At 44.6% G+C, this 144179-nt stretch overlaps 2 protein-coding genes across 3 annotated transcripts; one reads left to right on the top strand and one right to left on the bottom strand.

Annotated features, from left to right (window-relative positions):
* The first annotated feature begins 59033 nt into the window (after positions 1 to 59033).
* GNB1L (G protein subunit beta 1 like) lies at positions 59034 to 86344 on the top strand. The gene is made up of 6 exons (XM_065417918.1): positions 59034 to 59149; positions 59423 to 59548; positions 62439 to 62601; positions 71401 to 71499; positions 75712 to 75927; positions 85648 to 86344. The coding sequence occupies exons 1-6, from the start codon at positions 59040 to 59042 to the stop codon at positions 85954 to 85956; spliced, it is 1023 nt and encodes a 340-aa protein (XP_065273990.1). The 5' UTR covers positions 59034 to 59039; the 3' UTR covers positions 85957 to 86344.
* Positions 86345 to 105279: 18935 nt separating this feature from the next.
* Positions 105280 to 123942, bottom strand: TBX1 (T-box transcription factor 1). Of its 2 annotated transcripts, XM_065417831.1 has the most exons (8): positions 123909 to 123942; positions 121824 to 122196; positions 115997 to 116098; positions 113019 to 113190; positions 111827 to 111982; positions 108827 to 108894; positions 108477 to 108577; positions 105280 to 105695 (listed from the first exon to the last, which is right to left on the bottom strand). In XM_065417831.1, the coding sequence occupies exons 1-8, from the start codon at positions 123940 to 123942 to the stop codon at positions 105280 to 105282; spliced, it is 1422 nt and encodes a 473-aa protein (XP_065273903.1). The 2 variants fall into 2 exon arrangements, with proteins under 2 accessions (XP_065273903.1, XP_065273902.1); XM_065417830.1 differs by lacking the exon at positions 123909 to 123942 and having other exon boundaries at positions 121824 to 122257.
* Positions 123943 to 144179: the final 20237 nt, after the last annotated feature.

Below are 144179 nucleotides of genomic sequence, written 5' to 3'. Positions count from 1 at the left end.
GTTCCTGAAAGCATGGGATGTGGCAATTGGGACATCATGGCAGCAGTGGGGCTGGTTGATACAGTGGAACGCCGATTCTGGGCCTGGCAAACAAGCACAGACTGGTGGGACCGCATAGTGTTGCAGGTATGGGATGATTCCCAGTGGCTGCAAAACTTTCACATGCGTAAGGCCACTTTCCTGGAACTCTGTGAGTTGCTTTCAAGATGATAGCTGCCCTGACAGTTGAGAAGCGAGTGGAGATAGCCCTGTGGAAGCTTGCAACGCCTGACTGCTACCCGTCAGTCGGGAATCAATTTGGAGTGGGCAAATCTACTGTGGGGACTGCTGTGATTCAAGTAGCCAATGCAATCACTGACATTCTGCTATCAAGGGTAGTGACTCTGGGAAATGTGCAGCTCATAGTGGATGGCTTTGCTGCAATGGGGTTCCCTAACTGGGGTGGGGCGATAGACGGAACGCATATCTTGGCACCGGAGCACCTTCCAACCAGTACGTAAACCACAAGGGGTACTTCTCAATGGTGCTGCAAGCACTAGTGGATCACAGGGGATGTTTCACCGACATCAACGTGGGATGGCCGGGAAAGGTGCATGACGCTCGCATCTTTAGGAACTCTGGGCTGCTTGAACAGCTGCAAGAAGGGACTTACTTCCCAGACCAGAAAATTACTGTGGGGGATGTTGAAATGCCAATAGTTATCCTTGGAGACCCAGCCTACCCCTTGTTCCCATGGCTCATGAAGCCATACACAGGCAGCCTGGACAGTAGTAAGGAGCAGTTCAACTATAGGCTGAGCAAGTGCAGAATGGTGGTAGAATGTGCCTTTGGACATTTAAAAGCTCGCTGGTGCTGTTTGCTGACTAGGTTAGACCTCAGCGCAACCAATATTTCCATTGTTATTGCTGCTTGCTGTGTGCGCCATGATATCTGTGAGAGTAAGAGGGAGATGTTTATGGCGGGTGAGAGGTTGAGGCAAATCATCTGGTGGCCGATTCTGAGCAGTCAGACACCAGATTCCCTGTAAGCCAACCACTCTCCCCCCTTCAATCACAGCTGGCAAAGGAAATAAAGTCACTATTGTTTTGAAACCGTGCATTCTTTCTTTATTAATTAAAAAAAAAAAGTGAAATAACTGACAAGGTAGCCAGGGTGGGGTAGGAGGGAAGGACAAGGCCACATTGCTTATTGTAGCCACACTACAAATCAAAACTGTTTGAATGACAGCCTTCTGTTGCTTGGACCATCCTCTGGAGTGGAGTGGCTGGGTGCCCGGATCATCCCCCCCACCCTGCGTTCTTGGGCGTCTGGGTGAGGAGGATATGGAACTTGGGGAGGAGGGCAGGCGGTTATAGAGTGGATGCAGCGGGGTCTGGGCTCTTGTTGGCTTTCCTGCAGCTCCACCAGATGCCTGAGCATGTCCGTTTGCTCCCCCATTAGCCTCAGCATCGCATCCTGCCTCTTCTCATCGCGCTCACTTAATGCTTGCCTGGAATCTGCCACTGAATGCCTCCATGCATTCAGCTGTGCCCTATCAGTGCAGGAGGACTGCATGAGCTTGGAAAACATGTCATCGCAAGTGCGTTTTTTTCCGCCTTCTAATCTGCGATAACCTCAGGGACGGAGATGATGGGGGAGTATAGAAACATTTGCACCTGCGGGGGGATAAAAAGGGAGAGTAAAATTTAAGATGATACATTTCTGAGAACAAAAGGGAGACTCTTTCACAGTGAATCAAGCAATTCACAGCAGACAGCACATGTGCTTTAAGTACAAGGTCGCATTTTGCCTTTTATAGTGAGTGCCTGCCAGTATGGTGACATATCACACACGGCTGGGCAAAAGAAATTGGTTTCCAAGCAGCCATGGTAAGCCAAAGGGTACGTGGGGTTGGCTTCTAACGCCTTCATTACATGTGGGAATGGTTTCGAACTGCAGCGTCCTCCTTTCCCATAGCAAGCAATGCCGGTTGGGTTTGCCATTTAAAAGGAGAGGTTGTGGTTCGTGGGTGGATGTGCAGCACACACCTCCCCCCATCCCACCGCGTGGCTATTCTCTGGGATGATCCCTTCACCCCTCCCCCCGCCACATGGTTATTCAGGGATGATCCCTTTTAGCCAAGCGCAAACAGCCCAGCATGAACGGGGTCCTTTTACTGTTCCCTTACAAAAATTCCCCTATTTCAACCAGGTGACCATGAATGATATCACTCTCCTGAGGCTAACACAGAAAGATATAGACCGAATGTTGCTTGAATGCGACCAAAATCCAAGACCATTTGCTGCCATGCTTTGTGCTGCAATGATTCCAGACTACTTGCTACTGGCTTGGCGTGGGAAAGTGTCCTACCGTGGAGGACGAAATAAGGCAGCCCTCCCCAGAAACCTTCTGCAAAGGCTTTCAGAGTACCTCCCGGAGAGCTTCATGGAGATGTCCCTGGAGGATTCCCGCTCCATCTCCAGACACGTTAACAGACTTTTCCAGTAGCTGTACTGGCTGCGAATACATCCCAAGTCTTCAGGGCAAATCAAACATTACACACTATTGCTTTTAAACCCTGTACTGTAGTTACAAATGTGCAGTCACCAGAGGTGCCTTCTCCGCCTTCAGGGTCGGGGATCCCACCTTGGGAGGGTATTGGCTCCAGGGTGATGAAAAGGTCCTGGCTGCCGGGGAGAACGGAGTCACCGCTGGCCAGCTGCGCATTCTCCGCCTCCTCCTCCTCTTCCTCATTCACAAAATCCTCCTCCCTGTTGCGTGAGACTTCCCCCCTTGCAGGTGTCCACAGACAGTGGTGGGGTAGTGGTAGGGTCCCGCCCTAAAATGCCATGCAACTGATTATAGAAGCGGCATGTATGGGGCTCTGACCCGGAGCAACTGTTTGCCTCCTTTGTCTTTTGGTAGGCTTGCCTGAGCTCCTTAACTTTCACGCGGCACTGCTGTGTGTCCCTGTTGTAGCCTCTGTCCATCATGCCCTGTCCGATTTTGGCAAATATATTTGCATTTCTTCTTTTTGATCGGAGTTCTACCAGCACAGATTCTTCTCCCCATACAGCAATCAGATCCAGTGTCTCCCGTTCGCTCCATGCTGGAGTTAGTTTGCGATTCTGGGGGGACTGCATGGTCACCTGTGGTGCTGAGCTCACCACGCTGACCAAACAGGAAATGAAATTCAAAAGTTCCCGGGGCTTTTCCTGTGTACCTGGCTAGTGCATCGGAGTTGAAAGTGCTGTCCAGAGTGGTCACCTTGGAGCACTCTGGGATAGCTCCCGGAGGCCAATAACGTCGAATTGCGTCTGGACTACCCCAAATTCGACCCAGCAAGGTCGATTTTTAGCGCTACTCCCCTCACCAGGGAGGAGTACAGAAGTCAATTTTAAGAGCCCTTTAGGTCGACGGAACTGGGTTGGTTGTGTAGACGCATTCATTATAAAATTGACCTAACCCCATAGTATAGACCAGGGCTAAGTGGATTTATACTCTATCTACACCAGTGTCACTGACAGCAGAATTGGTTCCTAAGGGACATTTCTAAGTCATTGCCCTGGTTATAAACCATTCTTAAGGGCCAGTCTGTGCTACAAATTGGAACCCTACTGTAACAGGTTTAGGGGACAACTGTGTTGTTTCACTAGGTTTCCTGATATGACTAAGGTTGTGGAGCAGACTGTGTCTAGGAAGCAGTGCTGCCCAGCATAGGCGTGCACAGCCCATTTCATTAGGATGTGCACCCAGGGAGCCCCGCCCTAGCCCCGCCCCTGCCCTAGTCCCGCCCCCATCCACTCCCTCCTACTTCCCGCCCCCTGACTTCCCCCCTCAGAACCCCCAACCGCCCCCCGCTCCTTGTCCCCTGACTACCCCCTCCTGGGACCCCTGCCCCTAACTGCCCCCCATGACTCCACCCCCTACCTAAGCCTCCCTGCTCCTTGTCCCCTGACTGCCCCCCTAGGACCCTACCCCCTACCTGTCCCCTGACTGCCCCGACCCTTATCCACAACCCTGCCCCCAGACAGACCCCCGGGACTCCCACGCCTATCCAACTGCTCCCCACCCCCTGACAGGACCCCCAGAACTCCTGACCTATACAACCCCCCTGCTCCCTGCCTCCCCCAACTCCTCTCCACACCCCTGCCTCCTGACAGCCCCCCCAGAACTCCTGACTCATCCAACCCCCCCTCAGCTACTTGTCCCCTGACCACTCCCTCCAGAGACCCCCCCCCACACTAACTGCCCCCCAGGACCCTCCTTGCTCCCTGTCCCATGACTGCCCTGACCCCTAGCCACCCCCCATTCCCTGAGAGACCCTGGGACTCCCATGCCCCATCCAACACCCCCTGCTCCCTGACTGCCCCCTCCAGAGACCCCTGCCCCTAACCACCTCCCCGGGATCCCACCCCCTATCCAACTCACCCTGTCCCCTGACTGCCCCCACCCCTTATTCAACCCCCCTGACCCCAGACCCCTTACCATGAGATGAGGCTCCTAGCCTCCCCACGGAGCCAAACGCTGCCCCGCGGGAGCACGCAGCCCCGGCCCCCAGAGCACTGTGCACGCGGCGGCGTGTCTCATGGGGAGCGTGTCTGACTCCCCGCGGAGCCCCGGCCCCCAGAGCGCTGTGCGCGGCGGGACGGCTCCAGGGGAGGCGGGAAGGCAGGGGAGGGGCTGGCGGCTTGCTGCGTATGGGCCGGGCGCTCCGGCCTGGAAGCGCGGACCCCGCGGCTTGCTGCGCCGGGGAGTGGAGCCATTTGCCCACCCCTGCATTAGGGTATGCCTGGGCACACCCGGCACACTCTGTGCGCACGCCTATGCTGCCCAGTTATCCTTTCTAATGCTTGTGTTTCTGTTGCTTCGTCTTTCCCAGCACTGTTCATCAGGCGGTGGTTCTGCTCAGTGGGTGAATGAGGCTGCTGCCCAATGGTCAAATTTGACCCTCAGGCACATGAAAGCAAAGTATCCTAAAGTTACCTGGGAGCGGTGTATGTATCGGGCTCTAGGGGCTCAACACAAGGGGAATACGCTGGAGGACCCTGAAGCCCTGCACGTGAGGATGTTTCTTGCCTATAGAATCATAGAATATCAGGGTTGGAAGGTACCTCAGGAGGTCATCTAGTCCAACCCCCTGCTCAAAGCAGGAACAATCCCCAACTAAATTCCACTTAATTTCTTGAAGTAAAAGCTCTGTACCCTGAGCCTATACAAAGCAAAAACTCAAGGTGTGCTGGATTTGCTCGTTATTGCTACAAAGCTTTATTCATTTGCTGGCAACAGTGAGAGATTGGCCTTTTTCCATGGCTAACTTCCACTCCCTTAGCCAGCCAAAAGGGATGATGAGAGAAATGCACTCTTGTATTCATCTCATGATACATACTGCATCTACCAAGGCAGGACCCAAGACTTGGAACCATGGCCTCCTAAATCTGCAGCATGATCTTCTGCAGCAGGAACTATGTTTTCAAGGACTTTCCCCTTCTCTTACTAAAACTATTTTTTTAATCTCATCTCCTTGTCTCCTGAGCCAGCCCCAGCTACAATGAACGATTGCCTTCAATGCCGATGAAAGATCTGTTCCTGTGCTATCAGCCATGCTTCTTTTGCCATCTCCATTTCATACTGATTGCCTCTGCATAGGAGCCAATACAGCAGCAACAGTTATGCTTGGCCAAAGTAGTCTCTTGAAAAGGAGGATGATGGATGGCACTGAAATTATTTCCTTCGACACAGCTGGGGCACTGAGGATGTGTGAAACCCTTTTTTTATTTTAAATCTTGCCACTTTTTTTTTTCCTTCTTCCATGCTGGGATTTTTGAAAATGAATCACTGTGTTCATGAATGAATAATGCATCTCAATTATGTTACAATAACTCGAAAAAACATGTTTTATGGCACTACTATGCATCACTCATGTCTCAAAATCAAATTGCTATGAAGGAGTTTACTGTTGGAGATGGCACAGTGGGTTAATACATTAAGGCTTTCCACTGTGGTGACCAGACTAGGACACAGTGCAAATGAATGTGATTACCTAAGCCTAGTTACTAGTGGGAAATTGTTCACAACATTAATTCTGCTTCCTTTCCTCACCACCATCCTCTGTACATAGAGATGAACAATTTCACATATTGGCAGTCTGCTGCAAGGGATGCCTAGGGCCAGGGTGTTGTGGATCTGGTTTGGAAAACAGAGCCAGATCTGTAAAAGTAAGCAACACCCTGCCCAGGTTATGTGTGTGTCTGTGTTAGGAATTTTTGCACCAAATTAGCTACACTAGTGCAAAAGCCAAGGTAGACATGTTGCACCACTGTAGAACAGGGCTTGTATCAGGGCAACTTACCCTGGTGTGTAGCTACATTAGTGATTCTTGCACTAGTGTAGCTAAGACCCATGATGGCTCCCAGCTGCATTTACAGTCTCTCACATGTTCATGTGCATTGAAATACACCACAGTGCTCTCGGAAATCCATTTTGGATGCTCAAGGAGCTTCATTAGCCAAATTCCATATCTCTACATTGGATTTGGCTTACTACACTCCTGATCTGATTAATACAGTGCTATGGGTTCTGAAGGTCACAGAGGCCAACTGTATCTTTCTCTGTGCCACATGATACTAGCCACTGCTGGAGACTGGATATTGGCCTATATGGACCATGTGTTTGATAGTGTGTCATAATTCCTTTGTTCCAATGTAGGAACAGAGGGGCTATGCAGAGGAGTCATGGAGGAAACAGAGTGAGGAGGAAGAAGCAAATTGCCTTCCAACAGGCACCTGGAAATCCCCTCTGAGTTGTGCTGCACTGGAGTGTGATTGCTTGTGAGAGAGCTCTGCTAGCACTGAGGCAGCTAGAGCTGAAATATGTGGGATTTTTCCATTTTGCACTTGGAGGATGCCCAGGTCCAACTTGGCCTGCCCTCTAAGCTGGGCATCAGCAGCCCAGATGTGGAAACCACAAATCCAATTCATGTGAACCTAAAGTTAAAAAAAAAAAACACCCTCAAATAAGCTTATAAATAAAACCAGACTTTTGGCTGATTGGTTTCCATATTTGTCTATAATAGACCCTACTCAATACGTTTGTTTTATTTGGTTTGGTGACCGACACAGGTATTTATATTTCCAATAAAAACTTAAATCAAAATAAAATGTACCAAACAAGCTTAAATTATTTGTGCAGCAGATGATTGCAACCACCTGACGCATGTAATGCCTTACATGAAATGTTAGCCCACTTTGAATAGAGATTTAACAGACTCACCATTTGGTTACTGGCAAATCTGAGTCAAAACTGCTCAATTTATAAATGAAAAGGGAATTTCAGGCACAGTGTAGGCCACCAGGGTCCCTCAGACTAGGATGGATAAGGCACAGGGCTGGACCTCAGGAGACCTGGGTTCAATTTCCGACTTAGCCATAGACTTTCTGTGTGATCTTGGGCAAGTCACTTAACCCAGTAGTTCTCAACCTGAGGTACACAGAGGTCTTCCAGGGGGTACAGTAACTCATCTAGATATTTGCCTAGTTTTACAACAGGCTACATAAAAAGCACTAGCGAAGTCAGTATAAATTAACATTTCATACAGACAATGACTTGTTTATACTGCTCTATATACTATACACTGAAATGTAAGCACAATATTTATATTTCAATTGATTTACTTTATAAATATATGGTAAAAGTGAGAGTCAGCAATTTTTCAGTACTAGTGTGCTGTGACACTCTTGTATTTTTATGTCTAATTTGGTAAGCAAGTAGTTTTTAAGTGAGGTGAACCTTGGGGGGTACACAAGACAAATCAGACTCCTGAAAGGGGCACAGTAGTCTGGAAAGGCTGAGAGCCACTGACTTAGTCTAATTTTTGTCTCAGATCCCTGTCTGTTAATAATCCTCCCCTTCATTTGAGGTGTTGCCAAGCTAAAATCTATTAATGACTGAAGCACTCAGATACTACAGTGATAAGAGCTATATATAAATACTACTTGTTCATGACATTTATCTATTTCTTGCTTCCCTGGCAGAATCCACCACCCTGTCAGAGGGACACATCTGAGGATCTCCATTCACTTATTTCCTTGCCTTTCTCTGCCAAGTCCCTGCACTGAAGACCCCAAATTCCAGCCAAAGAAGATGCTCCACAGTGACCATCTGGAATCAGTGCTGCCAAGCGACTTGAAGCAAGGTGGAGCATGACATGCTGGACCTGCGTCTCTGAGGGCCAGTGCTCTGTGTTGAAGGTGAGCTTGGCCGCAGTCACCTCTATTTAAACACAGATTTGTGCGGGCTTTGGGCTCCCAGCAAGTTGCCATTGCACCCTGTGGTTGGGCAAAAGGAGGGCATCTTGATCTATTTCAGTTTATTTCATCTCACATTTATGGTACAGTGCAGGCCAGGCCTCTTACAGAGTGAAATTGACCCTGTGTGTAGGGCTTGCACAAAGCCTAGATACCACACAAGGCCCTTTGAAGGCTTAAGTGAAACTCTGGCTCACAAACCTTAGGCGGGCTCTGTGAAGAGGGGTGACTTTCACCCACAGTGCGTGAAACTAAGCACCTCGTTAGCTGGACGAAGTGACCTTTTGTACTAGACTTGCTCTAAGACAAAATACACCAAGAGCTCTCTTCTTCACGCTCAGAAAAATAACAAAGGAAAAACCTCCCATAGCTTTTGTTAGGATGTCAGCAGCAGAGGAAAGACACCAGAAGTTGTTCCATTCAAATGTCCAGTTTTTCTTTCCAATTGTTTCTCTGGGTTCCTTTTTAATTTTTTTCCCCCCTTCAGCTGTTTGAGCAATGAACTGTGCTTATGAGACAAGTTAAACATCTCTTCAGCTTCACAATGGCCCTGACATCTCATTGTTTGAAAGGCAATAGGGTCACTCAAAGTAAACTCTCCCTCGCTAGACAATGTTTTTCCACATGGAAATGTTGGAGGGCCACTATGTGCTGCCAGGTTAGAGAGGCCAGAAGATGCCTTCAGAATCCCCAGGTGCCTTTGTGTTTGTTTTTTTTAATGTTCTATCACATGTAATTATTATGTCCAAAGCTTCTCAGTTTAAATATGCTCAATGTGCCCAGTGCATTGCTCAATCTATCGTAGGAAAGAATTAAGGGATGAAGTCAATGCCATAATAGATTAACCCCTTCTGCCTCTCAGAAAAGACTAAATATGAAATTCCAGAAGATTAGAAAAAAGCTAATGTTACACCAATATTTTAAAAGGGTAAATGAGATCAACTCCATTACCGTTGTCAACCAAACTTGTAATCTCACACACAAAAGATATCCAGTTAATACACAGGATGTATTTTCCAACTTGATCTCTTTCCAGGGGCAGCTCCAGGCACCAGCGCACCGAGCGCGTGCCTGGGGCGGCAAGCCGTGGGGGCTCTGCCGGCCGCCGTGAGAATGGCAATCAGGCTGCCTTCGGCGGCATGCCTGCGGGAGGTCCGCTGGTCCCGCGGTTTTGGCGGCAATTCGGCGGCGGGTACGCCGAAGGCGCGGGACCGGTGGACCTCCCGCAGGCATGCCGCTGAATCCGCGATACCAGCGGACCTCCCGCAGGCATGCTGCCAAAGGCTGCCTGACTGCCGTGTTTGGGGCGGCAAAATACATAGAGCCGCCTCTGTCTTTCTAGGGTGAGATTACAAGTTTGGTTGACAAAGGTAATGGAGTTGATGTAATACACTTTGACATCTGTAAGGCTTTGACTTGGTACTACACAACATTTTGATTAACAAAATGGATTGATATAATATTAACAAAGCACACATTAAATTGATTAAAAGCTGGCTAACGGATAAGTGTCAAAATGTAATTGTAAACAGGGAATCATCATTTAATTGGCATGTTTCTAGTGGGGTCCTTCAGGAATTGGTTCTTGGTCCTTTGTTATTTAATATTTTTATCAGTGATGTGGAAGAGAACATAGCACTGCTGATAATTATGGCTAAATGAAAATGTATAATCTAAGAACAAAGAATGTAGGCCATACTTACAAGATAGAGGATTCTTTCCTGGGGAGCAGTGACTCTGAAAAAGACTTGGGGGATGGGGTGGCGAATCAGTTGAATATGAGCTCCTAGTGCAACACTGTGGCCAAAAGGCCTAATGCTATCCTTGGATGCATAACCCGGGGAATCTCAAGTCGGAGCAGAGGGGTTATTTTCCCTCTTTATATGGCACTGGTGCCATCGCTGCTGGAATAATGTGTCCAGTTATGGTGTCCACAATTCAAGAAGGATGTTGATAGATTGGAGAGGGAACAGCCATGAGAATGATTAGAAAACATACCTTAGAGCAGGGGTTCCAAAACTTGGTTCACGGCTTGTTCAGGGTAAGCCCCTGGCGGGCCGCAAGATGCTTTGTTTACCTGAGCATCCGCAGGTACGGCCGTTCGCAGCTCCCAGTGGCCACGGTTCACCGTTCCCCGCCAATGGGAGCTGCGGGAAGCAGCGCGGGCCGGGCCACCGCTTCCCGCAGCTCCCATTGGCCGGGAGCGGTGAACCACGGCCACTGGGAGCTGCGAGCGGCCGTACCTGCAGACACTCAGGTAAACAAAGCGTCTTTTGGCCCGCCAGAGGCTTACCCTGAACAAGCCACGAACCAAGTTTGGGAATCCCTGCCTTAGAACAATCGACTCAAGGAGCTCAATCTATTTAACCTTCTCTTTGTTAAGCTAAGTGGTGACTTGGTTACAATCTATAAGTACCTATATGAGGGATAATTATTTTATAATAGGCTCTTCAATCTAGCAGAGAAAAGTATAACACAATCCTGTGGCTGGAACTCAAAGCTAGACAAATTCAGCCTGGAAGTAAGGTGTAACTTTTCAACAGTGAGGGTAATTAACCATTGGACCAATTTATCAAAGGGCATGCTGGATTCTCCATCAGTGGCAATCTTTAAATTATGATTGGATATTTTTCTAAAAGATCTGGTCTAAGGATTATTATGGGGACATTCTCTGACTTGTGTTATACAAGAGGTCAGACTGGATGATCACAATACCTCTTCTGGCCTTGGAATCTATTATATGATTTGGTTAAACCGCAACTTGAATTAGCTAGTGTTCCCTGATGGAGCAGGGAAGAATAATTCTCTCCACTGCAGGAATTACTGGGTAAAATTCTGTGCCCTGTGTTATGCAGGGGGGTCAAACTAAATGATTTAGCCTTAAAACCTCTGAATCTTAAGATGTTGATCCCTTCCCTATGGCCCACTCCACCTAAGGGCAGGAAATAAAAAATGTGCCCTATCCCCTGTAGGGCTGCCAAGCGTGGAGTTTGGCAAATAGACACAATTTCAAGTATATGCTAGACTGCATTGCACAGAGTGTCCAAGTGCTGAGAGAGCATCCAATGAGCCGTAACGAAATGCACGACTGAGTCAAAGGAAAACTGAAAATATTTCATAAAATCCATCTTCGCATCCCTTTTCTCTCTTGATATATTGCCCCTTATTCATGGCTGCCCAGGCCTTGGCCCAGGTGTAAATATGTCAGTGCACCAATGAGATGGAACACAGTCACAGGAAAATAGACGACTGTTCCTAGATAAAATGCTGAGCTGGAACTGAGGCATTTACTGTAAATAAAGGTCAAGGCAAAGCAGGGAAATTCAAGTTTGTCTTCAGGCTCCAGGGACTGTTAGTCCAGCTCCTTTCATGACCACCATGTGTATGTGTGCAAACGTATTTACTTCCAGAATGCAGCATACTGATCATGTGACAATGCCCCATAATATTATAACAAGTCTGTAGTCACCTTGGACTTCATGGTTCTCTCTATGCTGCACTCCATGACCATTCAGAAATTCACAGTGGTGGCAGGTGCAGAAGTTGAATTCTTGTGCTCCAAAACCCCAGCTTGATTTAAAGGTTGAACCTTCATAAACTGGTAGCAGTATAGGGTCTGTGACACAGTTGAGCAGTCCTTGCTCATTTCAGTAGAGGGCAGTGGTACACATAAATACTAGCCAATACATTTTGGTATTACCAAGTGACTGATGTCTTTAGTAGATGTGGTCATTTCTTTGCTCTAGATAATAGTACAGTGGAGCAGGAGTTGTTCACTGTTCCATGTACTGTGTATGTTTCTCGTTTTGGGAGGTTTTTTAGATTATATATTTTAAATTAAACTTGTATCTATGAAAATCAGCCACCCAGCATCTTGACTGGCTAGTACACTTGCCATTTGGCACTGTTTTAAATAGCCACACTAGCCACCTGGAAGTAACTGGGGAGGCGCAATTGCCTACAAACTAGAATTCTTTCAAGCAGGGTGTGCCAGGGTGGAATCTGGTCAGAGTTTATAATCCAAATCCCACTACCCATCACATTGCTGTAGTGGTGCCTCTTGAGAAATTGGCTGAGTCATAAAACCAGTGCCTCTTCACAGACCCAGACTTACAGTCCCTTACAGTTAACATTTATAGTGAGACTTTTTTTAAAGTGGTCCTTGCATGTCCTCAGTAATATATAGGATTGCTACAAAACATTAACATCTCCTATTCCTCCATCATAGGGAAATGCTACACTGCTGATTTCTGGATCTTTGCCATCTCTTCCCTCCACTGTTCCAAGATCCTGTAAGTCAAAGATCCTAATGGAGAATATTAAAAATGTAGGTCATGAGGAAGGTAATTTTTTTTAGCTTAGTTAGTCTTATTCATATATGTGATCTCATTTCTCTGCAATCAAATTTCAATACTAATAAGGAATACATATTAAAAACCTCTTCATAAATCATCATCTGGTAGTCTGACATGGTCTAACCTTGAATGAAGTAACTCATATGCAGATAATATGTAACAGTGACATCTGAAATTATTTAGATGCAAGACTGAGAGATCACCAACCTACACTCTTGTGATGACTGTAAATGCTTCATTTGAAACTGGAGCTCTAGGTTACCTAGTTACAAGAACACTGGTCTCTGCAAAAGAGAACTAGTCAGCCAATAAGAGAAAGTAAACCAAAATGCAGATCTGCTTTTCCCAAAAGGTAGCTGCTGGATTTCTGTGGTCATTAAATGTTCTAGAGATATCATCAATGACTAAAGGTCTGATTTGCTGCTGTGCACCACAGTTCCTTTGAAAGTCAATGGAAGTTGTCCGTGCTTGCCAGCTTTAAAAATTAGGCCCACGAGTCCTAAAAATAGCAAATATGCTTTCTCCAGATTAGATGAGGTGCTATTCTGATGAAATATCATAACAGACTAAGCTGTAATACATCCTTTCACTTGCCCATAGTAGGTCTTGCATGTTCCAAATGGAAACTGGTAGAATATTGTTGCTAATATGGAACTCTCTGGTCTAATAATCATGGCATCCTGATTCCCTGTCCTGTGCTCAGACCACAGCTCACTTGTTTGGTAGAATCCGCACTGAGAACTACTGTCATGGTCCAAGTAAAACTGAGAATCTCTGTAGTCTTCAACCTGTTTTGTGGGGGGAGGTGACCCAGGGATCCCTTTTACCAATAAGCTTGTTCTTGAAGTAGTTCTTCATACTTCCTGCTAGGTAGAACAGCCTGCATGTTTAGATCCGACACCCCTCCCCTCCCCCCTGTGGAGGCCTGGAATAATGGCATTCTATCTTCATTTCTGTTATAAATCATTATTTCCTAATACCATCCAATTGTGGGAGTGGATAGATGATAGATTTGCCCATAAATTGGTTCAATAGCAATATTCCCCTCATATTTTGAAGGACAATGTCTTTGTTAATGCCTTTTTGGCAGCTTAATGGGTGCGCGTGGACTGGAGGCTTCTGTTTTCTCCTTAGAACCATGAGAGTCTGGGGAATTGCCAGCCTCAGCCCCTCTAGCACGAGACAGGAATGACTTGCACCAAGCCCTCCAATTCCCCCACAGTGATTTCCTGATGTTTGCTGGTGAAAAAATGGCCCCATTTCACCCTGAAGGGCATTCATGAATACTCGGAGTCTGATTTTTATCCTCACAGCGCAGAAGCTGGTAGCGTCATCGCTATCCATAAGATCGGCTTCTCGTGGTGAGGCTTTTAGTGTTCGCTCCAGCTAACACCCAAAGCAAATGCCATAGTTAACCCTAAGAAGGCCTGACATCCAACTCCTTAGATTTTGTTCTGCTAGAAACTGATTCAGAATGTGGTGCTGTTATTAGCTGACATTGGCTGAAACAAAAGCCAAATGTTGATGAATGTCTTATCCGAAATGTAAACAGTTTGATTTTTCTTTCTTTGCGAGTCTGGGACCCTCAGGGGTTTTATCTGATTTTGGCAATCTCATGCACATTTTGAGGCCCGAAGCATGTTTTTAATTGTTACATCACAAAACTTGCCAAAATAACGAAGTGTACGGCTTAAAAACTCTCTCTTTATGAAACTTCTCAACAGCTTGACTAACACAATAATTGCTGGAACTAGATCGTATTGCCTGGTGGCAAATGGAATTTTTTCATAATGATGCTGTCTGTCATTAACAACAGCATTTGTTCTTTTCTCTACAAGAGTAGGGCCAAAAATGTACAGTATCCTTTTTTTATTACAGCTCACAGCCCTGGATACAGTAATCCATTATAGGTGTAGACATACCGAGCATAATTTATCCTGTCCAAAACAAAAATGTGTTTAATTGGGCTGTTAATCATTTTGTAATTCGAAAAAAGTTGGAGCTGTATAGGTTTATATTTTGCTCTGAGACAGCACTAATATTTTCCCATAGTGTTTGTTGATATTATTTTTTTCAATAATAGTGTTTAATGGAAAAAATCCCCAAAATACAATAGTATGGTTACTCCATTCATTAGTAGAAGCCTTAACAGGCTGCAATTTACATGCCCTTCTCTTTTGATTTTTTTTTTAACCTCTGGACTATGCCAGGAACAATAACATACTACTCATCCTAACTGATACTATTCTAGCAAGTGCTGATCTTTTTGTTTGATTAAAAGTTTCTTCTTTACTGTTTTTATTAGATGACAGTGTTATGGAGACTGATTTTACCAGGAAAGAGATGTCTAGTTATTACAAAACAAGACTGGAAGTCAGGAGTTCTGGCTTGTATGCTCACCTCTCCTACTGACTATTTGTGAGATCTTGGGCAAATAACTTAATCTCTGTGCCTCTGTTTCCCCTTCTGTAAGGTGGGTATTAACATATCTGCCTCACAGGGGTACTGCAAAACTTGTTAAAGAGCTTTCAGATCTTTGGATAAAAGGCGCTATAAAAATGAAAAGCATTATGAGTCGATGGCCCCTATTACACCCTGTCTGAAAGCCTTTATGAGGGAAGAAAGGAGCTTTCACGTTACATGATCCAAGTCACAAATGTGGAGATTATAATGGCATCAAAACTCCTCCCCACACTACAATTGAAACTGTGCTAGCAATAACGGCATGTTTCCAGCTGTAGTGGGACAGGGCTAAAGGATTTGTAGCTACGGGGGAGTAGCCTAGCAAAAGGGCACTTTGATTTTCCTCTTTATCATTATTTATTGTTTCTGTCACTGTAACATTCAGAGTGCTCAGTTGGGATCAGGGCCCCATAGTGCATGTGTCTGGAATGTAAGTTTCACATAAATGAATCCTGATAATGTTAATATTTGAGACTTGACACTAATACGTTCAGACTCTCCCTTTATCTGGAAGGGATAAAATCTCACAAAATCCCTACCTGCCCTCAACTGAAGACTCCCTTCTAGAAACCTTATTTTGGACGAAAGTCTACTTTTGTTGTTCAGCATTGCCTCAATTATATGTAATTTTTTTAACCATCATTATACCTTATGACTACGTGTTTAAAACAATAAGCACTGCTCCTACAATTGGATCTGGATGTTGGCTTCAGTCGGATTACAGGACTGAGGCCATAGTGTGTATGGGCGGGAGAGGATCTGGAGTTGGTTCAGTTGGGTCCATGATTCCTGCTCCTCTCACCTGGGCAGACTTTATGCGACTGTTAACTCTCACATTAAATAAAAATGAGACCTTGCTATAATGCCTGTGGTGGAGAAAATAGGCTGCTATTTTGATACAGATCCCCTTTTAATGAGGACGCAGTAGACCGGGAGGGCTGTTTTCCCCATATGTTAGTTGAAACCTACAATTCCTGGTTCACAGACATACCGTATTGACCCCACAGTTTTGAATGTTGGATCAAATGATTTTATTATTGTTGTTAATTTTATTATTTGTTGCAGCTGTTTTTGCCACTTCATTCCCTTGATTTTACCACTTGTCTCTGTCAAATGAAAAGATGGGAAAAGGAGACATGAATTGGCTGGTGGGGTATAAATGAAACAGGTGTTGTGTGAAGTATCTGCTTTCTAATTGCTGCTGTTGGAATTTGGGGTGGAGGGAGGGGAAAAGATGGCTACACTTAATTAATAAGGCAGGACTCACATAAACTCCAGCTGTGAGCATAGTATCAGTCTTTAAAAGATTAAACTCAGGAGATGGGGCTGAGGTCTTGATTTCCTCCTAATGCTAAACATCAAGACATGCTGCTGGGTACAGAGTATGTGTCCACTAAGCCTTCAGACTGTTCTGTTTGAATCAGAAATAAAGTATCCATTGCCACCCACATACCCCTGCTCCAGGAGGGGGGGGGAGAAATAAATAAAACTGACAAAATCAAAGGTTGAAAAGCTATATTTTAAATATGGGACAAAGCCAACACACTTGGACTCTGATCTTGAACCCTTAAAAAGTTTTTGAGGATTTTTTTTATCGTGTTTTGGCTCCACCTTTTCTAAAAAGAGGTACCAATTGCAAAATGTGGATCCAGATAGGGGTTTGGATTCCTATCGTTGTCTTCACCCAGTACAGGTGTTTCGGATCTGGAGTTGTAGCCTGGATCCATCTCTGATGTTTATGAATAAACATCACATCTGTGGCCGCTGGCCCAGAGGCGCTGCTCTGAAGGAGAACCCGATTTGATTATGCTTCGGTGATGGGGAATGCTGCAGAGGTACTGTGGGGAGCTCTTGGAGGACCATGACGGTGAGTGCCCTAACATTTTGAAGAGATCCCTCCAAAGGGAATTTTATCCATTTCTTTCTCTATCTGAAAGATGGCAGCCATGACTTCAGTACTTGGCTAAGGCTGTGAGGGGATCGTCAGGGAGCTGCCAATAATATGGAGGAGCCCCTAAAAGTACATTTAAACAAAAACATTTTTACCATAACATTGTAATGTATATCTTGCCATCTTCCCCACTGCCACAAAAAGCAAACAGGTGCATGATCACCACCAATACAAGGTCATTCCAAAACCAAAGGACCGAATAAATGGTGCGATGCTATTGATTTCAATGGAGTTTTTAAACTGTTTACACCCATGTCCGAGAGAGCTGATTCAGACCCTCAAGGCAAGGCAGTGTCACTGTGCTGGCTTTAATACTTTTGAATTCATACACAGGGAAGTTACTTATCACTGGGGGTGTCATTTCTGAAAAATTCGGGGCGGGGAGGGGGTTAGATTTGTCAGTATATAGAATGTTACATGTGATTATATCACGTAAAGTCCGGGGGGGGGGGGGAAGCGTGGAAGAAATGGAGTACTGTATATAAATGTATGAAAAGTTGGGGGGGACCAAATGTTCCCCTTACCTCATCGCAAATGACTCCCCTGCATATCACTTTAATTTGAGCTGATGGAGTCTTCATTTCTGCTTTGGATTTTCTGATTTCTCTCCCCCCCCCTTTTGCCCGCCCCTTTATTTTGAATTCTCGCCAAGCTCCAGGGGCTAATGTAATTTTTATGCTGGGGGGACTTCAGATTTCTGACTAGACTTTTTGTTGTTGTTTTGAAGCATGGTTGGGGATGGGGAGGAAAGCCCAAGTCCCTACCAACTTCAATCGACTTGGCTAACACTAGACAGGGAGACCTTCCGCCATGCAGAAAAGCCAATTCTAAATGTTACAGCATGTTTCCAACAAAGAAAGGTGGGGCCCCATTTTCCAAAGCTGTATAAATAGCAGCTCTGAGACCTAACTGTGTTGCTATTTTCAAAGGTTGCTTTCAAAGTGCTGACTCAGAGCAACGCGCCAGTATTGTTTTATCGGACTGAGATTAGGACTCAGAATGTTGTGGTTTTGTAACATAGACGCCAGTGGAACCAGCTGCATATTTGACACAGGATTGTTATTCAAGCTCAAATAACCATCTAATTTAAGGCTGAGGTGATTTTATATATGTTTTTTTTTTCTTTTCAAGAGTAGAGCAGTCATGTATGAAACAGGACTCCCACTCAGCCTCCCTTGGTTCCTAATACTTTCATTTTCATTATTCTGGTATTCTTTATTTTATGATTATGGCCTTGACCGGACAGTTGATAATATTTTCCTCTGTCCTTCCTTACACACCCAGGAAGGAGGGGGAAAATTCTCTTATTTGAAGAACTTACATCTAAAAGTCAAGCCCAGGGCAGCTCCCATGCCATAAATAATATTTTATATTGTTATGTTAAATCTTTTCAATTTGAGAGGATGTATTATTTAGAAAATAGTCTTGCTTTTTCGTTTCTCCTTATTTATTTGTGTGGAGGCCAAACCTAAAATACGGGATGCATCTGAGTGAATTATTTGTCAAAAACTTGCAAATAATAGTTAAGAGATGTGCAAGCATCGATAAAAAATTGCCAACTACGGGTAATTTTGAGGGATAGTTGATTTTTCTGAATAATAGACATTTTTACAATGAAAAATGAGATAAATTTGTACATCCTACCCACCATGTTTTCTTTTTTTAACTTGACATTCATTATTTAAACAGGTATAACAATTTAAGCCCCCAATTCAACAGCCTGTCCCTATTCAGCACTTAGCAAGTGCTTATCTTTTTGCTCTTATTTACTTACCATTGATTCCATGTGCTTAAATTCTTTGCTGAATTGGGGCCCAGTGTAGTCAAAATAAGACAGCACATGTATCCTCTTGGAACTCTTTTTTACCCCTTTAACTCCTTTCCTGAGAACCTGTACAATCATAGAATGACAAAACAAAACTGTCGCATATCACTTGCCTCTCTCTTTCACAATTGATTGCTATGAAATGCAGCACTACTTTAGATCATACTTCTAATTGTGTTGAGAGAGAATCACTATTTTTCACCACCAATTTGTTTGGGGGGGGGGGAATACATTCAAAATGAAGGGTTGTTGGGTTTTTTTTGGGGGGGGGGAAGCTGACTGACTCATAGGCTCTGTAGCCTTTTACCAATCTATCACCTTTGGTTTGAGTTGGTTAGTGATTAAAAGTGGTTACCATATAAGGACAGAAATGACACTGTAGTCTCAGTTCACTGCCTATAATGAACCAGTGTCAAGGTCATTAGAGTTCTGGTATATGACATCCACAGAATCATGCTCCTGAATCTCAACTGAACCTCCGCTTTGAAATCTGAATAGAGTATAAACTGCTGTAGTACTTTCTGTTTGGAGACAGCCTGAAACTATAGCTATGAGATGAGTGAGCTGCTCTTATTCACCTCAGTGATATCTACTCATCTCTGACTGACTGCCCTGTCTGCACTAACATTGCCAGTGGTGGAGCTGAACTGGTGGTGGCAATGGTGAGAAATATTTCCAGTGCAGACAAGGTTAGTGGGCAAATTGCTGATAATCCTCAGTATCGACAAGGCCAGGGAGTCTAGGTTTATTAACCCTAGTGCTTATATTACTAAACTTTTTCCTCCAATTAATTGTTAATAAATCAAGTGTCTCTGACTGCCGAATCAGACCTGCTGATGTTCTCATAAGCAGAAATCTGTTGTGTCCCTCTGCTTATGAACTAGTACATGCTGTCAGGGCTGTGCATGCTTCAGAGAAAGAGTACAATTTATGTGATATCAGCTGCTTGACAAACTTTAATATACATTTGCTATAAAACAGGCAGCAATTACCCAAATGTGATACCCAAATAAAAACCCTCGATCCATTTGCACAATAGATCTTCAATTTACTCAGATTCATGCTAGAGCCACCCATAAAAACGATATCCAGCCTTAAAATCACTTTGAAGCACATTCTGAAAGACCCCACAGTTGCAAGCGATACTCCAGTACTTATCTAATGCTCATGTTTCTATGGCTTTGCCTTCATGATTCTTCCAGTGGTTCCTTTATGTTTTCTGGTATTCTGCCAAACACCTGTGACTCAGTGTGCAACAACTATTCTTACTGTTTAATTTAGCTTTGCACAGAAAGGCTGTATTAGGCCTTATGTAGGCCTAATCCCAAACCTCTAAAGAGGTTTAAGGAACTCTAGTTTCACCTAATCCCGAAACCTAAACCTAGAATCCTTGAAAACCTCCATAACACCACAGGCATGGGCAAATAAAGGTTTTCCACTATTAAATTATTAAAAGGACACAGTGTGTCTTTTGGATTTGAAACCTAACGCTTTACCTAAGAAGCTGGGGACTATCCACAATAGAGTGTTTATTTGGAAGATAATAGATTGGAGGGTTTATTTGACTAAAGTCTTATCACTAAAAAAACCTAGAGGGGATATTTCTGTACAAAGCATACCCAGGTTTCTGTTTATGGAAAATCCAAATTAAGGCCTGATATCAGGAACACATAAAATGGGACCCAATGCAGGACTGATGCCTCAGACTCTGAACATTGCTCACAGTAAACATTTAATATTAATATTACAGGCGCAATTTTGTCTATGATGTATGTATGGTTTTTCAAAATTTTTAATCCAGCTAGTTTTGGGGTCTCTTATTCATGATCATGTAAAAACTTGTAACATAATGGAACTTTAACTTACAAATTGCATCCAACTGCAATAATTTCTGGCTTACATTATTTCATGCTTAATTAATTGAATTCTTCCATTCAAGAGCCCCACTAATCACACTATCTTGCCACACAACTCATTAACTTTGTGCTGTGAAAGGGAATGCTTAATTTTCAAGGAGATTGTAGGGAATATTAACTGCATCATACTCTAATACACTATTTTTTTAACGAATGGAAAACTTCAGGATACAGTTACCATTTGGTTTTATAATACATAAATTTTATAGCAACAAATTGCAGTTTTAAGTCTCTTACTTTTTTCTAAAGTGATATGAATTAAGACAATAATACATTAATCCTATTTGTGCATTGTACAATGCTGAGGATATTGTCTGTATTTAGCAAATTGTTCATAATGAGAAATACAGAAGGTCACTAGTGTCCGTGAGGTTGCTTAATCATGTAAATATGTTTTAGAGGGTGCTGTAGTAGTTGGACTGAGGATTGAAGATTCCTGGATCAGAATACGGTGATAGGGTCTTATCACACCCAACTAGAATAGAAAACATTACCAGCCTCCTCCTCTTGCCCAATGACTATTTAAGTGTTTATCCACAGTGGAACAGCCATTGGGCTGCGGGGGAGAGAGAATGACTCTGTAGACCAGTGATTAGGGCACTCGTGTGGGACACCTTGGGTCTAGTCCACTTGCTCTAGCCACTTTGTCATTATTTATCCAGTGTGCAGCAGTTTCAACAGGAGAGATTGTGGGAGGCCACATCAGAATATCCATAGCTCAGTGGTTAGGACATGTTCCTGAGAGATAGGATTTGAACAGGGCTCTCCCTTCTCCCCTGCTCTGGCACAAAGGTGGGGCAATTGAACCTGGGTCTCCCAAATCCCACGCTAGTGCTCTAATCACTGGTATAAAAGTTATAAGGTGGGCACCTTGTCCTCTGGCAGATTTTGAATGGGACCCTATCCAGTAGGCACGCTCAGATGCTGCCTATCAAATTGGGCCCTGTATGTGACTTGGGTGACCAAACACCTGTCTTTCCCTGCTTTATGTATTGCTCTGGGGTTTAGGTGGTAAGCAGGCACCTAGATGGCTAGAGTGAAGCAGCAGTGTGCATAGGCAGAAGCAGAAGCTTAGGGGCCAAGTGAATGTAGGTGCCTACAGGGTTCAGTGAGAGTTTTGTGGATTACAGTGAAGTCAACACTGGGACTTGGATGCCTAAACCTGAGAGTTAGATGACAAAGTATCTCTGTGGCTCCCACCCTGTAGGCCTTTGTTTGCCCCTCTATAACCAGGATAGAGTAGTGCTTATCTGCCAGGACAGTCTTGCTAGCTTTCAAAGCTGAGATCCTTAGATAAGCTGCATTGAAATACAAATCATAATTATAAGAATACAGATTATGGGGGAGATCCTCATCTGAACTTCATGGAACTATAGCAAGTCACACTAGCTGAGAATCTACCCCTTAAATGCTACATAAAACAAGGGTGTTGTTTTCACCTCTGTGATCTGGTGTCATAAACAAATGAATCAGGGTTTCTTCCCTTTTTATTCTCTGTTGCAGCCCCAAGCATCTGTCCCATTTTGCCCTTCACTGGGCCTTGCATCATAGCAACCATCCCCCTGGTCGAAAAGGCTGGAAGTGTCCCTCCTCAAGTGAGCCTAAATGCATTTGGAGAGTGACATGAGACACTCCCACTTTCCAGGGGGGGAACAGTATGCCTTTCTCCACAGCTGTCTACTACAGAGCAATGGACGTAGCTTGGGTTCTGAACTGTCTTCACTGCCAGTACAGCTGCTTTGGGAATATAGCTCAGAATGTCACTAGAAACCTTGAGTTCAATTACAGTCCCACATACAGTATTTCTGATATAACAGCAGAATTTCAATTTACTAGTCTGGTCATTTAATTATTGCCCAATATGTTGAGCTATTCTACCTGCTCATTAATTACTGTTTTAACAAAACTGATGCTAATTGCTCTCTGCCTCAGCAGTCAACTTGTCACTTTAAGTAGTTTGTTCTGCAAGACAATGTTGGTAAATTAATGTCTAATAGCAGTTGTACTGGACTGAAATGTTTTGTGACAGTTAGCTTAATGGTCCTGCCATTAAAGGCCTACATAAAATTGAAATTATCTCACAAAAATTAGGATGGGTGGCAGCCTCACCTAAGAGGCAAATTACCTCTTTTATTTAGAAGTAACAAAAATTACAAAGAAACCCTGAGTGAATCAATCAGCTAACAGAGTTCCTGGTAACTTACAGCAGCAAGAACAGTGAAGAGGCAGGGTTAGTACACAGTCCACACTAACTGAATTTGGTAAAGCATCAGAAAAACTTTCAGGAATAACTTGTATGTAAAAGACTTGCTAAATGCATGCAGTTAAGTCTCCATCTAGTTGCTGGCTATAACAGTCTTACTACTGACTCACAGTTAAAGGAATTCTATTGCTCAAGCACCAAATCCCTGCTTTTGGTGCTAAAGGTCCCATGTTCTATCCTTGGTTAGGATGGTGGTATCTTGGTGTATGTGGTCACAGTTTGTTACATGAGGACCAGTCTGAAATACGTAGATTCCTTGGAATGATAAAGTTAAATTCAAACAGTATCATCTTGGCCCTTCATCTTTCCAAGAGAGATCAAATGAGTTCCATCCAGGTCATTACATGTAGGTCTTTTATAGTAAACTTTAAATCAAAGACCTCTTTGCTATGCTTGGATATTAAAGAGTCCACTACACTTCTTATAACAGGGGAGTTTGCCCCAGTGTACATGGCCAAAATTTCCCTTCCCACACTGCAAGTTATTCTCCTAGCTGCTGCTGTTCAGTCTAGAGGTGGCTGCATTACAGTGGTGCTGTACGTATGCAGTTTTGTAGTGTTTTGAGATGAAAATTGCTATAAAAGGTAAAATTTTATTCATTAAAACCCTGTATGGTAGATATGAGCAGCATTGAAGAGAACTGAATGCTAAACTATACTACACTGTTTGACCACTAGGTGACACTGTAAAACTCCTTATTTAAAGGAATCTCTGCCATACCTGGCAAAGAATTAAAGAATCTTATGATGAATACAGCTGGAGTGTATAAGCAAGCTCTGTGACCAGTCCATATCTGGTACAGAAGTACATGACATGGTGTCAGGAGTAAACAAAGAAGAGAAACAGAAGGAAAAAAGTAACAACAGTTGCAAACAGAAGGTGATATTGGATTTTTGAAAGGAGATCCAGTACAAATAACCTTAAGAGACAATGCTGAACCATTTACTGTAGACACAACTCACGGGGTTCCTAGCCCGTTACTTTATATAGTGGAAACTAAGTTAAAAAGAATTGAGTGGATTGGCATAATCAAGAAAATCTCTGAGCCAACAGCATGGTATGTGCCAATGATACCAGCTATAAAGAAAAATGGAAAAAAAAAATGTGTGGATCTTAAAAGACTTAATGAAGCAGTTGTGAGAGAAAAATATATCCTCCCAACACTGGATGACTTCCTCCCCAAAGTGAAAGGAGCTATATTATTCTCCAAGTTGGATGCCTTGAGCAAATTCTGGCAAATTCCTTTATCCAAAGAAAGTGCTAAATTAACTACATTTATCACATCCTTTGGGAGATTTTGCTTTTGAATATTACTTTCTGGGATTTCAGGGCACCTGAAATTTTCCAAAGAAAGATGGCAGAACTGTTGATGAACATAAATGACGCTGTAGTTTTCATGGACAATATTCCTAAGCCTAGTCAGTCAGTCTGGACTGAAGGTAAACAAGGAAAAATGCATTTTCTGTCTACCCCAAATTGAATTTTTGGGACAGACAACAAATAGGATTGATTCCACCTTTAACTGCAAGAAAGTAAAAGCAATTAGAGAACTGAATGCACCAACTAATGTACCAGAACCAAGACATATACTGGGGATGGTAAATTACCTTGGTTGACTCCTACAAGACCTTTCTACACTGAATGAACTGTTAAAGCCCAACACATGTTGGCTCTGGGGGCCAAATTAAGAACAAACCTACAATGGTCAGGACAGGATAAAGCAGCTATGGCCTAGGTTGGGTATTATTGCAACTACATGGCTCTCAGTGGAAGCCAGTTGCATTTTGCTCTAGCACACCCATAGAAGCAGAAAAATGATATTCACAGATTGAAAAGGAGTGCCAGGCAAGCTTATGGGCATGTGAGAACTTTTTCAGATCTTTGTGTGGACTGGCTTCATTTACACTGATAACAGATCAGAAATCGCTTGTAACCCTCATCAACAGAAGAGACCTGGATCAAGCACCACTGAGATGCCAAAGTCTATTGCTACGTTTAATGTCATTTAACCCAATTGCTAAATATGAGAGACTACACCAGCAACAAAAACAACCTTGACATACATGTAACTTCAGGAAGGCAGCTGGCCAACGTATTGAAAGGAGACAAGAGACTACTCTGCGGTGCGTGGACAATTGAGTCAAATGGACTCATGATTACAGGCAATTGCATCATAATTCCAAACAAAATGAGAGGAGAAATCCTAATCCTCATCCATGAAGGACATCAAGGATTAACTAAATGCTGTGAACTGGCCAACCAGTCAGTGTTGTGGCCAGGCATCAGCAAGGACTTAAAGAATAAAATATCTGCATGTGCACAATGCAGAATTAACAGAACAAAGAATCTTTAACAATCCCACTACTAGACAGACCTTTAGAAGAGAATAGTTGCAGATTTATTAAAACATTTATGAAGATGTCTGTCTTGGTAGGTTAATTCTTGGTCTAATAACTTTGGCAATGTCCCTTTAATGGAGTGTACAGTACTCTGAATTCCATCTACTTCAGGGCTTTCTATTGTGACCATCACTGTGATATAAGTACTTTTAAAATGACCTCTCAATCAAGCTTTCTGAGACCTCGACCTTCTGTGTGGTCTAATTATCCTGAGTCCATGAAAAGAAGTCAGCTAATCCAGAGTTCTAATTCTCTCTTTGATAGTGATTCCTTCAGTTGTTTAGGTCAAGCCACTTCACTTCTTTTGCCTCAATTTTCCTCTTTGTAAAATTGTGATTCTATTTACAGGGATGATGTAAGAGATGATTGTCAGCAAAGCACTATATGAGTGCTAAGTATTATTTATTTTATAATTCTTGACCATAAGCTGTATAGCTCTAGAAAACTACCCTGAGTATAGTGGTTGCTTGTGTATTTTGAGCCATCAGTGACTGATTAAAATGTAATGTCACAGAGTGACAGATTTTGAAAGCTGACTGCCCACAAAATTATGTGCAAACTCCAAATTGGGAAGCTGGTTTGAAAAATCAGACCTGGAAAGACTGTAGCCAAGATTTTCAAAAGTGATTTAGGGTATCCAACTTCAGACACCTTAAAGAAGCCTAATTTTCAGAAGGCAGGTGCTCAGCTCTTTCTGAAACATTGGGTCTGTTCTGAGTCTTTCAAACGGGGCACCCAAAAATCACTAGACACTTTTGAAAAACCTTGCGCAGGCTGCTTTGTGCAGAAGCAACAAGCAGCTGCACACAGCCCTTATTTCCTCACCTTGGCCTAGGATAACCTTATTGTTCTCAAACTGTTAGTTTATTTACTTTAGATGTTGGAATGAATTTGGTTTGTAAAAGGAAACAACGCAGAGGACCTCAAAACGAAGCTTTTCCCACCAACTACACTATCCGCGAATGATACTGCCAACTACTAATATTCATCCCTATGAGCCTGAAAAACTGTTTGTTTTACTTTGGTATCTTTGGCGGGAGCTCATGTCTTTATTTCTACAGAAAGCGGGGGAAAATCAAGCTTTCCTCTTACAACGTGCTAATGGATAACTAACTTCCTCACTGGATTTTAAGCAGTTTTATTTACCTTCAGCCCTCTCAGCCACGTGGAAGAAATAGCATTGCCAGGGGTAGGAGGTGATGATCCATACATTGGGCTATAAACCGTAAGCGGTAAAACTTAGGGTGGCAGGTTGTTGGAGAGACAAGGAATCTCTTCCTCCCCCCAAAACTCCCTTCTGCTTGCACTCTATATGCATCCGAAGAAGTGGGTTGTAGCCCACGAAAGCTTATGCTCTAATAAATTTGTTAGTCTCTAAGGTGCCACAAGTACTCCTGCTTGTTGTAAATGACACAGACATAACTTATCTATTCCCCAACGCAGGGGTAGTCAAGAGGGAGACCCTGGGCCAAACCCAGACGCTTTTGAACACACCCCAAAATCTTCATTTACTTTTTTTTTTTACTATTTTCTCAGGAGTCTGGACCTTGACCAAGAAACTTGGCCCTTGACAAAAAACAAGGACGACAACGCCCTAACGTGCCATGCCCCAAGGCTGCTGCAGAGAGTACCACATTCCCCCCACTGCTGCAGGGGGCGGAGCCTGCCCTCCACCCCCAGGAAGCGCCTTGGGGCAGGAACCAGGGGCGGGTTCCGTCTGTACAGCACCAGGCCCTGGGCCAGGAGCGGGGCCCGCGTGACGCTCGCGCTCTCCCCCGCGCTGGGGGGCTGCTGGGTGTAAACATCCGGGTTCCCTCACAGCAGGGCCCACCGCCCCGCCACTCTCTCCCGCTCGCGCCACCGTGCCCGTCACACAGGCCACACGGCGCATGCCCATCTCTCTCCCCAAGAGAAAGGCGCTCTCAGTCCTGGGGACGAGGTGCTTAGCGCATCACGTGATTGCCTATCCCGGCCGGTATCGACCGCCCATCGCATCATGGGGCTCGACGCTCTGCTGCCTCTGTCTGGTCCCCCTTTGAATCTTTAGGTGTAGCTAGTAGAGCGCCGAGTGACCGATCCATTTCGTTCTCCTCCCCCTCCCCTTCGCTAATCACCCCAGGCAGTGAAGGGATGCCGCTGCCCCCTCCCGCGGCCGGGCAGCCTGGTGAGGAGCCTGCACAGTGTGTCCGCTATCTCTGGGCTCGGGGAGCACCTGGGGAGCCGGGTCAGTGCTGCCATGGGGCGAGAGGGATCCTGCAGCCACGTTACTACCTTGTGACTATGGGGGCGGACCCTGTGGGGCCGAGGGCTCCGTGTCGCTATGAGGGTGGGCTCTATGGGGGTGAAGGGTCCGTGTTGCTATGGGGGGACCCTATGGGGGTGAGGGGTCCGTCTCGCTATGGGGGGGGCTCTGTGGGGCCGAGGGATCTGTGTCGCTATGGGGGGCGAGGGGTCAGTGTCACTATGGGGGGAGCACTAGGGGGGCGAGGGGTCCGTGTCACTCTGGGGGGCTCTGTGGGAGCGAGGGGTCTGTGTCGCTCTGGGGGGACCCTGTGGGAATGAGGGGTCCGTGTCGCTATGGGGAGACCCTATGGGGGTGAGGGGTCCGTCTCGCTATGGGGGGGCTCTGTGGGGCCGAGGGGTCGGTGTCACTATAGGGGGCGAGGGGTCAGTGTCACTATGGGGGGACCCCTGTGGGGGCGAGGGGTCCGTGTCACTCTGGGGGGCTCTGTGGGAGCGAGGGGTCTGTGTCGCTCTGGGGGGACCCTGTGGGAATGAGGGGTCCGTGTCGCTATGGGGGGGGCGAGGGGTCCATGTCGCTCTGGGGGGACCCTATGGGAACGAGGGGTCCGTGTCACTATGGGGGTGAGGGGTCTGTGTCGCTATGGGGGGGCTCTGTGGGAGCGAGGGGTCCGTGTTGCTCTGGGGGGACCCTGTGGGAATGAGGGGTCCGTGTCGCTCTGGGGGGGCGAGGGGTCCGTGTCGCTCTGGGGGGACCCTGTGGGAACGAGGGGTCCGTGTCACTATGGGGGGGCTCTAAGGGGGCGAGGGGTCCGTGTCACTATGGAGGGAGCCCTGTGGAGGCAAAGGGTCTGTGTCGCTATGGGGGGGCTCCATGGGGGCGAGGGATCCCTTTCATTATGGGGGACCCAGTGCAGGTGAGGGGTCTGCGTTGCTGTCAGTGGTAGGGATGAGGGGATCCATGTTGCTGGTGGGGGGACCCCTATGTGATATATGGGGGTGCTGGGTTGCTATCACCTCTGAGGGGAAAAGGGACTGTGCAGTGCTGCCACTCGGGGGACCTCTGTGCTGGGAGAGGGGTTGAAGGGCCCTGTGTCACTATTACTGGGGGAATCAATATATGGAGGTTGCTTTTTAGGCATGACCTAATTTAATTGTCACAACACCCCAGTGAAACGGTTATCTCCAATTTACAAATGGGGAGACTGAGGCACTGAGAGGTGAAGCAACTGGCAGAAAGTCACACAGCTGGTCAGTGGAAGAGCCAGGAATGAAACCTGTGGGACTTCCTGTCTAGCAGCCCTGCCTCAAGGCAACACATTGACTGTACATATGTTTAATATATAAGCCCTTTGGAGCAGGGTCAGGATCTTTGCACGGCACCTAATGCTTTGCACAAAGGCCCTGATGCAGAGTGGGGCCTTTAGACACTATTGCAATACAAATATTAAATAACAGTAACTTGTTACACAATTGTACCATCAGAGATTAATTAAAAGCTAAATGAAATCAGGACTCAATATTTAAGAACCATGTCTCACACGACCTCCTCAGATAATATCATGGATTTTCCCTCCCACTCCTGTCTCCCTGTGGATGGATTCTAGTTTTTTTCCTAATCTGGAGCCTCTGAGCTTCCTTCCATAAGAGACAACAAGCTGGCAGCAGTGAGATGGACATTGGGCTGTTGTCTGCTACTCCATTTTTGACTGTGTTCCCTCTAAGTTCCCTCTCTCTGATTGTATCCCTACAGATGGTCACATTTAATTTGTTTCATATTCTTTTTTTAGTTAATAATATTGGTAGAGATGCTCAGAATTTTGAACTAGAGGAAAAGTAACTGGAGATGGGGAAATACTTCACAGGACAAATGTTTGTGAGGGGCCTAGTATCTTTGTCCTATATAAGGACAATATAGGGTGACCAGACAGCAAGTGTGAAAAATTGGGATGGGGGTGGGAGGTAATAGGAGCCTATATAAGAAAAAGCCCCAAATATCAGGACTGTCCCTATAAAATCGGGACATCTGGTAACCCTAGGACAATACTAGAGTAAAATAATATTTTGATTACCATCCAAGTCTTTGTAATTACAGTTAAACTGTTGCTTTGAAATATTCCAGAGTTGTTGTTGTGGGTATTTGGAGGAAAGAGCATCTTTGGAGAGCCCCTGTGTAATGATTTTTTCTTCTAGCAGCTGGCATTTGTGATGCTAATGCCTTGTGCCTTGAGTTTAGAATATATCGCATTAGTTTTTTAATATCAGTGAGTCATAAATACTAAAAAGAAATGTAATATCTTATAATTTTAGTGTATTGAATTTTACAAGTTCTATAGTAATCTCTGTGCGTTTATTTTATGACCAACAAGAATGAGTATTTTGTCAGGTTTTAAAGAGTAAGTTTGATGACCTAGGTGGATTTTCCTATCCATAAAGGGACATTTCAGCTTGAGGAAGAGTGTGGTCTACTGGCTATAGCAAGGTGGGACACGGAATGTAATCTCTTGGGATCTGTACCCAACTCTGCTACTAACTTACTTTGTGACCTTGGGCATGTAATTTACCTTCTGTAAGCCTCAATTTCCCCATGTGGAAAATTGCAATAGTAATGCAGTACTAATTTATAAAGTATTTAGAGATCTTCAAATGAAAAGCATTTACAAACATAAAAAGTATTATTATATTTTGTACATTATAGCTTTTTAGTATCAAATTTAGCCCAGGCACAACTCCAGTCAGTGGAATTGCCCCTAGTTACACCAGGATTGAATTTAACCCAGAGACTTTTACTACGTGTTACTAATCCCTCTCAGAAGCTGGAAAATACTCTTTTCTTGCTAGATTTGTCATCTTCCATTTGGTAAAGAATGTTTTCCCTCGTCTGCTTTTATGTAATGCAAACCAAGTGGCTTTGCTGTACTTACTCATTAGGAGCCTCATTGATATTGTCACAGTTTTGACAATGCTTTATTTACTTTTGCTCCCTCTACTGGCTGCCTGATTCTACAGCAACCGAGCAATATACTACAAGATCATGCATAAAGTAGGTAAGGCCCAGTCTACAAACGACTACACCATGCATGAGCATTTAGATTATCACATAGAAATGTAAAGTCATTTCATGGGCCTGCCTACCAATTTGAGCACACAGATGCAGAATTTAGATTTGATATTTAGGTACCCATATCTGAAATTTGGGTGCTTTTCTTTGTATCTATTTGTCTCAATGAGAATAGGTGATATTTTTATTTCATTAAAAAATAGCTTGTATTATCCCCTTGTATACAAAAGTTTAAAGTCTGTGATTCCACATATTCTCCTTCCGATGCTCTCATTCATGGGATTAGCAGGGTGCAAAATGGGCAGGATATATGGCCCAAAAGAGATCCCAGCCTCTGTTGCCCTATATTCTCAGTCAGAATTCCCTCTCTGCAAGATTTCTTGAAGAGCGGCTTGCAGTGTTGGAGGAACAGGCTTTTTACCTCAGCTTGTTCCTGTCTCACCTCTATTCCGCCCCACCCCCCAAATCTCAACCCTACTAACTTCTTCCATGAATCCAGTCAGAGGGAGCAATGTAACTAAGAAGGATCCACAAAGGGACTTAGGCGTTGCAATGGTGAGCATCCTGGCACCTAACCTTTAGGCAGCTAGAAAATTCAGGAACAACACTGTGATCCCCAAGGTCGAGTTAGGCACCTAGGCTCCCAATGCAATGAATGGGGAGAGAAAGGCATCTAAGAATGGGATCCTCAGAAGCAAGCCCACTAGGTGGGGAGCCGCCTAAGATAGCCAATAAGAGATGCTAAGGAGAGGGGTGTGTGCTAAGCCCCTCCCCTTTCTTGGAGATAGAAGCTTAAGTTCAGGTTGCAGGAAGGTGTCTAGCTTGGTGATCCACAAACAGCCAACCACTGCCTGGAATCAGGCAGCTTAGGTGCCTAAGGTGTTTCTTGCAGGAATGAGTTAGGCACCTACCTCAATCCACACAAGACAGCCGGAGGTGGAGGGGCATATCTTATAATTTCTAGAATCTCTCCTGTTGAAGCTGGTCCACTGTGGATGAATAATGATAGTTGATGGAGCAGGGGGACTAGACGAGGGTTTTCCTCCCTTCCAGGTAGATGCTCTATTTAAGTATTTGTCCACAGTGGAACAGTCATTGGTCCAGAGAGAATGATGCTATAGACCTGTCATTAGGGCACTGACCTGGGAGGTGCCTACAGGGTTTGGTGAGAGTTTTGTGGCTTGCAGTGGAGCTACAACTGGGGCTTAGGTGCCTAACACAGGGGCTTGGGTGCCTGAGTCTGGGGTTTAGGTGTCTGAATACTTTCGTGGATCCCACACCATCTTACTTAGTCGCTTGCCCTCTCTGAATGGGTCTACCCTGTTTTTTTCTCTCCTGCACTGCACACCAGAGGAAGTATATGGGCCTAAGTTATTTAGACTGAAAAGGACACTCTTTGCAAGAATTTTTAATTGTAATTATTGAAAATGATGTCTCATAGTACTTGTATTGTCTATTAATGACTCCTAATGAAATTAGCTCAGTTTACAAGGAAATGTTTTTTCATAACCAAAATCATTCTGGAAACAAGCTCAGCTCCTTCTGGCTTGTTTGTGGACGTCGGTGATAAAGATTCTGCTGTCAGAACTGTTAATGGTGTTAATGCATGCAACAGAATAGAAGCTAGCTCCCAATCTCTCATGGCTCTGCAGTTCTAATAGGAGTAAAAACTGTTTTTTGTCATTAAAATCAGCAGACTGAAGTCTTAATATGCATTGGGAGCTAATACACTGAAGAAGATGATGTCATTTTTGCCTCATAATTACTTCCCTGGCCATAATTGCGTTTTAAAGTATTACAGATTACATTTTGCAGCCCAACCCTTCACCAATGTCCTTTATGTGTTCTTACATTCCTAGTCAACAAATTTCCTGCTTTGTACCATGCAGTATTATCTGGCTATAACATGTCTTGTGTTCACATGCCTTTTATATTTTAACTTGAATACTAATTCTCCATAAGCCCAGCTTCCCCTGGAATAGTAAGAACTGTGAACCAGTCAGTTGTAACTAGTTTCTCCACAAAAGCCAATGAAAACAATACTCACAATTCCCTTTTTCCAAGATGCATGTATTTTGCCAGTGTTAAAAGAAACTTTAATGCTGACAAATCAAAGCTTGAACTTTTTGCTTTTGAGTTATTATGCTGTCATGTTGCAATTTGCTCAACTTTGAACCTAAGTAAAAGGTGTGTATATTAAAAGAGAAAAGGTAGTTTAACTTAAATGGCAGTAATAGCATTCTGGGTCAGAAAATGTATGTAGGTGGATTTATGGATCATTTTTTAAATATTAAAGTTTGACCCATTAAAATGTATTTGGTACTACAAATGAAGAGTTTAAAATTGCAATGGCTCAAAAACCACTGTAATTGCTGACAGGTTTCAGAGTGGTAGCCGTGTTAGTCTGTATCAGCAAAAATGAAGGAGTCCTTGTGGCACCTTAGAGACTAACAAATTTATTTGGGCATAAGCTTTCATGGGCTAAAACCCACTCCATGCATCTGCTGAAGTGGGTTTTAGCCCACAAAAGCTTATGCCCAAATAAATTTGTTAGTCTCTAAGGTGCCACAAGGACTCCTCATTGTAATTGCTGAGTAATTTCAAAATTATTGGTCTCTATGGAGCAGTAAAAGTGATCACAAAACAATCAGAATAAAATAAATCCATGAAAAAGCTGTTCAATTTTTGCCACAGCTAAGATCTGAAGAAAAACTTCCTTTGAGTTTAGTATTGGCACACTGGAATGTGACAAAAAGTGGACTCTTGAGGCTTTTGTCATATACCATGTAACTGCTGTAGATTGCCACTGTGATATAGCTCATGTAATGCTTTGTTCCACTTCTGAAATCGGAATCAATCATGTTATTACAATAGCTAAAAAAACAAACAAACCTATTTTCAAATGGTGGTGGTGTGAATGAGTATGTGTATATATAATTTTACTCTGTGTGTGTGTGTGTGTGTGTGTGAGTGTGTATATATATATACACACACACACACTTTGTGTGTATAAATATACATATACACACAAAGTGTGTGTGTGTGTGTATATATATATATAATATTATATATATATACACACACACACACTTTGAAATAACATGCACATGATGATATGGTAGAAAAGTTTTACTATTTGTGTTTCTGATAGCTGTATTATTTACATGTGTGAAAGCCATGAATGAGGTCATCCCAAATGATCTCAAAACCTAATATTTCTAATATCAAAAAACTTCCCAATATGTTATATTTATGTAAGTACTTCAGACATAACAGTTCAAAACATGAATAAAATCCCTCTTTTTTTCTCTTGAAAAATTTTTTTTTTCTTCACAAAAAGCGTTGTTGAGAAGTCCTGTTATGATGCATTTTGATTATGTGCTTCTTATGGTGACTCTATTCAGTATTGCTTAACTTAACTGGGTGGTAAACGTATATGACTTTCTGTAAAGAATTGATGTATAAAGGAATTCTTCCAAAGAGCTGGGTGAAGCTAGTATAGGTCTGCCTTCTGGAGAAAATATGACCCATTAAACTGCAGTTGCTAGATGAACCAAGTTGTAAAAAATTGGACATGTAGGTTCTATGTACACTGCAAATCCTACTGAGTAAGGAGACCCAGTAACAAAAGGGTAGTTTCTGACATGGTTAAAAAAGTATATTGCCCTTGCAGTATAGAGGGGCCTTGTTAACTGTGTTCCCAAACTGAGCAAAAATCCAGGCTACAGCATGGTTCAGAAACATACTTAAAACATGATTCAATCTCATCTACACTGCAGGAATGAATTCTGTTATCGCTCGGTTGCCGGACAACCTGTGCTGCAAGCATGTCGCTCAGCATGGTAGGACTTAGAGTGTTGATAGAAGCTTTGATACACCCAAAACAGAATGATAATGTCAGATTATAAGCTAGTGGAAAGGCTCAGAGGAAGCGGGGGGAAAAGCCAACTCTCTTTCTTATGATTTATTCTTAACAGTCAGAAGGTGATTTTTACAATCAGAGAAAAAAATACACAGGAAAAAATTCCCAGCTGAGGTTCAACCCATTCCTACAGTCCCTGAGTGTAGAGCCCAACCTTTCTAAATACATTCTCTCCTTACTCTTACCCTAAGAGTGGCTACTTAAGAATGTCTACACTGCAATTAAAAACCCATGACCGGCCCGTACCAGCTGACTCCAGCTTGCGGGGCTCAGGCTAAGGGGCTGTTTAATTTCCGTGTAGATATATGACACTGAGAGGTGGGAGGGTCTCACGTCTACACTGCAATTAAACAGCCCCTTAGCTCGAGCCCCACAAGCCCTAGTCAGCTGGCATGGGCCAGCCACCGGTGTCTATTTGCAGGATAGATATTCCCTTATAGACCTTCTCCTGAGCACCTGTGCAATGGGAGGTGAAGCTGAACCGGAATTAGCTGAGGAGGAATGTAGACCAATGCTCTCAGTATGAGAGTTACTCCACAATTTTTCAATAGCAGCCAAAAACCTTTGATGTTATGGGGTGGGGGTTGAATTCTACTCTAAACCTTTACCAGATAGGAATCTCAGGGAAGACTTTCCACATTCAGACAGCTGGAACAGTTGTAGATTTCCCCACTGAAATGTAAAGGCAGTGCTACAAGATTTAAGAAGGTAGAAAGTGTGACTAGTGCAGTGTTTCTCAACAACTGGTCCGTGGACCAGCGCTAGGGTGACCAGATGTCCCGATTTTATAGGGACAGTCCCGATTTTTGGGTCTTTTTCTTATATAGGCTCCTTGCTGTCTGGTCACCCTAACCAGCACTGGTCTCTGAGATCTCCTTGATACAGTTTAGGAAGGCACCGGTCGCTGGTTTCAAAAAGGTTGAGAAACCCTGGTCTATAGTATTAAATAGGAGGGCCTTATGATATGAACAGGGTTCAAAATTTGGCTTTGTGTTCATCATAAAGAAAATCCCAGTTGTTTAAAAAAAAAAAAACTTGTTCCACCACTTCCCATACTTTTTCCTCAGGAGAAAACACAGAATATAACATAGGTAATAAATCTATTTTATGGTCCACATGAGAAAGGGTGGAGACACTCCCTTTACTCTATTTTCTTCCCATAAATTGAAATGTGCATGAGATAATATGGGAGATGCTGGGATTCTCATCCAACAAATTCACAGCTGGATTCTGCTTTATTATTTCTTTAAACCTGATAATTTGTCACCTGATTAACTTCTGGCTGTCAAAACTATCAATTGCTCTCTGGTCCTCTCTGGTTAGTAGGTGTGCTCCAGAAAAGATACTGTAGTGCATGCACAGAAACATAGCTCAGCTGGTCCAGTTAGTCAGAAAATTCTACCTGCCTTTCCTTCAAATGCAAGTTTCCATCATCAAGAATGGAATTTGAACAGCAGAAGATTTGATCATTTGAGGGGTGGGGAAAGAGGAATTATGCAAACACATCAGTTCTGTGAACATTATTTTTTATTCTGCGTCCTAGATGTGGATGATGTTTTACAGGGCCAGATTCTGCCATTTGAAATCAATGGGACTATTTGTGGAATAAAGTACTATACAGTGTGAGTAGAGGTGGGAGAATAGAGTGCTGGACTAGACAACACAGCAAGGATGGATGACAAAGAAAGGGAGAGGGTAAGGGAATGCATGAATTAGGTCAGGGAAAGATTGTGAGGTATGCTTGTTGTTATATATGCATTTTAACTTATTAAAATGGGGGAGGAGGAAGTAGTGTCCAGAGTGAAAGCAGGGTGAAGGCCAGGTTGACCAAAAGAACTACATTGTGAGGGGGGGACTTGAAGTGGGAGACTGTGGTTGTATACTTTACAGGGTCAGTGAGGGTGTGCCGGGTATAGTGTGCAGCATGAAAAAAGGCATGGGCATGCCTATGGCCAAAGGAGAGCAGGGGAGCAACAAGGTGAGCTGAATTGGCTGAGCATGGATATAAGTGGGAGAATAGGTGATAGCTAGAAGTGAGACTTAAGCTGGGACAGAACTGTGTAGCACCTTCTAGACAGAGATGAGCTTGAATTTAAAATGGAAGAGAGATTGATTTATCACAAAGTTGCCTCTACACATAGCTCTTAAACATTTTATTTTCTATATTTTAGAATATATACCTAAGAAACTCCTAAGTTTTTCTATCAAATATTACACGTATAGTGTCAAGGGACATACCTGTGTCTCTGCTCTTTACTGCCACCACAGCCATCTGAGTGCACAAACTGACAAGTTGTGTCACAATAAGTCACTGTTGTCCTTGGGAAAGCAAAGGTAACTTTTTGGCATGACTGGGAAATGGGATGAAGAGTGATGCAGCTTTGTCCCAAATAGGAAGCCTGATGTGGTATGAGCACTTAGCTCTGTGTGCTTTTAATTATTATTTTAAAAAATTCAAAACCAGTTTGACACATTTTTGTCTACTGTTTCTTTCTTTATGCTGACTGACATCTGCTCTGTTTCTGATTGGTCTGGGATTTAGAAGGTAGATGCAGAAAGCAAATGAAATTAAAACCCTGATAAGAATCCGTAAGAGTAACATAACCTTGCTGCTACCAATGCATTGGAAATCCTGACTCCTACAGGACTATCTGTCAGTTTTACGATCTATTAATTATCAGGGGTTGGCAGAATATACTTATATTGATATATTGCCCTACTGTTCTTTGATTAACACTGATAAGTTCCAGCCCCATAACTAGAAGATTGTGACTTTTTAAAAACATAATGAGCCAAAATATGCCTGATGCAGGCTAAGTGACATAGGTAGTTTTGTAGCATCACATTTGCCTTACATTAGCTCTGCTTGAGACCATAAGAATTTAAGAACGGCCATACTGGGTCAGACCAATGGTCCATCTAGCCCAGTATCCTGTCTTCCCACAGTGGCTGGTGTTAGATGCTTCAGAGGGAATGAACAGAACAGGACAATTGTCAAGTGATCCATGCCCTGTCATCCAGTCCCAGCTTCTGGCAGTCAGAGGTTTACGGACACCCAGAGTATGAGATTCATCCCTGACATCTTGGCTAATAGCCATTGATGGCCCTATCTTCCATGAACTTACCTAATTATTTTTTGACCACCCCTTTGGATGTAGCTCCATTGGAGATTTTATTTCTGCTAAGAGATCTGTGAGCAGGGACTGTTATTTGGTCTGGGTGGCTGCGTGTGCATATAACCACTGTAAACCATGGCTATTCCCCGTTTAGATAATCCACAAGGGAAATTGCAATGGGCCCACATAGCAGTCTCCCCAGATCAGCCAGCTTCCATAATGCTTTCCCACTGCTCCCTTCTCAGTCTTCCTGATGCTCATTTATGTGCCTGGCCTACTAGAATTTAGTCCATCATAAATTTGTTCTTTTTTTATGATTGGCCCATTTTGACTTTGCACTTCGTTTGTCTTTTAGTTTTATCATTTGTGCCTCAAATTCTAACACCTGTTGGCAGTTTCACCTTGTTGAATTAGAACAACGAATATGGGAATAATTATGCGCAGAAGGAATATTCAGGAATTGTTTCAGTTTTGTTTGTTTTTTCTAGTTGCATTTACAGACCCCCCACTCCTTACTGAACAATTGAGGGTGTTGGTTACTTCCTTCTGTGTTTATGTAAGAAAGCTGTTTATAGTCAGTTTTTCCAGTTGGCATATGTACTTCCTTGACTGCAGTTTGACACATCATTCCTCCCACTCCCTCCCTACAAGTGAAGCTAATGAAATTCCTTTTTTTTTTATTATTATTGGGGATTGTTGGTGTTAACCATAGAAGTGGCCGCCATTCCAGCTTGGAAGTGTGCTGCTTAACATTCTTTGTTTTGCTTATTAGTTCCCAGTGGTTGAGAAACAAAGTGGGTAGTAGAGCTTAATCAACCACATACACTTTACTGGGAGCTCAAATAGCTCCGTAAACCGTCACGCACCCATGCTTATTTAGGTGAAACGAGAGACCAAATGGTTTATCAAAGCGGTGGGGGTGGATGAAAATGGATTATTTTTTCTTTTTGTTGCATGAAATTGTAACACCGACAAACCCCAGTCGTTGTCGGCAGGCGGGATTGAACCTGGGACCTCTGGAGCTTAGTGCATGAGCCTCTGCTGCATGAGCTAAAAGCCAACAGGCCCTTAGCTAAGGCTGTAGAGCAGACTCATTAATGTCTAAGTGGTCTCGGTGCCACTAGAGGGGACAGAACAGCACACCCAGGAGGTGTGTGGGTTACAAAATATTTTAGTTTATTGTCAAATGTAAGAAATTTTTCAGAATGAGTTATAGTTCAGCCCATCCCTGCTGGGGTGCACAAGTTGGGGTGAGAGGATATAGGGAACTTCCTCACCCACCTACCTTTGTGCACCCACACAGGAGCCTGGTTCAGTGGCAGCGTTTGAGTTTTACAGAGTGCAAGCTGTGCTCTAAGCTAGTTCCCGCAGCAACTCTAGCTGCATCATATCGGGAGGGCGATGACAGGGCCATGCTCCACTTTACTGACTAGCAGAACCACCCTGTTCTAGGAGGGCACACGCTGCACCCTATCCCTGGATGGTGCAGTATCTAATTTCCCCCTTACTTTAGGTAGGCGATGGTGTGCTCCTGCTCATTGTGCATCCTTGCTACCTTCTATCCTGAACTGTGATTTAGCACCACAATTGAGCCATTAGAATTAAACTGTTTTATCATCTGTCTTTTTTCTATGACAGATCAGTTATTTAAATTGTTTGCCAACGGAAGGGTTGTATATAATTTCCTACTTTTTGGATGGTATTCATGAATAAGAGTTAGGTTATTGTAACTCATTTTTCCAATATAGAAATGCAAGATTTTTAATATAATCGTCAAGGTGATTTACAACATTAATGAACTGAGCCCTGGCCTTCCAATAAGATGCATGCAGGCAGACACCTGTGTCCATGTGGAGCCCATTTATGAGATGAAATTTCATTTAAAGGTGAACTGAAATGCTTCATAACTATTAAATACGTTCTTCAGTCTTCAAGTTCTTTGATATTTTCATGCCTCACTAGACCTCAGTTTCCCTGAGTGACTAGTCATAAGCGAGGGGACACAGTAACTCTGTGGCCAAGTTAGGAAAGGAACTCGTATCCTCCTGACTACTATTTCCCCCTCTAACCACTAGACAACACTGCCTTCCCACAATTTAAAAAAAAAACATTTCTGTGAGAGACAGGCACAGTCTAGTGGTCTAATCACAGGAGTGGGTGTTAGGAACTCCTGAGTTCTAATCCTATTCTAAAATAGCTACTTTTGAGCCCTTAACAAGACATTTAATCTCTCTTGGACTGTTTCTCCATCAATATAATGGGGGTAAAACCTACCTCTATTTTACTGTTCCCTATTTTTATAACAAACCAACACACTTAATTGTGGTATCTTTTACGCCATAAATGCTGTGTAACCAGATGGCTCCAAAATGTAATTAAATATTTAAAATGTACCCTATATTTAAAAAAGGTAAGGAAAATCTCTATCATACCCATGAAATGTGAGTTATTGTACTTAGGTACTTGAAGTGTATCTTCTTCTTAAATAGCATTCTTCTTCTGTGCCATGCTAATGCCAGCATTGGACAAGTTTGTCTCTAGCCCTACCAGGGGAGTAGTGGGAAGTAAGTGTGTCCTCCTATGTCCCATTCCACCATCTCCCCTCTTGACCCAATGCCATGGCTGCTTTTGAATGCTTTGGAGGGAAAGGAGGGACCATAAAACCTGCATGCTTAATATTTCCACCACCACCACCACCCTGAGTAGGGGGGAGGGGGCAGGAAATGGGCTCCCCTCTATGTGCTGGCCTGAGGTGCTGGCTAGGAATAAGGAGTAAGCTTCACCCAAACTTACTTTCCTCCCAAACAAAACGGGAGCAGGGAAGGAATTGTGTGGCTCTCCAAGTCAGTTTCTTCCTGGTGTTCCTCCTTCAGTGGTGTAGCTACCTGCTGCCCTGACACAGGGCTGAGTCTCAAGGCGCAATCTAGCCTGTTGCGAATATTTTAGAGAAGTCCTAATTTCTGGTAATTACTTTAATGCAATGTAATGTTTCTTCTATCTGATCTTGTTGATGATTTTTATGCTTTGTCTGCTTTGTTCCCTTCTTAGTTCTTCCAGCAACTGTGGAGGGTGCACCTTTAGCAGTCAGTGGGAAAGCTGCTGTAGAATAGAATGGACTGTGAATGGTTCCTTGAAGAAAAAATCTGACATCGGACCCGTTACTGAGAAGTGCTGAAACTTTAAAACCACTGACTTCATTGGGAGTTGTGGGTGCACAGCAGCTCTCAGAATCAGGCTCCTGATGGTGTAAGGCCATTAACATTCCTGTTGATTGCCTGAAATTACAGCTCTGGGGGATGCCTGGGACTTTCTTTCAGAGCCAAGTGCTGAATATAAACTGAATCCAAAATGCCCAGTGCTGACTGGGTAGATGAAGAATACCTACAATTTAGGTTCCAGAGGGTCAGCAACGCTATTTATTAGAGACTGGTAATAATAGTGAACAGATACATTCCATACCAAGCTCTCCAGGGATTTAAAAATCCCCAAAGTCCAGCCAGTGAAATCCAGCCAAGTTTTATAAAAATTATAGTAGTGGCTTTTATTAAATATAATCTGTGCACTTCAAATGTATAAAGTATTCAGTTTACTTAAAGGAGTTATTTTGCCAAACCATAAATGTACCAATAACTAAAGCAAGGAATAACAGTTTAGGAAATCTAAATTTACAGTGCTGTGTAGAAAAAAGCTTTGACTTTCAGATTTTAAAAAAACTCTCTGCTTAAGCATGTGATTCATATTTAATCCTGGTTATACTGAATTCACATTTGTATATATGTTTATAGTGGGGTATATGCTTCACATGATGTATGACTTGTCCACATTATCACAATACTGACTAGGGTTTAGCTATTTTGAGCGCTTGTTTAGAATACAACCCTCTATTCTGTTATCTTTTACATGTGGTTTTGAAATCTATCTCCTCTTATATCCACAAGAAATTCATGAACACACACATTTCATAGCATCCAATAAAACTTTAGAATAATATTCTGCAAACATAAACAAAGGTCACTCATGTAAAAAAAGGGCCTAGCCTCAACCATGAAGAATTTATTGCAATAGTGGATATAATACTCTTGGCACATAGTTCTTCCGTGAACCCAGTACTTGCAGTTTTTGCAAGAGCAAGAGACTGAAGACCTTGCAAGGTAAATTATAATACTGTTTTATACAAAATATATGATTTTGAAAACGTTTATGTTTTGAGGCCCTTTAAAAATAGGGACCAAGTGAACATTCCATGGTGCTGTGATGCAAACCTGCACAAACATTATTCACGTGAATAGTCTGTCAAGTTACTTTTGTATTGTCAGCATTTGGAGGATAGGGCCATTTTACCACTAAGGAAACTGCAAAAGGGCGTTGCCTTAGAATATTCTCATATGCAAATAAATACACAGTTTTGCAACTTGTGTAGAGGTGGGTTGCCAGCAATTGAACAGAGCAGGGCCTCATTTCTCCTTGTAAAAACTGTGTTGGAAATATGGGGCCTTATCCTGCAGTCTTTATTCAGGTTAAACTCCAGGTTTTTTTTCTATTTGTTTGTTTATTTTATTTAGGGAGTTTTAACTAGTTTACAAATCCTTGCCATGTAAATATCAGAAACAAATCTATACCAGTTAGCTTTTGTTCAAAGAACCATTATACAAGAATATAGTCATTAGATCTTTCTTTTTACATGGTGTTCATATAACAGAGTCAGCATCATTACAACACCTATAATATGTAATTTCTAGTGATTTTATTAAATTGAGTGCAAAAATTCGGCGGGAGTTTAACCTGAATAAAGACTGCAGGATCACTCCCATAATCATTTCAGGGCTGGGGTGTTTCTGAGGCAGTCCATAGGAGAAAGGGAGGAAGATGGATGGCCTTACTGCACCCTGGCTGTTCCCTGTTGCTGCAAGACCCATACATGCTATGAGAGCTGGGAATGTGAGTTAGGGCTGCCCTAGCCTGCGCTGGGGGCTGAACTGCCCCCATAGCCCCAGAGTCTGGGAGATATGGACACCTGCTCCTTAGTCCCCTGAGTTCGGATGAATTTTCTCTTTGATCCTTCCTGGCTGTGCCTATTTTTCTTTTCAAGGCTACATTGTATGTGCCTGTTCATATAATTATTACTTCTCATTTTTTGATCAAACATTTAGTTGCACATTTTTATGGAAACTAAGATGATGAGAGGTGCATATAAGAAATATCCATTCCATCCCCAGCTTTTCATATGACACCAAGTGACCTTAAAGTAGGGCAGGATCTGTCCATATGTAAAATACTCCATTGAAAGGCAGCCAACTGGTATGCTGCACTGTAGTGTGGAGGACGGGGATTTTGGCCAGGGACACCAACGCAAACTCTTACAGAAAGTGCTGAGTGTTCTTTAGTGTTGATGCAGAACAGATAGAATCTTTAAAGGTCTACACTGAAAGATAAACACGTGGTAGATGGAAGTGGGCTGTTTAATGTAGAAGGATGAAGGACAGTCATTCCGCTGGGATTTTAACTGGTAGTTCCAGGAAATCTAAGTGTTTTTAAAAATGTATTTAAACTACTATGCCATTTCTCCAGCATTTGAACAGTACAGCCACCACCTGCTTGCCCAAGTACTCACCTTCAGTATTTACCCTTTTCTCACTTGCTTAGCCCTACTACAGAAATCTTAAAATTCTTAGAGCTCAGGAGAGTCTTATGCTGGGTAGACGAACTGGAATAATATTTATTCAGTAGAGAAACACCTTTTTCCTTTAAAAGGCACATCTGATTTTGATTTGTATTAAAAAAAAAAATGTTAATGATAGAAGTGACATTGTAAGGAGGAAAACTCCACCTTATGCTGGAGCTATTAATATGACCATTAGAGCTTTATAAAGGGAAATGTAATAAGAGTATTTTGTACTAAGTGTGTTAATATTGATTTTAATGGATGCCTTATTAATATGGTATTTGAAATATTTATTCGCATTTCAAAGTTGGATCCATTGATCTTCCAGTACCTATCTATTGCTAATTATGGTTATAATGGCATTTGATTGGAAAAATATGAGACTGGGGATGTTAGCTTTAGTAGCTTTTTGTTGTTGCTGGCATTAGGTTGAGTTACTTATGACGGGGAAACTGATCCAGGTGTGGATGTGCTGCATGATGCCCTGTGCACCATGTAAGTCCTGTAGTATAGAGGGATGTATATGGAAAATTGGAATGGAGTATTTCCACAGAGTACCTGCACATTCCCTGTGTGCTGCAGAGATGTCTTCATGAAAATTCCAAATAGACCAGTTTAGAGGGAACTGCAACAGGTGGATTGGAGAAGAGGCCATGGGTTTAATACTTCCATGGCTTCCGTGGCCCCAAACCCTCACATAGGAGTTGCAGCCCCTATACCACTCCATGGGCTTCAATAGCGCCATAGAGGGGCTATAAAGTCCTTGCAGACGTGTGTGTGTGATTCCCACCCATTTCCATTCTCACTTAGTGCCCTGCCACAAATCCTGATCATTCAAGCTGTTTGCTAGTTGGGTAGAATTTCACCCTAAATAAACTGAATGGCTATTTCCTGTAAAATAATTAACTTCTGATCATTATAAAACTTTTTGTTGGTTTTAAAAGTGACCTGCAAAGGGGATGCTGGATGAGGAAATGGGCTTGTGCCTTCGTAAAATGTTTCTAAGGTAAAATATGAGCAGACAAAACATTAGGGACATCATGTCTTGTTTACCCTGTTTTTGTTGGAGGACTCGCTTTGTTTACACTGAAGTTTTTGTCTGTAGCTGCACTGCTGTATCTGTATCAGGACAAACCCTTAGTGTTGCGTTGGTGCAAGTCATAGCGTGCACCAGTGCCTTTATAGCAATGCACCATGTCTCTAAGCTAGGGGTTTGCACTGGTGTCTGAAAATCCCAGTGTAAACAAGACCTCACTAGTGGTCTCAGCTGTGTATCGTGACTACACTCTTTGCCTTTAAGGGAAAGGGTGCTGAATCCTTAACACAGACACCTTTTTCTTTCAAGAGTTTTGCTTAAATATATGTTAACAAAAACAAAGACTTTTCTCAACTAATTAAGTTTAACTTCCTTGGTATCTGTGATGTTGCAACCATATATGTTTTCTAGACATATAAAGCCTTCCAGAGAAGAATTTCAAATATACGGGAAATATATATATAAATAAATAAGAACCCATCAAACCTTCTTTATACAGGCACAAGCCCATGTTGGGGGTAGAAGGGGCTGCTTTGTTTTATTTGTGCACGTCCTCCTTAAAAGAAAAAAAATACCTCTGGTTGTTCCAAATTATAGCAATACCTCATTATTATTCCTTAAAAATGTTAAATTGTTATATTTACAACCAGGATGCCATTAGCTTCCCTATTAGTATTTAGTTCAAAGGAAGACTTTTATAAGCACAAAAAAAGTTCTGTTGTATAAAACTGAATGTGTGTTTGATATCACGGTAGTTTAGGGAACAATGCAAAGGTCAATTATGTTGCTTGCTCTCCTGTCACATGATGTGGATGTGTATATGAATGCATCCCTGGAATTCCACTGTGGGATCTGCATCTTTGAAGCTGATGCTAAAATTACTGCCTAGGCTCTTGCAAAGGCGGATACTGATAGAAGATTCAATGAAATCGAAGGTCGCTGGTCTGGTAGGTGTTGAAAGATACCTGGCTATGATACTATTTCTGATTTAATAATGCGAATGGGAGGCTAGTCCTTTGTAATAATTAGGACTAATTACTGAAGAGGTGTTGACAGATGGGCTAAGAGGAAACAAACTGCCTTTATCCAGTGGTTTAGAGTCAGATTACTGGTCTTGTGTTATCTGTTTCTCAGAAAGCAGAAGCTTCAATCATTCACTAAGTCTTCAAAGGGGAAAGGGATCCAACAATATACAGGATTTGGGATGAAGCTATGAAATAAATCTTTGACTCAAAATGGCTAAATTAATCCCTTTTCTGTAAATTATTCGAATTTTAAAATTTGAGTTACAGATGAAGAATCTGATTATACTTCCAAGTGAGTTGACCAATATTGGTGACTTTTTTTTGCTGTTGTTCATTGATTAGTCAATACCTAATTCCTTCCTCTCCTGAATGCTCTGTTTCCTTCTTAAAGAATGATATCTATGGCTGATATCCACTTGGAATGGGGAGGAAAAGGCAATTGCTTAGGACTTTCTCTTCTTCTTAGTACATGAAACATGAGGGTTTATAGCACATAGACACAATATCTCTGTATGAAAAGTAAAACAAAACATGTTTACAATGGCACCAAATTTCAGTTATCTAGCTCTTTATACACACAGACGAGACGATGGAAATTTTAGCAAAAATTGGCAGACTTTGGTATAGTTTTGTTAGTCGGGCAATTATTTTTTTCACCATCGAATATTTTAAAAAAACATTCTTCTCTCCCTTATTCTTTCTGATGTGACTTCCATCCCCTCGACCTGGAGTCTCTTGCCTAAGCAGCTGACATTGTCTGTCAGATCTTTGTCTGGTAAGAAGGGGTTTAGTAAAGACGTTAAAGAGTTAACAATCTTTCACTGGAATGAACATTTGGAGTGGCTTACTTCAGACAAATGATTTAAAACTCTAGCTATCCTCCATGTTCTCAAATGACTCCCTTTTATGTGTACTTCTTCCCACCCTCCACCCAATCTTGACCTTGATTTTCTGTGAAGCAGTGGATAAATATGGTGGACTTGGATAGTCTTATAAAGAGAGGTAGCTTTCAATTATTTATTTGCTTTTTAACAATGGACGCACTTTAATTAGTGTTTAAATATTTATAATCAGTTTTATTGTGCTGTAAAATCTGTTATACTTTGATCTAGATTTTCTGGTTTGAGATAATGATGCTCGTAAAGGTTTTCTTAATGAATTTGGTCAGAATTTGACATAATCTGATTCTCTGATGAAAGACTGACACTTCAGTTCCTGATAGCATAAAAGAGCAGTACAAAAGGGGGCTGTTCAGAGCCCATTCAGAGGCTGGAAGTTCAAGTTCAGGTACTGCAGGCTGGTTCAAGATTCAGAATTAAGATGGTGAAACAGTTTTAGATTTCACTGTTGGGTTTTGTTTTTTGGGTTTTTTTTTTTTTTTTTTTTTGATCGATTGTGGTTCATACTAGACAAAGGGACTGAAGCTTTAAATAAGTAAACATGTTAACTGTCTTCAGGAACTTTTGGTTTAGCAAGTAGAGAGAAATAAACAGCTAATGTAAGATATGACCCCTTAAAAATATTGAAGAGCTAACTGATCAGAATGTTCCAGGCATCTGTAAGGTTCAATAGTAGAAATTCTAGTATGAAGGTCATTGAAGAATTATTGAACTGGTGTTGCAGTTGTTCACTCACTTTTTATTAATATCCTTCACATTTTGACTATTTGCCTGTTTGATATTGTTATCTCAGGAATGTTGAAAATAAATATTGCAGCGTTGTTGTAGCTATGTTGCTACCAGAATAAGAGAGAGACCAGATAGGTGAGGTAATATCTTTTAATGGATCAACTTTTGTTGGTGGAAGAGACAAGCTTTTGAGCTGCACAGAGCTTTTCTTCAGATATTACCAAAGATATTAAATATTTAAAGATATTACCTCACCCTACTTGTCTCTCTCAAAATAAGTATATTTAACAACTGCATCCTACGTGGTCATGGAAAATGGATCTAGAATTATGTGATCAAATTCACATGGAAGAACAATTGTGGTTTTGTATCTAAAATCTAAGATTAGGCTAATCAGTTAAAATAAACATTTGTTGTATTTGATGATCAGGTAATATTTACCCTGTAAATGTCATTCCTGTTTGCACCTGAATTACGGTGCATTCTTGTCACATTTCTTGGACTACTTTGCTATCTGATAACTTGGCTTATCCAAATAACATCTACATATATTGTATCTGATGGGAATCACAGTGGACAAAAAGGAGGCGCTGATACCAATTAATGTTGAATTTTAGTGAGACACACAGCAGAAAAATGCATTTTAATCTGCTTCTCTGAATCCTAAATTTGAAATGGTTGATATACATGACATTGGGCCTTTTTAAAAAAAAAATAAAAAATTGATTCTTGAAATAGTAAAGATTATGGACCATATTCTACAGTCCTTATTCAGGCAAAATTCCCACTGACACCAGTGGGACTTCTGCCTAATAAAGCTTGCAAGTTTTGACCTAATGAATTAATATAGAGTAAAAGAACATCACACAACCTTATTATACAATTTGAAGACTTCTCTTTTCTTAGCAAACTTTTAGTGAGTTCACTTTCATTGTGCTTACAGAGGGTTTTGAGCACAGATCTGGGAGACCATAAATCCTATGCTGATCCTGGCTCTTTCAGTGACTCTCTGTTACCATGGGCAAATCACTTAGCCTCTCTGCCTCAGTTTCTCTGTCTGTAAAATGATGTATAATAATACTTGCCTCGCAGCAGTAGGGTGGCTTAGTTAACAAACATAAAGATTCTAAAGAAGGAATGAATTTAATCTCTGTGGGTGCAGTAATATCTATAAATAATTAATATTTTGATTTAAGGGCCTAATTCTGCAAACCTCACTAACTTCGAAGGGATTGCTCAAGTGAGTAAGGATTTGCAGGACTGGGTCAAAAATGTGGACTATGAAAACAAGCAGGAACTACAATAGCTGATTTACTATTTGCTTACTTTGACTATTTGTGACTTAGGTGGATTTTTTTAAACAGTTGTTGTCTGAAACATATCTATAAAATAAATCTTAAAAACAGAAACCATGTGAAAAAAGTAAATACAGTATTCTGTTGTAAATGTATCCTGAAATGTGGCAATGCTTATAGGATTTCTTGCTCAATTTAACCATAAAAATACTTTCCTTCCTCTCTGCCTTTTCCAGTGATTTTGTATTTTGTCAGTGCTGTTTTAGAAAATGGGGGAATAAGGATAAAAGAAAATATTTTGGGAGCCTTTTCGGAGAGCTCAACCAGGAGATAGTTTGGGTACAGTTTCTTACAGTGCACAATGAAATAACTTGTTCCCTCTAGAACAGTGGTTCCCAAACTGGGGTTTGTGAACCCCTAAGGGTTCACAAAATGTTACAGGGGGTTCTCGGGAAAAAATTCCCTAATGGCGGACAGAGCTGTCCCTAGGGACCCTGGGCAGCACGTGGCCAGAAGCCCGGAGCCCTTGGACTTCCAAGAGCTAAGCATATCAAAGCAAGCATATCTATCACACTGAGGAGATTTAAACTTCAAGACTCCTTATAAGAAATGGAAAGGGAGGTGGATATTTTTTGCTGTTTTTAAAATTAAATAGGCAGCTAGTATTGTTTTTAAAATTATTATGAAGAACAAGTTGTTTGCCTGGACTGCTCAAGACCTGAATGCTTGTGTAGGAGGAACTCTTTGAATTGGCTTCTTAAATACCTTCATGCTGTTTCACATCTGATACTCCTTGATGAAACATAGGAGCCTTGTCTTATAACAGGCTTATTCAAAGTGATACAAGCTACGAAAGTGAGATCTTGGAAGAGTGTTGCTGTTTTCATAATGTAATAAAAATACTGTAATGATAAATAATAATAATTAATAGTAAATAGTGTGTAATAAGCATGTCATAAAAACAAATTTTATATTTCCAAGATCACTGCTTTTATAATTTATACTCAGGTAAAGGAGAAAATCCCTGGAAATATTCATTTTTAGGAGGGGGTTCGTGAGACGTGACATTTTAGTGAAAGGGGTTCACAGGTTGTTAAAGTTTGGGAACCACTGCTCTAGAATTAGGATCATTTTGGATAAGTGGTATCTGTGGTCAATGTTGTATATTTTGTAGCAGAAAAAATAGCATAAAATCCAATAACTGATTCAAAAGATTTAAAAGAATATGAAGTAGCATGTTGCTTCCATATATGTTTAAAATGAATCCCTTCTCAGTTCCTCTTCCTGAAAAAAATACACACAGAGATGGGGTGCCAACTTTGGGGTGATAGCCAGTGCTAGGATTTCAGGAAAGGGTATGCTGAAGGAAGTTTAAGGCCTCCTAACAGTAAAGGGTGAGCAGTGGCTTGTGGGGTTTTTTAATGGATAGTTTTTACCTCTAAAGTGGTAAAGACGAGAACAAAAATGCCACTGTTACGTCTATTGGAAATATTTAAGTATGTTTGTGTTGTAACATTGTTTAGTACAAACAGATACCACTCCTCCAGAAATAATTATTTATAAAGTGAGGTGTGAGAGGGTTTTTTATTTTGGTTGAAACTTGTATCACTCAATTTTTTAAACGGAGGCTAAAGTTACACAGTAAAAGTTTAATTCGGGTAAAACTGACATACTAAAATAAATGTAGTATTATGTACGAACTTTGTAAATTAGTATGAAAGATTTTATTTGACCCATCCTCCCCTATTGTCAGATATCATGGGACAATCTCCTGTGCTGGAACTGGCGATCAATAAAATTAACCCAATTTACTCTAGCTGAGGGCCCGGCCCTGTATGTCAATAGTCAATTGACTAGCTATTTTGTGTTATATATGTTAGACCTGTAAGGTCATTTCTTAAGAGTTGTATTTTTATTATATAGTATCATATTGCGTATGCATTGATATTGAATTAAAACAAGTTATATGTTATATTTCACATTTAGAGGGAGAAAATCTATAGAACACAAAAAGTTATCCGGTGCGTATTGTGTTTCATGTTCATGTGCCCTGTGGGAGGAAAAGAAAAGTAATAGAACAGACAAATAAATAAGCGTGGTGTTGAAACTGGCATTACAGAGTCTGCTGTTGCACGATGGAACCGCAATCAATTTACTGTCTTTATTGGTTGAGTGCCAGAAAAATAGTATAATATTATACAAGGCTAGATTAATTAAATAGTAATTATAAGGGAATAAATCAAGTAATCATAAAAGTTTGTCATGGGAAAAATATGTGTCTAGAATTAATTAGTTTTCTAATAAAGTATATATTTTAATTGCTCAGAATTACGGAATCCTTAATTGCAGACATGTAAGTTTGGCCGGATTAATTTCAGTTGCTGTAAGAACTTGATATATTTCTTCTCTGTCAGTTTTTTTTTTTTAATAGTTTGCTACTAAACAAGAGTATTTCAGGAAATGTCTGCTAAAATGTCTGGAAGGTGTTTAATTAAATCTTTGCAGTCTGAGGACAATATTAACTAGTTATTGCTGTTGGAAGCAAGAGATTCATGCCCGATGCTGAAGTTGGGAGCACCCCTAATTTAGGAGGCTGGGTAGACAGATCTCTGTTGCTGACAGATTGCTATGCATGGCTGAACTGAAAGGCTACTCAAAACAGCCTTTTGATGGCCCTTGGCTTATCAATTTTCTGCTAGATTGCAATGATTTATCAAGTGTGCAAACTTGAATTCAACTTTAAGCCTGAATGTTGTGTTATACAGAGACAATTGTGTGAAGCCTTTTTTTCATTTATTTTGTGCATTTTCACATTCTTTAATTTTTCAAGGAGATTTGGCATTAGAGGTCCTATATCTTTTTGCATTAGCCATATGGGGAGTCTGTTTTGGAGTTGAACTACTGTGTACTTTGTGTCAGATTTCTTTCTCCTAAAACAAGGCTTTCCGTAGTTTTATCATTGCACTTTACTGGGCAATTAATGGCTTCATAAAGCAAAACAGATGGGGTTCTTTTTCCTTAATCTGGGCAATGAACCTGTTTATGAAACACTAAAATTTCATCAATTTCAGCTGTGTTTTCATGCTGTATTTTAGCCTGACATATTAAAAACAAGTGCAATGGCATAAGTGTAGCCATGATATTTGGCTTTCTCAAAAATGTTTATTTCAGTGAGATTTTCAATGCCGAAAATGTTTAACTGTGTTAAGAAAGGTCAGCCAGCTGATAGCTAAAGGCGAGTATGTCAAAATGAAAGACTGAAAAAAAATTATCATTTTGACACGCCAGGAGTATTAGAATGATTAATGTTTATGTTAATTTATGGCTTTTACATATTGATTAATAGCTTTTTGTTTCAGTGACTAAAATGTACAGGGGCAATGAGATCCATATGCTAACTCAGTGTTCTTAGTTTTGTTCCCATGCTGAATCTATGTTTTCAGATGGAAAATAATTATAGTGATTTTTTTTAATTTCAGATGGAAGTATTTGGAAGTGATCCTCAAGATACCAGCTCAAATCCCAAATATTTCTGAAAATCGTATGTTGACATTTATATGCATTTTCCTTACAAACTTAATTATTTAAAGACATAAGTGTATTGTGTTTTGTTCTCTGTCAGTTAGATGTTGACTAGTTAGAGGAGAAAAGGTGTTAAAACTGTAACTAGTCATTCTCTGACAGGAAATGATTGAAAAAAATCACATTGTATTGCTATTAGTAGCCATTTTTTTTTCCTGCTTTGATTGGATTTCTTGGCATATATTTGCACCAGTGGCTGATAAACAAATCAGTTTGCTCCCTAACCATTTATTGGTTTATACAGTGAAATGTGGAAACCTCCGTTGTTCCCTACATGGGGTCAGGAAAGAAGTTAACTTTGGGGCAGATCCTGAAGGAGGTTTCGCTCCTAACCTCCTGTTTACTTCAGTAGCAGAGGGAGCTACTTTGCATCTCTCAGGATTAGACTTATTGTTTTGAAGTATTCTTCTGAGCAGTCAGTCGTTACTGGTCATTAACAACTATTTTGTGGCCAGGGAGAATGAAAGCTCTGGCAGCACTGACTTCCCAACCTGTAAAAATCCAGGCCTTTAGTCAGTTGTAACATAGGATGTGTGGCAACAGGTTAATGGTATCTGCTAATACAGTATTGTATAGCTTGGTCATATAAATCAGCAAGTCCTGTTTGATGCTGTTATGTCTCCAAATTTAAATTTTCAAAAGCAACAATGTTCTATCAGTATGGAAATCTCTTGGTTATGTTATTTTTTGTTCATATTTCAGTTCACACTAGTGCATGCTTCCAGTCCATTGCCATAGTTTTATTTTTGCTTTGTTTTTAACACGAATCTTTTAAGGTACAACGTCGTTGCTTAATTCCTACTTGGACACTAATGTCTGAGGATGAACGTAGATAAAGAATAAATATACAAAGTAATTAGCTAATAATGCTAATGTAAAGCACTGGATATACACATTGCTAAAAGGAATGACTCTTTCATTTGTATGTTTTATGTGTCAAATCATTCTATTTGAAACCCATTATATTTACTTAATTAGCTTTTTAAACATAAGCACGATATATAGAATTAGTATTATTGTAGTAGTAGTAGTAGTATAGCAAGAAAGATATCAAACAGACCTATAAAGGAAAAAGCTTAATTGTCACATTCATGTTTTCTTGGCATATTTTTCAAAAGTTAACATAGTGCTCACATGTCTAAAAGCAAGTCACGTGTCACATGCAGGCAAGCTTCACTCCTCCCCCCAGTTCTACCAGTGTGCCTCAGTTCTGACCTCAGCATACTGTGCAGTTTCTCTCCTGTGTTTTACTTGAGGAAAGATTGACAATTATATCAAATTATGTGGTGAAGTTGTGATGTGTACAGATGAGGTCCAGGACGAGAATGTAAGCTCCTGTTCCTTGTAGGCTAATTGAATTCCAAGTTGCTTCATTTGGTTGGGGAAGGGGGGGGGGGGAGAAAGTCTTGTTACATTTTTAGCTTATGATGGAGTACAAACTAAATATCCTGTTGCTCAGATACTTCTCCCATTTAAATGTTCTTCCCTACTTCTGTGTTTTTTATGTAAAGCTTATAGGATTTGCAGAGTCAAACTCAAAGGCAGTGGGCTGAAAATTTACCACAAAAGGCTGGCGGGCATATGTGTGTTACGAATACTTAACCTGCTTTTAGAGCACATTTTCTTAGTATGCAGTAAACTTCAAATACTCATCTTTGAGTTCAAATACTCTGAAATAAGCAGTTCAGTTGCTTTCTGCAGATGTATCTGGAAGCTGCCAGACCATCTGTATTTTAGTTATGTTTGGATAAAATGGGTACTTGTAATCCTGGACTTTGATCCTTTGCCTGCTAGAAATGCCACATGTCCATACAGCATTTGCCCCAACTACTGTTGTCTGAGGTATGTGCAAGTTCCACTGTGTTTTGGCATTTCAAGTAGAGTAGATTGAGAGGAAGGCCAATCAGGTGGCTGTTGGGTCTCTGTTGATCCAGCCTGGCTGCTCAAATGGATCATACAGCCAACCAGTAAGGTGGTAGCCAGCCGAGTTGGGGGAGGCCCACAATCTTTAAATGCAGCCATGCAGTATGGGTACTGCTGGGGACAGAAGGGGAGACTGCCCCACCATGAGAGCTCAACTGTCTGTTATGATTTATAGGCAGAAAGCCTGGACAAGATTGGCCTTATGGGCCCTTTAGAAAGCTCATACTGTAAGGGCTACCTACCATATTTTAAAATTGAAAATGGAGTTGGAGGTAATATAAATTGATTATGTGCCTTATACTATTAACTTAATAAAATTGCCCTTTCCACCAGTTTTCTTTGAAATTACATATTGTATATTCTTATTGACTGCAGATGCTATATAGTCATATCTAGTTAGTTAGCTACAAGATGTGGGAAACGTCTTAAAAATCATCATGAAAGGAGCAAAGTTACCCTTTGACCCAAGTGGAAAAGACAGAAGTGCAATCTGGAGAGGAGCTTTCATACATGAGAACAGGGAAGAAAAAAGGTTATTCATATTTTTACTGACTAATTCTTTAATCTTACTCTTCTTTGGGAGGCTGGCACCTGGTAGGCTTGGAATTTCCAGAAATAAAAGGGATTTCATATATTTGATGATGAGCACACCTGGATGTGTCGAATAATTTGCAGTCATAATTATATCTGCACACCTGCTAGTTAGAGTCCCGAGTCAGTTTGCCAGACGTGCCGAGAGAGATTTATCTCTGGCATACCTGAAAAATCTCTCTTTAGCACCAACGTTTTGCTACTTTGTAAACGACTATAGAATAGGAAGCCTTTTTTAGTCTTTGCTCAAGCTGTCTGTATCTCAGATTTAATTGTGGGGTTGTGGGGGAAGGGGGTGCTTGGGTGATAGTTTACTAGCAATTTGTTTTTGCTTCGATGTGTGATGGAAATACAAATGACAGGAGTGGGAACAGGAGAGTTGTTGAATTCAGCTGGAATTTTTCCTGTGGGAATCTGTTAATGTTTTTAATTCTCTGTGAGATTTTTCCAAGGTAATCTTTCTGACATTTACATTTTTAAATGACTATTATTAATTGAAAGATCTACTTTTTTCTATTCTTTTTTTTTTTTTTTTTTTTGTATCAAATGCTGAAGTAGTGCATTTCTCACTGCATAGAAACTCAAATAACTTAAGGAAAGTTCCCTTAATTACATGCTAAACAAAGTGGAGTTTTATAGGTGTTGTTATTGGTAATTTGTTCTCTAAAATTATGTAACTTTACATTTTTGAAGAAGATTAAACAATTCCCAATTTTAGTAGAAACATGTTTTGCATGGCAAAGCCCTTTACAATGTGTGATGTACACAGTCATTTGCTAACTGGAATATCGATCTGGACACCTGGATTTTCCAATCAGCATGCAATTGGTGGTGGATCAAGAGTAATCAACATAATATATCTGGGGTTTGTATTGTGCCCTGTCAAAATAACTTCTGGAGCAAAGTTTGGTCCCTGAAGGAGGAGAGTGTTACCGGCACAGGAAAAGCTAGAAAAAAAAAAAAAAAAAAAAAGAATAGGATTGCTGTCTATTTAAAATAACAAGACCAAAGTACAGCAAGGAGGTGTTGCATCTCTCAAGGCTGGTGTCCTTTTACAAACACATAATGTCATAAGCAAAACTTAATTCATGTCCTCCAATGTCCTGTCTTGGAAGCCAGTGCTCACAACATCTGGGTCAAGCACATAGTCTAGGACAGAGAACTTTTTTGAAAGCATTTATTATAAATTCCTTCCGTGGGTCTCACTTTGCTGCTTAGAGCCCTGGGGCCTGATTGTGGTCTCACATCAATGTTAGTCACTTTTGAAAATGGGACTTAGGCTCTTAAATCATGTAGGGACTTTTGAAAATTTTGAAGATAGGCACTTAGGTGCTTTTGAAAAATCTCACTAGGCGGCTATCTGCATCTTCAGGCACTTAAATACCTTTGAAAATCTCCTTAAGTGACTTGCCAAAGTTCACAGAGGGAATTAGCAACAGAGGTGGGATTAGAATCTAGGAGTTCCTGTTCCCGGACTGTTGCCCAAACTGCTATGTCACAACTAGTGCAGAGAGCAGTAGAAAACTTAAAATTGTTATGCTGTCACTTCTCATCAAGCACCGCTGTCTTTCTTGCTGTGCAGTCTCCGATGGTTTAGCAGTAGCAATTAATAATAGAAAATACCTCATTCCGTAGCAAAACACAACATGGGGCTATTGCTAAAAGCCATATACTATTAAATCCAGGTTTCCAGATTGATGTATATAATAGCAAAATCCCATTTCCAAAGATTGACAACTTACTTTGAATCCGTAAGTGAATAAAGTATGTTTACTATTATTTTTTTCTATATTCAAGTCTGAGGATTTTTTTACAGTATTGTCCTTGTAAAGACATGCATTAGGAGCGTCTGTTTCATGCCAGCTAAAACCCTCCTCACATCCAGGCACACACAGTCTGTCAGCAAAACTTTTGTGTTGGTAATTAGAAAAATGCTATTAAATCCTGCCTCGTAATCCCTGATAGCCTCTGGGCTGACTCATTTCCATTTTGTCTCCCTCCCTCTCTTGGAACTATACTTTGGAATCATTCCTTCATAAAAAGGGACACCTCCCTATAACATGCTCTGTGTTAGCTACATTAAATGTTCAGAGGGTTCCAAAGACAAATTGTCACTTTGAGGGTGATTAGAATGGTTTTGGATACAGTTATGGAGCTCCGATCAAGTGACCTTCAATGACAAAGTGCTTATTGTAACGGACAGCCTCATAATAAGGATGAAGTACGTTACAGATAGGCACTGAAGGGTTGAATCTCACCATGGGGAACAACCTTGTACAAGCGTGTAATCATCTGAAAATTTATTCCAGGCTTGTCATGAGTCTGGATCATCAGACAGCATCATAAAACGGATGAATCAGTGCATTAAAACATGGAAGTTATACGCTGAGCTCATTATTTTTGTAGCTTACTATACAGTACTGTTGAGGAAGAGAGAGATGTTAGATTGTAAATGCCTGTTTCATGACTAGACCTAAAATATTTGTTTAATTAGGAATTACAGATACCGTGGCGATCACTGTTCTATAAATAACAAAGATAAAATTAAATCTCTCTCATCTCAACTGAGGTGCAGTACTCAATGGATCCATTTAATAAAGGAAGAGTCAAAGTCTGACAGGGATGCATCATGAGTGTCTACTTAAAAACTGAAATGTTTTACTTGTCCATGGGCAGGTCCACACTGGGGCGGGGGATCGATCTAGGAAACGCAACTTCAGCTACGAGAATAGTGTAGCTGAAGTCGACGTTTCCTAGATCAAACTAAATTTACTTACTGCGGGTCCACGCGGCGCAGGCAGGCTCCCCCCGTCGACAGCGCTTCCTCCTCTCGGCAAGCAGGAGGTCCGCAGTCGACGGGGGAGCGCTTCTGGGATCGATCTATCGTGTCCAGATGAGACGCGATAAATCGATCCCAGAAGATCAATCTCTACCCGCCGAATTGGGCGGGTAGTGTGGACCTACCCCATGTAATGCTTAGTTTTACTTCTGTGTTAGGATTCTCTGTGACTCCTCTTCTGTGACCCAGCTGGGAGAAAGAAGCCAGTTGACCTTCACTTATTTAACTTAGAAAATGATTCTTTGGGCTGGTGGAACCCATGAGTAAACTGCTTTTTGAAAGAGTTGTGATGATTGACATCCATCATGACAGCCCCTCCCCCTTTACTTTTCAATCTACTCATTTCTTAATGTGAACACAGGCAATAAAGTAAGAGATAGAAATGTCAGATATATGGGGCGTGGCCACTCATTTCACCCAGAAAGGACTATTGGTAAAAACCTGCTTATAATGCTCACTACTGTGTCATTTTCCAAATAAATTTAAAGTGAATTTAGAGCTCATAAAGGCTGCTAAATTAATAGCTATGTCTCAGCATTGTTCTGGAGGATCCTCTCTAGCAAGTTGAAGTATTATTCAGTCTTCATTGCCATCCAGTCTTTATCGTCTTTGCAAAAATTGTCTACATAGGTGTTCAATTTGATGGGCATTTTTGTGCTGTGAACATGTTTTGCTAAGGCCTGGATCCATCCAAGCACTTAAGAATGTGCCTAACGGGGTCATATGAGTAGCTCTTTTGAATTCAACAGGATTACTCAAGTACTTAAAGTTTTATGCACATGCTTAAGAGCGCTGTTGAATCTCAGCCTGTGATCAACCACTTGGTTTACATAGTCCCCCAGCCCAGTCATCAAATGATAATTTTTGATTACTACTGATGCTGGGCCATATTTGAACCAGAGCCTACAGGCGAAAAGATCTATATCCATTTCCTGGTCCTGGGAAGAATGCAACCCCCTCTGAATGCAATATTTAACATAGTGTGGTCATAACGTTAAAAAAATGCTGCTTTGGTTTTTATTTTTTTTTTATATAACCATACCTGGAACCAAATGTTGGAGCACTTGGGAGTAATGAAACTCTGGTGTAAAAATGATTATCGCTTTAATCTTACCTGAAATCTTTTTCATTGGATATATATTCCATTGCCAGAGAGCACAGTGAAAGGATTATTTTGGAAGGAAGGGGAAAGAATTTGCCAAGGGCCTAACTGGAATGATGAATGTGCTTGCTCCACTAAATTTGTGTGTCCAATTCCTTGCATTTTGTAGCTGTCACTTGTCAGTCCAGTTTGCAGCATGGAGAATAGCTGAACACATTTGTATATTCAAATATATGATGGGTGCATATTCATGTAGCAAGCTCAGCACTTCTCATAGTTTAGCATGGATGGATAGCAATGAGAAGCAGATTTGATAGATGCTTGATTCCCTAAGTGTAAGAGGGAACATTTTAGTTTGGATTATATGGCGAATAACCTCAACATAATGCTAGCTATAAGGGGAAAGTATAGACTCTTAAGCGAAGCAAATGTTTGATGCAGAGCACAGTTGCAGTTCTGTTATTCATAATATGTGCTTCTTAACACTGTGTGATTAAGAAAATCTTGTGCTTTTCTTTGATTTCTCTTCTTGGAAAGGTGTCTCTAGCTTATTGCTGGTATGGCTCTTCCACCTCCAGACCCACAGTTTGTTCTACGGGGTACTAGTGCTGAAGTCCATACTCTACATTTTTATTGTGGAGGCCAAGATTACCCCATTCTCTTCTCTGGGTGAGTAGAAGCCTTTAAGTAAATTTCCCACCAGAAGCTGTTACAGAGATGAGCATCCTTCAAACCCTTTTTTTTTTTTAAGAGTACATATACTTTAAGTAAATTATAGCTGGGAAAAACAACAACATGTATTCCCAGTAAGTGGTTGGTGCATTGAATGAAACCTATGTACATACATAACACTTCAGAGTCCGAGAAGGAGGAAGAACAGCAACATTTCTTATCAAATTTTACATGATTGTCACAGAAAATGCCATCCGTTCCCTCTATCAGGTCTTCCAATGGGCTGATCCATGTCTGGAACCTGAAGACACGCAGGGTCGATACAATTCTAGATGGCCATGGAGGAAAATCTGTGTACTGGGTGGAAGCAATCTATGGCAGAGACAGGCTCCTCAGGTGAGTGGAGTAGTCAAAAGGGACAAGAAATTGTGGTGCTTGTATTAATCTTGTTGCTGTAACATACTTGATAAGAAGGCGTCACTTATTTCTGAAGTCATTGTAAGTCTTGTCTCTGAACATACAAAACAAAGTGAGAGACAATTTACAATAAAGGACCAAACTTAAAAGCCACAAAATAAAAATTGAGAATGCCTAAAATAATGTTTTCAATTGCTTCAGAGTAAATACTACTTCCTGTGACTACAGCATCACAATTCCGTATTTCTGGTCTCCTTTAGTACATTAATGGAAGTGAGGTAACCTGAAGTCTTTGTGTGAAGAAGGTAAATTTGGGTGTAAACTGACAAATGTTCCACAATAGTTTTCAAAAAAGAAAAATACAGAATAAGGCCATGTCTACACGAGCGAGCTGTGCCGCTGTAAGAGTGCTCATGTAGCCACTCTATGCTTATGGGAGAGAGCTCTCCTGTTGACATAATTAAATCACCTCCAACAAGCAGCGGTAGCTATGTCAGCGGGAGAGCATCTCCTGCCGACATAGCGCTGTCCACCCCAGCGCTTCTGTCAGTGAAACTTATATCACTCAGAGGAGTGTTTTTTTCACACCCGTCAGTGACATAAGTTATACCAACAAAGAGCTAGTGTAGAGATAGCCAAGTTACAAGCTAGGAAACTATAAAGACAAAGGCGATAAGTGAGTTCAAGAGATAGGAAAAGTAAAGGATTGAAGGATGTGCGGGAAGAGCAGGAATGGCGGATTAATATCCACCAAAATTGAACAAGAATGCTGGGTTACATATTCACACTCTGTTGCAAAATATGTTCCGTTCTCCTGCAAGGAGGGATGTTTGAGAGGTTACTGTGTTCCTTGGAATACACAGGTGATCCACCTTCTTTGCAGCAGATGCCAGAGCGTCTGTGTGATTTTGAGGAGTTCTGACATGTTTATCAGGAAAAGACATCTCTTGTAAAGTACTGTAGAGCTCATTAGCATTTATATTTGTTGTCTGCTTAAATTCAGTTAACACCCTGAAGAAATTTGGTATTGAACTAAAATTATTTATCTAATTATCCAGTTTTCCCCCTCATCTATTCTCTGCTGTGTATTTATAACATTATGATGCTTTAAGTATCTAATATAATTCCAGGGCTTTTGTTACCTGTATTTTTCCTTATCTTTCTGCATCTAAAATTTAACCAGAACAAACCATTTTCTCCATCTCCTGATAGATTCTTAAAATGTAAAGTCCCATGATCTACAGTACTAGTCAATACAATTCCTGTTTTATGAACTAACTGGGATTGAGGAGTTCATAAAATCAAAGTTCATAAAATTGAACATTTAATAATTATAGTAGGTACAGTGCATAACTTAATTTATTAATTGTTCAGTGATAATGTACATTAACAAATTTATATAGTGTGTCTGATTTTTCTTTTATTGAGAGAATAGCATCTCTTCTTTGCTGCCAAATCTGTCCTTTCAAGTCTGTACAGTCACTTAAACATTGGCTGAAGGATTGAAGTCACGTTTTGTGGCAGGAAGATGACATCAGCGGCAGAAAAATGGTTCATATGAGTGATGTTCATAAAATCAGGGAGTTACTGTACATGGCGCTGTTTTGCTTAATGCGTCTGTAAAGTGAGAAAATTGTTAGTAAGAATTATTGTTAGTAAGAAATACTTGAATTTGTATAATTTAATGTATGGAAGAGAGACGTGGGGGAGCTTCTTATCTCAGATAACTTGAGGGCAGATACTGTAACTACTTGGATACTTATAGAGTATATTTAATGAATTCATTGTTTCAGGCTTGCATGCCCAATATTTGTTGTCAACACCTGCAATTGCTTGTAACTTGACCCTGAAATAAACTAAGTGGTTGCTCTTACTTATTGACTATGTATGTTCCATCTTTAAAAACAATGTGAAGATTTGATTTGTGGGAAACTGAGGTGTTCAGGATATTGATAATGGAATATGGAGCTTCATTTTCAAACTACTCCACATCAATAGAGAGTGATAGTTATTTCCATCTGATAGTGGTTTGGTGACCTGTGTTAGATGAGAATGGTCTCAGTCCACTTCCTAGGGTTAAATCCATTCTATCTGCATAAAACTTTGAATATTCATGGTTTATACCTCTGGAGTGCAGAAGGTAGGGGAGGTGAAATGCATCCCCTCTATCCCGGGCCAAGATACTGTGCTGTTTTAGCTTTTGGACTGGAATAACAACCACACCTTCTGTGCACCACTAGGGTAGTATAATAGGGCAACTGGCTTCACATAACTATGGAACTATTAATTCCCTCCCCTCCATTGTGGCTTTCTATGTCTGAGTATGTGAGACCAGCACAGAGCCCCTGTCTGTAGTACCTAGAAGGTGTGACTTCTGTGCATCCTTTCCATCAGCAGATCCTTGATTTTGGTTTTGGCCCACCACACTGTGGAAAATTTCAACCTTATGGCTCCAATTTGTTAACCCTTGTTACTCATCATTTTACTGGTTTGTTTCTCTCCCATTAACTCTCCATGGATATACAATATTCCTAGAATCTTTTGACATAGTTTTTACCTCTTTGCATGTATTATCTTTGTCTAGTTTGCCTTATCTAGTAAATGGTGGGGTTGGGTTTTGTTTTGTTTTGCCCTTCTTTTACATGGTCCGTATAGTCATTACTATTTGCTTAGTTCATTTGATGACACATGTAAGAAGTTTTTATTTCATTTCTGGGAGAAACTGTGTTATATGAGCTTTTTTTTTATGTTTGTGATTCTGACCTTCATAATTATGTTTGAATTATTATAACTTATATATTGTTATTATTGCAAAAACACTCATTTGTAAATGATCATATACAACGTATATATTTTTTTATTGTAAAAGCCAGGGTCGTAACCAAAAGATCTGCCTCTGGGATTTGGCAGAAGGAAGGAACACAGTGACAGATTCTGTTTTCACTGAGAACGTGGGATTCTGCAAATGTTCACTGCTGAAGGTGGCACAGGGACATTGGCTAATGGCCATGCCAGGAAAAGACCTAGATGAGGTAGGAAATCTGTTCCCTTCTGTTGCTTGGAGGGGGAAAACATTTAGCATGCTTTGTTCCTTAAATTATCTGACATGGATGAGGTTTCCCCTTTTCAGACTAATCTGTTAGAGAAGAGACACAAGGAGCCCTTTGTGGCTACTAATTGGACCTGCCAGGGATATGATTGAACCATAAATCATGCTCTAATAACAAAGCTTCTATCCTGGTTTTATCTGACATTTAAATATTTGCAGCTGATGATCCTATATATGCAGGAGTTTTGAAAACTTTTTGTTAATACAGCTATCTGAGTAAGGGGGAATTAGTGATCTGCTGGCTAACTTTAATGTTCAAATAGTTCATCATATTGAGATACTGTTCTTTCATCTGAAATTAAAGTAGTATTATAGTGGGAGATTTGGATGGCTGAGGCGATTGGAATTGCGATAAATAGTCTTTCCACCCCTATGTTAATGGTTTTACTAAGACCAAGTTGGAAATAGTTGAAAGTTATCACTAGCTGATGGATGTTTAGTGAAGTCTGTGTGCCATGATTTGACGGTCTCAATCCAGTTCCTACTGGACACACATCCATGTCTCAAACCAGTTACCACAACTGCCATTATTTGACAGGTTTCTTAGTAGTGTCAGTAGGGAGGCCAAGGTCTGAATGGACATGGACGTTGAACCCCTCCTCTATAGAGGGGATCCCTTCAAAACAGGGTTGAGGGGACATTGTGCAGTAGTTTGCACTGCCACTGCCCCGGTGTACTTGTTCTGGACTTTTGTACTCTGATCTCTAGTGAGCACTAAATTAGCCAAAACCTTTTTTAAAAGTAACCTTAAGTTGGGTGATACAACTTTTGTGTTGTATAGTGTCTATTTTATAAATGTTATATTGTAGAAATCTTTTATTCGTTTTTATTTTGTTTGGCATGCAAAAGTCAGATATCTATATCTCTGTTTTTGAGGGTAGTAAACAGATAAATATTAAAATACATCCTCATCCAGACATATGACATTAGAATACAAAAAAAAATGAAATACAGAGAAAATGGCATATAATTTCATATATAGATAATAACAAAAAGTGTTGCTAAACATCACAAATAGGCATCAAAGGACAATTGATTTTCTGGGTTTCAAGGCACATATATATGAGGTAAAAATAATAAATGGTGCCCAGATAGCAAGAAAATATGGATTTTTTTTTTATTCTTTTAAAGTAATGCACATATTTTAGTGCTTTGCTGGATTAAGGCCAGAATGCTCAGCACCTTGCAGGGGCAAGCCCTAAGCCTGTAAGCAAGGCTATTGTAAGGTTGTCCCATATTTGTTCAATAAGAGCAAAGTACTACAGAGCAAAAACTTCATCTTAAATCTGAAAGGAACATAGTCTGCTGTTTGGTGTGGGAGGGGCGTTGGTCCTTATATACATATATTTTCTCTCTGTCTCTCAATGAAGAATGAAAAAATCGACTAATCCACAAGAGGAAAGTTTTTTACCCCCTTTCTTACAATTCATCTTTGTCTTATTTGCATTTGGGTGCACGGGCCCTGCAAACTGATAATGATTCGCTGTCCTCCAACGTAAAAAAGTTCCACTCTGTGTGTATGAGCCTTTACATTAGACCTGTTAAATTCACAGAAGTTCCTATAATGTATAGTACCTCCAAATAGGCAGGACTGTGTGAGACAGAGTGAGAACTTTTGTGGCTTATGATTAAAATGAGACTTAATAAGTGTTTATGGTTGGCTGATGCCCAAAAAAGAGTAATTTTGTCTTAAAACAGGTTCAGTCCATAAATAATAAGATCTGAACAGGCATTTATTTGTTCATGATTGCATTTAAATCACAAATCATGAGTTACATGCACTTCTCTTGCCAATTTGCCAGAAACATGTTAAAAGCTTTATTAATGTGAAAAAGAAAAAGGGTGTGTTTCCTTGTGGCCGTCTTTAGCCACCCAGGAACAGTATTAACCTCAGGCAAAGGCAAATCTTTCTTCTATTAAGCAAAACCAATATAAACACAGAACTTCAAGTTTTAAGTTACAGTTGTCAAAATACATGAAACAGTATTTATTTCTGAAGCTCCATAGCCATTAATGCAGACTCCTTCTCTGGAACAGTCAACCCTGCAAGGGCAGATTGTGCCTGATTGCCTTCTCCAGACAGCTCTTTTAGTCTTCTTGCTGCCCTTTGTCCTTGGCAAGAAGTTTAATTCTCGTCTGAAGCATGTTATGGTGGGAATAAATGAAATGTTAAAAAGATGCAGCAATGCACTTAACTCAGTGACATCTCTTTCTCTGAATACTGCAATTTCAGTCTCCTGCTTCCTTTGCTCTATGAGTTAAAGCACTTTCAGATTCAGGGACAAAAGATAAGTGCAATTCTTTCTGCTATTTCTTTTCCAGTTATTGCTACATCTAACTCATTGGTTACCAGTGGTGGCAACGGAGTCTCCAGAAAAGAGAATTTTTAGTTATAGTCCGACTCCAATTAACAAAAACTCCCAGCTAGCCGAAATTGAATGTGCTCTCTGCAGTTGTCCTGTTCTTGGGGATGGCTCCTCATCACTGCAGTCTGGAAATAGTCTCCTCTTCCATTGTTGATTGGGCTTCGAAAGCTTCCCCATGTTCTTTTTTAGTACATTCTGGCTTCCCCAATGCTGGAGAGCAGCTGGCTTTTGGCAAACCAGCTGACAGCCTGTAGAATTGAGGAAGATGTCCTGGCAGGCTTTGAAGTAAAGATATGGAAATCAAAGGAGACCACAGCTGCCTCTGGCTTGATTGATGGCTCCCCAAGGAGAGAAAAACTCTCATATGGCCAGTATCTCAGATGGATTTGCACAACTCACATTGACTAGAGTTGAAGTTGTATGCTTGTATCTGAAAGCAAAATTTGGCCCTAAAATATACCAGAATGACCCAGGCTGGTAACCCTTGGAGATACCAAACATTTACATTCCTTTTTCATTCAGAAGTAGAGATTCCAGGCAAGTGTTTATTTAAATAAAATTAAATGTAACCTCAGTAATTAAACATGCGTTTGTGCTAGGGGGGAAATATGAATAATGTTTCTGACAATAAATATTTGTTAGGTAGGAATTCAACTACCTCAATGCAAATTGACATGGACAATTTTGCCCATTTATCATGCCATGGGACATGCACAGAAATGAAAATTCTAAGGGCTTGATCCTCAGCCCCTAATCCAGCTGTTTTGCATGCAGCACAAAGGGGCTGGAAAGCTGCACTAAACAGACAGTCAAGGATTCTCCCTGCTGTAGGAGAATCCTCAGACAATATAGAGCTGGCTATGTTGGCTTTACACCATCCATTTCCTCACTTTCTCTGTATAAGGGGTGTGGACAGAGGCAAGCTATGAGGAGGGCCAGAGCTCATATCCCTTGGCCAGTACATCAGTCCCTATGACAGCCACAGCCAGCATAATTTTGAGCAGCCTAAAGGGTTCTGTAGAGTTACTGGGGTTTATTCCAGAGCCTCCTGGACCCAGGATCAGGGGAGATAGAAAGATTACTTTAAAACCATCATCCTCTCCACTGTGCCAATTATGAGCATGGCCCCCTCAGATCTGCTGATGATACACCCCTAAGTGTTAAACCTCTTGGGCTGACTGGAATTATGAAGTAGGATTTAAATAGTTTGAGGTCTAGAACAGTTCTTATAAAGAGTTGATTAATTCTATGCCATTAAAATCCAATCACTTGCAGAGCCTTATTGAGTTAGCTTTCTGTGGTAAATATTATTACTCCTGAGGGCATTCTGCGCCAAAAAATTAAAAATTCAGCACACAATATTTTAAAATTCTGCAAAATTCTGTAAGTTTTATTTGTCAATAAATAAATGAGGAGGCTCCAGCATGGCAGTGGGGAGCACAGGCCACTGGCTGCACAAAGGTGGGAGATCACCCTGCTCCCCCCCAGGACACGGACTCAGCGGTGAGGTTGCACCCAACCCTGACACAGCACAAGGCCTGGGCTCGCCCCAGAAACACCCTGGGGCCCTGCCCCTCTGCGCCAGGTGCACCAGGTGTGGGGCAGGCAGGCTCAATGAAGCAGGATCCATGTGTAGAGGGCTCAGTGTGGAGGGATCCGGGTGTGGGGTGAGAGGATTCTGTGTGGGACAATCCGGGTGCAGGCAGCTCAGTGGGGGGGTCTAGGTGTGGGAGGATCTGGATGCACAGAGGCTCACTGGGGGCGGTTCTAGGTGCAGGGGAAATGGGACTCTGCAGGGACTTCCAGGTGAAGGTGGTGGGGCTGAGTGTGGGTGATGGGGGAGTGGGGCTTGGTGGGGTGGGGGCCGGGGTGCAGCTAATTGGAGGTCAGTGGCATGGGGGTCTGGATGTGGGGGCTCAGGGTAGTGCACGGGGTGGGGCATCAGGGTGGGGGTTTTAGTGCGGGGGCTCAGTGGGGGGGCAGTCTGGGTGCAGGGGTGGGGGTTCGGAGGCAGGGGGTCTGGTTGCAGGAGGGCTCCAGATGCAGGGGTGAGGTTCAGTGGGTGGGATTCAGGTATGGAGGGCTTAGGGGGTTTTGGATGTACCGGGTGAGGCTTGGCAGGGGTGTCTGGGTAAGGGAGGTCCAGATGCACGGGGGTTGGGTGGATGGGGGAGCAGCTCCCCGTACAGTGACCCCTCCCACCACAGCTGAGGAGCGATGGGGGCTTCCTGCAGCTGGGGGAAGTTTTGGGGGGTCGGTCTGACACAGCCCCAGCCACTCCTTGCAGGGGAAGAGGAAGACCCATCCTCTCCTGCCTCCAGCCCAGCCGGAACTAGCAGCTAATCCCAGCTCAGGGTAGGAGCCACTGGCTCGGGTATTCCCAGCCCCGTGGTGATTTACCTCTGCCGGCTGCTCTGGGTGCCTGAAACGATGTATCTGCGCTGCTAGGGAGTGGTTTGTGACTGCTCTCGCAGCTTCCTGGTCAGAAAGTAATTTTTCCCCAGGGCGGAAGCAAAGAAATCTGTGGGGGGTATGAATTCTGTGCATTCGCAGTGGCGCAGAATTCCCCCAGGAGTATAAATATTATGGCACGAGCATTTAACATAAATGTCTCCAAAGGTAACAAGAATTGGAGTTTTGCTTTTCAGTGTTCTATGCGTTTCTTGGGTGTTTGTATTTTTGTTAATTTAGTTTTACCCAAAAAAGTGATTTGGCTGCTTTCAACTTTTGAGATATCATAGAAGAAGAACAGTACTTCTGTAGATTATCAAATATACTGAAATAGGGTTGTTCATTTTCTTCTGCTTAAATTCGCAGCGGTTTAAGGCTTTGCTGTGTATGTTATAAACTTAGAAATATTGATTGTAAAACAGATTGAAAAGAGTGCTTGGATAAGGCTTTCTTGAAATAGCCCTTTAAATGCAGATTTATACCTTTTTATTTTTAATAATTAAAGGTGTATTCAAATGTTAAATCCATTGTGTTATTTACCCAAACAATACAAATAACAATAGTGTGTGAGAATCAAATAGCCCCGAATCCTGTCTCCAGACTGAGCAGCTGTGTTGAGGGAAGAAATCTTCCTCTTGTCCCAAGACTCAGAGCAGCAGCATCCTCTACACTATTGTCTTCCCTTCCAGCCTCTGGGCTCCAGTCGCCTCTACAGCACTTGTGCCCCTCTACACAAGGGGAATGACTGGTGATTCTATGTAGTGGTAGTTCTCCTTCGAGTGCTTGCTCATGTCCATTCCATATTAGGTGTGTGCGCTTGCCACGTGCACCGGTGCCGGAAGTTTTTCCCTCAGCAGTATCCGTAGGGGACCGGCTCTGTCGCCCTCTGGAGTGGCGCCCGCATGGCGTGGTATAAGGGGCGCCGCCAGCTCCCCCCACCCTCAGTTCCTTCTTGCCGCCAGTAACAGCCCCAGGCTTTGAGCCCTGAGATCTCTGCAAACGGCCTATGCCCGTCAGCAATCCACATACCAGCTGCCTAAGTGCTTAGGCGAAGGGCACATAAGTGACAAGTGCCGTATCTGCAAGTCCTTTAAACCTAGGACGAAGAAGGAGTGTGGTATCCATCGGAAAGTGCTCCTTATGGAGTCGGCATTCACTCTGGCACTGGAGCAGCAGTCCCACTCCACACCGAGCACCACGGCCTCCGTGCACAGTACTCCGCCAGCACCGGTCCCCCTCCATGGCTCCGGTCAAGAAGCCGAAAAAGACTGTCAGGGGAAGATCTCCCACCCCCCGTAAGGGAAAGGAGAGGCCTGGGGGCGAGCCACGACCCATGCCAGGCAGCTCAACAACCCCCTCAGGAAGTTGGGCTCCAGTTCAGGTCAAACGGTGCAGCCCATCCCACACTTTGCCTGCGACTCCAGATAGCGGTGCAGGCCACGGCCAGCTTCAGGTGCCGTCGATGCCCAAAGCCCTTCAAGCAGCTCAGGAGATCCTGACGCTCCCGGTGCCACCCACACCGGCTCCAGCAGTACCCCAGTCTTGGGGAAAACCCGCACTGGGACCTATGCATGTGTCCCCGCCTCAGCAGCACCATTCCCCATCGAGAGGGATGTCCCGCCATCGCTCACCTGCCCGAAGCCATCACGCCTCAGGACTAGAGAGGCAGGCTCAGCGGAGCCCTCTTCGTTTGCCGCACAGAGGGCACCAATCGAGGGACTCGAGACGTACCTCGCAGGTAGATTGGAGCAGACCCTCTGAGGCACGCGCCACCCAGCAAGAACTTCCGGGCCAGCTAGGGTGACCAGATGTCCCGATTTTATAGGGACAGTCCCGATTTTTGGGTCTTTTTCTTATATAGGATCCTATTACCCCCCACCCCCGTCCCGATTTTTCACACTTGCTGTCTGGTCACCCTAGGGCCAGCCCCGACTCTCTCCGAGGGCCCGGTACTAATAACAGGACTGATTGAGGATCAGAGATCGCAGATCACTGGGCCGTCATCGCCCGTCTCCTAGGAGTAGGTCACCCTACTCGGGAAGATCCTCCTGGCAACTGGCCCGTATTAGCTCCCGCTCCCGTTCTACGTCCCGGTACTGGTCGAGTAGCGTGAGGCGTGGATCGCTGGATCTCCGACGCAGATCGGTCCCCAAGATCCCGACCAAGACGACCGTCTCGCTTGGACAGGTCGGCTTCGGGACACAGTGACCAGCACCGGTCGGACAAGAGCCACCACTCCACCTGATCCTGGTCACCCGGTACCGACTGCTCCGTTTATATCTCCAGCATGGAGCGAGGCTCCCTGACTGTGGGACAAGCCCAGGTACCTGCGGTGCCACCTACGTCATGAGCACCAAAACCTGTCCTATGGCTCCAGGCACTGTGGCCGGCAACATGGTACCCAGGGAACCCTTGGGGGTTCACCCAACCCTCCCAGCCCTCCCGGTTGGCGTCAGTAGCCTCAGAGAAGCCAGTGGCCTTGGTATCTCGTCCCCCTCCGGTGCTCAAGGCTTCGGTGGGTAAGACCCCACAGGTCCAGGAGGACACGAGGGAGCAAGCTGCTGGACCACCAAGGGAAATAGAGGTCCCTGTGGCACTTGCATTATCCTCATTATTGCCAGATGAGGCTATCATGGAGCCCCCTCACCCAGTTCCTCGGGATGACACCAAAGCGCACCAGGAACTTTTGAAAAGGGTCGTGTCCAACCTGGGGCTTCTCCTACCCTCCTCCAGGGGTACTGCTTTGGAATCACCTAATATGAAAGTGACATGAGCAAGCACTCAAAGAAGAAAAGACAGTTACCGTTTCCGTAACTGGGGTTTTTTGAGATGTGTTGCTCTTGTCCATTCCATGACCCGCCCTCCTTCCCCACTGTCAGAGTTTCCAGCAAGAAGGAATTGAGGGTGGGGGGAACTGGCAGCACCCCTTATACCGCGCCATGCGGGCGCCACTCCAGAGGGCGCCAGAGCCGGTCGCCTACGGATACGCTAAGGGAAAAACTTCCAGCATCGGTGCATGTGATGAGCACACACACCTAGTATGGAATGGACATGAGCAACACATCTCGAAGAACACCAGTTATGGAAAAGGTAACTGTCTTTTCTATTGCCCCAACGTGCATCCCAAGACATATTGCACAGCTGGACTCCCCAAATTTTACAGCACTGCCTTTCCCACAGCACTGCAGTGGAACTGCACTGCAAGCAGTGGTGGCTGCTGTTGTGTAGACAAGGGACAAGTATTTAACACAGTGATGTTTGACCCTATTCAAAATAGGGTCAGGCTATATGGTAATCAAAATGCCTGTGTCCTGACAGTGCTACAGCTTGCACCAGTGGAGAATTATGGATCTGAATTTTGCTAGTGTAGACTCAGCCAGAGGAAAAAACTATGTGAAATCAGTATGATGCTGTACCCCCATACATGACCATCGTGTAGCCATAATGTAAGGGATGAGGATGAGATACATTCATTAGTGGATACTTGTATTAACAGCCATGTTTAACAACAAAAATAAAGGAAGAGGAAACGCGGGGAGAAAAAGGAAGATTTTAAAAAATAAAATCAGCCTGCATTAACATCCAGTTGTATTGGAGACGATTGCAAAATAAGGAGGAAATAGCAGAAAGTGGAAGAGGAAGTTGTGTTATATCCCAACAACTTTGTTTCATTCTCTTATAAAACAATGTGTCTATCTAGATAAGGATACTACAGCTATCAGGGTTCCAAAAACAACTTAAATCCTGCTTAGATTTAAGACTCCTTCCCAAATCCCCCCCTCGAGAGTGTATTTAAAAAAATCAAAGAGCTTACACCCAGCCTTAATTACGTTATAAGAGTCATGTTTGTACAGCAAAATTGTGACCTGGAGTCTGACCAAATAAACTTGCTTACCTAATGTCAGGTTCAGGTTTTGGAGCTGCCATCCAAGACGTCAGTCTGTACCTTGAAGCCAGAGGCGGATGCCAAACCGGGCATGCCCATGTGTCTGAAGCTATGGCAGGTAAGGTAACCAGGCCTCCTAATTGTGAAATGTTTTCCCTGTGCTTCGTTTTATACGGAGCACATAAATCATTCTTCACTCAGGTTTTGATTTATTGTCAAACAATCAAGTAATATACTATAAAGGGAGCGGGGTGGGGGAGGCAGATACTTGTGAACATCCTTAGTGTAATTTTCTGAGTAATCCAACCTTTAATGGAAGGTACATGACTTGCAAATGCTTACTGGAGGCTTTGCAACCTTAGAATAGAAGCAATGTTTTTGCATCAGTCAAGAAGAAAATGAGCGAAGTACAGAAGCCAATCTTTTGATATGGTCTCTCATTATAAAAAAGGGTGATGAAAAGTGGTTGGGGTGTTTAAGACATAGATAGCAATTTTAATGATAGGTTGCACTTATCCGCTAAGAAAATAGGTTATTGAACATTTTTTATTCTAGACATGGCATATGGACAAAGTGTTTACGCCTTGTATTTACGTTGGATGAAAAATAGAAATAAAACAATTATTTTTAAAAGTCTTTGTAATTATAAGGTAGGTATCGTAGCCCAGCTGAGGAAAAGAAAGTTTAAGTGATTTGCCCTAAGTCTCACAGTGTAGTGTGGCTGCAGTGGGAATAGAAATCCTGATTCACAGTTCCCTACTCTAACCACTTAGACCACATTCCCTCACAGTGTTTGTTAGTGCTACATCATTGGAAATTATTTACAAATTATCAAATGCTTGCAATCGGATCCTACCATTGCTCCACGCTCAAAATTCCCATTGACTTGCATGGAAGAAAACGCCTTATGAAGCAGATGTGGGAATGGGGTTTTAGTGTGCCAAGGCCCCATCCTGCTTCCCTTGAAATCAAAAAGGAGTTTTGCTACGGACCTCGGCCAAATGAATATGGGCCCGTAGATCTAACCCATGGCGGTTTAAGGATTCATGTACAATCAGAAATAAATTAAAACAGTACTACTGCATTTTTATTAAGCCAAATAAGATTTAAAAGGTTTAATAAATGCTCAGCTCAGCGTTTGATAGAGTGTAGGTTTAATTCATTCATGTTTGTGAAACTGTTGGAAGTCCTGGGATGGAAGATACTCTAATTCTTATCATTATTGTTTTTTATAGTGAAAATACTTCTCCTTTGGTTTCGTGCTTTCATTAGAAATGTCCTGATGGGTTTTCTCATTGTGAGCCTCTGCAGTAAAACCATAGACTAAATGAACACGTTCCATGTATCCTAGCCTCCTGCATGCTAATTCAAAAATGCTCTGTGAATCAGTGAAATAATATCCCTACTGGGAACAGCTTTTGAAACTGAGCTATAGAGTGGGAGGAAATTGAGGCTTAGGTTAGACTTGTTGTATAAGAGACATTGGCTTCTCCTAAGCAATTAAAGAGCAGGCATCAGCATATTTTGTCATGTTGAGGGCTGAGTAAAAAATTAAGATCTCATTTTACTAAATCTATATTTATAAATATTGATCCATGATTGAGACTAGTATTTTTCCCCTCACAAAGGAGCATATTCATAAATGCAAATGATACACAGTGATTGTCTGTTGCGCTTCACACCTTCCAGACATTATTAACTGGGTGTGGTAGGATTTGCAAGAGTGAGGATGTCTTCCCTTACATTTATTTTTTGCACTCCCTGGGAAAGGCACCATCTTGCGTAATGTACAAACAAAAAAAATTGAACAAGAATAATACATGTAGAAACTGGAAATGCAGAGTTATTGCTTTATATAAACTATAGCAATTATTCCTGTCGAGTTGACAGCGGATCACCTTTTCTTCCTTCCTTGACAATTATCCAAATGCAAAAACAACAAAATGTTCTGCTTAAGAGGAAAAATATGACTTATTTATAAAAAAAAAAATTAATTTCCCCTGAAACCAGAAGATGAGAGCTGAAGATTTTTCTTTAATGGGGCCCATTACTGAAGCAAATAGGTTATTGTGATTTAATGCTTTGTAAGTAAGGGATCAAACCTAGAAATCCAGCTGATTTCAATAACTATATCATAACTTTGCACGTACACAAGCATGTATACTTGTTCAAATATGAAACTTCATGTAATTTGTATTACCCTGTACAAACATTCTCCTCTTTGTGCAAAACTGTTTATTTTTAAATGAGACCAGTTTTGGCTATAGTCAGTTCATAGTCGTTTATTTTCACTAAGAAAACCAAAAACTTGGGGCCAGATTTTTCTAAAATGCTCAGCACCCAGCAGTTCCTAGTATTCTCAGTGGGAACTGCAGGGTGATAAGAACCTGTAAAAGTTTGCCCATTCAATTATGAAAAAGACAGAGGACCTGACAAGCTGGCCCATAGAGATCTTGCTGTATTGACTAGCGAAAGTTATCCACATCTTGGAGATAATTGTTCGTGAAGAGTCACGGGCTGATGTTCATTCATTGTATGAGCATCTCATAGTTCCAACCAGAGAACAGGCTAAGCCTTGCCTTTGCAGGAGAAAGAGGATTCTGTCATGTAAAGGCTGTGGCATCCACAGGATCCCAGCCTTCATTTGGAGCCAAGATCAGCTAAGGAGATCACACACACAAATGCCTGGGTGCTGCCCCTTCATAAGATAGGTGCGGGGGATTTTGCTTTGTTTTCTTGTTGTTTTTACATGCCACTTTCAGTCCAGTTCTGTGGTTTTGCCAGCGCTGATATTTACTTCAGGATTCCTTCCCACATTGAGCACTTCCTTAGATTGAAAGAACATATATCTTGGGGCTATGAAGAAAGGATCAGGGCTCTAACTGCAAGCGTTCATGAAAGGCCACTTTCTTTCCCTTCACTTATCAAGGAGAGCTCTTATTAGCAGGACCACCCATTATTTGTTTGTTTAGCTACTCCTAAAATGAATGTTTTAATAACTAGTGTGAGAGTAGTCTGGAAAATGAATAGAGACGGTGAAGATTTGGCCAGTACAGATTTGTGTCATGCTAGTGAGTCTCTGGTGATTTGAGAGAAAGCCCATATAGTGACACAGAATGGTAGGTGATAACTCATTCTCTGGAAACTTCTTTGAATTTTATTTTAAAATCAAACACCAAACACAGTAGGCACATAGGATCAACAGAGAGGTGTTTGAAAATAATAAAATAAGCTAGCATAGGCATTACTGGGACAAGACGTCCCTATACATGCTGGTGTTAAACTTGGGCCTATTCTGGTAGCTTTTCTCCTATTAAAGACATAGTTGGCATTTACACGTGCTTGTTTTTCAGTTGCTTTTCATTAGGGATTTGCATCCTAGCTCACATGACCAGTTACCGATTACAGGGTCATTAGCCTTTTGGCTAGTGCAATGATGAATATTTTCCTTAAGTGTGACATGTAATCCAGTAACGTTCCCTTCTTTGAGTTATTTCAGAGGCTTAAATAAATTAGGTGTCTGCCCAGGGTGCCATGCCCTTTGGCCTGTGACATCATTAATCAAAATATCTCTCAGTTGGTTACAGTGGGATTCAGACCTCTGTTAACTCTTTGGTAACTAACAAAGAGGTTTTCAAATAGAGGATTAGCTGTTGGGTCTTAAACAGTGCAGTGCATTTGGAGAAATTATCTGCATGCAGGACTCATGGGTGTTTTCACCTTGGCAAGATGAAAGTGGAATCTAATTAGTGGGATAAATGGACAAAAGTAATCCAAGAGATTATGTGAGATTGGAAAGTGGTATAAAAACCCACTTCTGTGAGAAAATGGAGCATGCATTTTGGTAAAATGTTGAAAATGTAAGTTTGGTATTCTATCTTAAAAATTCGGAAATAACTTTCTGAGAACAAAATGAATTTGGTTCTGATAGCCTGGTTATAACTTGGTTACTGTGTCTAAATATTTACTGAAGAGCCCAACTCAAGCTTATGCCATGAACTATCTCACTATGAGATTCTGATATTTTGAGGGTCATGATGTTTGAATCAAGTGATAAAGAGGAAAATTGTTTAGATTTTCAGGAAGGAAAGTAATTATGTGCTACAATGATGGACACTTCAGAAATGATTTAACAGTAATTGTTCTGAATTAAGATGTATGGAGCACCAGAGGTTGCCTTTAGTGGCAGCCTTCTGAAGCTCTCTGCTCTAACACTGTTCACTTCAATGTTAGGGTTTTTTCATTACTTTTCTTGGTGCTTTGGCTAAAGCCTGTCTGGGGGATGTGAAAAATAACAGTTCTTGTAAAACTTTTTGTTGTTTCTGAACAGCCAGACTTTGGTTCATGTCCTTTTCTTCTGGCTGGCTACGAGGATGGATCAGTGATTCTGTGGAATTTATCAGGGGGAAAAATATTAAGCCGACTTGCTTGCCACCAGGAGCCAGTGATGAGCCTTGACTTTGACTCTGAAAAGACGAAGGGGGTCTCGGGCTCATCTGAGGAGGTGCTTACCGTCTGGAGCCTCGATGAGCAGCAGAATTTAAAGGTCAGGATCATCGGCCCCTCTGTGTCATTTATCCCGCTTTGCACTAACAGTTGGATAGACTAAAAAAATATTTAGTCATGAAGAGGAGTTGTTGCAGATCTCTAACTAATTAATCACAGACTGGTTAGAATGCAGGAGAAGGCTGTCCGTGCAGTTAGGCTATAGTTGACGAAAGGTGGGGATTTTTTTTAAACCTTTCACATGTTTCTGGTTTTACCAAAGCTGGGTTTAAGCAACCAGCACATAGGCCTACCATTCCGCAAGTCACTATTTTTATACATTTCTTTATCATTACATTATTGTCCAATACTCAGAGCACTTAATAAATGAAATTATTGTAAATCGAAATAAAGGGTTGTTTTCCTAAGGATTTTGCTTGAGTGCCTAGAGTTTTCCCTTTATCTTAGGAAAGAGAAACATTTTAAGACAGTTACAAATAAAAGATTAAGGTTAGAATAAGTGATTTACTTGCCCAACTAATACTGAAAATCAATGGGATTTAAGCACTTTTGAAAATTTCAACCTAAGATATGAAAACAAGTTACCAATGTCAGTTTAGGTACTAGAACACTCCGCTTACGTAGGATATGGCCTAAGAAACTAGTTGAGCCTAATGATGGTGAATGGCATTGACCGTGGCTTAATCTGGACATCATTAGTAAAAGTTGTTTCAGTGCCAAGGGGTGAGTGGTAGTAATTCTAGGATCTGGTATTCTAGTACAGAAGTAGCCAAATGATGATTGTGGATAAAATTTATGAAAGTGTAAATGGGCCCACAAGGCATTCTACATTGCCTGAGTCTCTCTTCACAACATATGAGTGGAAGGGTCATAGAGAGGGGCCTTTGCAACTCCTGTGTGAAGCAGTCTGCAGGGATCCTTTGGTGGAGCGGCTACTGGATCTACATTTATACTGCCTTCTGGAGGAGGAGCAGCTGCTATTCAAGCTCCTGGGTTTCCTGCAGCTTTGTGTGCACACACTGTAGAGGCAGAAGTGAATTTCATCCTAGGAGGAGGAGGAGTAATTTGTTTTTATTCAATATAGCTATCTTACACTGGATTTTCTGTATTGACATTAGTCTGTGATAAATCAAGTAGGAAAGAAAGGGATGTTTCCCTCACAATATCTTCTCAGTTATGTGTTATGAATTAATCTTAATGGGAGACTACAGGTGTGATTTGAGGGGTGAATAAACTCTGAAGTTGTTCACCTGAGGGTATTTCAGGTTTGGTTTTTTTAATGGGCTGTAGTTCCAAACCTATATTCCCAGTAGATGCACAGTTGGTTACTGCAGCTTTAACTGACAGTCGTTTTCCTTGGATGAAGTGCTATTTAAGTGCAAAGTATTAAGCCATAAATAACATTTTTCACTTCATGCATAGTGTGAATCCACTAATAAAATAAATAAAATGTGTCTCCCACACGACTGCTAGAAATAGTCAAGGACACAGATTAAGTTTTTTTCCACTGTTGCATTAATAACACAAACCAGATGGGGATTTTTCCTGACATTCCAGGTACCTGAGGTAATGGTAGTATTTGGAAAGCCACTCAGTGGCACACTATTTTTACTCTAAAAAGTTTTAATAACTAAACTTGGTGCATAGCTATCTTCCTTAGGAGAAATAATGATGCAATGATGGCACTGCTCTGCTGTTTTATGTGGCAGTGTTCCAGTGTGTCAGTGAAAAGACGATGAAGCTAACTACATGGCTTATCCCCAGGAGGGAAGCTGGCATATTGTCTGGTACCAGTAAGTTGCTGAAGTCATCAGTATCAGTGAATGCCTGGATTGGTTATGAGGCTTCTGATTTGGATGAGATAGTATAATTAAGGGATAATGTTTGTGGCAGAGGAATACAAAAGGCAATAAACAGCTTTTGCGGGTGATTAATCAGCAAAGCAGAGCTGAGGCATTCAATAATTGCAAAAGCTCTTTACTGCTCATAAACTCCACCTTGTTCTGGTTATATAATGAAAAGGAAGATTCAACAAACCACAATGTAAATCATCAGAAAATTTGTTTTTCTTGCCTCTTTAGGCTTTAAAAGCTCAGTGTTGCTGCTGCCTTCTTGGCTAGAACAAGGGCCTAGAACAAGGGCAAGGCTTGAGGGAATACGTGTTTACAGGTGGATTATTTTTAAAAAAAATAAATCTCTCCTGAGTGAAAAGGGAGTGGCAGGTCAAAGAATCAGGCCATAGTTGTTAGGATATGTGACTAACCTTGGCCATGATTGGCTGAAAGCAGAGAATCCAGATCGCCTTTGGTTCGATTCTTTCCTTTCTGGATCATGAAATGGTTTTCTACTTTGGAAACTTTGCTGATGTGTTTTTTGGTTACATTCATTGCCCAGGAGCTTTTAAGGCGGCTCGCTCAAATCCCCTGACCACAGCATCAGGTTACTAATTCCCTGAGTGTTTGTCCAGGAGTTTTATCCTGGCTCTCTTCTTCTTCTGGTGGGTCTCTAGCAGATACTGTTACTTCCTTACCATTCCTTAACCAAAGAACATTACCATTACAGTCTTCATTGTCAACTCGTAACTTGCTGTTGATATGTAATTCCAATTATCTTCTCTGGACAGATCTTGTCCATTTCTATTGACATTACTACTACAGTTCTCAGAACTAAACTTTGGTTATGCCCAGGTTCACAACCTCCGTTACTTAAGCCATGTCTCCAATACAGACTTCTGCTGATATAGCTATGTTGGTCAGGCATGTGAGGAGGTGTGATCCCTGACTGACATAGCAGTGCCAGCAAAAGCCTCTTGTGTAGACACAGTTATGCCAGCAAAATGGTACTTTTCCTGGAAGCGTTTATTTCTCTCAGGCCTGGTCTACACTAGGAGCTTATATCGAATTTAGCGCCGTTACATCGAATTAACCCTGCACCCGTCCACACCAGGAAGCTACTTAGTTCGAAATAGAGCTCTTTTAAATTCGACTTCTGTAATCCTCGAAAACGAGAGGAGTAGCGCTAAATTCGAAATGGCAATATCGAATTAGGCTAGGTGTGGATGGAAATCGACGGTAATAGCTCCGGGAGCTATCCCACAGTGCACCACTCTGTTGACGCTCTGGACAGCACTTCGAGCTCGGATGCTCTGACCAGCCACACAGGAAAAGCCCCGGGAAAATTTGAATTCCTTTTCCTGTCTGGCCAGTTTGAATCTCATTTTCTGTTTGGACAGCGTGGAGAGCTCAGCAGCACTGGCAACGATGCAGAGCTCTCCAGCAGAGTTGGCCGTGCAATCTAATAGAAAGAGGGCCCCAGCATGGACTGATCGGGAAGTCTTGGATCTCATCGCTGTGTGGGGCGATGAGTCCGTGCTTTCAGAGCTGCGCTCCAAAAGAAGGAATGCAAAGATCTACGAGAAGATCTCTAAAGCCATGGCAGAGAGAGGATACAGCCGGGATGCAACGCAGTGCCGCGTGAAAATCAAGGAGCTGAGACAAGGCTACCAAAAAACCAAAGAGGCAAACGGACGCTCCGGATCCCAGCCCCACACATCCCGTTTCTACGAGGCACTGCATTCCATCCTAGGTGCGGCCGCCACCACTACCCCACCAGTGACCGTGGACTCCGAGGATGGGATATTGTCCACGGCCGGTTCCTCGTCGGAAATGTTAGGTGACGGGGAAGATGAGGAAGGAGATGAGGAGGACGAGGCAGTCGACAGCGCTTGCACCGCTGATTTCAACGACAGCCAGGAGCTCTTCATCACCCTTACCGAGATCCCCTACCAACCGTCCACAGCCCTTACCCCGGACACCGAATCAGGGGAAGGATCAAGCAGTGAGTGCTTTAAACATCTAAACATTTCATTTTAACATAAGTGGAATATTTATATTGTTAAGAATGGGCTTTTCAGTCACTCATTTAAACATAGAAACTTTTATTTATAACAAAACAGGAATATTAACTATATTAGTAATTTGTTGTTCATGATTTAGTTGGCTTAGTGAACTATTTACTCCTAACTATGTATAGAAAATCAAGTACTGTCCGGATATTCATGATTAGTCCACCACAGGACGCTCCATTCTGTAGTCCGTAATGCTGAACTTAAATGAAAAGGCGGTCAATGTGCCCGGGAATGGACAGACAGTCCTCCTGGGATAGCTCGGCATAGCTCTCCTGCAGGTACCGCTCCAGCATGCGCACGAGGTTCAACGGCAGGGCGATCTTGTTTGGTCCCCCGTGGTAACACACGTTCCCACGCCATGAGTCCATCAGGTAGTCGGGGATCAGTGCGCGGCACAGCATGGCGGCATACGGCCCAGGCCTCTGCATGCTTTCACGCAGCATCCTTCCCCTCTCGGTCTCCGAGATCCTCATGAGTGTTATGTCACACATGACGCCCTGCTTTAAATTAGGGAGGGGAATGTTAGTATTGGGACTGCTTTACAGCCACGCTGTGGAGGCGGCAGAGGGGCAGCATACAGGGATCTTTCCCGGGGACAGCCGCGAGGTGGTGAGACAGGGGCAGAGCTCATGCTTCCCTGATTGCTGCCAGCAGAGAGTGGCCTTGCATTCAGTGCGAAAGGAGCCCAGTGCTACTATTACATGTTTAAGCTGCCACAAGTCTACGGCTTACCATGTTTTCCTGCAGCAGAAGTAGAGGTGTCCTGCAACGCTTCTCTGATCGCAACTGCAGGACCCCAGACACATAAGGCGAGGGCAGAAAATTCGACCTTGTCCTGAGTGCGCATGTGAAAGGTGCAGTGCATGGTGTTGTTCACAGAGAAAGACTATGCTCTTTGTTAGCAACTTCATTTATCTGTCTCAGGAATTTACTCCCTTTTTCCCATTCCCACAGACACATCTGCGACTGTCTCCCAACCCAGCCTGGCATCACACTCCCAGAGGCTAGCGCAGATTAGAAGAAGGAAGAGAAAAACTCGTGAAGACATGTTTTATGAACTTATGGAGTGCTCACGAGAGCAGGCAGCCCAGACGACACAGTGGAGGGAGAACTTGTCACAAATGCACAGAGCAGTCATGGAACGGGAGGAGAGGTGGCGCCAGGAGGACCAGCAGGCTACTCAAACCCTGCTTGGACTAATGAGGGAGCAAACGGAGACGCTCCGGCGCCTAGTGGATGTTCTGCAAGACCGGAGGCAGGAGGACAGAGCCCTGCTGCTGTCTATCTCTAACCGCCCTCCCCCGCCACCAAGTCCCACACCCCCCTCACCAAAAGTACAAAGAAGGAGGGGCGGCAAGGTCCGTTAAAACTGTCAGTCGGCCACTGCACACTGCTGCAGCAATGGAAGGCTCTCGTTCCAAAGTTTGAAAAGTCCTTTCCTACCCATCTCACACTAGCCCATGTCCAAGTTTCCTCCCCCCCCCCCCCCTTTTCATGTGCGGTTCATAATAAAACATCTGTTTCTGTTAAGTACTGTTTCCGAGAGTGTCTTTTGGAGGGGATTCTGTCTGAAGGGGGGGAAGGGGTTTGTTACTTGGACAGGACAGTCACCTGTAGCAGGCTACAGAGGCGGGGGCAGGTCCAGCATGAGGACACATACACAGCACAGTCACCAGTTACCCTGGTCAGTCTGGGAGGCGGTTTTCTTGTTCTGGGGTGCGAGGGGGTTGATCTGTGACTTTGTGGCGGGGGAGGGCAGTTAGAGATCCTATGCCGCGGTCCTTATCCTGGATCACAGAGCCACGCAGCAGGGGATCTGTTACCCTCCGCCCCCTGCCAGAAAGTCACTTGGCCGACACATACATCCAGTCCCGCCCAGGACTGCTGGCAGGCTGCGTTGAAACAACCAATCCAGCACTGCGGAGCCTGTCATTCCCGGACTTTAGAAGCATCATTTGCATCAAAACACTAAGCCCGCCCCCCACCACAGTCTGCGTCCCCGGTTTAAAACATTCCCGCGAAAACAGTAAAAAAGAGAACCTTGTTCATTAACAGAACAAAACAGATTTTATTTGTTGGGAAGGTGGGGAAGGGGGTATGTAACTTGGAAGGATAGTCAACAGTAACTGGGTAAAGAAACGGGGGCAGGTTCAGCATCTGTGTCCACAAAGTAAAAAGTCACTGGAGACCCTGTTCAGTCAGGAACCTGGCTTTCAAAGCCTCCCTGATGCACAGCACGTCCCGCTGTGATCTTCTAATCGCCCTGCTGTCTGGCTGGACGTAATCAGAAGCCAGGCTATTTGCCTCAACCTCCCACCCCGACATATAGGTCTCCCCCTTGCTCTCACACAAATTGTGGAGCACACAGCAAGCAGCTATCACAATCGGGATATTGGTCTCGCTGAGATCACAGCGAGTGAGTAGGCTTCTCCATCTCCCCTTGAGACGGCCAAAAGCACACTCCACCACCATTCTGCACTTGCTGAGCCGGTAGTTGAATAGTTCTTTCCCTGAGTCCAGTGCGCCAGTGTAGGGCTTCATGAGCCAGGGCATTAGCGGGTATGCAGGGTCCCCGAGGATGACTGTTGGCATCTCCACATCCCCAACAGTTACTTTGTGGTCCGGGAAGTAAAGACCTTCCTGCAGCCGTCTACACAGACCAGAGTTCCTGAACACCCTAGCGTCATGAACCTTGCCAGGCCATCCAACGTAGATATTGGTAAAACGTCCCCGATGGTCCACCAGTGCTTGCAGCACCATGGAAAAGTAGCCCTTCCGGTTGATGTACTGGCTAGCCTGGTGGTCCGGTGCCAGGATAGGGATGTGAGTCCCATCTATAGCCCCACCGCAGTTTGGGAATCCCATCTCGGCAAAGCCATCTCTGATGAGCTCCACGTTTCCCAGGGTCACTACCTTAGATAGCAGTAGCTTGACGATTGCCCTGGCTACTTGCATAACAGCAACCCCCACGGTAGACTTGCCCACGCCAAACTGGTTAGCGACGGACCGGTAGCTGTCTGGCGTTGCGAGCTTCCAGAGGGCTATGGCCACTCGCTTCTGGACAGTCAGGGCTGCCCGCATCCGGGTGTCCTTTCGCTTCAGGGAAGGGGACAGCAACTCACACAGTTCGGGGAAAGTCCCCTTCCGCATGCGAAAGTTGCGCAGCCACTGGGATTCATCCCAGACCTGCAGCACTATGCGGTCCCACCATTCCGTGCTGGTTTCACGGGCCCAGAATCGCCGTTCAACAGTATCAACAAGACCCAGTGACAGCGAGATGTCCTGGGCGCTGGGTCTCATGTTCTCAGAGAGGTCGGAGCTAGTGTCCGACTTCATGCCGTCACGGTAGTGCCGTAGCCTCCTCTCATGATTGATCTGCAGCTGCCTCTGGTACAGGTGGAGGAGAAGCTGCGAGGCGTTGAGAACTGCCACAACTGCAGCGATGGTCGCAGCGGGATCCATGCTCGCACTGCTGTGGCGTCCGCGCTGTCAGTAATCAGAAAAGCGCGCGAACTGATTTCCCGCCGGCGCTTTCAGGGAGGGAGGGAGGGAGGGCTTGAGTGACGGACGGATGACGACAGGCGCCCAAAAGCACCCTCGACACATTTTTTTACCCAGAAGGCATTTGGGGCTCGACCCAGAATTCCAATGGGCAGGGGGGACTGCGGGAACTGTGGGATAGCTGCCCACAGTGCACCGCTTCCAATGTCGACGCTTGCCCCGTTAGTGTGGACTCACAAAGTCTCACAAAGTCGAATTACTGTCCTTAGTGTGGACACACACGTTCGACTTAGTAATATTGATTCCACATAGTCGAATTAACTAAAATCGAAGTACTCTCGTAGTGTAGACAAGGCCTCAGGGAGCTGAAATAAGCTATACCAGCGGAAGTGCAGTTTTGAGACTATAAAGTGCAGACACGCTAGAAATGCTTTGCTGGTATAGTATAAAAGTGGTTCTAGTGTAGATCTGGCCTTAAGCCTTGTCTGTACTAGAAAGGGTTTGAAGCTGTAGCTATAGCGGTATAGCTGTACTGACAAAGGATCAGCAAAAGAGTTCTGGCGGCATAGCTTATATCAATTCCCTAAACTAAAAAGCTATGCTAGCAAAAGGGCTTTTTGCCAGCATAACTGCATCTACACTAGGGCTTTTGATGGCAAAACCATGTTAATTAGTGGTGAGGTTTTTTCAAACTGCTACTCAACATAGATATGCTGCCAAAATTTAAGCATAGACCAAGCCTCAATAACACTTCCAATTTTGCTTTCTTGCCTCCAGTATTCGTTCCATTTGGATCTACTACCCTTATTCTTCATTTTCTGTTTCAGGACATCTCCATCTCCTGTCTTATTTTGTATGGTGGATGCAGAAAGCACATGTCAGGTTTTGAATTAACCATTCTCTTAAGGAATTTGCATTAATATATATCATTTAGATATTGGAGTGCTGCTTAAAAAAATAAACAACAAACTAGTTCTTGGATAATTATTAGAGGTTTAAAAATACTGGAACTTGTTTTGGATCTGATCCTGCAAGGTGCTGGGGTGTCCTCAGCTTGATTGTGTATATACTTTCATAATTCAAGTAAGGGATTGATCTAGATTTTAACTACATTAGTAGACTTGTTAGGGAACTAATATGATTTTTAATTGACCTCGTGCTGTATATAATGCACCAATTTTGCAGAGGAAAAGTGTACACATTGAAGAGCACTTCAGTACAACTTTCCCCTTAGGAAAACAGCCACCACCCACAAATTTATGTGAACTCTAAATTGAATGATGTTGAGTTCTCTGTTTTATTTTGTTTTTTACAAGAGAGTTACTTCCTGAAGCGTGTGTTCTCACTTCAGTTTATGGAGGAATTGATGTGTTATCCCCTAGTATAAATGGGAGTTGTGTGTGTGTGTGTGTGTGTATATATATAATATACATAACAATTATAGCACACTGTGGTAAGAGTATACCCCCAAAGTCTTTCTCTTTTCAGTGTATGTGCTGAAATGTACTAGCTTTCTTATATATTGACACTGCCTAAATAACGATAGTATCGGCACTAAGTGATAACACAATAGTTATTAGTTTGATACTCAGCTTAAGTCTGTTTTCTATGCACTCTCACACCCCTTCCATAACTGAAACACTTTTTTCCCCCCTAAGGGCTCAATCCTGCAAAGTGCTCAGTATCTCGTTAGGGATGCTAACTGCCCTCAACTGCTGCTAAGGTCAAGTTGTGCACCTCACAGGTGTGAGCCCAAAGAATCCTCTAACAACAACAATAAAATGCTTCCAAGTTTGAAATCAGTAACTAGTTCATAATCCCCTTCTCACTAGGGGGTGCATCAAACATCTCCTGGGAATGAGTGCTGGAAATACAGATTTATATTGGTGATTCAGGGGACCACATCAGTAGGAACCAGTAGCAGGTAGTTTAATACTAGGCCAAAAACCCTTCATAGGAATACCCCTGAAGTCTGGAAACAAGGCTGTGGCTCTAAACTTTGCAGCTCAGGCCCATCTCTAAGAATAACAAGAGTGAGAGAGCAAAGCTGTATAGTTTGACTATTCTCGCTTAAACCAATTTTTCAGTGATGGCAGAGTAGAAACCATTTAAATTGCAATAAGTATACAAGAGACACTTTTTTTTAAAGAGACCATGCTGAAGGTAGACTCTTGTGGTCTTCTGTCTCTATCTACTGTTATCCTAACTACTGCATCTCCCCCACGTGTGGTTTAGAAGTTGGGATACCCACTAACAGGCAAATTGATACCCGTGTGTTTGTTGCTAACTCTAAAATCACAAAGATTTTGTTTTCTTGCACTCACTTTAAATAACTTCAACTTTATCACTCAGGTTCAGAAAACACACAAACTCGTCAATGCTGGGATTGCTGATGTTGCTATCCGCCAGGACAAGAAGATCCTGGCAACAGCAGGGTGGGATCATCGTATCAGGATCTTTGGCTGGAAGAAACTGAAGCCCTTGGCAATACTGGACTACCACACAGCAACTGTCCACTGTGTATCCTTCTCAGATCACAGTAGGCCAAGTGAAAGACTGCTGGCAGCTGGCTCAAAAGATCACCGCATTAGTATCTGGTCAATCTATAATCAAACCTCAGGTGCTTTGCACTGTCCTTTGGAAACTAGAAAGCCGGACTGATAAACCAGAAATTGTTGTGTGATTAAAATCTGGGGATGGGGAAGTATTAAACCATCTGCAGTTTGAGTGCAAGTCCCCAGAAGGACCTATTCACTATAGAAAATGTGTTGTTGTAGAAGGGAAAGCCAATGCTAGGAAGGGAAGAATGGATGATCATGCAGTTAAGGCAAAGGCCTACCAGAGATGAATTCTGTTGCATCCTCTGCCACATGCTTCTTTTGGCAAATTGTTTTGATTCTTTGTGCCAGTTTCCTCATCTGTAAAATGGAGATAGGTGCTGTCACTCAGGCATGGTGTGGTCTAGAGTACACTGGTTTCCAAATCATATTGAGATCCTTAATGTACGTAAGTGCAAAGAATCAGTTTTATGTGAACTTGAACCCATTAAACCATCCATAGCAGTTTCTCATGTCAGTTACTTTTTCTTCCCCATAACTGAAAAGCTATCAGACCAACCTTGATTTGTTCACACTTCTGTCAGTTTCTAGCTTAAGCCAACAGTCAAGAATGTGACTAGGGATGGCTTTTGGCATTTATGAATTTCATTATGTCCCATGTCACCTCATGCCTCGCAATTAATCATAGAAAGAAAAAGGAATCTTTCCATGCACTGCATTGTAAAGCTATGTAAAGCCTTTTCCAGAGCCAGTGCTAAAGCCTTTCCATAGACTGACTAGCAGAAGGATTTAAACTGAGCAATCCAATTAGCGCCCTTCTCCTTGGAGATTTGGGGTAAATTTTCAGTATGGTGAGCCAGGGATTTGGCTACACATCTCCCATTAACATTAATGGGAATAGCATGGATAAATCCTTCTGCACTACCCTGAAAATGTACCCTTTAGTTTGTCATCGCCATGGTCGTGGAAGCTGAAATCCATTCCAAAAGCTGATTGTTTTTGCTTGAGTCAAGGCACAGTACTAGCATTCTCCTTTTCAAATATATTTGAACAGTAACTCTGTTCGCAGGCCAGGAAATCTCACCACTGAATTAAGGTTTGCCAGTAAGATGCACTTATATGTACACCATAAAAGCAATTACCAGTGTGACTTTAAATACAGAGTAATTTCGAAATGCTAGGTGGTTCTTGGCATCAGAAATATTTAGCATCAGAAAAAAAGTGTCTGTTCTGCAAAGGGGGATTTTTGGGATACCAGTGCTGTTCTGTTGATGTTTTATTGAAAATGTTTGTCCCTACCCATTTATGGGGCTAGACATCAAAGGGGAACTGGTCAGAGATGAATTGGACAGCAGCATCAAAAGACTTCAGAACTACGTTTCAGAAACCAAACTCATGTAATGCTGATGCGAAAGCTAAACATAAAACCGGGGCCTGCTATGCACCTGTACCATACATGTAGGGATGATCTTGTTGAACAAGTGCTTTCTAACTCTGTACAAGAAATTTTCCTTAAGTGCCAAGCCCCAGTGTTCTTTCAATCACAGAACATAAACCATACCGCAACAAGGCTTTTACTAATAAAACTCTGCACTTCCCAACGTTTAAAGTGGTGTCACACACTGAAATGTGTTCCTGCATTTCTTTGGTTATTTTTCTCTCTATAGTCAGCTCTGTGGAGGTTTATTCTGCATGTGTGAGTCAGATGAGGGCTGATCCTGAGTGTCTTTGAGCCAGTCATTGGGAGTTACAGACGCTCATTACATCTAGACGGTAGATGTGTATGTGAAATGATCATGCCAGGATCTCTACATATCTTCCACTTCCCATGCAGAAGAGAGGGGCCTGGGGTCAGCAATCTCCACAGCACCATCTTCCTGAGATCCACAAGGAGCCTGACTGAATGATACAAGTTTCAGAGGGATCGCCGTGTTAGTCTGTATCAGTAAAACCAACGAGGAGTCCTCTTTGAATGATACAAGGAACCTCACACCGTTTTTCTCCCCACAAAACAGATGGGGACTTATGATGGAAAGAAAGCCACTGTTTCTTATTCTTTTGTATTAAATTGCAGTGGTTACCCCTCTGATCTCAGAGACTCACCTAATCCTACAACAGGACACCACCTGCTGAATTCACATGTATTAAGGCCCTGCACCTATTGAGATGAATGGCAAAACTCCTACTGACCCCAGTTACACATGATTAAACCCTAAGAGATCACCCTTCTCCAGGAAAGTCCTTGGTTTTGATTGGAGTTTTACCAGATTAAAGATTCAGGGCTAGACTCATAGTCACTGCTTGATTTGTTTATTTACAAATCAGATAAAGAGGGGTTGGGAGTGTTAAGGTGAACACTAAGGCTGTGTCTCCACTGCCACTTTCAGCGCTAAAACTTTAGTAATTTGGGGGTGTGAAAAAACACACCCCTGAGTGACAAAAGTTTTAGTGCTGAAAAGTGCCAGTATAGACAGCGCCGGGCTCCCGGCGATAAAACTACCACCCCTCATTCGGGGTAATTATTTTTTATCACCAGGAGAGCTCTCCCCTGGCAATAAAGCGTGACTACACTGCCCATGTCACAGGGCTGCCTCGGCCACGCTGTAACGTGGGCAGTGTAGACATACCCTAACTTTCAGGCCCAATGTACTTTTCTCCTCTTTATAGTTAATGTTTCCTATATAACTGCTGTCACTTTGTTTTTGAGTTGATGAACTCAATCTATGTCAGTGCGTACTGCTTCGAATAGAAAGTGAGGCTTTGTTCATCTGTGCTAAGATATTCCGTCTGCAACGGAATCTTTAAAAAAAATACTTCCAGCTTTTTAAAGAATTGGAGTTGCTCTGCTGTCACTGAAACATGCTCAAGTATCTCAAAACCTGATCCAGTACCTCCAATGGAAATTGTAGGGTGACATGACACCTTAATCTTACTGAACATTCATTATTCATTAACAGCTCTTTCAAGCCTTCTCCAAGCAAGGATTAATAAGCAAAGCACTTGCTAATTGAGAGTATTGTTTGATCTGGGCTTGTAGTTGAATCTCTGTTCACTGACAAACTTACCGGCAGTCTATTTTTCTCTGGCCTTGAAGGCAGCCTTTGTAGTCAGAGTTCACTGTCTATCAGAGTTATGGAGATGCTCAAGGGATTCTTAAAGTAGCCTGATATTTACTATTTACTAGCTCTTTGCATATATTCTTATATGTTCCTTCATGATCAAATTATCACCCTTTGCTGCAATAGATGTTTATATTTGTTGACTAGGTAGTTTAAAAAAAACAACCCAATCCTGCACAAGAACAAATTAAAAATAAGGAGATGAACACACAACATCAATCCCACAAACAGATATACACATCAGGGCATGGAGTGTTATTGACTTTAAGAGGAGGGAGGACCTGTATGTGCAGATCGGCTTGTGGGAATAGGATTTGTATTTTGCCTTTTCAACCTGCACATAGTAATAAGTACTTCATAGGTGAAAGGGTTAATCAGCACTGTACATTAGCAATGATAGTTTACTTTCATCATCCTAATCAATTGTGGGGGGTTAAGTGCATTTTTTAGTTTCCATCTAAGTTACTGGTTCTAGAGATTTGCTTGAATACATTATCTGACTTAGATACACACACTGACTGCACAGTTTTGATCTGGATCACAACTTTCCTGAAATTTATGAAGTTATTTACTTCAGGATCAAGACATGAATTTCAGTCTCAGACCTGAACTTTCCCAAAGTAAAGAAGTGTTCAAATCAAAGTGTTGGTTTGGGTCTGTCTCTGTTAATACAGGACTATAAAATGTAGCTACCTGATCACATCTAATAAACCAGTGTAAAATATTCCCAGAAGAGTTAAAATAGCTTTTTAAAATGAAATATGGTCATGTTTATCCCACTGAAGATTTCAGCTGATTCATTTGCTATCGGGAAGGTTTTGAGTAAAGAACCACCACAAACTGATGGAGTTAGCCCCTGAATCTCACCTGTCAGAGAGGAATAGGACTAGCCTGTACTTGGCTTAAAGGAGTCAGGAGTGAAGGTGATGACAGCTAAATGGTTGCAAAAAGGCTTCCTCCCAAGAAGTGGTGTATCTGTCACTCTGGGGGAGGGGGTGGGAAGCAACCAACATTCATAAGCTATTTGAAATAAATCCCAAACACTAGCATTTGTACAGCAATTACATGGAATATTTATCACCAATGGGATGAATGCTGACCTCTGACCCTCAGATGTTTCCTGTAAATGAATCCGTTAGTTCCAAGCTCTTCCTCTGCTCTGAATGTGGTGAGCAGGGTGTTCTACTTCGAAGTGGAGATGAGCTAGGGAAGAGGAAGATAGCTAGCCATAGTCAGTGTGAGGGCCTGTGAAAAGAGCAAATTGTAAAACCTTCCCTCCCGCACTCTGAAATTGAAATTAATTATTAGTAATAGTGGCATAAATTACACACTGTGGAGCCCTACTGGGACTGTTGGCACTTTTTTTTAAAGATGGATAGCTTTAAAGCAGTGGTTCCCAAATGGGTTCGTGAGCCCCTGGGGGTTCACGAAATGTTACAGGGGGTTCTTGGGGGGGAAAAATCCATAATGGTGGATAGAGCTGTCCCTAGGAACCCCGGGCAGCATGGGGCCAGCAGCCCGGAGCCCCTGGACTTCCAAGAGCTAAGCAGATCAAAGCAAGCATATCTATCACACTGAGGAGATTTAAACTTCAAGACTCCTTATAAGAAATGGAAAGGGAGGTGGATATTTTTTGCTGTTTTTAAAATTAAATAGGCAGCTAGTATTGTTTTTAAAATTGTTTTGAAGAACAAGTTTAAGCTTTGTTGTAACGTGCGTTGTTTGCCTGGACTGCTCAAGACCTGAATGCTTGTGTAGGAGGAACTCTTTGAGTTGGCTTCTTAAATACCTTCATGCTGTTTCACATTTGATACTCCTTGATGAAACATAGGAGTCTTGTCTTATAACAGGCTTATTCAAAGTGATACAAGCTACGAAAGTGAGATCTTGGAAGAGTGTTGCCGTTTTCATAATGTAATAAAAATACTGTAATGATAAATAATAAGTAGTGTGTAATAAGCATGTCATAAAAACAAATTTTATATTTCCAAGATCACTGCTTTTATAATTTACACTTGGGTAAAGGAGAAGAATATCTGGAAATATTCATTTTTAGGAGGGGGTTCGTGAGACTTGACATTTTAGTGAAAGGGGTTCACGGGCTGTTAAAGTTTGGGAACCACTGCTTTAAAGTCAATACTGTGTGGTGGTTTCTAGTATGTTTAAAATGCATCTTCCAAGACTTGACTTTGTCCAATGCTAGCAGACAAAACTACAGATTCATAAACTTTTTCTTCTCTTCAGTGTCCCCAGTAGAGATAAAGAGGTGAAGTGACTCACTAGCGCAGCAGCCAGGTTAATTATCTGAGCAAAATGCAAGAATTACTGAGCCGAAGATCAATGCATTTCCTTATCTAGCATTGTCACTGTGGTGTTAAAATGTGGATCACTGTGTCCTGCCTGGATGAATAGGACATGATATATTAAGACAACAATATGTGTTTCAGACAAGCGGTGATGTATACAAAGTCTTTAAGCATGACTTTACAGTGTGCTCCCACGTGAATTATGGAGATGAGCTGGTACGAAATGCAGGGACTTTCTGTTATTCACACACTGTTTGGAAATTCTAGTCTGCGTCCCAGTGCTGGAGGCATTTTTCCAGCTGAGCGTGTATCTTTCCTTTGCCACATGGCAGCATCAATTTGGCCTTTGAGAGCAATTAAATAGTTGTATACAGCCACAGAGGATGACACACTCCCCAAACAGCTCACTCCTTCTATTATTCACACCTCTTAGGCCAATTTCATTGCTGGTGTACCTTCACTGAAGCCAGTGCAGTTGCACCAGTGACGTAGTTGGCCTATAACTCCAGCACTCTTTTGTAGCATTATAGGTACTGAAAGCATTTCAGAAACTACAGCACAGACATTCAGTGTGACTAAGGCCCCTGAAGGAGCGGTTAAGTGCCTAAGTCAACATTTAGGCACCACTGGCATGCACAAAAGCACTGCTCAGCTGCACCAAATCTGTGGGCACCCGTTTCTGCCAGAGGGCGTATGCACAGCTGCCTAAGTCCTGACTCTGCTGAGCAGCTTGGCATCAAGCTCATACCTAAGGCTCAGTGGGATTCCCAGACCAGGTGGCTCCTTACCTGCCTGACCTGCGAAGCCCGATTTAGGAGGCATGCTCTGAGCACACTGCACCCGCACAAAAGATGGTGGGGGGAATTAAATATTCATTGGAGCAAGGATATGACTCCCCCAGAGTACCCTCACCACCAGGCTATAAAGTCATTCTTGTTCTCACTTTCTGGGCTGATGATGCCTGTTGATGCATTTCATGCAAAGTGGAAGAGATTCAACAGAAGAGATTGTGAGCAACCCATCCCAGAATAGCCCTGGTAGCCTGTCTTTTAGGGTTCAGAGTAGCAGCCGTGTTAGCCTGTATCCGCAAAAAAAAACAGGAGTACTTGTGGCACCTTAGGCCTTGGCTACACTTGGCAATTCACAGCTCTCTCGCAGCGCTGTAAGTACTCCACCTCTCCGAGGGGAGTAGCTTGCAGCGCTGCGAGCGAGCGTGCAGCACTGCAGGCGCTGATTACACTGGCGCTGTACAGCGCTGCACTCGCTGCGCTCGGGGGGGGCGTTTTCACACCCCTGAGCGCAGCAAGTTGCAGCGCTGTACAGCGCCTGTGTAGCCAAGGCCTTAGAGACTAACAAATTTATTTGAGCATAAGCTTTTGTGGGCTACAGCCTACTTCATCGGATGCAAAGACTGGAGCATATAGTGAGGAGAGATAGATAGATAGATAGATAGATATACACATACAAAGAACATGAAAAGGTGGGAGTTGTCCTACCAACTCTAAGAGGCTAATTAATTAAGAGAAAAAACTTTTGTAGTGATAATCAAGATAGCCCATTACAGACAGTTTGACAAGAGGTGTGAGAATACTTAACATGTTAGAAAAAGTCAATGTGTGTAATGGCTCAGCCATTCCCAGTCTCTATTCAAGCCTAAATTGATCGTGTCTAATTTGCATATTAATTCAAGTTCAGCAGTTTCTCATTGGAGTCTGTTTTTGAAGCTTTTCTGTTGCAAAATTGCCACCTTTAGGTCTGTCTTTTAGGGTTGTCAACTGCATCACCGCTATGGTGCTTGTTTTCATTTGGTCCCTAAAAATGTTTGCATAATGTTATCGGATACCAGGATTATTTGGGTTGAAGCAGCTGTTTCCTCCTTTTGTTGGTGTGTGTGCTTCTTAGATTCAGCTGCATTTACTCAGCCTAGTGAAAGGAAAATCTTAGACTGAGCAGTTTGTACGAGAGAAATGACCCCTCTATATTTAATGCACATGCCTGAGGAGGTTCATTCTAACTTTTAGCTATTAGTGGTTTATTCCCTCTCAATCCCATCCATCATGCAGCCTTTGGCACTTTAATGTATTATTAAACCACATAGCTGGGATTGTAGCAACATAATCCCTGAATTGTGAATGTTTTGCCCATGTGATTAATGGTGTGAAATATATCTCTGCATGTTTTACCAGCGTTATGATGTGTGTTGCTTTATTCTGACTTTGCCCCAAGGAATCTGATGCATAGTTCAGTACTGTGGCTACAAATGTGTCCCTTAGGTGATATAAAGATCCTGGGAAACCTTAAAGGTTCCCAAAGCAAACTAATTCTACAGTATCCAGAGGTACCAGATTCTGATCACAAGCCTTACGAGGAGCATTGGGGTGGGGAAGAAGCCTAGCTAGAGATTTGTCCTGGAATTTAGCTATCCTTTTGTACCAGTAAACTAACTCCATCTTCATACTCATTTGCTCTCTTTATTATAATGTTTGCAACGTATTAAGAAATGGTGCAAATCGCAACCTGAAAAGGGTCTTTTAGAAACCATGCACACACATCTGACAAATTGTTGAGACAAAACTACCTGCCTGAAGGACTGTGTGGTTGCCACTATACTGCAAACAGTGGCAAATCCAAATGTTACAATAATGTTGGTCATAGAATTCATACTTCCTACCCCAGACAGCACAGGTCCAGCCACTTTCACTACAAGAGAATCTCCACTTCCTCTTAAGAGTATAGAGCCTATGGCACACTCTTGAGCCGTTCTGACGCCTTCCAGTAGAAGGGAGTGGTACACGTTTGGTAGCCAGTTTGTTACATCATGTTACAAAGCCCAATATGGAATAGATGAGAGAGGCAAATTTTGCTTGCACATTTATGATTAAGAATGTTTTATTTAGAAGTTCTAATTTAATAACACTTATGAAAGCTAGAGAATATGGGACACATTCTGCTTCAATTAAGTTTCCCCCTGAATGTATGTACATTAGAACTGCAAAAAAGCAGCATTAATCACATGCCAGCATTCTGGACAGCCATGGCCCTATCCCTCCCAGCTCCCATCAGGAGCAGAAGTAACCTGTGGACATGTGGGATTGAAGCCAGATCAGAGCACGTGCAGTTTGTGCCAAAATGCACAGCCAACAAAAATCAGGAAATAAGGCTTCTGCCCCTGTTACCAACCCTAGCCATGGCTTTTCTCATGATGCATACAATCCCCAGTTGTGTAGCAATATCTGCTGGAGAGACGTCCAGGCATATGTGTCGGAGGCAAGATTAATGGTTGGTTTTACATGATAATTTTGAACTTGGTAGAAAATGCAGACATGGCATCCCTCTTGGTTGTAATTAAAAAGCCTATAATTGCTGGTATTAAATCTTAAGTGGATCCCCACCTACACTGCTTTTAACTTAATGCCTATTGTAACCTTTGTCTTTTACTTTTTGCCTTGGGTTCTCGGTGGCATGCAGACTTGGCACCAAACTCACCAGAGAGCGTGAATCTTTAAAGGGTTAGCACGTGTGCCCATCTGGTTTGAAGTAGCGAACAGCAAGCAGGAAAGGGAATTGATTCAAAGACTCCCTTCATGTTTGCTGAAATGTGCAAAGTGATGCTGAAAAAACAGAGCTTCCCTACTCCATTTTCCCAGTGCTGCCCCTCCCCTTTAAAGGGGGCGAGGACTAGGGAGGAGTGGGCTTGTTCTGCCTCATTTTGAACCCATCAAAACATGGTTTGAGCACCATGACCTGACAGCTACTATTATTGAGCTTCGCAGTCTACGCAAGAAGAACTTGGGGAGGCACTGAAGTACTGGGGCAGAATAGAGAAAGAAGTTCACTGAAAGGAGCAAGTGACTGGGCAGGGAGCAGCAGAGTGAAACGCAAATAAGTTAGAAGTCTTGCCTATACTATAAAGGGTTCACCAGTTTAACTAAAGCCATCTAAAAATTGATGTTGCAAACTCCTGATGAAGATGCACTTCCTGATGCATCTGATGAAGTGGGTTTTAGCCCATGAAAGCTTATGCTCAAATAAATGTGTTAGTCTCTAAGGTGCCACAAGTACTCCTGTTCTTTTTTCTAACAGTTTTAACTCCTTGCTCATAGGGATTTAGCTTACTTTGGTAACTGACAGGCATGCAGTTATAGACCAAGGCGCTCAGAGCACTTTACAAAGACATAAATATTAATGCCCATTTTACAGAGTGGTACCATGCTGCATGAGGACTTCATGACTCCACCATTAAAATCACCTATTCTAACTTCTAGGGAAACCACCTTCATTTATTATGGCCACCTTCAGTGTGAATCATTTGCATATAGTTCTCTGCCTGCCAAGGCCCAAATGTGGGATGCGCTGTGGGACAAAGACCCCAAATGAGATAGATATGCAGGAAACTTAAAATGTGGTGGGAGCCATTCATAGAAAGGACTTTCCCTGAGCGCAGTTTCATTATTCTTTATTTCTCACTCCTGAAAGGTGTGAAGTGCTGGTCTTTGAATTGGGACCAGAGAGCTCATGTGCATGCTTTATTTCAAGCCAAGTGGAAATCCCATCACATTTAATATATTCGAGCATGTGCCAGTGCTTTGCTGAATTGGGACTGAGGTCTTCAGCCTTACAGGGTTGAGCCCTTCTTCATTTTCAACAATGAAAGTGAAAGGACACCATAAACTTAGGTAGAAGACAGGGAGCAATGGAACTAAAATGAGTGATAGCCGCAAAATGAGGTATGGGCAAATGGCATGTTTCCTCAGCCTCACAGGGGTGATGTGTGGCTTAATTCATTATCATGTTGAGATCTTCAAATGACAGTTGCTGAATAAGTTCAAGTGCTATGATGATTTAGCGTCCAGTCCTGCAAAAGCTTCATAGGCAGAAGTCTCATTGACTTTAATGGAAATTCTGCATACAGAATTAGTCCTTAAGTGTGAGTTTCCTGGCTTTTGGTCTCTGTCACTTTACTATGTGAAATGTATATATTTACCATGAGTACAAGAGCGTGTTTATTGTAATTATTTTATTAAGCCTGCTCTTCATAAGCTTTTCTTTTTTTAATCTGGAAACATTTGATTTCCCATATGGAAAGAACATATTTATCATACTTTACACAGATTATATTTGGCTAATCCTTTTGCATATATATGCAAAACATATGTGACATATACAAGGCTATTTGAATTTCATAAAACAGAAAAGCAAGGAAATTAGAAATAATAAGTATATTACACAAATATGTGTGCCAATTTACAAACCTATAGTAAATGTGATTTCTGTTTTTTTGTGTGTTTTTTGGCACACAAAAGGTTTTTAAGCTCTTAACCACTGAAATCAATGGAAGTTAGGAGCTTAAATACACACTAGCCCCCAGATCCTCAAAGGTGACTTTATTGACAAATGATGGATTTAAATACACACTAAATTCATAGTAATGGTCACTTTTAAAAGGTAAAGATATGTTTGCTTTTACCAGATCATTTCAGCCCCTCTGGTAAATTATGTATCTAATTTAGAGATGAACTGGACAAGAGTAATTAAAAATGGAAAAAAGTTAGTTACTTCTGTATAGCGCAATTTATCAACGGCTGGGTTCTTATTTGAATCATATTGTTAGCCCTCTGATTTTTTTAATAACATGAAATAATGTATAAACACCGCTGAATATTGCTGTGTGGCCAGTTATTCTGGAATACTACACAAATAAAAAGATATTTCCTTACTTAGGCATCTTTGAAACACCACAGATCTTTTTGTGTGTCACATCATACCTTGTTAAAAATGTACGGTTTTTTCAAATCAGTTGTGTACGTCTGCAAATTCATGCGAGATGCAATGCACAACTTGCTCTGTAGACGGCGTTTGCTCTTCAGCCACAGCTCTGCGAGAATAGTTCACTTGCTGGGCTTAATTTCAGAGCCAGCCAACAGCACGAAGGATGGGTGAGGGGGTGGGTGTGTAAAAGGCGCTTTCTTGAACACAGCAGTTTGACTAGGTAGAAAATAACCTGAGGTTCAAAACTGATCTAGCTACAGAGGCAGTTACAGATCTAACAGTGATGCCAGCCACAGCAGCCACTCAACCGCTTCTCAAACAAATCAAATTTCAGTTTAATTTCTTCTAAAGCTGAACCAGGAGGAAGTAAAAGTAGCAAGAATGCGGAGGGACCCACAGGTTGACTTTTCTCTGGCTGAAGAGGAGATAGACGAAGAATAAAACTAAATAACCTGAGATCCTTGGGTGGAAGAGACTTTACACATATTAATTAATTAGCCTTCCTAGTCAGTCCCCCCCCGGGCTATTAGCGCCCTTTCACCAGTGGAGCAGGGGCCACAAAGCGGTTGTGACTTGCCCATGGTAGGATGTGACTGATCCTCCTTTTATTGAAGCGGACAGGGACCTTTCCCACTGCCCCTGCGGGTGTTTGTAAAGCCCCGTGGCTGGTGCGGAGACCACTGGTCTAGCTGGTCTAGCCATGGGAATGGCTCGATGGGCCTAGCAGCAGCCCGGCCCGACGGGCGCCCACGGGCTCCTGCGCACGGCAGCGGGGCAGGGTGGCGCTTCGCTCCCTCGAGGAAACGCTGGAGGCCGACGAGTCGCTGCAGCTTGGCTGGTTTCAGTCCCCGGAATCCGCGCGTCCCACCTCAGCCTTGTGTCCCTTCCACAGCCCCGAGACACTGACACAGACACGCGCAGCAGGGCCTGGCCGCCCCGCTGCTGGAGGGGCACAAAGCCGCCCCACGCACCGGGGGTCGGGCAATTGTCACCGCCTCGCCCCTCGCACACACCCCCGCTGAGAAAGCTGTGCCTGCCCCCCCCCCCACACACACACCCCCTCTCTCTCTCTCTCTCTCTCTCTCTCTCACACACACACACACACACACCATTTCTCTCGCTCTCACACCGTATCTCTCGCTCTCACACACACACCCCGTCTCTCTCTCTCTCATATGCACACCCCGTCTCTCTCAAACACACACCCACACTTGTCAGTCGCTCTCTCAGACCCTCACACCTGTCAGGCAGAGTGTCTGTCACACACACACTCCCGTCAGTCTGTCGCGCTCTCATACCCCCCCCACACACACACCTGTCACGTGTCTGTCTGTGACGGTCTCTCACACCCCCTGTCTGTCTGGTTCTCTCGCAGAACCACACACCTGTCAGGGCGCGGGTGTGTCCGCCTGGCTCGCTCGCTCTCACACCCACTCAGTGTCTCTCTCTCCTACCCCCCGGGTCACCCAGTCTGCCTCACACCCCTTCTCCCCCGCCCAGCCGGGGGTCTCCCGTGGGCGAAGGGAGGGACTGGAAGGGCGGCGAGCAGCGCCCAACCGGCTCCTGCCGGAGGCCCGCTCCGCACAGCAGTGCTGGGAGCAGCCCCCCCAGCCAGGCGGGGTGGTGCGGAAGCCAGGGAGGGAGGCTGCGGCATGGCCTGCGCCCTGTAGCCGGGCCCGCAGCTCCCCGAGCCCGTCCAGCCCCTCGGGGCAGCGCTCCCAGCAGGCAGGGCCAGGACGCGCGGCAGAGCGAGGGAAGGCCCGGCTGGAGCCGCGAACACCTAGCTCAGGCCCCGCCGGCGAGGGAGGCGGGGGGGTCGAGCCCAGCCTGGGATCGGCTCAGGGAGTCACGCCACCTTTGGCTGTCAGTGATCACAGGAAACCTCCGCCACCAGGGTGGAGCCTCCGGGGCTCGCCGGCCGGAAAACAGCAGCATCCCCCCCCCCCCAATAAAAGGCCCTGGGCCAAACTTTTCAGAAGTGGGGGCCTAAAGCTAAGCGCCGAATGCCACGTTTAGCCAGTGAAATAGGGAACCTAGTTGTCAGAGCTGCTGAGCGCCCACCAAAATCAATTAGTACCTCTGAACATGTCACCACTCCATGCCCTAGCTGGCACATTTAAGTGGCTGTGCCTTGCGTGCAGAGGCATATGTCCTCATCAGCATTTAAATACGGATGTACCTTAAGCATCCACTTTTGGGACTGTCCCCAAGTTCTCTTATGTCTTTTGAAATCCATGAGAGTTTTGCCATTGACTCCGATGACAGCAACATACAGCTGCATGAGTGATGGTCAGCTTGATAAATTGGGTGTGTCTCTATATTACAATTTAATAATTGGAAAAAACAGTATGTGCCTTTGTAGTGTACATCCTGGTTAAACCAGATAGTGAACAGCTAGCCAGGTCACATGGCTAGCGTGATCTTAAATTATTCCCTGGATCTCCATACCAAAGCGTTGCCATAACATTTAAAAGGCTTATTAGGGCAATGCATAATATAAAACCATAGGGCTGGAAAGGACCTTGAGCAGTCATCTAGTCTAGCCAATGCTGAGGGAGGAAGAAGTAGACCTAGACCATCCCTGACAGGTGTTTGCCAAACCTGTTCTTAAAAACCTCCAATGCCAGCGATTCCACAACCTCCCATGGAACACTAGTTCAGTACTTAACCATCCCTATAGTTAGAAAGTTTTGCCTAATACCTTCTCCCTTGGTGCAGATTAAACTGATTATTTAGTGTCTTACCTTCAGTGGACATGGAGAACAATTGATCTTGGACATCTTTATAACAGTCCTTAACATATTTGAAGTCTGTTATGAGCCCCTCCCCCGTCCTCTTTTCACAAGACTAAATATGCCCAGTTTTTTTAACTTTTCCTCATAGGTCAGATTTTCTAAACCTTTTTATCATTTTTGTTGCTCTCTGCTGGACTCTCTCTAATTTGTTCACATCTTTCCTGAAGTGTGGGGCCTAGACCTGGACACAATGCTTCAGCTGAGGCCTTACCAGTGCCCAGGAGAGCAGGACTGTTATATCCAGCATCTTATATGACACTCCTGTTAACATCCCCCTTAAATGGTATCAGCCTTTTTCGCAATTGCATCACATGGTTAGCTCCTATGCAATTTGTGGTCCACCATAACTCCCAGACCCTTTTTAGCAGTACAACCACCTACACAGTTGTTCTCACTTTTGTATTTATATATTTGATTTCTACTTCCTAACACTAGTACTTTGTACTTATCTTTATTAAACTTGATCTTGACAAATTGGAGAATTGGTCCGAAAACAAGATGATTTTTAATTCTGTCCTTCAAAGTGCTTGCAACCCCTCCCAGCGTGGGGTTAGCTGCAAATTGTATACGCATGCGCTCGCTCTCATTACCCATACCATTAGTGAAAAATATTGAATAGTACCAGACCCAGGAAAGACCCCCTGTGGCGCCCTGTTAGATAGGGCTTCACAGTTTGACAGTGACAACATTGATAACTATCTCTTTGCATATGTTTTTTCAACCAGTTGTGCAGCCACACAATCAGTTTATCAGACCACATTGCCCATGTAGAAAGGCTTCCACGCTCTATGTGTGTAGCACAGAGGGTCTCTATGACAGCTCTAGATAAGCCAATGTGCTCACTACATGCAGTGTGTACAGGGCTGGTGCAAGGAAGTTTCGCACCCTAGGCGAAACTTCCACCTTGCACCCCCCCCCTCCCAGCCCTGCAGCAGCTCCCCTCCGCCCTGAGGCACCCCCCCCTGCGGCAGCTTCCCCCCCCCCCAGCCATGCAGCAGCTCCCCATCCCAGCTCACCTCTGCTCCGCCTCCTCCCCAGCCCGCCGCCCCTGCTCTAATTCTCCTCCCTTCCCAGGCTTGTGGCGCCAAACAGCTGATTGGCGCTGCAAGCCTGGGAGGTGGGAGAAGTGGAGCGGGGACCGCGTGCTCGGGGAGGAACGCTGTAAAAAAAAATTGGGGCACCGCTTTTTGGCGCCCCCAAATCTTGGCGCCCTAGGCAACTGCCTAGTTTGCCTTAATGGTAGCACCAGCCCTGAGTGTGTAGAAGGACAGCAACTGATATGCTAGCCTTTATAAGTACCTGCTGATTTAGGGATGCAATACCCTAAAAATCTCTTGCCCTCTTAACTTATCTGTGCTTTTTATCACATCTACACAATCCTGTGTTATAGGATGGACAGAGGGATTAGCCATTAATGAGGCACTACAAGTCATAAAGGCCCCAATTCAGCAAGATGTTTAAAATTGACTACTTTTAAACAAGTGAAGTCAAACTGGATTACTCCCATGCTTAAAGCAAAGCATGGCCTTAAAGACCTTGCTGACTCCAGGCCTAAATCCAGGGGTGGGAGAGCTGTGGAAATACCCTTTAAGGTTTATAATTCTAGCCATTCCTAAATCTGCATGGTCTCTCCCACCATTTCAGATGCAGAATTAGCTTAGTGGTCCCTGTTCTAAAAACGCTGAGGGGATAGTAGTTTGGGGATCTAAATTTCAGGCTCAGATACGCTTCCTAGAGTCAAAAGTTCAAACCCTAACAAGGGCTTCATCCTTCCAGAGGAGATAAATAGAATTCCATGCAGTTAAACCAATGGACTGTTTGTTCTGCATGGCCATTATAGAAACCAAGCACATTTTGTAAAAGCAGGGATCAACCCTAGTATCCTTACTCAGTTTCCTCTCACTCCCCTACCCCATACTGTTAAGTGCATTAGGGACAAGTTTGTTACTAGTCACTACCCCAGAACTGGCTGGATTTCCCTGCTACAGTAAGAACATAAGAAGGGCCATACTGTGTCACACCAATTGTCCATCTAGCCAAATATCCTGTCTTCCGACAGTGGCCAATGCCAGATGCTTCAGAGGGAGTGAACAGAACAGGGCAATTTATCAAATGATCATCCAGTCCCAGCTTCTAGTAGTCAGAGATTTAGGGACAGCTGGAGCATAGGTTGTGCCCCTCACCAGCTTGGCTAATAGCTATTGATGGACCAAATCTCCATGAACTTATCCCAGTTATACTTTTGGCCTTCACAACATCCCCTGGTAATGAGTTCCACGGGTTGACTGTAAGTTGTGTGAAGCGGTACTTCTTTATGTTTGTTATAAACCTGCTGCCTATTAATTTCATTGGGTGACCCCAGCTTGTGTATTATGTGAAGGGGTAAACAACACTATTCACTTTCTCCACACCATTCAAGATTTTATAGACCTCTATCATATCCCCCTTTAGTCATCTCTTTTCCAAGCCAAACAATCCCAGTCTTTTTAATCTCTCCTCAGATGGAAGCTACTCTATACCCCATATCATTTTTATTGCCCTTCTCTGTACTTTTTCCAATTTTAATGTCTTTTTTTAGATGAGGCAACTAGAACTGCACACAGTAGTCAAAGTATGGGCATACCATGGATTTATATAGTGGCATTACGATCTTTTCTTATTATCTATCCCTTTCTTAATGGTTCCTAATATTCTGTTATCTTTTTTGACTGCTGCTGCACTATCCCCAATGACTCTAAGACCTCTCTCCTGAATGGTAAGAGCTAATTTAGACCACACCATTTTGGATGTATAGTTGGGATTATGTTTTCCAATGGGCATTACGTTACATTTATCAACATTGAAGTTAATCTGCCATTTTCTTGCCCCTTGAGCTAGTTTTGTGAGATCCTTTTTCTAACTTCACAGTCTGCTTTGGACTTAACTATCATGAGTAATTTTGTATTATCTATAAACTTTTACCACCCTCCCTGTTTACCCCTTTTTCCAGATCATGTCTGAATATGTTGAACAGCACTGGTCCCAGTATGTATGTATTTGGGGAAGAAAGGCGCCATATACATGCAAAAGAGTTATTGTTCTAGTGTTACTTGCAAATTAAAGTCTAATCCTGCAAATTGTTCCACACAGGTATATCTCTGCAACCATATGAAGCCTCACACAGCACAAGGAGCTGTCTGGTTATATAGAACAACTTATAAGATCAGAGCCAACACTGCCTTCCCCCCCCCCAAAGTGACCTCACTTTGTATGGGGAGGGACTTCAGAACACACAAACTGATCAAACACACCCACACCCACACAAAAAAGAAGGAAAACCATTTATAAATGTCACTGTCCAATGACTTTTCAATTTAACTGTAATAAGATTATCTACACATATCTATAAATATCTACAAGTATCTACACTGTTTGCAGATATGACTCTTTGGTTGTCTTGACTTTTTCCTACACTGCAACTATTATGAAAACAAAACCAAAAACGTTTGTATAATCTCTGAAAGAAAAAAAATAAATATAACAACTTCATTAAACAAAAGCTTTGGCACTAATCAATGTCCAGATAACAAATCATAGTGAAAACTCTGAAATAACAGCGACAAAGCAACAGGGCATGTCAGAGAGCAGTTTCCACCTGTCTAATAATATGCACAAGTCTATTTCACATCAGCCTTTTTGAGAACAGTTATTATTGTGTAGTTGGACACTAAAAATTTCACAATGCACTGCAAATGTCAAATAAAAACACATGGTTCTTGCACAAATCTTCACAATTGATCCAAATTTTTGTAATGGAAAAAGTTACAGAAAATATTCACATCTGCCTGTCTCTCTTCTGGATAGAGCCTATTGCTGAAGACTGGATAGACATTACTATGTGATCTTAACATTTGCCACCTTCACAAGGTAAGGAATCCCCTTTCAAAAAGATACCAAGAGAACACTGTGGAATTTGCAATGCAGAGGCACAAATATGGATGAATCAGAGGACATAAAATATAACCCATCTCTTTCCACAGAATTCTGTGGAGCAGGGGGAGGAGGACGGAGGCACTTATAAACCCGCATGGTCAATTAGCCCGTAAATCCTTCTCTGAAATACAGGACTGGCCTGACAATTGGTGGAACACCAAGCAAAAACGTAGTCTGGATATTCGTAATGTGTAGCTCGAGACATATGTCAGAAGCTAAATTTTGGGATGTGGACCATCTCCACAAGAAAAGCAATCGGAGGGGAGACATAAAATGTACTTTCCAGATGTAAGAAGGGGCATACAGCAAGCAGCCAGTTGCAGCTCTGCCAGATATAAAGGGCCAGCCCCTGAAAAGCATGCTGGGGGGGGGGGGGGGAGGGAAATCCTCTAAAAGGCCAGGCTTCAGTAGAGAGTATTAAGAGACCAGGAAATCACCAGGCAAGGTAGTGTTGTAGGGCTGCTTTGGTGGTGTTCTCATCACCAGCAATCATGAACCCTCTGAGAATATGAAAATATGGCCCAAACTTTGTCTTTTTTTCTGTATGCTTGTAATGACCTTAATACCGATTGTTGGGAAAAATAAAAATCTGTAGCACTGTTCTTGGCCTTGGGCTACATTAGAGAAGCACCGGGCCCCAAACAGTTGCTTGTGTATAAAGTTGCCTCCTACAACCTCATCAGTCATGAAGAGATGGGCCCTGGGAAGGACCTAGCTGGAGGTCACCTGGCAACATCAAAACATTTCCTAACTTTAAGCCCTACTTCCACCGCTAGTCCCCTGGAAAATACAGTGGAGAGGGGGAGAAGGTCTAAAGCCAAGGGAGCCCCCAGTCCTCCCACGTCAGTGAGTCACAACAATCCCACTTAGGTGGATCTCACGAGGAGTAGGATCAGGCCAAGGGACTGCAGGTGCCCAGGGCCAGCTGCGGAGCACAGGACATCGTCTCATTCGGTGTTAACGTGATTCCCCCCCAGGCCAAGTTTCCTTCCAGAGCCCACATGGGCTGGCGCGGGAGGGCCAGGCCTGGCCGTTGGGAAACCGAGAGTCTACGGCTGCCGCAGGCGAGTCACTGCCCCTTCCCAGGGGCTAGTCACCCCGGCCGGCCTCCTTCCCGGGGCCTGGGGAGGACCGCGGCCGGGCGCGCGAAACATCATCAGTGCGGTGGGTCGTGCCCGTTGCTCACACGGGAGCGGGAAGCGCCCCCTCTGGCTTTGTCGCTGGAGCAAAGCGAAGTGCCGCGGCCAGTCGCCGGATGCCCCGGGCCCGGCCCGGCCCCTGCCTGCCTTGCTCCGGCCTCCGGCCCGCCCGCTCTCTGCGGCGGGCCAGGGGGCGGGTGGGCAGAGCCGAGCAGCGGCCCCGCCGGGCCGGGGGAGGCGCTCGGGGCGGCGGGAAGCGGGAGTTCTCCTCTCGGCAGCCGGGGGCGCACACCATGCAGGGCAGGGCAGGGCAGGGGGCGGGCGGGTTACCGCGGCCCGTAGTCGTAGCTGGGCGGCGCGCCCGCCGAGGAGTACACGTTGGCCGGCGGCGGGCCCATGTGGTGGTGGTGGTGATGGTGGTAGCCGTGGCCCCGGATGCTGGGTAAGGGGTAGGGGGCGGGCCGGCTCTTCGCCCCCAGGTAGTGGTCGTAGGCCGCCGCCGGGTACTTGTAGGGGTGATGGTGCAGGGGCTCCGAGGCGGGGGGCTCCAGCCGCAGTTCGTGGTGCGGGGGGCTGGGCCGGCTCCCGGGCGTGCTGCTGAGCTGGACGAGGCCCCCCGCGCCGGGGACGGGCAGGGCCGGGCTCAGCACCCGCGACATGAGCTGCTGGTGCGCGGGGTCGGCGTGCAGAGGGGTCCCGCTGGCCGCTTCCCGCTCGTACTCCCGTCGGCTCTCCGCAGCGTCTGCAACACAGCCCGGGACACGGAACGGGCAGAGCAGCCGGTTAGAACCTGGCCAGGGCCCCCAGCGCCCCCCCCCGGCCACTGACACCCCAGCACCGAGCCAGCCCCCCCCCAGCTACTGACACCCCAGCACCGAGCCAGCCCCCCTCCCAGCTACTGACACCCCAGCACCGAGCCAGGGACCCCCCAGCCATTGACACCCCAGCACCGAGCCAGGCCCCCCCCCCCAACCACTGACACCCCAGCACCGAGCCAGCCCCCCCCAGCTACTGACACCCCAGCACCGAGCCAGCCCCCCTCCCAGCTACTGACACCCCAGCACCGAGCCAGGGACCCCCCAGCCATTGACACCCCAGCACCGAGCCAGCCCCCCCCCCCCCAGCCACTGACACCTCAGCAGCGAGCCAGGGCCCCCAGCGCCCTCCCTGAGATGTGCTGCCCCAGCCACTGTCCCACCACTCTCCCTGAGAGCCACTGAGCCCCCAGCACCGAGCCAGCCCCCCCCCCCCCGCAGCGCCCTCCCAGCCACTGACACCCCAGCACCGAGCCAGGGACCCCCAGCCACTGACACCTCACCACCGAGCCAGCCCACCCCCCGCGATGCGCTCCCGCCCCCAGCTACTGACACACCCACCCTGACAGCCACTGACACCGGCCCAATCACCCCGCCAGTGCCTCCGGAAGGTGGGGGAAAGGGAATCCCACAGACACTGACCCCATTATCTAGCTACAGATCCCAGCACCCTCCCTGCGCCTCCAGGGGGTTGGTTCCCCCAGACACTGACCCCGTCGCCCTCTCTGAGCCTTGGGAAGAGTCCCCTAGACAATCAGCTCTTACTTCTCCTGGAGGTGTTCTCATGCACTGAACCCAACTTTACCCAATACATTTCAAGCACACAGAAAACCAGAAAAGCATCCGAAGTGGGATGTAGCCCACGAAAGCTTATGCTCAAATAAATTTGTTAGTCTCTAAGGTGCCACAAGTACTCCTGTTCTTTTTACAGAAAACCATGGGTATTTGGGGATTCAGTTACCCTTAAAACAGGAGGATGGAGGGCTGCTCTTAAATTCTCTCACACAAATCCTAGTGAGAATGTACAAGCCGCATGGAAACACCCATTGCAAAAAACTACTCGTTGTAAGCATGAGAAACTTTTAAAACTGCCTTAAAATTAATCCCAGAATGAAAAGAGTCTCCCGTGGAATGAGTGGGAAGCAGAGCAGATCTGAATCCATGAGTGTCACAGACTTTTAGGGAGTTCAGTAGATGCACAGATTATGCTGAAGATGGGGGTACAGAATGGGCGTTATATTATTTCATGTCGTCAGTAAACATATATAGCTGCAGTATTTTGCAGCAACAGTCCAAACCTCAGCAGTTACAGGAACATTGCTGTAGCACTGTAAGACTTCCATAGCATTTTCTTCCCATAGAGGGGTCAAATGCTGTCACCCTAACTCATCTTTAAAGTATATTTGTCTGTGAGTAGTTGCACTGAAATCAGTGGGGGAGCACAATCTGGTCTGATGAGTATTTTTTGTCCTGGACCTTTTAGTCTGCACCAGCCCCAACAATCACAAACAGGGAAGCTTAGAAAAACCTTCTCTCCCTCTCTACCCATGTGAACTTTTCCATTTAACGCCACCACTTTAAAAAAGGAAAGCCTTCAATTCGTTTCGCTGCAAAGACTTCATGTTTTAAAAAAAAAAAAAAAAAACTAAAGGGGGGGGGGGGAGAGGGGAAAATCCAGGGGGGAAAAAGCAATGATTTTTAAATGAAGTGTTTAAACATTGTGTTCAACAGAAATCTGTACTCCTGGGACAATACATTCTGACTGTGATAAATAGAGCTGAATTGACTGACAAGTTTGTACACGCTTGAAATTTTTGCAATTGTGTAACACTAAACAAATACAGACTTTTCTTTATTTTAATAGGCCTGGAGTGTGCTAGGAGAAAGGCCCCTGGTTGTCTTTGCAGTTGTTTACTCTGTGTAATGGAAAAAAAAAATCAATGAAAAGTTCCCAGTGTGTATGCTTAAACCATGCACTAGGTTAAATACAGCTCCTGAATATTATGGGATCTACATTGAAAACCACCAACTTGCTTTTTCAAAAGGGCAATGCATGCAAAGCATCTTTAGGATATATGTGATTGTGGGTATGTCTCCATTTGTAAACTAAACATTTTGTCAAAATGCCTGAGTGAAGGAAACTCAGAATTAGAAGCATATTAGGAAGGAGGGGGAAATATCTTATTTTAAATTGGAGGGAAAGGCCAGTGTCAAGTAGTTTAGTTAGCACACTCAGATACTACAGTGATGGGTGTTTTAGAAATACTTTAAAAGATTAGATTAGATTAGGCCCAAAACGTATGCTTTGTTTAAAAAGAAAAAAGTTAAGATTTGGGGGGGGGGAAATATAATCCCAATTATTAATAGAAATGTTTCAATTTTTTTATATGTCAAAATCATTTGGATTTAAGCATTCCTTTTCTGCCTTGTGTTAGTGTATGAAAACCCAAGTTGAAACTGACTGTAAATAAAAAAATGAAATTAACCTGTGCAGTTTTACAGCCCTTATTGGTGGAAGTAAAAAACAACACCCCCAACGCCTCCCCCCACCATAAAGGGTAAAAGGTAAATGAAAATGTTCAGCCTCTTGATTTTGATTAATTATTAATAACACCAGTAAGAAGATATACAGGATATTTATATGTCCTTTATGTAAACTGAAAGTGTGTGCAAGTCTGTGAAGATGGAGGAAGATGCAGGAAGCTCACCTTTCTCAGTCCCATTCTGATGTGCAGGGGAAGATACTGGATTCCTGGACCTGGCAAAAGCACTCATCAGAGGAAGGGCCCCTGGTCTGTGATTCCTGGGCCTAGAACAGGAAGAAAAGAGCAGCATAGCACTGTAATTGTTTCAGTCTAAAGGGCACTGCCTACACATTAGGGAATTATATTGCTCTGACTAAGATGGCCCTATTAATAACTCCAGTATGCAACTAGGACCTGATCCCACCCCACTGAAGAAGTCAATAGGGCTACTCAGGTGCTTGAGGCTAAGCAAATGCTTAAATTCCTTGCAGAATGGGGGCCTTAATATGGTTAGTAAAGGACAGCAGACTTACCAGTCTTCTGGATCACAGTCTCTGAATCCTTTAGCGAAGGGGTTGCTGGCAATCTTGAGTTGTGTGATCTGAAAGGAGGAGGGAAGGGGAAAGGACTTTGAGTGGCACTTGCAGATATTTCTGATTAGAGAGTGCCTACTCCTTTAAACTGACTTCTGGGACAAATGAACCGAGTTTCACCCAGTATAATGGAGGGGGCCCAAATAGTATATGCAGTCCTGGTTCCTCTTGGAAAATTATAGGCACCAGCAGGTTTGAGAGCTCTCTTTGCTTTGGAATACAGACATGTGGTTTCCCTCTGCTCGAAAATGCAGAATTGTATGCTATCTAATACGAGTTCAAGGCAAAGGGAGAGGCAGCCCGAGTCTGCTGCTAAAGCTGTGTAAATGCACTTGTAAGAAAATGCCACATTATATGGGTCACCACCAGAGCAGCTAAGACAAATCACTGGATAAATCATACTTATGTATTTATTTAATTCGCCAGGGAGAAGGCAGGACATTTTCTATATTTAAGCAAATCCACGGATAAAGTATGTGATTGTGAGTTTCCGGAATGGGTTGAAAAACAAACTTTAAGCCCCTCAGTGACAGTTCCAGCCTTAGAGGTCAAACTGATAGAAAGCAGGAGAGAAAGAGCAGCTGTCCTGAGCCATCAGGCAAATGCCAACTTGGGAGGGATGGGGGAGCCCCTTAAAGGCGCAGCACCCAGCTCTCAGCCCAGAAGTCTTTGAATATGTGGGTTTTGGATGTTGTCCAAATAATAATTGTGGAATTTTTTTATCCGTGTAAATTTGTTTATTTTAAAAGCTTGAAACAATTACAAAGGGTGGGATCTACACCTTTTGCTTCCTGGGAATAGGCCCAACTAACTGTGCTAATAAAAATATAAAAATAATCAAATAATAGATAATAAAATAAGCGTTTTAATATTCCTGCAAGACCCAAGAGCTACAAAGGGAAGAAGGAATCTGGCGTTCAATCAGCTCTCAGAGTTGGATAATAATATTTTACCTTGCACTATTGGGAAAGATCCTTAATTTTAAACTATAATTATAGACATGATTTGCTCCTCGGTTTATACTAAATGAATGCTATTTTAAAAAGCGACTGGATTTAATGCTACCCAAAATATGTTCTATTATTTGTGTGTTCCTAACGAACAGACCCAGGGTGGCAAATGCAGATAAGTAAAATAGCATATTTGTCCAAACAAATTTTGAGTGACATTTCGCAGCGTGAAGGCTGTAGTTTCCCAACTAGCCCGGGTCTCGGGTTTACATAGGTAATGATGTCCCTCTGGGTTTGAGGAAGTTTTCTATGGAGTTAAAATTGCAAATCTGGAGCTCACGCAGCTTCCTCGGAGTGCAACAATGTAGCTTTGGAGCAGGGCTCCCTGAGCTATCAGATTCCATGAAAAGTCAAGGAATGGCTTTAGCAGATGGATAGGAGGACATCTCCCTAGACACCTTCCACAACTCGAATGGAGACTCAGAGACTGACACTTAAAAACCCCAGTTCAGCTCAGCCGTCTCATGCTCCAGACCTAGAGGAATCTTCAGCGAAGCAGAAAAGGACAGCAGATTGTTTCAGGGAAAACAGTCAGAACTCAGTAAACGCTGTTAAACGGATAGGCGGTGGCTCTGCTTACCCATAAAAGCTAATAGGCCTGTTCCAAAGTCCAGTGAAATTGACTTCAGCGGGCGTTGGATCAAGCCCTAAATGGTTTGCAGTTCAAAGACTTGTTTTATTATTTGGTCTCCTTTCTCTCTTAGGTAATTTCGGATTTTCTCTGAAAGGAGGAGGAAATCTCTAGTTCATAGGCTTTGGGGCGACTATAAAATAATTTAGTACCATAGCTTGTTGTACACATGAGAAAATTAATGCTTAAGATGGAAAGAGTGTTTCTAATACAAACAGCAATTTAGCTTCTCTACAATTATAAATCACTCAGATGACTGTTTAAATAATAAAACTGTATATTTAAAAGGTTATATATTATAATTCCAGACTAACGTGTGTTGTAGTCTGACATTTCAAATATTAAATTGGTTTTGGATCCAATGAACAACCTAAAGCAATGAAATGATGTCTGTGTTCCGTTTGTTATAATCACATCTTTGTTATTAATGTTTTATTTGGTTTCCCACTGAATGCTTAGTCATTTCTACTGGATCACACATACATATTTTCCCCTCTTCCCCTTAACTAAAGTCTATACCATAGTAGTGTATTTGCTAAGAAGATTTTCCCTCAAACTCTCCTTATGCTTTATTATACACAGTAATATGAGATATACAACAATTCTCTGGAGAACATAACAAGGGGTATCCGTCTAGCAATCCCTGTTTCAGTCAGTGCCTGTGACCCCGAAGGGCTCTTGCTTCACAGTTGCTATAGACTTAATTAACATATTTTCTTACAGAATCCGAAATGCACATTTGAAATGCTGCTGAGGGGAAGGGGGAGAGAGTGTGTGTTCCTTTTTAACAAGCTCTAATTATTCTAATCGAGATAGACAGCAAAACAAAACAAACAAACAAACTCAATATGACTCTTCAAGTGCGTGTTTTAATCAATGCAATGAAAAAAAGTGCTTAAACGCAGAGCATCTGGCAGCTCTCTGATTAGAAACGAGAATCAGAGTTTTTCAGATCTGGCATAATTCATTTTTGTTTAACTACTTTTTTTTTTTTTTTTTTTTTTTTTTGCGCATTGAGTTGCTTGAAAACCTTCTTTAATAAAAAAAAAACACCGTATGATTTTCTAAAGAGAGAGTGTTGAAAGGTGATTGCATTTACCCAGTTCCAAGAAGCTAAAGACCCATTCTATTTATTTGTATACTAACAAAGTTTCCACTGGCTGGGTATTACCTTTTAAGCATTGACTGCTCTGAATTAATATCCCCCCTCCTTCCCGGATCTCCATCCATCAAGGGGAAGGTTTTGATAAATGAAGTATCGGAGGGTTTGTGTCTCAGTAATGAACTCCAGATCCTCACCCTGTGATTCTGATAGGCGGTCACGGCGGTGAAGCGGGTCTCCTCGAACACAAACGTTTTAAAGTTCTCCTCTGCATACTTCTCGCTGTCTTTCCTGGGGTCCACGTAGACCACATGAAAACGAGGCTGGTATCTGTGCATGGAGTTCAAAATGATCTGAATGATAAAACGAGCAAGGAGATCATAATTGATTCATTCTACACCAGGCCGAGCGCTGAGAGGAGAGCACCGCGCTACGGGTATTGCACCCCTCCCTGCACAATGTCAGGCTGGCAGCCTGGAAATGGACTCCTTGGGGGGAAAGGGGTCAGAGAAACAGCAGGGTTGCTGCTCCTCTGAGGCTACGTCGGTGCATAGTATTAATTCGGGTTAATGAAGGATTGATTCTTGTAGGAGGCTATGCAGTGTAACGCTCCGCACGTTGCTCTGAGGTCCTATTTGAAACCCTGGGCACAAGCACTGCAGAGGGGGGGTCCCGTCTGAGCGGGATTCCCCAGCGAGCCTGCCCCCTTTAAAAGGTGACCTCACTGGGGGGGGGGGGGCAGACCGTTCTGCAGGGAACAGAGGGGAGAGCTGCTACAAGCCCATAGGCTCCACTATTAAATATAAAGAAAAGGGGGAGAGGGGCATGTACCTGAGCTACTGGGGAGCACCGAACTGAATGGAAATAGGCGGGAAATCTTGGGACATACCCAATATATGGAACAGGAATGGGAGGATCAAATGGCTATCAAAAGAGAACAGCGTTTAGTTAACTTTAGGCTCCAGCCTGTTTTCCTTAACCACTCATTATTCCCCATGCAGTCAATGCCCATCTCTCTGAAGCCAGTGGAAGTGGTGGGGATGCAAGGAATGGGGGAATCGGGCCCTTAGGGAAAAGTTCAAAGCTAAACTTAAAGTGTCCTGTGCCTCCTCCTTATGGGCCCGATCCAACCCCTGGAGTCAGCACTGGGTCTGGCAGCAAATATGATATTTGGGGTGTTTCCAATCAGAATGAGCAGTTACTGAAAGGACCCGATCCACCATTGCCTGATCCTTTCTAGATCGTTCAGGCATTTTGAAACCAGGTCTTATTCTAGTTAAACGTGTTTTTCTTTTCCTGTGTGTCAAGAAAATCCACGTGCTGAAGATTTCACGTGCCATTCTCCTCCCCTTTCAGTGCCCCCGATTGGTTCCCCTCCCTAACACTTACGTGCCCATTGTCATCCAATAAATTGTTGGTCAGCTTCAGTTTATCGAAGGATACTATTTGTTTCATCCACTGGGCTCCTTTAGCAGGAGAGTCGGGGTGATAATGAACTCTCCCTGGGGTAGCAGGGTCAGCTTTGCCGGCCACCAGCCAGGAGGAGCTGTGGAAGGCATATCTGCAAGGGGAGGCAAAGCTCTGTCAATGGCACTCGTGATCCAGTTGGTTAAACATGATCCTGGTAACCCAGAGTTTAATCGGAGTTCTGCTCTGGACTAGCCACGTGGGCCAAATCCTTACAAACACTCTAGGGTTTTCTCAAGTCTTTCCCCATCTACACCATGGCGAGGAGAACACATGAGGGCTGATCCTGCTCTTAGCCAAGTCCTGGTAAAATTCCACTGATTTCAATGGTGCAGGATCAGGTCTAATTAGCGAAGGCCAGATGCTAACACTCCTACACACGTTGGATAATACCCAGTGAGCAGTCCCATTCAAGTCAACGGAACCACTGGCTACTCAGCCTGAGTAGCTATATCAGCATTTAGACTCTAAGATTTGAGTGAAGTATTATTTTTCTCGGTGGATTCCTTATAAAAACCTCTGGGCTGCTCTGGGAACGGAAAGTGTAGTTTTTACACAATTAAAATCTAGCTGTAAAGGTAGTGTGCGAAGCAGGAGAGCGCTTCCCCACTAGTGAACGTGGCCTCTGGTTTCCAGAAAGCCAGTGGTAAAACGCCAGACTTGTTGACAAACAAAATGTTTTCCTAAGCTCTCCGGTGGAATTCGCAAAAAGGAAAATCTGCGCGACAGGGAAAATTTATAGCTACCTGCACATATTTGGGATGGAAGCCAGAAATGCTACCGAATAAATAAAATTTAAAGAGTGAAAGGAAACCCTTTACACAGTAATGTTCTGGCTTTAAGTTAAAAGTGGACATTTATGTGCAGTTTAATAGCTGATACAGAGTTTAGCAGTCTTGCTACAGTCTTTCAAAGTCCATATTCAACAGTAACATTAAAAACAGAGAGACCAATCTTCTATGCACGTGTTTACTTTAAAAGCCAGTGTATGCACAGGGGGAATTATACACCATTGGAGTTGAGCAGAAACATTACTTTTTAAAAAAAGATATTCTCAATTGGATGTTATATATCCCATTTCCCCCGACAAGCAAACATTTCTGTAACGCCTTGAGAATTTGGATATCTGTCTAAATATTTATATATTCGACGCTGAGATTCATATGCACACTGGCTTTTAGGCGTCCTGATCTGAAGCGAAATGGATAATGAGCCTTTCACTGTCTTCAAATTAAAGGTGTTACAAATCAAACCGCATCATTGATTTGTGAGCCGCCTATTTCCCAGGTCGCCTTCCTATGCTCTCACTGAAAACAGAGAAAGAATTTGGAGAAATATGCGGTTGGCTTTGTTGGTGATTTTCCAAAGTGGCCTCAGGCTAGGACAATACAAGCTCTTTTCAGTGAAACATAAAGAAAACTAGTCTCGGAGGTTAGCGCACACAGAGCAATACCCATTCCCTTGCTGTACACAATCACCCCCCCAAAGCAAAAGCCTATGGGGATCTTTTATAGGAGGTGAAAAATGAAATGTGATTCTTAAAAAGAGGTCTCTCCGACGTGGAATCTCCAAGAACATTGATAAACAGCGAATTCTACAAACACTTTTCCCTCCTAAAATCGCTGGTCTGTAGTTATTGTGCTGAGAAAGCCATTTTACAGGCAGCAATTAGCCTGATTTAGAAGATCGACATTTCTCCCTGCAGATGCAGTTTATAAACTTAATTTTAATGGTTTTTTTAAGATGAGAATTTGGGGTGAGTTGTTTCCCCCCCCCCCAGAGATAACTAAGAGTCTCAGTCATGGATTAAAGGGATTTTTTTAAAAACCACTAATATCTATGTTTTGACTGTGTGTGTACCTGTAGAATATCCTGTTAGGATGAGGGAATATTTTACTTTAAAATACGTTAGGTCAAATTCTGCTCTCAGTTACACCGACGTAAATTCGAAATCACTCCTAAACTCAATGGAGTGATATGGAATTTACAGCGAATCACACCGAATCTGGCTGGCTGCTCCCAGAGCTAACTACAAAAAGGGGTGGCACCTTTTTATTACAGCCCAGATATTGTATTTTAAAACAGAACCCACCCACCCCCACCACGTGTGGTATTTGGAGAAATCTTTCCTTGCAGTGAGGAAGCCACAACGGATTCAAAACAACAAATCAAGCGTTTAGATTCCAAATCTAGGCCACTAGACTTTTAACTTCAGCCCAGACTTAAAGCACACCGAGAGTCAAACTAAATAACTGTCCCTGTGATAGAGAAGAACGCTTCTATCGTTCGAGTCCTGGGGCTTGTTAGGTGATGTCATAGAACCTGGAGATTTGAAAGACAGGTCAAAAGGGGAGCTGGCGGGCAGGGGAGTAGTGTGAATCCATTGCTGCAACAGGAGATCTATATTTAATGGCAGAAGCCAACCTAGACCCAATCTATTTTTTAAAATAAATATTTAACCTTTTTCTGTGAGAATTACTCAGGCTGTTGTGCATGAACTCTGAGCACTCGTGTAGCTGTAACCAAGCCTAATTTATGAGCTGTATGAAATAGGAGTAATTTTACACCCCCGGTTCAAATACGTTTCAATTAAAAAATTCTCTCACTCAGCATCTTGCGCGGAGTAGACAGGCACCGGGGTGCGTTTCACACCGGAGAGCTGCCGGGTTTAAGAAGAAGGCGGGGAGGGGAGGGGGAATCGTGTTTGCGGTTCTGTTCTCCCTCCCTTTGCCATTCACAAGCAGGGGTGAGCCTGATCCAAAGCCCACTGAAGTCAGTGGAAAGGCTCCGACTTGCTGCTTTGGGCACTGACTCGGGGAAATATTTCAATGTGTCTCTTTCCCTCGGTTCCCCATCGCAGTCCCGGCTAGAGGACTCAAGGAAAAGCTTATTCTACTTGCCGATATCTTTTGTCGTCCACGGGTACAAAATCCATTAACAACATGTAATCAGCCATGGGGTCCATTCCAAATATCTTCACCTGGAAGGTGGGGAACATGCGCCTGGGGCAGGAGAGAAAAACCACAAGGCGTGGGTCAGAACAGCCACCAGCCCCTCGCCTGCAGTAATCGGGGACTCGCATCTGGTCACATTTCACTCCATTCTATCTGCACGGGGATCGTTTCCCTCTTGCAGATAAAACCTTTTCCTCCTTTCTGGCTGTAGCTCGATGGACCGAGCACAGAATAGGTGAGGAACGAGGGTGAGTTAGAAACAATATATTCATCCCTGGACCCGGGAGAGCTGGAGGACTTTACAGATCAAAGGTTTACAATATTGTGGACTAGAATCAGATCGTGGGGACGCTGAAAATGCAACAGATAATTGGAGTGGGGGTTCCAGGGAAGAGACATAGGGCCCAATCCTGAACGCCTTCCCCAAACAGACCCACCAAGATCAGCCCCTAGGGCATGCATGAAGTTAAGTTAGCCGAGTATTTTTACACTGATGTCAAATTGCCTTCTAGGAACCGGTAAAACTTTCCTATTTCAAGTCTTATAAGAAGTCACCGAAGGACATGAGAGAGCTGGGACCCGCTGAGAAGTTAGATTCAGTTCTAGCGCGGCTAGATGAATCTAACACAAGGCTCCTGTGTTTTAATAACGAGCTGTTATTCCGGGGAGGGGGGGGGGGAGGTTTAGAGATGCGCCAGGCTGGCGGACAATCCGAGCGCCTCCCTAGAAAGCTGCGGCTCTTTGTATCGCTGTCTGTGTCTTCCTCCCCCCCATTTCAATAGTGTGTGAGTGAGGGGTTACTTTCCCTGCCATTTGGCAACGTCCCCCCACCCCGCAAGCTGTTTGCACAAGGTTGAAAGCTCGTTAGTTGCAAGAGTCTCTTGCAGGGTTGTGCACAAATGCTTGATAGTTCCCCGGGGCTGGGGGGCTTTATAAAGGAGCTCCCAGGAGAAATCTGTCCGTGAACTCGCACATAAAACGTTGGCTGAACATTCAAGTTTGATTTCTGTGATTATACATACAGCTATAAACCCTGTGAACAATCCCTTAGAAATCAGAAGGTCACTAGAAAGAGAGTGGCGATCATTGTAAATTCCCTTTCGGGGTCTTTCAGACATAGCTCCACGGCTCATGCTCGCTTTCCAAAAAAAATCAAAACAAAACAAACAAAACAAAAACACAAAGAAAAACAAGCAAACCAAAAACCAACACCGCCCCCCAAATAAAACAGACGAAATCTGTGCGGGTAAATAGCAAGAGAGGAGACCTCCAGCCTCACACACACAGTCCAACGGATCCTAGCGCAACTCTCCTATTCACCCCCAGCCGAATAGCACCGATCTAAAGAACTGCTGCGTTTGTGGGGTCTGAACATGCGTCCGAGCTGCGCACACGCTGAAGGGAACCGAGAGGCTCCAGTTTTGCTGCTTCTCTCTGGAACCCTCCAGGAATTTCTACCTTTTCACACCCACTTTGCTCGGCTCCCTGAAGTTAAAGCAGGAGTGAAGTGTGTGTGTGTGTGTGTGTGCGCGCGCGCGCGCGCGCTGCGGGCTCTGTATCCCTGTCTCCTCTCCGGGACTAGCTTGACTGGCACTGTCGCCTCACAATGGCAAAGGAAGACACGTGAAATACGCCCAGGAGCCCTTTGAACTCATTTACTTTCTAAACCAGGCTAGTGGGGTAGGTGAGTTACCAAGTGTCATTTCTGACATTCCATCCCCGCTGTACCGAAAACACACGCACCAGGCCAATGGGGCAGGGTGTGTGTCTGTCTGTCTGTCCTGGGGGGGTGGGGTGGTTCAGAGTGTTCCCCCAACTCCCTACATTTCCTGACGCGATAGTCACTTGGTTCCCCTCGGACTCCCCCAGCGCGCACGGATTGGGGGACAGACGCTCCTTTCCAGCGCCGAAGGGGCTCAAGGCCACCAGCGCTCTGTTCATTTTGCAGCCGACTGACTAAGTTTGGTCTCGGCATCTTTACGTTTTCGAAAACAAATATCCCCAGCTAGGCGTGCGCTCCGCGACACTGTCCCCAAGCCAGGCAAGCGAGCATGGGACATTTCCCCTCCCAGCCAGGCTACCGAGAAAAGTGGAGAGGGGCTTTTGTGGGTCTCTCTTCCGCATTTTCCTCTCTTGACTTATACCAGGAAGGGGCTCGTTCTGCTTTGGCACCTTGACCCGCACACACCCAGCAATGCGTTTGGAGGCCAGCATTTTCCAAAGGCTGCGAGTTAAAGGTGAACTCAGATGAGCTAGTGAAATGGAATATCAACCCACCCCCCACCCTAGTACGTAATAAATGCGCCAATTGCCTTTGTTCCATTTAGAGCCAATGCTGAGGGCTGGGGGACTGTTTACCCCAAAGCTTTGGTCTGCTTTTCCTTCTGTTTTAGGTTTGCTTGTTTTGCAAGGCGAGCAACCAGCGCGTGGGGTATTGCAGAAAGTGCGTGGAAGGGAATTTTAACCCACCGGCCTTTACATTTATCCACATTGAAGCTCCAGGGAAAAAGTAAAACAATCTACATTTAGCAAGGAGGTTGACTAAGAAACCTAGCCCGCTTCCCTTGACTTCATTGGAACGCGGTGGAAAGGCAAGTTATTTCTATTACACATTTTTTTATCTCCAGTAAATTTTAGCCCGGCTCCAAACCCATAAGTTCCCGGAGTTTTTGTAACAACAATTACTGTTGCTTATTCAACCTAAAACGACACAAGCCTCCATGAAAACACAGGGCGCTCCAGAAACCAACGGGAGGTAGCAAGCTAGTTAAGAAGCCAATTGTGATGCTTTTTGTTGTTAAAGTTATACCAGCTCCTGAGGAAAGCATAATATTTTCATACGTTACTGATTTGTTTTAGCAAATCAACACGGACATTTAAACCGCCCTCTATTTAAAAGATTTAAACCCTTATTAACCTTAACTCCAGTGTTTCTTTTTTTTTTAAATGAAGCTTTAAACAAACAATTTAGCTTGATAAACCCCAGCTAAAAAAACACTTAAGGCCAACACAGGCAACCGTGAAAATAAATGAGACCATTAATAGAGCGCAGTAGGGCTACCTGGAAGCGGCAATCTGCCTTTCAGATCTGTTTGCATGTTTTATTTTACCACCAGTTTTACATCCCTTGCTCGTTCAATTAACCCTTTCGTCATTTAAACCTACTCTTTGTTTTAATATCATCTCCTCACCTATACAGAGTTATTTCACAAAGTCTCATGTAGAGTCGTTGCCGAGTTATTTATAATGCAGCCGTTCAGATTTCTCCCTCTGTCTCACCCACCCCACGCTCGTCTGTAAAATCAAAAGGACACTTCAGAGCTAAAAAAAATCCTGTTTTCCCGAAAGGCTCAGCTGTTAGCTAAAATGGCCTTTTCCGTTAAAAAAAAATAAATAAAAATAAAGAGAGACTCAGATGCGATTTGTATTCAGTGACGGCGGGTAATGGTGACACTAAAGCATTTAGGAAAATAAAAGGAACAATCCTGGACAACATAGTAGAGGCTGCAACACGGAGCGAAGAAATCTCCAGTTGCAAGGACTAGTCAAATCCAGAGCCCAGTCGCGAAGACTAGGAAGGAGACTATACTCCGTATAAGGCCTGGCGCTTAAGGTCCAGGGCTGGGCTGAGAAATGCTTTGTCTAAATGAGAACAAGCACCCGAGGTTCTGATTTTTGGAGTCTCCCCACCAACTCCCGCACTGGAACCGTACCAAAGTAGTGACATGAACCTGAGCTCTACAAAGCTCCTGCACGGAGGTTTGGAAAACACTGATTTTTTCCCTCTCCTCCATAACCCTTAAAATCAACAGAGGCCTGTCTCTGGGATAGAAAGCAACAGCCTGGTTTGTGCGCGTTAGAGATGCTGAAATCTTTTCCTGGTGTATTGTTCACCACAGACAACAGCTCGAAGGACACTGGGAATGATTTGCTGGATTCCGCAGCCTTTTAAAGATGAAGTTACAGGGGGTGCCATTTGCTAACCTGCTCATCAAGGTATTACTAAGTGATAGGATCTACAACATTATTAACGACCGGGGGAGTCAGTCAACATAATACAAGCCACAAGTACAAACTCCGATGGCGAAAGTCAAGCCACCCGGGTGTTTGTTACCGCTTGAACAGCAGAGAGAACGTCAGAAGGCCGCACAAAAAGAGTGACACTAAAAGGTGTTTGCAGAGACAGCCCCAGCGGGGAAAGGTTTTAGGAAGTCTTACAAGAGAACACATCGCAGTGAACGTGTAGGTCCGTCAACCCTCTTTATTGGCTCTCAAACGCCATAAGAAAACGAGGAGCTCACAGCAGCCCAATACCAACGCAACTCAGGGTCAGTTTAGCTATTTCACTTGAGATAAATGGTGTCTAATTAACAGACAGGGTCATAATCCTGCCCCCCCCCCCCGGTAACTGTTGAATTAGCTGTAGCATAGAGATTTCCTTTTTAAACAGGATAAAACGTTCGCGTCCTTTGTTAATTTCGACGACGAAGCTTTATGCTAACTGGGTGTGCTGCCTTCTAGGGTTTACATTGATGGGTTCGATCCGGCTCTCCTCAAACTGGTAAACTACCCACTGAAATAGCTGGGAGATTTACCGGAGAAAAGGATGCTGTATGGGGCCCCATAATTAATATTCTCAGTGCTGGTAATTTGTGGATTCCAGAGAAGGAAATGTGGAAAGTACTGGAAGGTGAAAAAGAGCTGCTGTGGCGTTTTATCTGTAATCTCTTCACGCGTGCTCTAAAACATCCGAATGGGGATTCATTTCTGCCCCAGAAATGCGTTTGAACAGAGGTGGGTGTTAAACGGATCCTGCTAATCAGTGTCCTCTGCAAATACATCTGATTTTAAAATCTCGTGTTTGAGAGTCAAAGGCGATGTTAATGGTACTGACTTTGTCGTAGTACAGTAATCAGTCTTCGACCTGTTACATAACTCCCCCACACACACACACACACACAAACACAACTTTCCTATTCGAATCTGCAGGGGAGTTGTGTACATTTTAATGCACTGCTAACAACTCAGGTCTCTGTACGGACTTTCACAGAACATCCAAACCCTTCGCTCCACAAGAAAATTGCCGATTCTGCTCTTAAAGAAGCGCGGGGGTCAAATGACTGTATTGGGGGCTAGCAAGGGGATTACCCCGACAGAGGGGATTTTTAAAACTAGTCTGTTTTCTTCCCAAGAGAGGCATTTGCTCGCTAACATTTCACAAGAACCCATAAGGTGGTGGCTCTAACGGGAGCCCCACATTGAACTCAGCACTAACTTGTACGAGGCATGAGTCAGAGACCGAAAAACGACAGCGGCTCATTTGGTCGGGATCTAACCCCGCAGCCCTCGGCAGAAAGGGCCGGAGCAGGGCAACCGCGCAGCGAGGAGCAGCCCACGGGGCGCTATCGGTTATTTCGTTATCACACCGGGACACTTCCCGCTGGCGGGGCTATAAACGTTACGATGCTTTAAGCGCGCAGTAAAAATGTATTTCCCTGCGCTCGTAAAACCGATCATAAAAAAAAGCCGAGAAAGCCCTAGGGTAGGCGAATTGGGTGGAGGCAGGGTTCGCTGGGCTGACAACTCTGGGTGCAGGGCTGAGCGGGGCACCGGGAGAGGGACCCTTGGGGGGCACCCTCTGGGATTGCGGGCTCTGGGGTGCTGTGTGCGTGCGGGGGGGGGCTGAAACGGCTTCCACCCCCAGCACGAACCTGGTTGAAAACTCCCTCCCCGGGCCTGCCCCAGCCGCTGCGAGCGGGGAGGCGCCACTGACCTGCCGGCCTTGGTGACGATCATCTCGGTGCCCAGCTGGTTGAACTCGTCCCACAGCGCCTTCATCTCCAGCTGCACGCTGACATTGGCCACCTTGGGGTTCTTCTTGACGGGCGCTTTGGCCGCCGGCGCGGCGGAGCAGCCCGAAGCAGCCGCGCCGCCGCCGCTCTCGGGTGGCTCCGGGCCGGGCGGCGGCGGGTTGGGGCCCGAGCCCGGGCCGCCCCCGAACGGGTAGCCGTGCTGGTGCGGGTGCTGCTGGGCCGAGCAGGGCTCGTAGTGCGGCGGCTCGGGCTGCCCGTAGGGGTCCCCCGGGGAAGGGGAGAGGTGGTAGCCGCCGGAGGCGTTCAGGCTGCTCAGGCTGTTGGCCGTGAAAGCTGCAACATCGCAAAAATGGGACAGCTGGGTGAGCCAGGGGCTGGAGATGGCTGAAATCATTCCAAAAACAGGCGGTCAGGGCTCGGCTCCGGCTCCCCGCTCCCCCTGCTCTGCGCGCCCGCCACCGCCGCGCCCGCGTCTTCACTGCGCTCCCCGGGGTGCCCTCCCTCGTCCCAGCCCCGCCTCCCCCCTTTGGGAGCTGCTGGGCTCCCCCGGGCAGGCTGAGCTCGCGCGGCGAGGCTGCCAGGAGCCGAGGCGCTGCAGAGCCCGGCTTATCTGTGCAGAGGGCCTCCCCTCGCCGCAGAACCGGTTCTTATTTCTATTTAGATAAGGCGCTGCAGGTAATGGGCCTTTCCTCGCCTAGGGACTGGAGCCCTGACGAGTTGATTGACAGAGGAGTGCGCCTTTTTAATAGCCCGCCTGACACCCATTTTTCACTCCCGAGCCAAAAAAAAAAAAAAAAAAATAGGCATCGCCCACAGGACCCTCCACTAATAAACAATCTACACGCGCACCGTGCAGGGAGAGCTCTATCCCCCAGCAAACAAGCATTGGAATAAAGCAGACTGCCTGCACAACAACCCCCGGGAACCGCTGGAATTTGTGTTCTACAATTGTGAATACAATCTGATTCGCTTTGCACAAGCTGCAGGACTGAAATAGTCCTGGCAACACACTCTTGTCTCTCTGGATGTTTGTTCCTTAGATTATTATCCTCCCCCCCCCCCCCCTATATTTGAGAAGGATTTTTTTTTAAAAGCCCAATCAACTCTGCATCTGCACTTGAAAAAGCGAGAGAATTCCTAGAGGGCGCGTCAGTAGTCTGCAAATCGGTGATTTTTAGCCCTTTTTCATTTGCTGATCCCTTCACAATTTAGAATGGAGCTGCAGATCCCTTTTTACATCTTAGACATCGTCTGCGGACCCCCAGGGGTCTGCGGAATACAGGTTGAAAGCCACTACTCTCAAGGGATATGGGTAAAACTAACAGAATTGTCACTGATCGGGATAACAGAATGATAAGATACTGAGGGAGAGTTTTGTGTTTACAATAAAGTGGGGGAGGAAATAGAATCATTTAAAAAGACGAGGGTGACCAGATCTTTCTAAAGAGCTTTGACATAAGCACAGTATTGTTTTAATTGCGGATTTGGGACGTTAACAAACCGCTCTTTAGGTTCCAAGCTGTGCTGTCTGATTAAATCTCTTCGCAGTCAAAACGTCATTAAAAACAACACCGATCTTTGATAAGCCTTCCTAGGCCTCTGCCACTTCCACCTCTTTTTGTCTCGGAAATACTGTATTTTTCCTCACGTTGTACTATTATTTACTCACTACAGCTCAGGGCTGGTCTCTTAAGTAGCCAGGAGTTGCTATCACCAGTTTTTTATTTCCGTTTACCGGCTGCAATTATTATTTTTTTTAATATTTTGACGCTTTGACGCAGCCATGGCAGGGAAATCGGCTGCAAAATACACATTTCCCCACTTACATTCAAAACAAAACCCCGGCACAACTGCTCAGAGGGAATTCCCCTAAAATCCTGCATCCCCAAGATTTGCTCCACCCGCCTTTTTTTTTATTATTATTTAATGCATGTCCCCTCGCGCTCTAGTGGGGCTTTGACTTCTTAGCTCCCGGGCTCGGATTTGCAACTGCCCCAGCAGCCGCAAGGTGAACGAAGCTCAGGTCCGGGCCGGGCTGCACTTACCTTCCATGTCTCTGGTGACGGTGCTGAAATGCATCCTCTGCGGCTGGGAGCCGGGGCTGAAGTGCTTGCTAAGGCCACAGCTGGGCTCCTCCAGCGCTTCCTTCCCTGCGTGCTCGGCGGCGACTGAAATCAGAGAGGCGATACTGAAAGCATTTGCCTTGGGAGACAGAGGGCTGTTCTCGTCCATAGGGGAGACCGATGCAGCAGCCTCCCCCACCCCCTGGCCTCGCCAAACGCTCCCCCCGCTACCACACCATCCAGCCAGGCACCATGCGCCGCCAAGATCGCTGCACCGCCTCGAAGGGGCCACGGGAGGAAGTTTTCAGGGCGCTCCCTTGAGGTCTGCGCTCAAGATCCCTTCGGCGTCTGCAGAGCAGGCGGATCGGGCCCCAGCAGGCGCGGCTCCCGGGCGAAATCGGCTGGTCCCGCAGCGGCTTCCTCCTCGGTGATTTATTGATTGATTTCTCGCCTCTCTTCCTCCCCCTCCCGCTCGCAGCAGGGAAAGTGGCTCCCTTAAAGGCGCGCGGCCCCGCTCCGGGGGTGGGTGATGTCACATTGGAAGCCTGGTGCGTCTGCCTGCAGCGGCGGCGGCGGCCGGGAAGCTGCTGCTGCTGCCCAGAGTCTGTCAAAAGGCTCGGGCGGTTTCCGCGCCTCCTGGGCACAGGCAGGGAAACACCGCCGCGCGCACGCTGCGGGGGTGGGGTAGGGGCAGGTTGTATTTAAATAGCCCCCTGTCAATCATGGCGCCCAGGCTGGAGGGAGCCGGGGAAGGGGGGAAAGAAGAAAAGCGGGACGTCACTGCGGATGTCCGGTCCAGCTAAATACTCAGTGGTGCCCCCCCCCCGCTCCTCCTCCAGTCAGGGGGGGCTTTGACACTCTGCTGCTTGCTGGACGCAACTCCCACCAGGCTCAGAAGAAGCAGGACAATAACCATTTTGAAGTCCTTCCTTCGGCAAAACTCCAGCCAGGGCTTCAAGGATTTCTGCTCAGGATGGAAAATAAGGCTCATGGGGTATTGATTATTACTACCCGCAGCGCTTCCTCGGGCAAACTCCAGCAAGGACGTTCAGCATTTTGCTCATATCATAATGAATTCGTAAATAATAATAATAATTTAATAATTAATAAAGCAACCGTTCATAATGATCAGCAGCATTGTCATGGGCCGGGCTGCAAAAACAAACCAACCCTGTGTGCCCTATCAAGCTGTATGTGTGGTACAGATTATTATTATTGTAGCAGAGAATCATCGCCTTTGTTGGTGATTTTTTCCCCCATTTAAAGCCATTTTCCTCCCTGCTGAGTCAGAAAAAAAGTGTGAATGTGGTTTGTTCTTTAACATACCATCTGTTGATTTAAAGATTTGACGGAGACATATTTAGAAAGTTTGCAAAAATGGTTGTATGAACCTGCTTCGTGTATCATGGTATAATTCAGCTTGATTTAAAAAAATAAAATAAACGCCTTTCAGGGAAAAAAACCGTAGTTAGAACAGGACTTTACAGACAGGTGTTACATAATATCCTGTTTTTAGATTATATTCATATTATTAATCTAGATAGCCAGATATATAAATCTGCTTAATTGGCAGTCACGTGCAAAAGTTATCCTTGAAAGGGTTTCACCTTTATCAAATGCAACGTTGTAAGGCCAAGCAGGGAAACAGTATCGCCTTTCATTGCTATAACAGACCCAGCATATGTGCAATGTGATACTCAATCCAACTATATCAGCCCATAGGATAACCCAAGGCAAACACAGTTTGTTTAGCTGTCTCTCCTCCTCTGCATCAGAAAGGCTGAGGCATTGGACCCGAAAGAGTCAAAACTGCACCCCTGGCTGCAAATTGACGAGCACAACCGAAGTCCTGCCAGGTTGCTTCCAGGTGTGTGTCCAACGTGAGACCCATGCGAGCACCCCTGAAAGTCACAAAGCGTCGGGGAATGTTGAGCCCTTTCTCAAAAACAAACCAGCAGTGTCACTGGAAGAGGCAGTGAACAAGTAGGGAACGCAGTTCTGATTGCATAACCCCATCAATGCAAAGGTGGTGCACTAGGTTTATATATAATTGCCCTGTACATAGCCTGAGGGGTCGATTCTCATATTGAAATCTTATTATCTTTGGATGTGGTAAAATATGTGCAGAGAGAATTTACAGAATCCGGTTACATATTTGACCTGCGGTTTTCAGCTTAAGGCATTACTTTATATTATGTTAGATATTATTGTATATTGTTATTTCAGTCAGCAGCTTTTCAGTCCCCCGGTCTATTAACTGAGCTATGGAGGGGGGACAGATTATTTGATAATCCTCCTATTTTTTGGAGATGAGCCGCACTGATTTTGTGTACACGAAAAGTGGATTCAAAACGGCAACCGTAAAATCGTTGGTGTGACAACGAAAAAAATCTAAAATCTCTTACTAGACCATTTATTCTAAAAGAATCTCATCTATATGGCGCGGAGCGGGAGACTATTACCTAGAAAACAATTCCGTCTCAGCTCCGAACCTACTTCGGATTTCCCTTAAATGTCCATTTTCATGGAACCGAATTTACAAGCATCCAATTTTATCACCCAGTCGAAAAATCGCTAGGTGAAAAGTAAATATCTCCCAGGTGCAGGGGGAAAAAATCAGCCCAATCCAAAGACCCAAGCTATTTTTAAAGAGGAAACATTTCACTGGGCCTTAGTGTTTCCCTTTATCTCTATCTTTTTCACTTTCATTTGTCTGCACGAGCAGTCTTCTCAAACGCTTCCCCGATTTCCCTAAAAAAATTTTTGCTAACTTCTCTGAAGGGCTGATTTTTAGGATTTCGCCCTTTTCCATTATACACTTTAAAGAAAGGGTCTTGACACCACCCAATTCTCTGGCGATCTCCTTTCTGACTTTGTGTTAGTAGAAGTCTCATTTAGGAGCGCTCTGTTTTAATGGGACTGGGCCCAATCCTGCGTAGTCGAACACTTTTTCAATGGAAACTTTGCCTATAAGGGGGGATCGACCCCCACACCCCCGCTAGTCCATCACGATCGTTAGATTAAGTCTGCAAAGCGGCCGCGTCTTCAAAACCTCGGGCAGCGCTGAGCACCTATGCGAACCAAAGCAGCTCTTCGCAGGTTTCAAAGCAGTTCTTGTAACTTTCAAATAATCAGCCCGTGGCGGAGGGAAGGGGGGTGAATGGAGGAGATTTCCGATAACACGTCAACGTCTAGGATATTATTGACATGACACCCCAGAGCTATTTTTCTATTTCACGCCCCTGAAAATGTCCCAACAAGGATGAGCCAAAAACCTCACCCACGCGTGAAATGAGCCGCTACTCAGCCATGTACCCTCGCCCAGACAGGAGCAAGCGTCCTCCATTACTTGCCAGTCGTTTGCACTGGATTGCCCTGAAATCCGGACTGCACTAGGAAGTCATAAAACACCATCAAGAAATGGAAGAGAAAGCCTCTGTGTTTAGCAATGCCCTGGAGGTTATAAGTCATAAACCTATCTACAAGTGGAATACTTTCATTCGGCCGGCTACTTGCCAGCCGCACGGTGCGTGGGTCTTGTTGCAAGGGTTTACCCGAGTTGACCCTCTCCGGGTCCCCAAATCCTAAATAAACCCGAAAGCCCAGATCCAAGGACAGCGCTCCAGGGACACTTTCCTGGCTGTTGGGCAGAGATTAGTGACACAAAGGGGCAGTGGCACCGTCACGCGCCCCCGAACTTTTCACTCGACCTTCTCCGAGCAGCTGCCCAAAGCAGCGAGTCTGCGGAGATGTCTGGTGAGATTGGTGACACACAAGGGACTGTAGGCCGTACACTGTGAAACTGGCGTAAATTCGCAAGAGAGGAGAATCAGGCCTTAAAACAAAGGGACTCAGTTCCTCCCAGCATAGCCTGCAGCAGGACTAGGGTGTGAGCTCTCAGTGGGAAATACTCCTTGCTCATCGTTTAACTCGGGCGGGTGGAGGGAATCCTCTTCCACAGATACTGGAGAGTTCCCTGGCACTCTTCAGCCTCAGTAAGGCTTACGGGGAGCAGGCCCTTGGACTAGCTGGGAGTGAGCTAGCCCTGACTGAGGTGCAGGCCCAGGGTTTGGAGACCTGAGATAACAACGACATGGGGCTGCCTTCCTGCTTCATGTGTGTCACCTACCTGCTGCTACACAGCCCCTAAACCGGGAACTATCCAGGTGATAAAAGACAAGAGTCAAGCCTAGGGGATGAGGAGGAGGGGGGCAGGGAAAAAACCCTGCCAATAGGAGTCAAACGGAAGGAAAGATGCGATGAGCCAGAGTTGGCTTTTTTTTTTGGTTAGAAATGTCACTCCGGGATAAAACGATCCCCGCCTGATTTATTCCGAAGGATACAATGAGAATTCCTCGGCAGAGACTTTCCTTTCAGGCCCTGCCAGGTGGGTGAGGCAAAAGCCACTGGTTCTTCCAAAGAGGACCATGTTAAAAGCTCGGCTTGGTGGTTTCCTCCTGGCCCTGTGGGCTTTGGCTTAGTCCCCTGGATTCTTGTGTAGAGGCGCGCAGCTTTCCGCTCTTCGCCGTTTGCCAGTTAAGGGCGGTTTTCCTCGCTGCGCTATTGATTTTTGCGGATCTGCCTTTAGAGCGTTATGAAAACGGGACGGGAAATTGAAACGGCCGGTGATCGGACCCCGCTGCAAACTGCGCCATTAGAAGAGGGCAAAGAGGATGAGAGCGAAGGACAGAAAAATAAAATCTCCCTCGTGCCTTGTCCCATGCGATTTCCTAGCTCTGCTTTCCCTCCGAACGGATCGTTTCCCGTTTCCTCTCGAAATTGCTTTCCAGCTCCGAACTATTGGCAACTACGCGCTGCAAAAATACGTGCTGCGGCAGATGCGTACAATGGGAGAGGGGTTTCTGTATCTGTTACCAACGGGACATGTAAACATGCGAGGGGGAAAGCTTGGCCCGTTCACGGCTAGAGGGAGCGTTTAAAGCAAGGAGAATCTTCAATGCCAAATACTCCGCAAACCAGAGCTCCCAATATTGGCGTAGAAACCATTCTGAATGCAGCTGTTTAGTATTTAGCATTAGTGGCTCCTAAATGAGGGGCTCAGAGTTACCTGCTCACCTTTCTCCCTATGTAACTTTCGTTTGGTTTCTGCTGCGACTGCCGGGCAGCGGAGTTTATCCGTAGGTAATAATATCTGACGGGTCGGAGCAGTCCCCTGTCCCTATTGCCGTGAGAGAATAGCCGTGCAACCCCCACACCACCACGTTCGAGTCCGGCTTGGCCAGGACAAGATATTTTCATTTATTTAATTTCAAAAGGTGACCCCCGGACCGGAAGTGGTGCAGGCTGGCATGTCCAAACGGGGGATCGCGGGGTGCGCTCGGCTTCTGCCTTAGCTCCTTTCGTCAGCAATTCGAGCTAGATAACAACAACCCGAGTCTCTGGCTTCCCCCTTTGCAAAGGAGCCCTTGGGGATCACTTCATGCATAAGGCAGAGGACACCTCTGGTTACTTTCTATATCGATCGGTAGCTGGCCCAGGATTGCACTGCTTCTAATGAGCAGCAAAGGGGTTTGTATCGTATCAGCCGGTTTACATGTGATAGCCCCCCCCCCCTCCGGTTGTTTGCCTCTCTTGAACCAGGTAATTGTACATGAAAGGTCCACTCGCGGTTAACCATTTCCTTCCTCCTGCTGATGACATCAGCTAACAATTGAGAGTGTCACAATGAAGCATATTCTCCACTCCGGCCTTTACAGAAAGCGCTAGAAACGTTTATTTCGTACAACCTCAAGATTCCCATGCAGGAAACACAAATACATTATTAAAAACTCAGCAACAGATATTTCCTCTCGAGGGGTCACGGCTTAAATGCCCGCAAAGGCAGGCGGGAGACCAGTTAAAAGCAATACCAGATTTTTTTATTTGCAATCCCCCCACACTCCTTTGATGTTTCCCCAACTCTCAGCCATTCCGAAGAGCGGCAGCGATCCTCCCCCAGCCTGGAAAGAGTTAATGCCGCCTAAGGAGGGAGACGGCTGTAAAAAGAAAGGGATACTTACGACACCGCTCACAGAGGGTCAGCATTCGCTGCAGCTGCTTCGGGTCTGAGCCCCGGACCCGGGCGGCTGCCTTGTTTATTGGGATGCTTCCCCCTGGGCTAGGGAGTCGCGGGACTTTTGCGTCCCCATTGCCCTAAGCCGCAGGGAGCAGCCGGTGCTAAACGCCGCCGGCAGAGGCTGGGGGCTTGCCACACGCCTGCCCCTGCAGTCCCACAGGGAGTGGGGCTATATACCCCTGCGCCTGCGAGGGGCTCGGACTTGAGAATGGGCCGCCCGCCTCTCCCGGGCGCAGAAGGGACAGCGAAGCCGTAGTGAGTGGCACGGGGCCGGCGCTCCCTGCCCCGAGTGCTGTCAGTGAAGTTCCCCGGCCGGCTGTCCTGAGCACTGTAACCTTGGAGGGGGCCTCCCCCCCCCCCAGCCCCTGCACTTCCTGTTGGCTGCGCCTCTGGCGCCTCTCCGCTCCGCAGCCAGGTGCTCTCTGCCTGCCCCGGCAGCTGTGTCACTCCAGCCCGGCCCCCGCGCACTCCCCCCCCCGCACCCGCGATCGCTCAGCCGCCCGCACCTCTGGATGGGAGCTGGGGACCAAGGTGAACGAGACGCCTCCCGCACACACACTTCTGCAAAGGGGTGGATGGAGCGGCGGTGGGAAGCGAGGCCTACAGGAATCACTCCGCTCTGGGGACCAGGCGGACAGACCAGCGGGGGCTGAGGAAAGGAAGGAGCAAACTCCTGGGGAGTCAATCCCCAAAGTAGCGCTGAGTGGGGCGGATGCTCCCCAGTTCAGGGGTGCGCCTGGCCAGTGCAGCGGAAAGGATCGAGCCGAATCTGTTCTCTGCCGAGGGGATCAGGTGGTGCTGGTCGATCCGAGAAAAGTGCCTAGTTCTTGCAAATGCCACTGTTGTTTACCACTTCTTTAGCCAGCTCCCGATTGTTGTGATCCAGTTGTGTCTTTCCCTTCCCTCCTTTGACCCATCTTCTCTTTCCGCCCCCTTCGGCCTCTATCCCACTTACCCCCTGTTCCTTCCCTCTCCTGCTTCTCACTCATAAATACATAAATACACAATCCTTGAGGGGGCCACTTAGGGATCAGTACTTGGTCCTGCTAGTGAAGGCAGGGGGCTGGACTCGATGATCTTTCAAGGTCCCTTCCAGTTCTAGGAGATGGGATATCTCCATTATTAAAAATAACCCCGTCCGTGCTACTGCGCTTCTACCGAATCCCATTGTCAGGCAAACCCCTTTAGTTTAAAGGGCTACGCAACATTGACCCACAGTAGGCTTGCCTGGGTGCTCGGCCCTTTAAAACCCTTTCTTGTGTCCCGTTCACGCCGCTCTTAGCTACACATCACCGAGGTTCTTCGGCTGTCTGCGGCATGCAAAGATTCATCCCTGACCAGCGAAAGAGGAAGATTTATAACCATTTTGGAGCTGTCCCAGCTGAGCTGAGGTGCTGGGGGACGGGGGATAGCCCAGACAAACTGCGACTGGACATTGCAGGACAAGTTACTGAGCTATTGGCTTGTAACGTGGACTCAGACACACAGAACTGCAGCAGTAATTATATTCTGGCTGCTGTGCCGAACTGGCACAGGAAACCAGCTCGTTCTATAGAGGCAGCTGGATTTTGAAGAATAATAAATAAATACACGGGGGCAGATGTCTGCAGCAAGCCCAGAAAACTACGATTTGAGAAAGGATTAATAATAACAAGAGCTTTTATGCGTTCTTACAAAAACAGAGCAGGAGAAGGTAAAACAGGCGAGAATGTCCCATCACATCCATCCGCCGGTAGAGCCCTCACTTTATTTGTACAACATACAGTTGCTGCGTGAACTCAATCCCCTGCCCGCTGAAATGCCACTTTCCCATTTCAGGAAATCTAGACAGGACCATGTGAGAGGGTTTTGCAAGCTCAGGGGTTGTCTCGCTGTTTAGAGTTGTATTGGCTGTTTGGGAAGGGACGGGGAGCGGTGGGGAGAGCCAGACTCTGTAACCCCCCGGCTCTGGGAGAGCAGGAGAAAAAGGGGCTTAGCTAGATTTGAAAACGTCCAGGGCAAATGGATTCGTTTTAGTCATATTCTCCATACCAGCAGCAGGAGTCAAATCACATTCACTAAATAAAACGAGCACGTTAGTGCCCTCAGCTTTAACATCGGTTTAGAGATAGATAGTTGTTTATGTGTGTATATAGGCGCACTGCACACAAGTATCTTTTTCTTCTTTCCTGCCACTTCCCTATTCAGGGTCCATGACTTTTCTAGCCTTCTTCCAAAACTCACGGTTGTCCGGCGGCTGTCTGTTGTGCAAACTGGTCTCTCTAAGGTCCGCTGACATCCTGTCCATGTACCTAAGTCTTTGGCCTCCCCCTTAGTCCTCTTCCGACCAGGACCATTGCAAGGGCCAGCCTTGCCTCCCGCAGCTTGTCTTCAATTGGGACAATCCGTATTGATCTCCTTCTCCATATACATGTACAGATCTATGTATATGTGTGTGTGTTATATGTATATATTATATATACCACATACACTTATACTTATCATATCTAACATTCTTATACCAAACACGGGTATATAATATTTAATAATACAATTCACACACAGATGAGTGGTGTTTAAAATCAATAGTAATTCTGGAAGGCTCTATTAAATGACAGAGACAGACGATTAAAACCTATAATTTTGCTCCGCGTATCTACAAGTATTTTTGGTTCTGTAAAATGCTAAGCAGTCCTGGTCCCGGATTATTACAAAGAGCATCAGCCAGACATGGTGAGCCCAGCTATTCAAGACTTGGTTTTCTCAATCAATAAAAGATGTGAGGTCGTTCTGCTAACAGGGAGGGTTGCCTTGGAATTATTTGTCCACCTTTTTAAGAGGGGGCGAGGAGGGGATTTCCTGTCATGTGAAGATGTGTATATGTCCTGTGATTCGAGATACTATTAAATTACTGAATGCTCAGCGATCTTTTGTGACGCGAGTGTGAAAAACAGAAAACACAATTCAAAGCAGTTTTAAATGCACGCATGAGTCATTTAATCAGCGACCTGTTTAATTTTTCTTTCTATCTTTATGCCTAATGGATCCCTGTGACACATTAAAATTGAGATGTTTTGTCTAGTAAATAATCGTCTCCTACAAAGGTAGATAAACATCTAGCTGCTGCTCTGTCAGGGCTTCTGATCATAAAACCCTTCTGAGTGACAGGTCCTTAGGATATTGACATATTCCGCCTCACGATAAAATACACTTTCTTTGTCACGTCTATTAAAGAGCCTCTGCTCCGGTATAGTTGAGTCCCGGGTCCCACTCACTCAAACATCCACTCGTGTTGTTAGGAAGACATGGGGGGGGGGGAAACCTCCTTTAGCCTGATTTCATTAAGTAGGTCGCGTAACTCTCCCACTGATTTTCGTGGGAGCAGAATTGCATCTTCCCGGCTAATCTGCTCGTGTAAACCTCAGTTTTTCTGCAGCCTGCACTCAAACACGCTACTGTTTGCGTTTAGAAATTCGTGGCAAGCGGAATGTATTTTTTAGAAGAGCACCGTTTGGATCTGAGAGGTTTCAAACTAGACTTGATTCCAATTGACCCTCAGGTAGGAGCCACTTTGCTAAAGATCTGGAGGGAATTTTCAACAAGTGAGTGAAGGAAGAGCTGTGACTTCGGACACTGACCGGTCGCTTTGACACCGACAGACAGCTCGTGGAGCAAAAGACTGTAAAGATTTTCCTCTAACGACCGAGCTGTATTTGAAATTGCCTGATTCCAGTAAAGCGCCGCTCCTGTTCAAGAATGTTATTTTAAAATCGATTTTAATATGTGGGGTCCTTTAAAGTCTTCCCCCAAATCACTATTGCCTACGTGTTGTCGTTTTTGCCGAGGACTGGGAGTACTTTTTAGAGATTTCATGACTCGCTGCACAATCAACAGCAGAAACAATTCGTGGGAAGCCGAATCTTTCTCATTAACACTCACAAGACTGTCCAGAACATTCATAGAATCTGTAGTTTATAATGTGCTCGTGTCGTTTCTCTGTGCACTCGGATTGCTAAACCCAATCTTGCAGTCCTGAGTAGTGTATATGGAGCAGGCACCGGGAAGCCTACTCTCTAATTAGTCGGGTTTTCGCATTCTTTTCGAGCTCGGGAGAGTTTGGAAACATACGATTTCAACAGAGTCCTTTCTAACCATCCCAGGCATTGAAAATCCCGGGCACTTCTTGTTCATCATTTAAGGGTTTTTTTAAAACAATCATTTGCCTCCACTCGTTATCTGTCTCACGACCGTTTTTCCTGCTCTAGCTATATTTGCAGAAATGTAGGACAGGCCCTGAGAAATCCCCACTAGCCTAAACTGCTGCATATCCCTTTGAAAGAACCGGGGGAGTGCCAGGGATTAGCACGGGGAGATCTTTAATGTTGTTTCTCGGGGTGTTGTTTCTCGTTTATTTTCTTAAATCGCCCCAAATACGTCCCCCGCCTTTCACCGTATAGATTCCGCTTTTTTTTTTTTTTTTTTTTTGTTTCCACTGAGGGGTATTTTAATCTAAATTACACCCGTTGGGACAGTACACCGCACATTCTGTCTCGCTATACAGGCAATGTACCTCGTTAGTTTTATCCGCTTTGTTAACGGCACCGGGCAAATCAAAAGCCTCATTCAGCTGAGTTCCCTAGTCCAGCAGGTGTGGGGCCACACGCGATTTGCTACAGTTAATGTACCCTTTTTAGTAAGTGTTTGTTTATCCCTTCTGCTGTTGTAATAGTGTTAATCAACACTACCCAGCCAGCCTTTCACGTGGCTACCTTCAAGAATGATTCATTGATGCTTGGGTTTCCTGCGGAGCCTTGATATTCAGAGCAGATAACGGGGTACCTGGCACAAAGTGAGCCATTGAGAATCACTTTAGCATGAAAAGGACAAACAAGGAATAGAGGGGAAGGGGGGGACGACGTGCGGGGCTGGCACCATGAGCAGAAGCGACCGGTGCTGAGCCTGTCAGAGCAGATGGAAGGTGGGACCAGCCAGGCTTCCCAGCAAGTGGTTACATTCCAAAGGAACCAACGTGAGAAGCAGAAAGTTCAGCTCCGTGGAGTAGCTAAGCGAGCCCTTTATCCCCCCTTCTTCCCGAGTTCGGACAGGATCATAGAGATCCGTGCGCGTGAGAGCCTAGCGAAGGAAACCCCCCCGCCCGCCATGCTCACCTGAGAGCTCCTTGGGCACACCTGAGTGCTTGGCCAGCGAGCGCGCCCCGCAACGGAGCGGGCTCGCAGCTCGCTGCCCTGCAATCCCGTCCTTCCCTCGCTAGTGCTGGGGGCCCGGCGCCTCGCCCTGGGGCCCAGCCCTGCTTCCACCCTCTCTCTGCGTGCGGCACAAACCCTGGAAAGAGCCACGGGCTGCTCAAACCCATCTGAGCTCCGCTGGTGGGAGAAGCCACGCGACTGTTATTCCTGCCCAGAGCTCATCATCTCCACCGCCTCTGACTAGACCCGGCTGCCGCTGCGGGAGGTTGGAAAGCCCAGGTCTGGGTGGAGGTGAAAACCGGCGCTCAGCCTGGGGCTGGGGGGGACCAATAACCACAACTAATCATTATCCTGGCGTCCACAGCGCGCTGGGAGCACATTAATGACAGTAGCTGCACGCTGCTCCGCGGCAGAGAAGTGTTCTCCCTTATTCCCACGTGGGGAGAAACCGAGGCACACAGGTGAAGGTACTAGCGCCACCTCACACGTTTGATGGCAGACCGAGCCATCGAAGCCCTGTCCCATGGCTTCCAGCCCTGTGCTTTAAAGCCCATTACACATCCTTCCTCGCTGGTTTAACGGCTTAGAATTAACCCCGGAGCCTTCTTTCCAGGTGACAACGCCTCAGCTCTCTCTAGGCTGGGATGTTCTGCCTCCCAACAGCAAAGATCTGAATGTAATAAAAGCGTTGTCATAAGGAGCCTTTTCGCTTCGTGGTCGGTGCATTTTCCCTATTCCAATATTCGGTGGAAGTTGGTCACTAGCCGTGTAATGTGTTTATTCCTCGCACGGACACTCGCTTGGTCAATTTCGGCTCTGTTTGATTTGCTATGGGGATTTTGGTTTTATTTTATTGCGCTACGAGGCTTATTTTCTACAGATACAAACCCAGAAAGGTCACACACCGAGGAATTCTGAGCCGTAAAACTATCAGCCTTGATTCCCCCTCCTGTCATATTCCCCAGCACATATAATTACACCGATTTCTTCTCTCTCTCTCGTTACACGAAAAGACAAAAGCAAAAACACGCGGAGTAAAAGCTTGACTTTTGTGCCCACACTGTTTTAAGGCGATTGCTTGTCTTTCCACCAGAAGCCTGTCATTTCAATGTTGATTGTTGAAATATACAAGACCGGTTTTAGTGTCAGGTTTGCAGAGAATGCTGGGCTCTTCTCACGGATACAGACCCCCCCCCCCAAGAAATCAGGAGTGTATCGACCTCATTTAGTCACCTTCAAAAGCACAGACCAACCGAAAAAGAAACAAGCGAGACGGCTTTGGGACAAGTCCATCTTTCTACACCCCCACCCCTTCAGCGGCCGGATCTCTGTCTCTCCCGTGCAGTCCAGGCTCTTAATCCTTATGGCTACTTTTAAAAAGCAAACTAAGAATGGTTTCAGTATGGGAACGAAAAACCCACCCTTTAAGGTTCTTTGTGGCAATTCTGTGTGTCTTTCATCATCTTCCTTGGAAAATAAATGACCATTGTTCGGCGGTCTTGTGGGGGGAAGGTGTGTTTTTAGGGAAATTGCTTTTTCCCTTCCAAATCGAATTCCCCAGGGAGGTTGTATTTATTGACGTGTTTTTATAAGGAGACCGGATGTTTGTAAAGCCAAACATTTTTGTTTTTAAATGATAGGGGCGCACACCAACCAGGGATGTATTTCTTAGGACACCTGTGCGATCGCTTTGTACAACGGAGGAGGTGTGTGTGTGTAAATATCCGACTTTATTTTTAACAAATCCCTTCCCCCGCCCCTTAAACAAGAAACTTGAACGGTGGGATACATACACCGCTCCAACCGAACGCAGCGAAGAAATGTAACTGTAATGGCTAAATGGCTTTCCAGGGAGTTTTGCCGGAGAGTGAGGACTGCAAGGTTTAACCCTTTAAGCCCTGATTTAAGAAAAAAGAAAAAAACAACAACCCCCAAATCAAAACCAACAACCAAAACCTCAGCACAGCACCCAGCAGCTCGCAGTTAAGTACATGGTCCGATTTTCCAAAACACTCAGCTCCCATTGAGATACCTAAAGACGGTGGCTAGATTGAACCGGTAGGAGTTAGCTCTTCTGGGCTCTAAAGTTTTTGAACCCACAGCAATATATTATTGCACGTGGGGAGACAGCCAAAGCTTTTGCAAAGGCTGGGATCTAATTTTTTACCTAGTCATTATAAAACTGCGGTGAACCTACAACTTAGAATCAAGGGAGTTGATAAAGTAACGATGCTGGATTTGCACAAGCTGTTTGGAAAACGAACAACAAATGTGGAGGTGGATAGCAAAATCTCTTCTGCAAAGCCCTGGAAAGTTGGGTTTAGAAATGAGGAATAGGACCAGAAAGAAACCCCTACCAAGCGGCTAGGTGAAAAATACGAATTGCACTAGGGAAAAAAGCAGGTGCCCAAAACTGTCCTTTTAAAACGCTGGTGTTGGCATTTTTTTAAGTTAGGTCGTATCACTCTTATGTTATTCAATATTTTTTTTAAGGCTACCCGTTCCCCCTGCAGTCATTGTCAGCGTCTTCTGCCCATTCAGAGAATCAGCAGTATACGCCCAGAATGCTCCTGCATGTACGTTTACATCGCTGGGCAGCATCCTTCCTGTCCCCGCGCGAGACTAGAGCAGCTTGTCTGAGCCAAGGTTGGTTTGTGGAAGCCGGACTAACATTTGCCTGGTTTTTACCAGTGGAACACAAGGCAATTCATAGGGAAACACGCAAGGCCTGTCTCAGTGGCCAGACAGAGAAGGAGCCAAGAGAAACGAGAATACATTGAAAACTGATCCTGCTGGGAGTTGGGAGACGGATCCTTTAGCCCGGCAGAAACATTCCCCACACACCCACATCTACACTGTCCTATATACATAGGACAATATAGAGACATTCATATTAATTGTGTTTTGGAGCGAAGTCGGTTTTTGAGAGGAAAAACTGGTTCTAAATCGTTTGCTTTCCTCGCAGCACACCAGGATATGGAAAGCAACAAGAGCTCATAGCTTCAGCTTTCTTGTTGCTTGCCCTAGCAAGTAGCTCTTCTCTTGTTCTGCATTCGACGGACAATTCCGATCAGAACGTTCAACCATCGTCCGACTTCTGACAAATAGATAGAACGTTGTGTGTGTTTGTGTGTATACAAACACACACACACAGCTACCTCCACGGAGAGTGAAACTCAGACAGACAGACATAAATATTGCTACTAATTGAAAGCCGAATTCGATATAGTCCTCGATTTTCTAGTTTATAGAAGGCTGGACAGTGTTTCAAACTAACAGGACTTTATTAACACCTCTGCTTTCACCTCTGTTTTTGGTGAAGTTTGCCTGCAAATATGACCTTTCCGTCCCTAAAATCAGCGGGATGAGGGAAGAATTCCACCATTTGATACAGCGACAATTCTGCTGCCTTCGGACATGTGTCAAAACCCGCAGGGCGTGTTAAAAGCCAACTTGCTCTATAAATAATCACAACAAAATGGGGTCCTGTCGGGCTTGTGGCGGCAGATGAGAGCGCTGGGAGCCCCCACCCCCGTAAGTGCGAACAAATGTAGCATTTAGTTGCTATTAAACCAGAGCAGGTCGGATATTAATCGGGAATTGAGATCAGTTCGCACATCATAAATCATCAGTCTGCTAGCCTCACGGCATTCGGAGTTCCCGCCGCTCGGCTCGCATTGTATTCAGGGCCAGGGCGTGATCCCAGGATTAAACTCGACACTGTGCAAATATTTGTATTTTAGCCCAGAATTAGAGAGGCAGGAAACCCAGTTTGATAAGTGACAGGTGAGAGCGGGACCGAAAAAAGAGGCTTTAGAGTGGACGTGTCTGGAGCCCAAACTGTTTTGTGTTAACTAAACACGGTCCTACTCTACCGCACTAGTTACTGCGAGCAAAATCCAAACCCCGCATCTCCTTCCACGCGCCACGAGCAACCCCTTCAAAAAACATCTGAAACTATCCCGTCGGCCATGAACCTCCGGTTTATTTTCACTGGCTGGGTTCGGTCCTGGGGTGGTATTTAACGCCGTCCGTATAAAACCAGTGCCTTTTGATTCCTTTCCGCAGTGACCTATTTTATCACGGTCCCGCATCAGAAACGGCTGGAAATCAGGTTGGGAAGAAACTGGCGAGCCGCCTTCTTCCGAACTGAAATGAGACACACAGAAGAGTAGAGAGAAGGCAATAATTTCCAACGCGACAGATCAAGAGCTCTGTAGAAAGATAGCAGCAGCAATCCACGTTGGAAAGGACGGGGGTTTGCATTAGAAACTATATTAGGAACAGGATCAGAAGGAATCTCATACAAGAAAGAGGATTAAATCGAATTGATTGATTCCCAATCAGTACAGCCACGTCAGGAATGGCAGACAGATTTAATTCGATTTTCAGATTATCTAGCGAGGAGCCGTGGAACAAAGATAACTGCTCCAAACGCAGAGCTATATTCATAGAAATGAAAATAGTGTCCGATCATTTCTTACAACGTGTCGTGGTTTCATCCGTCCTATTGTTTTGAATATGTAACGGAAAATATATTTCCTTTGATGATTGTAGCCATTAAAATATTAACTGAAAAAGAAAAATCCGCTCAGGACAATATTGAACGGTGTTTGGAAATTGAAGTGCAAACCTGATTTTTCATCGAGCAGACAATGAACGCCTTTCTGCCGCTTTCCGTGCGCTGTTTGCACACCTGATAGCCTTATCTTTAGTGGCTTTTCTAAATCAGCCAATGCCCAGGAAATAACAAGATCCGGAAGAACGAAAAAATGAGCCATACAACTTTCCAGTGCTTGAAATCGAGTTACTGGAGCTGCGGCACTTCTGTAGTAATCGCTATCCGGAGACAGAGAGATTGGAGTCAACTTTCACTAAAGAGTTTGCTGCTGCTTCCCTAATTAGTACTAATTAGCAACTAAAATTCCTGAATCAAATCAAACCCGAAAATCCCGCTATCTTGATTTAAACGTTCTTTTCCCCGCTCTCCAATACGGGCATAAGACATAACTGTCTAGTTTATCTGTCTAGTCGATCTATCTGCACATTAAACCAGACACATTAAGATGTGTGTACGTCAGCCGTGGTCACTAGGCTTGCTATAGGCGACACCCGTAAAATATTTACCTGCCTACCTATCTATTTGTAAATTTCGTGTGTGAGAGAGAAACTGATCTTTAATAGGGCAACACCCTGATAGCTTTCTTTTCAAAGAACGGAGCTTCCTCCACATTTTGTGTGCAAATGAATACTACAGTTAATGAATGAAACGATACAATATGGAATTGCTCGATCCGGGTTGTGGTCTGGAATTGAGCTCACTTCTCCTGGCTTATCAATTACACTCCGTTTTCTCCCCTCCACTGAACGGCCGCTGGGGAGTTTGCCACAACGTTGCTGCTCCCCTAAAGATTTCTAGGAATTCTCCCCCTAAATGGTGGGCAAAATCGTGCATAAAGGACCATTTTACCAAATCGCCCACAGCAGCCGAAGTATTTATTATCTAAACGTCCCTACGTGGTCTGCGCTGACAGATAATTTGGGGCTTTGCGCTTTCATAGCGCCAGTGGGCAGGAGAAGAAACCGAGACGCTGGGCGAGGGGACGTGACCTGGGGCAGTGGCAGAGCATGGGGCAGTGGCCGCCTGGCCCCGCACTCCCCAGCCGCGCTCCATCTGCCAATCCTCCCAAGAAGACCACAGATCGTCGAGGAGTTTGTTTCTGGAGCCGGGTTCATTCAAAATAACCCGCTTGGCCAGCTCCCTTCCCACTGCTCTTCTAAGCGAAAAGGGGCTTTTCAAAGGGCTGCCATCTTTTGCTGCCGCCCTTGTTACCTGGGTTTCCAAACGGGGGGTGGGGGCAGATCTGGATTGAATGTGTTTGGTTTCGCTTCGAATGCAAAATGAAACCTCCGCAGCTCGGACTGCGCGGCTCGAGGACCTGCAGAGCGCACCTCCTGCGCGCGTCCAAACTTTGCTTCCACCCCCACCCCCCCTGCCCCGCCGGGCAATGCCGGGTTCTTGGGACAATGCCGTGAGATGTGTGTGTTTGTGTGTGTGTGTGTGTGTGGAGTGGGTTAATTTTCGTCTTCTCTGGATATGACTTCTGTCCTAGACACCGAAGGCAGAGAGGAACTAGGACCCCCGCCCCCAATCCACAGCTGTTCCATCTCCATAGCTGGCTCCTTTCCATGCAGGGCGGAGCAGCGGCAGGACAAACGGGACAGGCCGGGGGTGGGGTGGCGGAATAAGCCCCTCCCGTATCCCCAGTGGATCTGGGCCCAAACCTGCTGCCACGGAGACTTGCAATGGGCGCAGGCCGTGGACTATGGGGCCCTGCTCCTGGGGGACAGAGCTCGGGGCGGCTCTTCACTCCCCCCGCCAGGGAAGGGCAGCGGAGGGGCTGGCGCGGCTGCTTTGGAGGGGTTCGGCTGGCGTTTGCTATTAACCCGGCTAGGCTCTGGGTTTGGGCTGGAAATGGAAGAGTTGGGACCGGGCGCCCTTGTGTGACTGGGGACGCTGTGGGGCAAGGAAGGGGGGGGGGGCGTGACCCAGGCTCGCTGCAGCCCGGTGATGGGCGGTGCTAGAATCTCCTGGGAAAACACCAAAGGGGATCGACCCCAGCCCGTGTCGGAAACGCCCATTCCCTAAGCGCCCCGCTGCCCCTTCCAACCCCCGGCTGCAAGGTGCGAGGCGGCCGGGCTATCAGCCTTCACACCAGCCGCCCGCCGCGGCTCAGCGCCGGGGCTTGAGTTACTGCTGACGCCTGGTGTGAAAGGCTCGGAAGTCTCGGATGGTTCCCGAGCCGCCTGCGCTCGGCGCTTGTCCTGCTCCAGCCCTCGGCTCCAGCGTGGGGCTGTCGGAGCGCGGAGGCTCCCAAATCCTCCCCGCTGCCCCCGCCCCCGAGCTTGATGGGGCGGAGCCCGGACTCCTACGCTCAGCCTCCGTGGACCCGCAGTTGCTGTTTTCCGTTTGGCCCACACGGCCCCTGTTCGTGTAAACGCTGCTCAGGGGGTTGTCCGAGATTATCACCCGCGCAGGCCAAGGTGTGTGACATGGTGAGAGCTGCCCGGGGCCGGGACACTTGGCAGGAGATCAGAGGAGAAGGGGGGTGGGAATGGGCTGGTCGGCGGAGGAGGTGGAAAGTCACCCCCCCTCCCCGGGGAAGATGAATGGCGTCCGGACAAGGCCTCGACCTGCAAGTGAAACTGAGGCCGGAGCAGATTTTACGTTGGCAAAGTTTGTCTGAAACTTTCCTAGCGCAGCCATTAGCTATGGGGAGGGGGGGGGGGGAGGGAGGAAGGCCATTTTCGGGGGCGGGGAGTCGATTGGCTCAGATCTCAGTTTCTTGATCTCTAGCAAAGAAACCCCCTGAACCGCCCCCAAAAGCTGCGAGGTTTGCTAACACCCACCACTGCCCCTGCGTCTTTGTGGCCCCTTCACACCCGCCCGCCCCCTGGTCAGTAGCAAGGGTTGCTACTGGTGTGACTCAACCGGGAAAAGCAGCCCTGTCACCGCAATGTCTCCGAAGAAGGGCCTGTTCTCTGTCCAGGCTGGCCCGTAGATCCTGTCACACTCTGCCCCCATTTTCAGCCCGTGTGTTTAAACCAGCCCCAAGTATTTCGACCTCTCCAGCGCCTTGAGGGGTCCACGTCTGTTCAAATCCCCGGCGACTGGGACGAATCGGGCATCACACACACAAGAGCTCGTGGTATCTTGGCTAATTAACATCACCTAAAATGCAGCCAGGAGCTGGGGCAGGAGGGCGCAGGCTCGTCACGAATAGCTTGAAACTGGCTGGCGCTGGACTGAAGATGGTGTCTCTGTGCCACGGTATTGACACCTATTGATTTAACGTGAAAGAAGAGGAATGTCCTGCAGGTCTCCCTGCCTGTCGGACACACAGGTCCGAAGCCTGGCAGGGTCTGGCTCCTTTCCCCAACGAGCTTGGTAGCAGATCAGCGAGTTCCCAACCCGAAAGGGTGCCAGTGATGGGGACAAGCGTTTTAAACAAGCCGGTCTGGACAAGTCCTGTGGGCCGCTGACATCCACTGGGGGCTTTTCTGTGCACCGCGAAGAATGAAATTCAGCGTCTCTCGCTCCCAGTCCCATTGGCAAATCTGCAGTACCTTCCACGTGGTCAGGATCGGGCCCAGGGCTGAACGCCGATTGGCTGAAATGCCGGGTTAGTTCCCGGCACACACAGCTGGCGGGAGAGCGCGGGGTTTCCGTATAAACGGGCCAAGATCAGCACACACGCACCTAGGCAGGACAGTCTGTCAAAAGCTTGCCGCTGAGTAAGGCCCTGATCCTTGTTTCCATGGCCGTCGATGATAAAACTCCCTTTGATTTCAGCTGGAGGAGGGTCGGGTACATGGAGCTCCTGGGAGCAGGAACTGTCCCTAATGGATGGCCCAGGCTGAAACAGAAACAGACTCGCGCGGGCAGATTTCTCTTGAGGTCCCTCTCGGGTCTGCATTCACTGTCTGCCCAGCTCCGGGTACTCGCTAGGTTCCTAGCTCTAAATGGATGAAGCAAAGCTGCAGCCCTACAGAATATGGGTGTCTGATGCGGGGTGAGGGGGGGGATTGATGGGGGGGGGGCTGCCCCTGAGATCAGTCAGTAGCCGAGCACTCCGCTGGCCTGTTTCACTTAGCAGCTTCCCTCCCTTTCGGCTGGGGTGAAGGCCGGACTTTTCGCTACTGCCCTGCAGGGTGGCTAGTGGCTCGTACTTCATCACCATGGCCCGGGAGCGGGCTGATGAGGCGAGCCGTCTCAGCGGTTAAACACCCAGCACAGCGGTGCGATCCTGCTTCTGCAGCCGGAGCCGGGCGTTTTCCCTCCCTGCTCCAATAACATAAACGCGGGCGGCGTGGGGGGAAGAGAGCCCCCCTGCGTGCAGCTAAGCTGCCATCGGCCTGGGGGATCCAGGCAGCGGATTACTGTCGGTGTAGCTAGTACACTACTGTCGGTGCCCACGATGGGAAATGAGC

The sequence above is a fragment of the Emys orbicularis genome, chromosome 16, assembly GCF_028017835.1.
Source record: "Emys orbicularis isolate rEmyOrb1 chromosome 16, rEmyOrb1.hap1, whole genome shotgun sequence".
Taxonomy (NCBI): Eukaryota; Metazoa; Chordata; order Testudines; family Emydidae; genus Emys; species Emys orbicularis.
The sequence above is the reverse complement of the archived record's forward strand: the minus strand, read 5'-3'. Positions and strand labels throughout refer to the sequence as shown.

Bases quoted from the DNA above. Each gene is read 5' to 3' on its own strand.
- GNB1L (XM_065417918.1), top strand. From the start codon at position 59,040: ATGGCTCTTCCACCTCCAGACCCACAGTTTGTTCTACGGGGTACTAGT. The intron at 59,549-62,438 runs GTGAGTGGAGTA...TTATTGTAAAAG, and splicing joins GGCAGAGACAGGCTCCTCAG to CCAGGGTCGTAACCAAAAGA. The intron at 62,602-71,400 runs GTAGGAAATCTG...ACCTAATGTCAG, and splicing joins CAGGAAAAGACCTAGATGAG to GTTCAGGTTTTGGAGCTGCC.
- TBX1 (XM_065417830.1), bottom strand. From the start codon at position 122,257: ATGATTTCAGCCATCTCCAGCCCCTGGCTCACCCAGCTGTCCCATTTT. The intron at 116,099-121,823 runs GTCAGTGGCGCC...CTCCTGCCCCAG, and splicing joins ATCGTCACCAAGGCCGGCAG to GCGCATGTTCCCCACCTTCC. The intron at 111,983-113,018 runs GTAAGTGTTAGG...TTTATCATTCAG, and splicing joins TATTGGATGACAATGGGCAC to ATCATTTTGAACTCCATGCA.